Source organism: Jaculus jaculus, chromosome 7, assembly GCF_020740685.1.
Source record: "Jaculus jaculus isolate mJacJac1 chromosome 7, mJacJac1.mat.Y.cur, whole genome shotgun sequence".
Lineage (NCBI taxonomy): Eukaryota > Metazoa > Chordata > Mammalia > Rodentia > Dipodidae > Jaculus > Jaculus jaculus.
Window position 1 is genome coordinate 38950610 of NC_059108.1, and position 144179 is coordinate 39094788.

The 144179-nt window shown below is 43.7% G+C and overlaps 1 protein-coding gene and 2 pseudogenes across 1 annotated transcript; 2 read left to right on the forward strand and 1 right to left on the reverse strand.

Annotated features, from left to right (window-relative positions):
- Nucleotides 1–42194: 42194 nt before the first annotated feature.
- On the reverse strand, nt 42195–43815 carry LOC101609872 (annotated as a pseudogene).
- Nucleotides 43816–53482: 9667 nt separating this feature from the next.
- Ostm1 (osteoclastogenesis associated transmembrane protein 1) lies at nt 53483–108858 on the forward strand. Its single transcript, XM_045155381.1, has 6 exons — nt 53483–53953; nt 79421–79535; nt 92843–92940; nt 96864–97031; nt 98772–98937; nt 107983–108858. Exons 1-6 carry the CDS (start codon nt 53549–53551, stop codon nt 108036–108038), a joined length of 1008 nt encoding a protein of 335 aa, XP_045011316.1. The 5' UTR covers nt 53483–53548; the 3' UTR covers nt 108039–108858.
- Nucleotides 82482–83234, forward strand: LOC123462128 (annotated as a pseudogene).
- Nucleotides 108859–144179: the final 35321 nt, after the last annotated feature.

Consider the following 144179-nt stretch of genomic DNA (forward strand, 5'->3'; position numbering starts at 1 on the left):
TTTGGATGGCACAGAGGATTTCAGCCCTCCGTTAGTGGACTCTTATCTCCGCTGTGGCAACTCCGACCCTTGAGAGCATCTGCCTGTGGCCTGACCACAGTATCCTTGATGTGGCCACAAAAGGGATGTTTGTGACTCAAGATCTCTCAGGACATGGGATCCACATCAGCCTTGGAAAAAAGAAACAAAGCCGACCCCTGGTGGAAGAAAATGAAAGTTTAGGAATTTTAGGTTTGGAAGACTTCACGGGCCAATGTTGGTGCACAGAAGGGGAGGGATTGAAGAAGAGGAAGGAACGGGATTAATAAAGGAAAGGACAATGGAAGAGAGCCAGGACAGGAGAGGCCACGGGCAGGGGGAATTCAGGTGGAAAGAGCTGGGGAAAACGAGACTCAGAATGTCTCCTATCCTGATCTGGGAGGCTCCTCCAACCTTTGGGGTCTGGCTGTTGTGGGCTCTTCAGTGGAGGTCTGGAAGCTCTGAATAGGTGGACTGACTGACTTTCTTTCTTTCTTTCTTTCTCTTTCTTTCTTTCTTTCTTTCTTTCTTTCTTTCTTTCTTTCTTTCTTTCTTTTTCTTTTTAGGCAGGGTCTCACCCTGGCCCAGGCTGACCTGGTCATTGCTTTGTAACCCCAGCTGGCCTCCTACCTTAGCCTCCAAGTGCTACACTTATCCACATAAGCCACTATGCCCAGATACAGATTGAGACTTCTGTTGGATGCCTGTATCACTGTCTGCTTCCCCAGAGAGCAGCCCAGTTCCAGAATCTTCCTTGCCTGTTTGCTTAGCATGCACAAAACTCTGGGTTCCATCCCCAGCACCACATAAATTGGGTGTGGTGGCACATGCCTATAATTCCAGCACACAGGAGGTGGATGCAGGAAGGGATCAAAAGTTCAAGGCCATTAAAAAGTGGGGGGGGGGGGGCTGGAGGGATGCCTTAGTGGTTGAGGCCTTTGCCTGCAAAGCTAAAGGACCCAGGTTCAATTCCCCAGGACCCACGTTAGCCAGATGCACAAGGGGGCACACATATCTGGAGTTCGTTTGCAGTGGCTGGAGGCCCTGGCATGCCCATTCTCTCTCTCTTCCCCTCCCCTTCTCTGTCAAATAAAATAAATAAAAATAAAATATTTTTTAAAAGTTCAAGACCAAGCCGGGCGTGGTGGCACATGCCTTTAATCCCAGCACTCAGGAGGCAGAGGTAGGAGGATCGCCGTGAGTCCAAGGCCACCCTGAGACTACATAATGAATTTCAGGTCAGCCTGGACTAGAGTGAAACCCTACCTTGAAAAACAAAACAAAACAAAACAAACAAACAAAAAAAAAAGTTTAAGACCATCCTTAGCTACACACTGAGTTTGAGGCCATCTGGGTATACATGAGACAATGTCTCAAAACGCCACCACCAACAACCACCAGAATTTTCCTTGTTCTTCTTCCACCATCTTGAACTGTTTTCAATAGGTGATGGCAGAAAAGGCAACATTCCAGCTTGCTGAGGGGACAGTGGCTTAGAATGGAAATCACTTCTTCAGCATTTGTTACTCATTTAAAAAATATTTTATTTTCATTTCTTTGTTTGAGAGAGGAAAAGAGGCAGAGAGAGAGAGAGGCAATGGGTGCATCAGGGCTTCTGACTACTACAAACAAACTCCAGATGCGTGTGCCACCTTGTGCACCTGGCTTAGGTGGGTATAGCATGAGTGAGACTGAGGCAGGAGGATCACCGTGAGTTTGAGGCCAGCCTGGGCTACAGAGTGAGACCTTACCTAGAAAAATAACTAAAAGAAGAAAGAAAAGATGATATTAAAATAAGACCTCATTGAATTGCAGGTCAGTTTGCCTGGAGTGAGCACTGCATTTAATCAAGGCAGTGAGAAGGGTGGCATGTTTTGTTTCCTTCAGCATATTTATTTAATTTGGTATCTTTTATTTATTTGCATGCAGAGAGAGAGAGAGAGAGAGAGAGAGAGAGAGAGAGAGAGAGAGAGACAGTGTGTTTATGTGTGTGTGTGTGTGAGGGAGGGAGAGAATGGGTGCATCAGGGCCTCTAGCCACTGCAAATGAACTCCAGACACATGTGCCACTTTGTGCATCTGGCTTTACATGAGTACTGGAGAATCAAACTTGGGTCCTTAGGCTTTGCAGACAAGTGCCTTAACTACTTCCCAAATCCTGGGATTAAAGGCATGCGCCACCACGACCTGCAAGCCCTCGATTCTTGTATAACTTTCCTTTTCTGGGCAAGAGCCTTAACCCCTGAGCAATCACTCCATCCCTAAATTTCCTTTTCTATTGTAACTACTTCTATAGAGTGGTTAGCTGTATTCATCTTTTCTTTGTCAATACCTGAAGCTGGTATTTCCCACAATACTGAATCCCCAACTTTTCCCTGGCTCCCTTTACAGGGAATGTTTGTTGAATTGTTGACCATTCTCCGTGGTCTAGGCTGTGTGTGTGTGTTAGGTGTGTGTGTGTGTGTGTGTTAGGTGTGTAATATAGGCATGTGGCATGTGCAGATGTGTTCACCCTGGTACATAAGTATGGAAGCCAGAAAGAACTTTGGGTGTCCTCCTCTATAGCTCTTTGGGCTTTTTTTAAATTTTTTTGTTCATTTTTTATTAATTTATTTGAGAGTGATAGAGAGAGAGAAAGAGGCAGAGAGAGAGAGATTGATAATGGGCGCGCCAGGGCTTCCAGCCACTGCAAACGAATTCCAGATGTTTGTGTCCCCTTGTGCATCTGGCTAACGTGGGTCCTGGGGAATCGAGCCTCAAACCAGGGTCCTTAGGCTTCACAGGCAAAACCGCTAAGCCATCTCTCCAGCCCTGGGCTTTTTTTCCTGCAGAGACTCTCACTGAACCTGCACCTGCTGTTTTTGTTCAGTGGTTCTCGGGCCTCTGCTCTCCACAGGACTTGGGTTACAGGCATGTGTGCGCACACCCAGTATATGTATACGCTAAGAATCCAACTTAGGGCAAAGCAGGCCTTCATGCTGTGTAGCAAGTGCTCCTACCCTCTGAGCCATCTCCCCAGCCCTGAGGCCTGGCGCTTTAACTCCAGCCCAGGATCAGATCTTTCTGGGATCTGTCATTGCTTGACAACCAAGCACAGCCCATGTTGAGGCATGTGATGAAGATGCAGTGGGAGGCCATGTCTGAGTACACAGGGAGGAAAGTCCATGGGCCGTACTTGGGATGCCCCACTCTCTGGGCGCACTCTGGAAGGGGATGGAGGCAAGACGTGCAGAGACATGTCTCTGCTTCTCCAGAGGGCTGCACAGCAAGAGAGGCATCACTGGAAAAGCAGCCACAATCCCTGGAGCTCTCCTTGAAACCAGAGGTGGAGACATGGCGAGCCCTTTTTGCCCACCTCATATCATATCCAGCTGAACTCCGTGTCAGTCTTGCCCCTTGCAAGAGGATGAGGCCACGCTCAGCTCATCTTGCTTGAAAACAGCCTGAATACCTCAGTAGTCCAGGCTGTCCTCCAACCCACTACATAGCTGAGGCTGTCCTTGAACTCCTGATTCTTTGGCCTCCACCACATGCTAGGATTATAGCTGTAAACTACCAGACCTAGCTCTTCTCTGGTTATTTTCAAAGTTGATTTATGTTTTCCATTTGGAACTGAGTCTAAACAGTATGAAATAAAAAGAAAAATGAATAAAATATTAAAAAATGGGGGCTGGAAAGATGGCTCAGTGGTTAAAGGCTTTGCTTGCAGGGCCTCAGGGCCCTGTTTCCATTCTACAGTAACCACATATACCCAGATGCACAAAGTGGCACATGCATCTGGAGTTTGTTTGTAGTGGCAGGAGGTCCTGGTATAGCCATATTCACTCTTTCTGTCTTTCACTCAAATATAAATATAAACATATGCACACACATATTTTTTTAAAAGAGAGAGCCAGGCATGATGGCGCACACCTTCAATCCCAGCACTTGGGAGGCAGAGATAGGAGGATTGCTGTGAGTTTGAGGCCAGCTGAGATTATATACTGAATTCCAGGTCAGACTGGGTGAGTGTAAGACCCTCCCCCCTTTTTAAAGTGTTTTGAGATAGGCTCTCAGTCTGGTCCAGGCTGACTTGGAATTCACTATGTAGCCTCAGGGTGGCCTCAAACTCACCATGATTCTGCTGTCTCCCAAGTGCTGGTATTAAAGGCATATGCCACCATGCCCGGATTTTTTTTTAAATATGTTTTTGCTTATTTTCATTCATTTCCTTGAGAGCTACAGACAGAGAGAGAATGAGGCAGATAGATAGAGAGAGAATGGGCATGCCAGGGCCTCCAACTACTGCAAATGAACTCCAGATGCATGTGCCACCTTGTGCATCTGGCTTACATGGGTTCTGGGGAATTGAGCCTCGAACTGGGGTCCTTAGGCTTCACAGGCAAGCGCTTAACTGCTAAGCCATCTCTCCAGCCTGAGACCTTAATTTGAAAGACCAACATAAAAATAAAAAGAGGGCTGGAGGGATGGTTTAATGGTTAAGGCATTTGCCTGCAAAGCCAAAGGACCCAGGTTTGATTCCCCAGGACCCACATTAGCCAGATGCACAAGGGGATGCATGCATCTGGAGTTTGTTTGCAGTGGCTGGAGGATCTTGTATGCCCATTCTCTCTCTCTCTTTCTCTCCCTCTTTCTCTGTCAGATAAATAAATAAGCCAGGTGTGGTGGTGCATGCCCTTAATCCCAGCACTCAGGAGGCAAAGGTAGGAGTATTGTCATGAGTTCGAGGCTAGCCTGAGACTAACAAAACAAAACATCCACAAATTAGTTTTCAATTGAACATATTAAGCCTGAAACAGCATGCCATCTTTTTCATTTTTAAATAATTTATTTTTATTTATTTATCTGACAGATAAAAAGGGAGAGAGAGAGAATGGGCATGCCAGGGCCTCTAGCCACTGTGCGCCCCCTTGTACATCTGGCTAACGTGGGCCCTGGGGAATCCTTTGGCTTTGCAGGCAAATGCCTTAACTGCTAAGCCATCCCTCCAGCCCCATCTTTTTCATTTTTATAATATTCAGTGTGAATACCTCCCACAATAAATAAGATAGAGTACAGAGGTGAGAGAGAGAGCTCAGCCATTAAAAGAACTTGCTTGCAAAGCATGTAGCCTGGGTTCAATTCCCCAGTACCCATATAAAGCCAGATGTACAAAGTGGCAGAGAGAGAGAGAGTGCCAGGGCCTCCAGCCATTGCAAATGCACTACCCTGTGCATCTGGCTTAATAGATGGGTTCGGGAGAATCGAACATAGGTTGTTAGGCTTTGTAGGCAAGTGCCTTAACTGCTAAGTCATCTCCCCAGCCCTCAAAGCACATAAAAACTGTATTTATTTACTTGCAAGCAGAGAGAAATAGAGAGGAGAGAGAAAGGGAGAGAATTGGTGCACCAGGGCCTCTAGCCACTGCAAATGAATTCCAGATGCATGCACTACTGCATCTGGCTTTATGTGGGTACTGGGGAAGTGAATCAGGCATTAGGCTTTGCAGGCAAGTGCCTTACCTGCTGAGCCATCTCTCCAACCCTCAAAGCATATATATATATATATATTTGTTTGTTTGAGGTATGATCTCACTCTAGTCCAGGCTGACCTGGAATTCACTATGTAGTCTCAGGCTGGCCTTGAACTCATGGCAATCCTCCTACCTCTGTCTCCCCAGTGCTGGGATTAAAGGCATGCGCCACCATGCCAGGCTAAAGCATATTTTTGTGTAAGGTATTTCTTTGGAACCTGCTGCAGGCAGGCCCTCAGGAGATGTATCATTCCCTTCATCTCACAGAGGAGTGACAGAGAAGTCATTTTGGAGGCCCACATTGAATCAGAATTCACACAGACCGATTCCTGATTCCAAGCTCTTTACTAGCCACAGGTTGCCCTTGAACTCACAGTGATCCTCCTACCTCTACCTCCCTAGCGCTGGAACTAAAGCATGTGCCATGATGCCCAGCATCACTCTTCTTTAAAAATATTATCTATCACACAAAGAATTCATTTCTTTAAAATATCCTATTTATTTATTTGAAAGAGAAAAAGGCAGAGAGAGAGAGAGAGAGAGAGAGAGGGAGAGAGAGAGGGAGAGAGAGAGAGAATGGGTGCACCAGGGCCTCTAGCCAATGCAAGTGAACTTCAGATGCATGCACTACCTGGTTCATCTGGCTTTTTGTGGGTACTGGGGAATTGAACCTGGGTCCATAGGCTTTGCAGGCATGCACCTTAACCACTGAGCCATTGCCCTAGCCCCAAGAATTAGGCTTTATTATGATGATTTTTGGATTTCTCTCCCCCTCTTTTTTTTTTTAATATTTTTTGTTCATTATTTATTTATTTATTTGAGAGCGACAGACACAGAGAGAAAGACAGATAGAGGGAGAGAGAGAGAATGGGCGCGCCAGGGCTTCCAGCCTCTGCAAACGAACTCCAGACACGTGCGCCCCCTTGTGCATCTGGCTAACGTGGGACCTGGGGAACCGAGCCTCGAACCGGGGTCCTTAGGCTTCACAGGCAAGCGCTTAACCGCTAAGCCATCTCTCCAGCCCTCTCCCCCTCTTTATACCCCGTGTGCCCTCCCCACCAACTTAGCCTCCTTTGGGCTTTCATACCACCTATTTCCTTCTGTCCTTTCCTTTTTGTCACCTTTGTCCCCTCTCATAGTCTCCTGTCTGAAATCATGGCCACACTCAGTCTCACATCCCGTATGCTTACAAACATTAAAAGTTAGGATTCATGGGCCGGAGAGACAGCTTAGTGGTTAAGGCATTTGTCTGCAAAGCCAAAGGATCCTGGCTCGATTCTCCAGGACCCACGTAAGCCAGATGCACAAGGGGCGCACGCGTCTGGAGCTCATTTGCAGTGGCTGGAGGCCCTGGCGACCCATTTTCTCTCTCTCTCTCCCCCTCTGTTTCTCTCTCAAATAAATAAATAAAATATACTAAAAAAAATGTTAGGATTCATGCTGGGTGTCGTGATGCATGCCTTTAATTCCAGCACTCAGGATAGGTAAAAGGATTGCCACAAGTTAGAGGACAGCCTGAGACTACATAGTGAATTCCAGGTCAATCTGAGCTAGAGAGAGACCCTACCTTGAAATACCAAAAAAAAAAAAAAGGATTCACATATGAGAGAGAACATATACTTTTTGTCTTTCTGGGCTTGGGTTACTTCACTTGGTATATTTTTTTCCAATCCTTATCCATTTTCCTGCAAAGTTCATAACTTTGCTTTTCTTTGCAGCTGAGTCAAATTCCATTGTGTATATGTATTTATGTACCACAGTTTCATTATCCAGTCATCAGTTGATGGACATTGAGGTTGATTCCATTTCCTAGCCATTGTGACTAGAGCAGTGATGAACACAGATAACTACTGCGTGCTGTATGAATAGCATTGTCTATTCTGTCAAATCTTTTCACACACAAACTGCTTAATACTCATAAGAACTGTACTATATGCTGTATTCCCAGTCTAAATGCAAATGCTGAGAGGTCACTCTAAGCATTGACATCTCTACTTTAATCAACATATTGCTGTTGTCTTACTTGGTGAACTATGAAGGGAAGGACAGGAAGGCTTTATGCCCTTTTTATTAGAAAATTAAAAAAAATATTGCCTTATTTATTGGAGAGAGAGAAAGTAGAAGATAGAGAGGGAGAGAATGGACATGCCAGGGCCTCCAGCCACTGTAAACAAATTCCAGATGCATGCGCCACCCAAATCATCTGGCTCACGTGGGTACTGGGGAATCCAACCTGGGTCCTTAGGCTTTACAGGCAAGCACCTTAACTGTTAATCCATCACTCCAGCCCTGTGCCTTTGAAAATATATAAATATATTTTTATTTACTTGAGAGAGTTGAGATAGATAGATAGATAGATAGATAGATAGATAGATAGATAGATAGACAGACAGATAGATAGATAGATACGATGGACAGGCCTGCCAGGGCCTCCTGCCACTACAAATGAATGCCAGACATGTGCACCACTTTGTGCATCTGGATTTACAAGGGTACTGGAGAATTGAACCCAGGTTTTCAGGTTTTGCAAGCAAGTACCATTAACTGCTGAGCCATCATTCCACCCCCGTTTAAGAATTATGAATACAGTGTGGTAATTTTTTTCAAGGTAGGGTCTCACTGTAGCCCAGGCTGACCTGGAATTTACTACTTAGTCTCAGGGTAGCCTCAAACTCAGGGCAATCCTTCTACCTCTGCCTCCTGAGTGCTGGGATTAAAGGCGTGCGCCACCAGGCTTGACTAGTGCAGTAATGTTAATTCTTGGAAACATTACAATGAGTAAGAGAAGGGAGTAGAAATTCTCAGGTAGGGCTTATTTGAGATGTGCTGTCACTCTGCCATGGGATTTTTGCTATTGTGGTTTTTCAGTTTTTTCCCCAGTATGTGCCTTTAAAAAAATTTTTTTTTATTGACAACTTCCATAATTGTATACAATATCCCATGGCAATTCCCTCCCTTCCCCCCACTCCCTCCCCCCCTCAATCAGTCTCTCTCTTATTTTGATGTCATCATCTTTTCCTCCTATTATGATGGTCTTGTGAAGGTAGTGTTAGGCACTGTGAAGTCATGGATAACCAGGCCATTTTGTGTCTGTGGAGCATGTTATGAGTCCTATCCTTCATTTGACTCTTGCATTCTTTCTGCCACCTCTTCTGCAATGGACCCTGAGTCTTGGAAGGTGCGATAGAAATATTTCAGTGCTGAGCAGTCCTCTGCCACTTCTTCTCAGCACTATGGTGCCTTCTGAGTCAAGGTCACTGCCACCTGAAAAGAGAAGGTTCTCTACCAAAAGTGAGAATAGCATTAACATATGGGTATGAACATTAAGAAAAGTGCTTATTGGGCAGTTTGGTGAGCATAATATATACATTTAGCCAGACAGCAGCAGACATTATACCCTTAGGGCTCATGACTACCCCTGTTGTAGGTTTTCAGTATCAGGGATGTATTTCCTCCCATGGAATGGGCCTACAGTCAAATGAGAGGGCAGTTTGTTTTCCCCACAACAGACATGCCACTATTGCACCCATTGGCTCATTTGGCCTGGCTGGCCAAATTTAAGGCTTGCAGTGTCCACTGTTGAGTATCCTTACTGGTAATTTCTCTCTCTCCTACTGAACTGCATGCAGCGTGGATTTTTTCCAGCTTTCTGTCAGCTGGTCTACATGGAGGAGGTTTTCAGCTCAGATCCAGCAGGATTTCTCAGTGACCTTGCAGCCTAAGTATGTAGAGTCTTCAGTAATAGGGTCTTCCCATCTATTCCTGGTGGGAAACCAAGGACCTCAGCAATGGCCTGTACTGTTTTGGGGATGTCTGGAACCTCCCTGGCCAACAACTCACTGGAAGGTATCTCATCCTTGACACTGAAAATTTTCTAGGAACAATCTATGACTTTGTGGGTGTTCCATTGTCCAAAAAAGTAGGTTTCCATGTGACTTATTTATATCCTCTTAGATTTTGATTAGCCCTCCCTCCACCTTTCCTTTACTCAATCTCTTCCCCTGACCTCACTTAGGCCTTTTCACCCCCATTAATCTCTTCTTCTTCCTTTACCTTATCATGATGAAAGACAGAAATCTGTGGCTAGGGAGATGGCTCAGTGGTTAAGATACTTGCCTACGAAGTCTAAGGACCCAGGTTCAATTTCCCAGTACCTACATAAAAAGCCAGATGCACAAGATGATGCATGCATCTGGAGTTTGTTTGCAGTAGCTAGAGGGCCTGACATGCTCATTCTCTCCTTTCTCTCTGTGCTTGTCCTACCTCAGCCTCCCTAGTGCTGGGATGAAAGGCATGTGCCACCATGGGTGGCTCATATATATTTTGGGCTTATTTTATTTTATTTTTTTTTGGTTTTTCAAGATAGGGTCTCAATCTAGCTCAGGCTGACCTGGAATTAGTCTCAGGCTGGCCCCAAACTCACAGCCATCCTCCTACCTCTGCTTATACATACATATATATACATAAACACACACATATGTATGTATGTGTATATATATATGTATATATATATATACATATATATATAAAATTTATTCACATGTATGGACACATCAGGGTCTCTTCTACAAATGAATACTAGACACATGTGCCACTTTGCATCTGGATTTTACATGGATGCTGGGAATTGAACCCAGGCCATTAGGCTTTGCAAGCCAGCACCCTTAACTGCTGACCCATCTCCTGAGCCCTTGTTTCCTATTGTTTACTGAAGTATCTTGAAGAAAATACATGCAATATGACCTAAAAGAAAAATCAACTTATTGACATAATCCTGATGTCTTCTTCTTTTTTTTTTAATTTTTATTAACATTTTCCATGATTATAAAATATTTCCCATGGTAATTCCCTCCCTTCCCACCCCCACACTTTCCCATTTGAAATTCCATTCTCCATCATATTACCTCCCCATTACAATCATTGTAATTACATATATACAATATCAACCTATTAAGTATCTTCCTCCCTTCATGTCAAATTTCACATTTGCTAATATCATCCATATCTACCTTGCAAAATAAATTCTATACATTATTTCATGACCAAGTGAGATGATGAGTATAGAGTGGAAAAGTCCCTTTCTTAGCCCCTGATAATCATCTTTATTGTCCAAAATGAGGCTCAGTGATACAGATAGCCCTGTGGGGCTGAGAACATCTGGTTCTATTTTGGGTCTGCATTGATGACACAGGTCAACTGCTTAATTTCTACTTTCCTTGGGTTCCTTGATTATAAACAAAAAGGGTGGACTAGATGATTTTCATCAGGTTCTACTTGAAGAGCTGATAACCTATAGGCCTAAAGTTTATTTATCCCTATTTTTAGACAGTCAGAAATTGTTCTATCATAGTCGCAGACATTATTTCTAGGTAAGGAAGGGTTCTTTGTCTACAAAGGAATACTTGTTTCACTGGGTGTGGTGATGCAAACTTTTAATCCAAACACTTGGGGGGCAGAGGTAGGAGGATTGTTGTGAGTTGGCAGCCAGCCTGAGACTACACAGTGAATTGTAGATCTGCCTGGGCTTGATCAAGACTCTATCTCATAAAATAAAACTAAATAAAAACCCAAACCTGAAGATCACAAATAGCCATTGATTATCCAAAAGGAGAACAAAGCATAGCATTTGGGGAGCATTCAATACTTGCTGGGGCTGGAGAGATTGTTTAGTGGTTAAGGTACTTGCCTGTAAAGCCAAAGGACCCGGGGTTCAATTTCCCAGGACCCAAGTAAGCCAGATGGACAAGATGGCATATGCATCTGGAGTTTGATTACAGTGGCTAGAGGCCCTGGCATGCCCATTCTCTTCCCCCCCATCTGCCTCTTTCAAATAAATAAATAAATAAATAAATAAAGGAAGTTTGACTTAGAAGTGTTGCATAGATAAGTAGCTGATAACTTGCAAACAGTAATCTATTCAGGATTTCATTTCACATATTCACCTAACAGTAGGCAAGTGATGTCCATAAGCCATTTCATAAAATAGTTCTTTCATTCATTAAATAAAAAGGCACATGGACAGTGGTGACTCCCTAAGAGGATCTGCTACCTCACAGACATTGTAGGACCGAAGGGGACAAACCCTGACCAGGGGGTTGGTTCTGCCAACTTGGTGGGTCCATCGGTAGGCAAGCACCCTGATACAGCCCAAGTTAATTCTGTAGCCTCCAGACACATCTGTGGAAGTGCCTACAACACCAGAGAAAATGCACTGTATGAAACAAACTGGAATTCTCTGGAAAAGCAACCTTTCTTGTTTCAGTTTTGGAGGGCTTAGGCTATTGCGGTGGTTTGATTCAGGTGTCCCCATAAACTTAGGTATTCTGAATGCTAGGCTCCCAGCTGAAGGAGATTTGAGAAGTAATGCCTCCTGGAGGTGGTGTATTGTTGGTAGAGGGCTTATGGGTATTATAGCCAGTTTCCCCTTGCCAGTGTTTGGCACACTCTCCTCTTGCTATTGACCACCCTCTGCTCATGCCAGTATTTTTCCCTGCCATCATGGAGCTTCCCCTCATGTCTGAAAGCCAAAAATAAACTTTTTCCCCAAAAGCTGCTTTTGGTCAGGTGATTTCTGCCAGCACTGCAAACCTGACTGCAACAGCTATGCTTTAGTACTAAGCTTAAAAGTTTGTAAGAACAAAGGCTCATTTATAACAAACTCAAGAAATAAATGCATAAATCTCTATTGTAGTGAAGTGGGACACTTTTGCTCCATGCTTCTTTTCTTTTTCTTTTTAAAATGTTTTTATTCCTTTATTTGAGAGAAAGAGTGAGCAAGCAAGAGAAGAGAAGAGAAGAGAAGAGAAGAGAAGAGAAGAGAAGAGAAGAGAAGAGAAGAGGAGAGAAGAGAAGAGGCAGATAGTAAGAGAATGGGCGCGCCAGGGCCTCTAACCACTGCAAATGAACTCCTGTTGCATGTGCCACCTTGTGCATCTGGCTTACATGGGTCCTGGGGAATCGAACCTGGGTCCTTAGAATTCACAGGCAAGCACCTTAACCACTAAGCCATCTTCTCAGCCTCCTTGCTTCTTTTCTGCTGAGGTCCAAGATAACCTAATATTGCTAGATACCACGGGTGGTAGGAAGAAGATGGAAAAGTTCCTGAAATAACAGTCAAATGCTGCAGACAGTAAGAGATCTGCCCAAAACTCATAACTAAAACCAGTTATTGGCTTTGTCACCTCCACATCCTGGGCTTGAGGAGAGGAACATCTGGCTTATGTAGGTCCTGGGGAACCGAACCTGGGTCCTTTGGCTTTGCGGGCAAGTGCCTTAACCACTAAGGCATCTTTCCAGTCCCACCTTATTTTTTGAGATAGGATCTCTCACTGAACCTGGGGCACTAATTTAGCCAGACTAGCTGGCCAGCAAGTCTCAGTGATCCTCCTGTCTCCACCTTCCCAGTGTTGGGATTATAGGTACAGGTTCTGGGGATGACCCTAACTCTTCATCAACTGTACCATCTCCCCAGTCCCAGCCAGATTTCTCTTTCTTTTTTAAAAAATATTTTATTTATATTTATTTATTTGAGAGAGGGAAAGAGGGAGAGAGCGGGGGGTGGGGAGTGGATGGTGCTCCAGGGCTTCCAGCCACTGCAAATGAACTCCAGATGCATGCACCACCTTGTGCATCTGGCTTATGTGGGTCGTGGGGAATCGAACCTGTGTCCTTTGGCTTTGCAGGCAAGCACCTTAACTGCTAAGCCATCTCTCCAGCCCCAGATTTATTTCTTTAAAACGTCTTGTATTCAGAATTTTTAATTTTAAAATTTAAACTTCTCATTGTTAACTGACACTGATAATTATACATGTTGAAGCTTGGGTATAGTGTGATGTTTTGATGCATGTACACAATGTGTAATGATTAAATCCTAGTGATTAGCATTTTTGTCTTATTATTTACCGCTTCTTTCTGCTGGAAGACTGTGATTCCTCTTCTGGTGTTTCATAAAGTATGTAATAAAGTGCTGGCAACTGTAGTCACCTCACTGTACTGTCGAGCACCCAACTGTACTTTAGTGCACGCCATCTGCTCTCCGTCTACCTCCCCGCCTCCTTTCTAGCCACTGGTAAGAAACCACTGTTCTATTCTCTAGTTCTACAAACTCGAGATTTTTTTAGCTTTTGTGTTTGCAAAGATGTGGTATTTGGTTTTCTGGCCTATTTCACTTACCATAGTGCCTATTCATATCAATCTTATAATTGTGCATACTGTTAGTGATACCTTGAATATTCTTTTTTGTTTATTTTTATTTATTTGAGAGTGACAGAGAGAGAGAGAGAGAGAGAGAGAGAATGGGCATGCCAGGACCTCCAGCCACAGTAAACCAACTCCAGACACGTGCACCCCCTTGTGCATCTGGCTAACGTCAGTCCTGGGGAATCGAGCCTTGAACCGGGGTCTTTAGGCTTCACAGGCAAGCGTTTAACCGCTAAGCCATCTCTCCAGCCCTTGAATATTTTTTTTTAAACTTTATTTATTTATTGTTTTTTCAAGGTAGGGCCTCACTCCAGTGCAGGCTGGCCTGGGACTTACTCCGTAGTCCCAGACAACCCTCGAACTCACACCAATCCTACCTCTGCCTCTTAAATGCTGGTATTAAAGGCATGTGCCACCACAGCTCGCTATTTTTTAAAAATTTTTTTAAAATTTTTTTGTTCATTTATTTATTTGTTTATTTGAGAGTGACAGGGAGAGAAAGAGGCAAACACAGAGAGAGAATGGGCACACCAGGGCCTCCAGCCACTGCAAACGAACTTCAGATGCGTGTTCCCCCTTGTGCATCTGGCTAACATGGGTCCTGGGGAATCGAGCCTCGAACCGGGGTCCTAGGCTTCACAGGCAAGCACTTAACCACTAAGCCATCTCTCCAGCCCGCTATTTTTTTAATGAGAGAGATAGAGAGCGTGGGAGACAGAAAGAGAATTGGCACAACAGTGTCTCCATCTATTGCAGTCAAACTCCAGACCCATGCATCACCCTGTGCACATGTACAACCTTGTGGGCTTGCATCACCTGTGTGTCTGGCTTATGTGGGACCTGGAGAGTTGAACATGGATCCGTAGGCTTTGCAGGTGAGCGCCTTAACCTCTAAGCCATCTCTACCTCCACCTGGCTTTTTTTTTTTCCTTACATTTTATTTATTTATTTATTTATTTATTTATTTATTTATTTATTTATTTAGGTTTTCAAGGTAGGGTCTCAATCTAGCCCAAGCTGACCTGGAATTCATTATGTAGTCTTAGGTTGACCTCAAACTAACAGTGATCCTCCTACCTCAGCCTCCTAAGTGCTGGTATTAAAGGTGTGCGCCACCACATCTGACTTTGTTTGCTTTGTCCATTTTATTTACTTACTTATTTTTTAAGGCAGGGTCTAACTCTAACCTAGGTTGATCTGGAACTTTCTCCATAGCCCAGTTTGGCCTTGAATTTATGGTGATCCTTCTACTTCAGCCTTCTGAGTACTGGGATTAAAGATGGCCCCACCATTCCTGGCTTGAATATTATTTCATTTTTATTAATTTAGGAGGGAGAGAGAAAGAGGGAGAGAGGCAGATAGAGAGAGAGAATGGGCACACCAGGGCCTCCAGCCACTGAAAATGAACTCCAGACATATGCACCACCTTGTGCATATGGCTTACTTGGGTCCTGGGGAATTGAACTTGGATCCTTTGGCTTTGCAGGCAAGCACCTTAACAGCTAAGCCATCTCTCCAGCCTGAATAATCTTTTAAAAATATTTTTATTTATTTATTTGAGAGAGAGAGAGAGAGAAAGGTAGGTATAAAGGGAAAATGAGTGTGCCAACTCCAGATGCATGCACCACGTTGTGCATCTGGGTTAGATGGGTACTGGGGAATTGAACCTGGGTCCTTTGACTTTGCCAGCAAGCAAGTGCCTTAACCACTAAGCCATCTCTCTAGTCTCCCAGCCTGAATATCCTTAAATAACAAGGAAAATCATTTATAGCAAATATAACAAAAATATTCACATCTGATGAAAATAACTCAAATATTCAAAGATAAACATTAAAACTCAGTTAAGTGGGAAAAACCATAAGTATCTAGAGACTCCTTAGTAAAAGGGAAGGAGTTGTTATTCCAGTGGTTCAGGAGGCTGAGGCAGGAAGATCACAAGTCTCAGAGCCTGCCTAGGCTTCAAAGAGAGTCAAAGGGCAGTCTGGGCAAATTAGTGAGAGCCTCCCTGCCTTGAAATAAAAAAAATTTTAAAAGTTGGTTGGGGAGATGGCTCACTGGTAAGAGTGCTTGCTGCTCATGCATGAGGACCTGAGTTCAAGTCCCAGCACCCACATAAGAAGCCCAGTGTGATGCCGGGCGTCGTGGCGCACGCCTTTTGTCCCAGCACTTGGGAGGCAGAGGTAGAAGGATCGCTGTGAGTTTGAGGCCAGCCTGAGACTACATAGTGAATTCCAGGTAGCCTGGTCTAGAGTGAGACCCTACCTTGAAACAAACAAACAAAGAAAGACACAAACAAGAAAAGCCCAGTGTGGCTGTCTATGTGGAGATAGGAGGCTCTCATGGATTCTCAGGCAGCCAGAAAAATGGTGTGAGCTATTGGTTCAGTGAAAAATTCTGTCTCAAGCAAGTAAGATAAAAGAAAGATAGGATACCTGACATCCTCCTCTGCCCTCCACAGATGTGCACATCTGTGTGTATATTGCACACACCAGACATACCACACACACCAAGAAAAAAATTAAGGTGAGGGAGTAGGACACAAACACAGACAGATAGAGCAGAAACAGCAAAAACCAAAATCTGGTGTAAAACCAATCAGCATACCTTTAATCCCAGCACTTGGGAGGCAGAGGTAGGAGGATCACTGTGAGTTCGAGGCCACCCTGAGACTCCAGAGTAAATTCCAGGTCAGTCTGGGCTAGGGTGAGACCCTACTGAAAAAAACAAAAACAAAAACAAAAAACAAGAGTAGCCAGTCATAGTGGCTCATACCTATGAGGTTGAGGCAGGTGAATTGCCATTAGTTCAAGGTCAGCCTACTCATCATAGTGTGTTCAGGGCAGTCTGGGCTCTGTCACAACCACCCCTCCTTACAAGAAAATACCCAAAATAGATTGAAATATACTAGCAAATAATAAGAACATTTATATTAAACATTTTTATTATCTAATTTTTGGCAAGGTTTTGATCTAAGTAGTGTAGTCATATACTGCAGGGAGTCATATAAACTGACAATGTCATTTAGTATATAATTTGAAACTATATTAAGATTAACAAAACCTGGGCTGCAGAGATGGCTTAGTGGTTAAGGCACTTGCCTGCAAAGCCAAAGGACCCAGTTTTGATTCTCCCAGGAACCACATGAGCCAGATGCACAAGGTGGCACATGTATCTGGAGTTCATTTGCAATGGCAGAAGGCCCTGGCATGCTCATTCTCTCTTTCTCTCTCTTCCTATCTTTAATTAAATTTTAAAAAGATTAAAAATAAAACAGATTCCAGATGCATGCACCACTTTGTGTGTCTGCCTTTATGTGAGTACTGGGGAATAGAACCCAAGTCAATAGGCTGAACCCAGGTCAACAGGCTTTGCAAGCTCGTGCATTTAACCACTGAGGCATATCCCCAGCTTTGAACCTGATGTTATCTTAGGGAAACAAACAATGTTTGGGAGGTCCTAGCCCCAGGGGAGATCTGAGTGTGGGAACTGGGGTCCATGTCATCTGGGAACCAGGGAGGGAGACAATCTGATCCTGGGAGCCAGGGCCTTAGTGTCACCTGGCCCTCTCAGGCTGCCCCCCCAATCCTAGAGCTCCCAAGATGTTGGGGCTCTTGGTGTAACCTTCCTGAGTGGTACCTTCAGCTACTGGTAGAGGGATGCAGATCTTTCTGACTGCTTCTTCCTGGGAAGGGGTGTTTGAAGGGGGCCCTAAGTTGGAGGTCTTATCAGAGGAGGGAAGACCTAGAGGCTTCTGATGGATTGTTGGCCTGCATGGCCACACATGGGGTCATCTGACCAACCATCCGAAGCTTCATTTGCTTCTGAGTGAGAGGAGATAAACCGAGTTAGCATTGTGATACACCTAGAAGTAATTAAGTACTTGATGTAAGAGCAAAAGCAAGGTGGAGGATGACCAAAGGGAGACATTAAACAGAGGCGTCTAGACATGTCACCAAAAGGAAAACCAGGCCAACAAGAAAGGTGCAATCCTATGAAAATTGTTAAGGCATAGCAAAAGACCACCTTCAGAAGTTTGACTACAGTGAGGTGGGGAGACATGAAATTCTCATCTGGTGTTTGTTCTGAGAGAAGCTCAAGATTTTCAAGTGGCTCACAGGAGAAAGTGGGAGTCTGGTTATCCATGTCTGTGGAGGTGTCTGAGTTCCAGGTAATTAAAAAATGATGAATCCAAGAGTCTATCCTTGCCACTCAGACCACTGTGGGAACAGACAGGCGTATAGACTGGAGTGCAGATCGGAGCATCCTCTTTTCTGCATCTTGAGTGATTGAGGTTCCCTGGTCTTGGGATTGATTTTTTGGCAGATTTCCCATCCTTAAACTATCTTGGTGGATGGTTCTCCCAGAGGTGCTGAAGGGTATTTTCTTGACCTAAATGATATAATTGGTACAGAGTCTGGAACCTTCCATTGCAGTGACCGAGGAAGCCAGATTCCATCATCAAGTGACATCCTACCCATGGAGATGAAGATGGAAGCCTCTGGACTGAACCGGAATGGTTTCTGTGCATTGGAGGTCTCTCCTTGGGCAGCTAAGACTGTTCCCAGGAAACAGGACATTGTCTTATTTCTAGGGCAGTCTGCTTGGCCACTATGTCAGCCCTCTTGATTCCCTCAGGTCACTGGAGTGTTTGCCTTGTGGTCACCAGGCATGGGAGGAGGACTGAGTCTAGCAACTTGAGAATTTATTTATTTATTTTTTTAATTTTTTATTTATTTATTTGAGAGCGACAGACACAGAGAGAAAGACAGATAGAGGGAGAGAGAGAGAATGGGCGCGCCAGGGCTTCCAGCCTCTGCAAACGAACTCCAGACACGTGCGCCCCCTTGTGCATCTGGCTAACGTGGGACCTGGGGAACCGAGCCTCGAACCTGGGTCCTTAGGCTTCACAGGCAAGCGCTTAACCGCTAAGCCATCTCTCCAGCCCGAGAATTTATTTTTTTATTATTTTATTTTAGAGAGAGAGTGTGTGTGTGAGAGAGAGAATTAGTGCACTAGGGCCTCAGCCACTGTAATTGAACTCCAGACACTTGTGCCACATAGTGGACATGTGTGACCTCACGCTTGTTGCACCTTTGTGCACATCTAGCTAATGTGGGATCTGGAGAGTCGAACATGGGTCCTTAGGCTTCACAGGCAAGTGCCTTCACTGTTACGCTATCTCTCTAGCCCACAACTTGAGAATTTCTTAGCAGTGCTTGGTGGGATCCTGGTTATGGTTAATAAGCCCCTTTCTTACCAAATTGAGACATGGGCATGGAGTATCTACAAAAGCATAGAGTGTAGATAGATAATCATCCTCTGGTTATTAGAAATTGCTAGAACTTGGATGAGGATCATCAGTTCTGCCACCTGGGCACTGGTGTTTTGGGGGCAGAGGATCTGATTCAAGTCTTATTGTCATCAACAATAGTAGACCCTGCATATCTGATCTTTTGTGTTTTTTTTATTTTTATTTATGTATTTTTTTTTTGAGGTAGGGTTTTGCTCTAGCCCAGGCTGACTTGGAATTCACTATGTAGTCTCAGGGTGGCCTCAAACTCACAGCAATCCTCCTATCTCTGCCTCTCAAGTGCTATGATTAAAAGTGTGTGTCACCACGCCTGATCTCATCTTTTTCAAAAAAATTCCTGTTAGTGTACTTGGTAGTTTGAATGTGAAATGTCCCCCACAGCCTCATGTGCTTTGAATATCTGGTGGTAATTTGGGAGGCGGACACTTGCTGGAGGTGTCACTGGGGTAGACCTTGAGGCTTATTAGTCCAGCTCCACGCCCAGTACTCAGACTAACTTCCATCAGATGATGTTGTTGCAGCTGTTTTGTTTTGTTTTTGAGACAGGGTCTTATCACACAGCCCAGACAGGCCCTAAAACTTAAGATTCTCCTGTCTCAGCCCCTGAGTATTTTACTTCACTTATCCTTATAGAGCTAGTCTTACTAAGATAATGGAAAAGAGGATTTGTTTAAATTCTTTTAAAAATATTTTCAAAGACTTATTTTTATTTATTTATTTATTAGAGACAGAGAGAGGAGTGGGAGGGAGGGAGGGAGAGAGGGAGAGGGAGAGGGAGAGGGAGAGGGAGAGGGAGAGAGAGAGAGAGAGAGAGAGAGAGAGAGAGAGGGAGAGGGAGAGAACGGGTGTACCAGGGCCTCTAGCCACTGCAAATGAACTCCAGACTCAAGCATCACTGTGCATCTGGCTTACATGGGACCTGGAGTGTCAAACCTGTGTCCTTAGACTTTGTAGGCAAGCACCTTAGCCACCAAGCCATTTCTCCAGCCCTCATTTTTTAAAATAATTTTTTGTTCATTTTTTATTTATTTATTTGAAAGTGACAGAGAGAGAGGGAGAGAAAGAGATAGATAGAGAAGGAATGGGCGCGCCAGGGCTTCCAGCCACTGCAAACGAACTCCAGACACTTGCGTCCCCTTGTGCATCTGGCTAACGTGGGTCCTGGGGAATCGAGCCTTGAACCAGGGTCCTTAGGCTTCACAGGCAAGCACTTAACCACTAAGCCATCTCTCCAGCCCTCTAGCCCTCATTTTAAATTCTTAATTCAAGCTGGGTGTAGTGGCACACACCTTTAATCCCAGCACTTGGGAGGCAGAGGTAGGAGGATCACTGCGAGTTTGAGGCCACCCTGAGATTACATAGTGAATTCCAGGTCAGCCTGGGCCAGAGTGAGACCCTACCTCGGGGGACGGGGGGAGAAAGAAATTCTTAATTCAAAATCACTAGATTTCAGGAATGATGACCCTATAGAAAGTAGGAATTAAAATTGAAGAGGAATTAATTTATTTTTGAAAATTATATCATGTTTAGTTTAAAATATAAGTTACTGGGCTGGGGAGATGACTCAGCAGTTAAATGCACTTGCTTGCAAAGCTTACAGGCCCAGGTTCAGTTCCCCAGTAACCATATAAAGCCTGATGTACAAAGTGGCACATGCATCTGCAGTTCATTTGCAGTGGCTAGGGGCCATGGTGTGCCCATTTTCTCTCTCTCTCTGAAATAAATAACATAAAAATATTCAAAAAATGTAAATGTAAATTAAGTGGGCATGGTGGTGCACGCCTTTAATCCCAGCACTGGGGAGCCAGAGGGAGGAGGATCACCAGGAGTTCGAGGCCACCCTGAGACTACATAGTGAATTCCAGGTCAGCCTGGACTAGAGTGAAACCCTACCTCAAAGAAAAAAAGAGCAAATTACATAAATGCATACCAAAGAAGTATAAGTGTAATAGTATTCCATAATTCAGATAAAAAGCACTTTTCCACAAGAAAGCAATGTTAGTGACTAAGCAAGGCATGTGCTTTTAGGAGCAGACTCTAGTATTAATGCACCTTCAAAGTATCCTTTCCTTTATTTTTGGCTCAAACTTATGGTACAAGCTGAGCAGTTCAGAGGCACATGTGCTCCAAGACTTTCAGCTAGACATGCCCCCTGCAATGTGCCTACTATATCTATTTTTTTTTTAACTTATGACCCTAAAGTGAGCATGCTCAGGAACGTACTCCTAAACTGAGCATGCTCAGACATTGGCCTGCACCTATCTGACCATGTATAGGTTCACTGGATAAACCCCACACTTCCTTTGCTGGAGGAAAGCGCTGCTTTGGAAGTGACTCCTGTGTTCTCCTTGCTTGTTGCAGGTAATAAATCTTTCTCCATGCTTTTAAGTTTCCAATGTGCTTATTTTGGCTTTGCACTCACCAAGATCTGAATTCGCTGTGTTTGGTTACATAGACATTGAGATAAGTTACAGCTCTGCTCTTTTATTTTTAACGTAAATTACCTTTAATTTTGTGTGTCCGTGCATGGCAGGTTTGGGTGTGTGTGCGCATGTGTGAATGAGGGGGCCAGAGGACAACCTTGGGTGTTGCTCCTCAGGTACCATCCACCCTTTTAATTAATTAATTAATTAATTATTCATTTTGCTTTTTCGAGGTGGGGGTCTCACTGTAGCTCAGGCTGACCTGGAATTCACTCTGTAGTCTCGGGGTGACCTTGAACTCATGGCAATCCTCCTACCTCAGCCTCCCAAGTGCTGGGATTAAAGGCGTGCGCCACCACGCCCAGCTCACCCTTTTATTTTTATTTCTGGTTTTCCGAGGTAGGGTCTCACTCTAGCCTAGGCTGACCTGGAATTCACTATGTAGCCTCAAGGGTGGCCTCGAACTCACAGGGATCCCCCTACCTACACCTCCCAAGTGCTGGGATTAAAGGCGTGCGCCACCACGCCCAGCCAATCCACACTTTTATTGAGATAGGTCTCTCACTGGCCTGAAACCCCTCACTGAGCAGGCCAGACTGGCTGGCCAGTGAGCCCTAGGGATCCCTTGTTTCCACCTCCTTAATGCTGGGATTATAGGTATGTACCACCTACTCACCTTTTTAAATTTTTCCACTGTGGGTTCTGGAGATCAAACTCAGACCCTCAAACATGCAAGACAAGCACTTTACCCACTGAGCTATCTCCCCAGCCCGAGGCAAATTATCTTCAAAAGTGTTTATTTCAGAAGGATCTGTTTGAAATTTGGCATATGATAAAATACCAACTTAAATTATTAAATATATAATTATTATTACATGCTGCCAGTTTCTCAGCATTCCTCAGGCATTTGGGTCTCTCTCTCTCTCTCTCTCTCTCTCTCTCTCTCTCTCTCTATATATATATATATATATATATATATATATATACATATACATATACATATATATATAAAATATAAAACTTAGGTCGCTCACAAAAGATATTCTTAGAGCTAGGGGTGTGGCTCAGTGGCAGAGTATACACATGTGGGAAGCACTGAGTTCATTCCCCAAAAGTACAAAACGACAGCCACAGAAATGCTAGTCTTTGTGGACTGGAGAGATAGCTTAGCAATTAGGATGCTGGCCTGCAAAGCCTAAGGACCCAGGTTCAATTCTCCAGTACCCACATAAGCCAGATGCACAAAGGTGGCACATGTGTCTGGAGTTTGTTTGCAATGGCTAGAGGCCCTGGCACACCCATTCTTTCTCTATCTGGCCTCCCTTGCTCTAATAAATAAATTAAATTAAATATTTTTTTAAAAAAATTCTAGTCTTTGTAATAACTTTATAGTTGTGCAAATTCAAATGGTAGGTTTTAATTTTAAGGTTCATTTCCACATTGTTATAGTTACCTTCTTATTGCTGGCAAAAAACACCCAACCAAGAGCAGCTTGTGGGAAGAAAGGGTTTATTTTGGTTTACAGAAGAGAGGGGAAGCTCCATGATGGCAGGGAAAAACATGGCATGAATAAAAGCTGGACATCACCTACTGTATCAAGTGAACAACAGCAGCAGAAGAATGAGCCTAACCAACACTGGCAAGCTAGGGCTAAAAACCTAACAGGGTCCACCCCCAGCAACACACCCCTCCTCCAGCAAGCCCCCCCACCCCTGCTACTGCCACCAGCTGGGAACCAAGCATTCAAAACACATGAGTTTATGGGGGGCACCTGATTCATAGAAGTATTGCACGCTATCTGATTGTGCCACTCGAGCTCCAAACACCTGATTCAAACCACCATAGTTCCCATCCCTCCTTTTCTGTGGACTGGAGTGTTTTGTTTGTTTGTTTATTTTGCTTTGGTTTTGGTTTTTTGAGGTAGGGTTTCACCCTAGTACAGGCTGACCTGGAATTCACTATGTAGTCTCAGGGTGGCCTCGAACTCTCAGTGGTCCTCCCACCTCTGCCTCCCGAGTGCTGGGATTAAAGGTGTGTGCCAATACACGTGGCTTGGACTCGTGTTTTATGTGGGCCATTCTGATTTCTTCTCAGGTAAAATCTAGTATAACTGTTTCATTTCATACTGAATAGTACAAATAGAATTTAGCCAGAAGCACACCAGTACCGGAACTGGAAGCTACTCTAGACCTAAACAAAATGTTACACTTTTTAACTGCTTACAAGTTGCAAGCCACCAACCTGAAAAGGCTACCATATGTATTTGAGACGGAGCTTTCTAAAATAGCATGATTACTTGTTACATTGAACCTCTTCTTGTTTTGTACCCTCCCCCCAAAAAACAACATTTTATTTTATGAAGAAAAACTCACCTGGCATGATGGTGTATGTCTTTAATCCCAGCACTTGAGAGGCAGGGATAGAAGGATTGCTGTGAATTCGAGGGCAGCCTGAGACTACATAGTGAATTCCAGGTCAGCCTGGGCTGGACTAAGATCCTACCTCAAAAAAAAAAAAAAAAAAAAAAAAGCCGGGCGTGGTGGCGCACGCCTTTAATCCCAGCACTTGGGAGGCAGAGGTAGGAGGATCGCTGTGAGTTCGAGGCCACCCTGAGACTCCATAGTGAATTCCAGGTCAGCCTGGGCTAGAGTGAAACCCAACCTCGAAAAACCATTAAAAAAAAAAAAAAAGACAATGGATCACTCAGGAGCCATAGATCATTGTTAGAAAATTTTGGGATAGGGTACCTCCAGTGAGTTGTTGGCCAGGGAGGTCCCTGGTGCCCCCAAAGTTTTATAGGCCATTGCCGAAGCCCTTGGTTTCCCACCAGGAATAGATGGCAAGACCCTATTGCTGAAGACTCCTCATACTTGGGCTGCAAGGCCACTGAGAAGTCCTGCTGGAACTGAGCTGATAACCTCCTCCGTGCAGACCAGCTGACAGAAAGCTGGAAGAAGCCATTCTACGTGTAGTTCAATGGGAGAAAGAGATACCACCAGTGAAGATACTCAACAGTGGACACTGCAAGCCTTATAATTGGCCAGCCAGGCCAAATGAGCCAACGGGTGCAATAGTGGCACATCTGTCATGGTGGAAACCAACTGCCCTCCAATTGGACTGGAGGCCCGCTCCATGGGGGGAAACACATCCCTGATGCTGAAAACTTAAAACAGGGATAGTCATGAGCCCTAGGGGTATAACATCTGCTGATGTCTGGAAAAATGTATATACTATGCTTATCAAACTGCCCAGAAAACACTTCTCTTAATATTTATACCCTTATATTAACACTACTCTCACTTTGGGTAGAGAATCTTCTCTTTTCAGATGGCAGTGACTTTGGGATGACTCAGAAGGTATCATAGTGCTAGAAAGAAATGACTGGAGTACTGAGTAACATCTTGATCACACCTTCTAAGGCTCAGGGTCTAATGTAGAAGAGGTGGCAGAAAGAATGTAAGAGCCAAAGGAAGGGCAGGACTCCTTACAACGTGCTCCCTCCAGACATAAAATGGCTTGGATATCCATGACCTCACAGTGCCTGACACTACCTACACAAGACCATCATGAGAGGAGGAAAAGATCATGACATCAAAATAAAAGAGAGACTAATTGAGATGGGGAGGGGATATGATGGAGAATGGAATTTCAAAGGGGAAAGTGGGGGGGGGGGTTGGGAGGGTATTACCATGGGATACTTTTTATAATCATGGAAAATGTTAATAAAAATTGAGAAAAATAAAAAGAAAACCTCACAGAAGCTTAAAGAAGAAGGGAGGGCGGGGGGAGAGTGCTGGAGAGATGGCTTAGCAGTTAAGGCGTTTGCCTGGAAGCCTAAGGACCCATGTTCACCTCCCCAAATGCCAGGTTAGTCAGACGCACAAAGGTGAGGCAAGCACAAGGTCACACATGCCCACTAGGTGGCACAAGTGTCTAGAATTCAAGTGCAGTGGCTGAGGCCCTAGTGTGCCCATTCTCTTCCTCTCTCTGTCTCTCTCCATCTCTAAAGTTTAAAAAAAAAAAACAACAAAGAAAACTAAATAAAAGAAGGGGAATTTTCTCTATGTTTGCTTTACAAGTAACATTCTGAATGCACATTTAGGGTGAGAAGACCCCTCTCCCTCTTCCCTCTCCCTCCCTCCCTCTCTCTCTCTCTCTCTCTCATTCTCTCTCTCTCTCATTAATGATATCCTAACTACAGTTGCTCCCTGCTTTTCACAGCCTGACAAAGAACAAAGACGATTTAGGAAGTGATTTGTCCATCACATATGGATTGATTTTGAATAAATATGTAATTTTACACTTAAACAATGCTTTGAAAAACTAACACTTTATTAGAATGTGGGTCTTCATTATTGCTTGTAACCTCATTAACTCTTTTACAAATTTAGATGTATTATTTCCAAGACTTAAGGAGAGGGCATATTTAAAGGTGAGTTGCAATTATGAGCCTTCTCATTTGAATTGGGATTGATTACTTTTCTGTAAGGTAGGCTGGAACAGTAATTCAGTGTAAAGCTATGAGCCTTGTAAGGTGAGTGAGAAGAGTTTAAGGCTGCTGAAAGTGACCCGACTTGGATGGAGAAAAGGTGTGGCTTTGCTCTAAGTGGATTTTAGGCAATTAAACCTGTAATTGCCTAGGGCTTGAAAGATTATGGACAGCCTGGACTCTAAGTAACTAGTCCAGGTGACAGCGTACCCATCTTGAGGGCCTCAGCACATGATGAATGGAAAGATAATCCAGTGTTTCTGACTAGAAGGGAAACTAGGAGGAATTCCAGAAACTTCCAAAATCCCCATGTTCACAGGGTGAGCAGATTCATGCTTGAAAGATGACACATTTCTAGAACCAGTGACCCACAAGTCTGTTGCCAAGATGATGTAGTATCCTCACCAGTAGAACTCTTAATAATGGGGTGGATGGTATTTAATTTTATGAAGTAGAAATCTTCCAAATGTCATTATTTTAGAGAATTGCATAACTATTTCATTTTTTCCTGCTTTTTTTTCATTTTCATTTATTTGACAGAGAGAGAGAGAGATAGAATGGGTGCTCCAGGGCCTCCAGCCTCTGCAAACAAACTCCAGACCTGTGTGCCCCTTGTCCATCTGGCTAACGTGGGTCCTGGGGAATCAAACCTAGGTCCTTTGGCTTTGCAGGCAGATGCCTTAACCGTCCCTCCAGCCCACTATTTCATGTTTGAAGATCTTTAGGAAAGATGATTTCAGTAACCTTAAGCCTATTTTTCTTTTCTTTTCTTTTCTTTTCTTTTCTTTTCTTTTCTTTTCTTTTCTTTTCTTTTCTTTTCTTTTCTTTTCTTTTCTTTTCTTTTCTTTCTTTTTCCTTTTCTTTTCTTTCTTTTTACTGTTTGTTTGTTTGTTTTTTCCAGGTAGGGTTTCTCTGTAGACCAGGCTGACCTGAAATTCACTACTTGGTCTCAGGCTCGCCTTGAACTCACGGCAATCCTCCTACCTCTGCATCCTGAGTGCTGGGATTAAAGGTGTGCATCTGGCAAGCCTGTCTTCTTAACTTTTGCTTTTGGTCTGGAGAAATGGCCCAGCAACTAAGGCACTTGCCTACAAAGCCTAATGAGGGTTTGAATGTTCAGGACTCATGTAAGGCCAGATGCACAAAGTGGCACATGTATCTGGAGTTTATTTGCAGTGGCTGGAGGCCCTGATGTGCTTTCTCATTGTTTCTGTCTCTCTCTCTCTTTCTTCTTTTTTTTTTTTTTAAGTTAACTCTAGCTCAGGCTGACCTGGAATTCACTAGTCTCAGGGTAGCCTCGAACTCACAGTGATCCTGCTACCTCTGCCTCCTGAGTGCTGGGATTAAAGGCATGTACCACCACACCCAGCTTTCTCTCCCTTTTTTTTTTTTTTTTTTTTGCAAATAAATATATATTAAAAAAAAATACAGGGCTGGAGAGATGACTTAGCAGTTAGGGTTCTTGCCTGCAAAGCCCAAGGACCTAGGTTTGATTTCCCAGGACCCACATAAGCCAGATGCACTAGGTGGTGCATGCATCTGGAGTTTGTTTGCAGTGGCTGAAGGCCCTGGTGTGCCTATTGTCTCTATCTGCACCTCTCTGCAATAGATAAATAAAAAAATAATAATTATTATAAAAAAAGTTTCCAAAAAAAATCCACGTCCTTCTCCCAGAAGGACAGTTAGGGAGCCACTGTTTAAGCAGGTCTTGCAGCGGACCTAGCGTTCTTTCTCTGAGAACTTCTTCCTTCTCAGCCTCCATGCAGCTGTGCTTATATATTATGATCCTTAACTTTCATTTTTGATATGACAGGCTGAATAGAGAGTCAGAAAATTCAGAATAAGAAACTTGGCCTTTGGGTTGAAATTGTTGATTGCAGGACATAAAAAAAGATACAGTTTATGTAGCATATTTTGTACAATGTAGACTGGGGAAATTTTAAAGGAGAGAGAGTATGTTTTCTTTTTTTTTAATTTTTAAATTTTTATTAACATTTTCCATGATTATAAAAAAATATCCCATGGTAATTCCCTCCCTCCCCACCCCCACACTTTCCCCTTTGAAATTCCATTCTCCATCATATTACCTCCCCATTACAATCATTGTAATTACATATATACAATATCAACCTATTAAGTATCCTCCACCCTTCCTTTCTCTTCCCTTTATGTCTCCTTTTTAACTTACCTGCCTCTGCTACCAAGTATTTTCCTTCTCAGGCAGAAGCCCAGTCATCTGTAGCTAGGATTCACATATGAGAGAGAACATGTGGTGCTTGGCTTTCTGGGCCTGGGTTACCTCACTTAGTATAATCCTTTCTAGGTCCATCCATTTTTCTGCAAATTTCATAACTTCATTTTTCTTTACTGCTGAGTAGAACTCCATTGTATAAATGTGCCACATCTTCATTATCCACTCATCAGTTGAGGGACATCTAGGCTGGTTCCATTTCCCAGCTATTATAAATTGAGCAGCAATAAACATGGTTGAGCACGTACTTCTAAGGAAATGAGATGAGTCCTTAGGATATATGTCTAGGAGTGCTACAGCTGGGTCATATGGTAGATCAATCTCTAGCTGTTTTTGGAACCCCCTCACTGTTTTCCACAATGGCTGGACCAGATTGCATTCCCACCAGCATTGTAGAAGGGTTCCTCTTTTTCCACATCCCCGAGTATGTTTTCTTAAAACCAAAAAAAAAATGAGATACACTTGATAGGCTATCTTTTGGGGGCTTGGGAGTTTTGTTTGCTTGAGACAAGGTCTTGCTATGAAGCACAGGCTGGCTGACCTGGAATTCACGATCTTCCTGCCTCAGCCTCCCGAGGGCTGGAGTTACAGGCATGTGCCACCATGCAGGGCTCCAGACAGGCCACCTTGATGGAAGTCTACTGTTCAGTTCCAGAGCCACATTGAGGCAGGAGAGTAGGACAGAGCGTGAAGCCTTGCATAAAGTCTGAACTGTTAGCATATGAGAAAAACTTGCAGGTAAAGAGGAAGGCTGGAGCCCTCCTAAACGCCCCCTCTCCAGCCCTCTGCCAACTAGAACTGGCTGGAGCCGCTTACTGGTGCAGGTACATAGTCACTCCACGTTGTCTGAAGGTGACCGGTGGCCCATCAGAATACTGAAATGCACTTGGGTGATTCAAGATGCTGATGAGAACTGTGATGCAGGAAACTGTACGTGGAACTACAGGCCACAGAGCGAGCATGCGAGAAAAGGCCATACTGTGCAAATGACCCCTAAGGCCTGAGCTATATGACATAGAGGTTCCAGTCCTTTGTGCTTGGGACTCTTTTCACCTGCCGAAGTTCTTCTCTGCGCTGACCTGCTTCCTTCTTGGAGGTGTACTCTCTTCTTTATTTTTATTTATTTATTTATTTATTATTTATTTTTTGAGGTAGGGTCTCACACTGGCTCAGACTGACTGGGAATTCACTATGTAGCCTCAGTGTGGCCTCAAACTCACAATGATCCTCCTACCTCTGCCTCCTGAGTGCTTGGATTAAAGGCATGCAGCACCATACCTGGCTGAGGTGTACTATCTCTTAATAAAATGTCTTTTGGAGGGGGGTGGAGAGATGGCTTAGCAGTTAAGGTGTATGCCTGTAAAGCTAAAGGACCTCGGTTTGATTCCCCAGGACCCATGTAAGCCAGATGCACAAGGGGGCACACGCATCTGGACTTCATTTGCAGTGGCTGGAAGCTCTGGCATGCCATTCTCTCTCTCTCTCTGCCTCTTTCCCTCTCTCAAATAAATAAAATATTTGAAATATTTTTTAAAATGTCTTTGGGGCTACAGAGATGGCTTAGAGGTTAAGATGCTTGCCTGTGAAGCCTAAGAAGCCAGGTTCAGTTCCCCAGTACTCACATAAGCTAGATGCACATAGTGATGCTTGCATCTGGGGTTTATTTGCAGTGGCTAGAGGTCCTGATGTGCCCATTCTCTTTTGCTCTAATTATTTAATTAAAAAATAATGTCACCAAGTATGGTGGTACACAGCTTTAATCCCAGCACTCAGGATGATGAGGAAGGAGAATAGAAGGATCACAGCCTGAGACTACATCATGAATTCCAGGTTAGCCTGGGCCTGGGCTAGAGTGAGACCCTACCTCAATAAACCAAAAAAATAAAAATAAAATAAAATTCTTTGCTTCTGCTATTATCCATATATCTGCTAAATTCCTTGTTTAGGGCTGTAAAAACATGGAGCCCCTCTGGGGTTGTCCACTAAACCCTGATGTCCACATATATCCACAACATGATTGCCTCTATTGGCTCATCCAGTTGTTTTCCTCAAATGCACAGAGGACCAGTCTCTGGGGACCAAGGGAGGCAAAGAAGGTACCTCATGAGGGTCACAAAGCAATCTGCACTTAGTCTGGCTGGGCTGAGACTTATGTGCACGTATAAACGTAGACATATGTCTTGGCTGTTCTCCCAAGTAATTAGTTTAAATAATTGTCATAATCATTATGATGCTATGACTAATAAAAGCGAACCAATCATCTGTCTGTGGTAGTCAGAGCAGCAGAAAAAAAAAATTGGGGGTGGAGTGGGGTGGGTGGGTCATTTTTCCTTCAGTTTTTAGAAGAAGTGACCCTGTTAATGGTTTTATCATTCAAATACAGAAAGCATAATTCTCCGTTCTTCTAAAAAGCTGGGGTGGACGCAGCTGGAAGGGGCAAGATAATTAAAATATCAATTAGAACAGGGGAGATTAAATGACTTGACTTGAATACAGCAATTGGGCAGAATTAGAACTGGAAGAAAAATAAAATAGCTTATAAAGCAGCAAGTGTTTTCACATTGGCCCTGTCTTCACATAAGCACAGTGCAAGGAGGCGAACAAGTGGCGCCTTTTCCAAATTCTACCGTAGGTCTTTAAGACGCGGACACCCAGACATCAGTCTTGTCTATAACATTCACTTCTGCTATGTACAATAAATAGGACTTATTTACAAAGAATATTTAAATTGTGAGTTTTTTTTTAAACAAAAGTGAACTGCATAGAAGGAGTATCTTGTTGGTTTATTTAACAATCTACACATCCCAGGAAATGAAATAATAACAACACACTTTGAAACTGTCAAGAGATACATAAAATTCAAATGTGGTTGATAATAATTATTGAATACTTATTAAGATTTTTAATGGCAACATTGCTTTCCTATTTATAAGTAAGGTATCCTTATGAGTCAGGGTTGTCTGAAGAAATAAAACCAACAGGAGACAGACAGACAGACATAGATGAGATGTACAAGGAATTGGCTCACGTGATTATGGCCCTGGAGAATTCCAGGATCTGTGGTCAGCAAGCTTAGACCTAAGGGATAATTCTAGTTTGAGGCCAGAGGCCTGACAACCAGAACGGATGATGGTGCAAATTCCAGTCTAAAGACCCAGTCAGCAGGCTCAAGATCACTTCAGATAATACCTTACAGTCCTACGCCTGGAGAGCCCGAGTGTTAAAACATCCAGGCAGGGAGAATTCCCTTTTAACCAGCTGTTTTTGTTGTCTCCGTATCTTCAGTGGATTGGCTGAGGCTCACGCACATTAGGAAAGGCATTCTACTGTGCTGTGTACCACTGGAAATACTAATCCCTCTCCAACACACCAGAGAAATGCAGGTATTTGTTGTTCTTTTCACGGAACTGAGGATGGAATTGGGGCCTTGGCATGCTAAGCAAACACTATGCCACTGACCTACATCTCCTAGCCGCAGAAAAATGGCCACATAAATTAACCACCAGAAGTTTCCTCCTGAGAAATTGGCAGCCATACACATCTTCAAATAAAAACAATAGGAATGCCTTAATTCCCTCCATTGTAACATAACTATTTCATACAACTGTAAATGGACTAATCCTTATGCCAGAAGAGGAGGTAAGGTCCCCAAGTGATATTTACTATACTCTCCGATATAATATAGTAAACTATAGCATAAAATAAAACATAAATATTTACTATATTTACTATAATATAAACTCTATATCCCTTATAGGAAAAGAGAACAAGAGAGAAGAAAGATATACACACAACACACCAAAATACTTATAATAGGACTACAGAGATGGCTCAGCAGTTATAGGAGTCTGAGGGGATATGAAACCACCCAAGTTCATAGCTGGGTATAGCCACGTGGGTCCCACAAAGGGGAGCAAAGAGGAGGGAATGATGGGGTAAAAACCCAGCAAATTCCTATATCACTGAGAGATTCTGGCTCAAAATAAGAAGGGGAGGTCAGGCATAGTGGCACACGCCTTTAATCTCAGCACTCAGGAGACAGAGGTAGGAGGATCACCATGAGTTTGAGGCCACCCTGAGATTACATAGTGAATTCCAGGTCAGCCTGGGCTAGAGCAAGACCCTACCTAGAGAAGTGTCCCCCCCCCAAAAAAAAAATCAAAATAAGAAGGGGAGAAAGACTATGGAACAGAACACCTGACATTCTGCTCTGGCCACCAGAAGCAAGTGCCCCTCTGGTGTGAGCACCTACCCCATCCCTGCCTGGCCACAGACAAGCGCATGGGGTACCAATAAGGACACAAACATGTTCCATAATACACACACACACACACACACACACACACACCACCACCACCACCACCACCTCCACCACCACCACCACCACCACCAAAAGCAAAAATAAATAGGGTTGGAGAGATGGCTCAGCAGTTTAAGAAGTGTTTACTTGCAAAGCCTAATGACCTGGGTTCAGTTCCCCAGTACTCACATAAAGCCAGATGCAAAAAGTGGCTCATATATCTGGAGTTTATTTGCAGTGGCAAAAAGCGCTGGTTCTTTCTATTCTCTTTCTCTCTGCATGCAAATTAATAATTATTTTGTTTTGTTTTTCGAGGTAGGGTCTCACTCTAGCCCAGGCTGACCTGTAATTCACTATGTAGTCTCAGGATGGCCTTGAACCCATGGCAACCCTCCTACCTCTGCCTCCCGAGTGCTGGGATTAAAGGTGTGCGCCACCACGCTCAGCCTAGTTCTCATTTCTATAACCAATCACATAATTGCAGGGGGTCCTTATAGCTATCTTCTTTCTTTCAGATTCTATTCTGTATTACCCTTTCTTTCATCCTTCCTTTTCTTTTTTCTTTTTCCTTCTTTCTTTCTCTTTTTCTTTCTCTCTCTCTCTTTTTTTTTTTTTTTTGGAAATTTTGAGGTAAGATCTTGCTTTAGTCCAGGCTGACCTGGAATTCACTATGTAGTCCCAGGGTGGCTTCGAACTTATGGTGATCCTCCTACCCCTGCCTGCTGAATACTGGGATTAAAGGCATGCGCCGCCGTGCCTAGCACCCTTTGCCTTTAGCAAGCACTTTAGCTAATTAGACTTCTTTACCTGGTGAGGTGAGCCAAATCTTTTATTAAGACTAGGGCTCAGGATGGGGCAGATGACTCAGCAGTTAAAGCACTTGCCTGTAAAGTCTGCTGGCCTGGGTTCAATTCCCCAGTACCCATGTAAAGCTAGATGCACAAAGTGGTGCATGTGTCTGGAGTTTGTAGGAAGTACCAAGAAGCCCTGGAGTACCTATTTTTCTCCCTCTGTCAAATAAATAAAAATACTTTTCAAAAAGTCTATAGCTCATGGGGTTGGAGAGATGACTTAGTGGTTAAGGTGTTTGCCTACAAAGCCAAAGGATCCCGGTTTGACTCTCCAGGACCCATGTAAGCCAGATGCACAAGGGGGTGCATGCGTCTGGAGTTTGTTTGCAGTGGCTGGAAGCCCTGGTGTGCCCATTCTCTCTCTGCCTCTTTCTCTCTCTCAAAATAAATAAATAAATATTTTTTTAAAAAGTCTATGGCTCAGGGCTGGATGGATGGCTTAGTGGTTAAGGCATTTGTCTGCAAAGCCTAACGACTGGGGTTCAATTCACAAGTACCCAATGTAAAGCCAGATGCACAAAGTGGCACATGCATCTGCAGTTTGTTTGCAGTGGCTGGAGGCCCTGCACACTGATTCTCTCTTCTCTCTCTCTGATTACAAATTTTTTTTAATATTTTACTTTTATTTATTTATTTGACAGAGAAAGAGGGAGAGAGAGACAGAGAGAATGGGCACACCAGAGCCACCAGCCACTACAAATGAACTCCAGAAGCATGCGTCCCCTTGTGCATCTGGCTAACATGGGTTCTGGGGAATGGAACCAGGGTCCTTTGGCTTTGCAGGCAAACACCTTAACTGATAAGCCATCCCTTCAGCCCTTTTAAAAATATTTTTATTTATTTATTTGACAGAGAAAGAGGGGGAGAGAGAAAGAATGGGTGCAAATAATTTTTAAAAAATAAAACTTTAAAATTTTCCATTGACAATTTCCATAATTATAGACAATAAACCATGGTAATTCCCTCCCCTCTCACTTTCCCCTTCGCAACTTGACTCTCCATCATATCCTGTCCCCCTTTCAATTAGTCTCTTTTTTATTTTGACATCACCTTTTCCTCCTATTATGATGGTCTTGTGTAAGTAGTGCCAGGCATTGTAAGGTCATGGATATCCAGGCCATTTTGTGTCTGGAAGAGTGCATTATAAGGAGTCCTACCCTTCCTTTGGCTCTTACATTCTTTCACAATGGACCCTGAGCCTTGGAAGGTGTGATAGAGATGTTTCAGTGCTAAGAACACCTCTGTCACTTCCTCTCAGCACTATGGTGCCTTCTGAGTCATCCCAGAGATCACAGCCATCTGAAAAGAGAAGCTTCTCTAACCAAAAGTGAGAGTAGCATTTATATATGAACATTAAGAGAAATGTCTACTGGGAAGGTTGGTGAGCGTAATATATTCATTTAGCCAGACACCAGCAGGCATTACACCCATAGGGCTCATGGCTTCCCCATCATAGGTTTTTTGGTATCAGGCATGTATGCCCTCCTGTGTAGCAGGCTCCCAGTGCAGTTAGAGAGTGGTTGGTTTCCCCCGTAACAGACATACTGCTATAGCACCCATTGGCTCATTTGGCCTGGATAGCCAAACTTAAGGCTTGCAGTGTCTACTGTTGATTATCTCCACTGAAGATTTCTCTCTCTCCCATGGAGCTGCATGCCATGTAGCTTTTCCCAGCTTTCCATCACCTGGTCTACATGGAGGAAGTTTTTAGTTCAGCTCTAGCAAGATTTCTCAGTGACCTTGCAGCCTATGCATGTGGACTCTTCAGCAGTAGGGTCTTACCATCTATTCCTGGTAGGAAACCAAGAGCCTCAGCAATGGTCTGTAATGTTTTGGGGGCATCAGGGACCTTTCTGGTCAACAACTCACTGGAAGGCATCCCATCCCTGGCACTAAAAAATTTCAAGTAACAATCTATGGTTTCTGAATGCACCATTGTAAAAAAAAAAAAAAAAAGCAGGTTTTCATATGACTTATTCATACCCTCTTAGATTTTGATTAACCCTTTCCCCATCCTTCCTTTACTCTTCCCCTGACCTCACTTTGGCCTTTCCACCTTCAGAAATCTGTTCTTTTACTTACACATATACAATATCATCCCCTGAAGTCCTCCCCTCTCCACTTTCCCTTATAAAGCCCCTTCCTACCTTACTGGCCTCTGCTACTGAGATTTATTCAAACTCATATACCAGTCCAAATATTTGTAGCTGGGATCCACATATGAGAGACAACATGTGATGTTTGGCTTTCTGGGTCTGGGTTACCTCACTTAGTATAATCCTTTCCAGATCCATTCATTTCCCTGCAAATTTCATTTTTCTTTACTGCTGAATAGAACTCCATTGTATAAATATATCATATCTTCATTATCCATTCATCAATTGGAGGACATCTAGGCTGGTTCCATTTTCTAGCTATTGTGAATAGAACAGCAATAAACATGGATGTGCAAGTGCCTCTAAGGTAGTGAGAAGAGTTCTTAGGATATATACCTAGGAGTGCTATAACTGGGTCATATGGTAAATATATTTTTAGCTGTCTCAGGAACCTCCAACCTGACTTCCACAATGGCTGTACCAGACTACATTCCCATCAACAGTGTATCAGAGTTCCTCTTTTTCTGCATCCTAGCCAGCATTTGTCATTTGTTTTCTTGATAATAGCCATTCTGACAGGAGTTAGATGGATTCCCCAAGTAGTTTTAATTTGTATTTCCCTGATGACTAAGGATGTAGAACTTTTTTTTTTTAGATGTTTATATGCCATCTGTATTTCTTGCTTTGAGAACTCTCTATTTAGTTGCATAGCCCATTTTTTTTTAAACTGGGTTGTTTGATTTCTTACTTTTAGTTTTTTGAGTTCTTTGTATATCATGGACATTAATCCTCTGTCAGGTGTATAGTTGACAAAGATTTTCTCCCATTCTGTAGCTTGCCTCTGTGTTCATAGGTCTGGCAGACTGGGCTGTAGTTTCCATGAACCTTAACTTACTGTGGTAATACAAAGAGTTGCTCTCAGGGACCTGCTGTATTTGGAACATACTCCTCTCTACTCTGTACCTCTGTTATGAAGCAGTAACCCCAGTTCTCCTCAGTACTCAGAATCAGTCACCATATCCAACGCAGTTCCCACATGCCTTCTTTGCCTACTGACTGAGAGAGGCAGCTCAAAGTGGCCTCACTGCTGTCTTCTTGTGGAAGTGCTCTTTTTCCTCTTGGAATAAATTCCTGAGGCTAGCAGAACATACAGTCTTGGGAAAAGGGAGCACATCTTTGCTAGTGGGTCAGTAGGGCCAGCGGTGAGTGATGCTACTCTCATCTCTACCCCTTGATTCTTGGGTGCATGGACTGTGGCTGTGGGGGTCACAGAATCCATTTCCTCCTGTTCTAGGAAATGGATTCCGTGACTAGACTTTGGTCACTGACAGTATACATTTATTGGAGCACCCATGTTCATGTATATCCTCATTTACTGTTTTGGTCTGAAAAATATTTATTAAAATGTATTGATATAAATCTGGACTTCTAATAGGAATATTCTATTCCAAGCACAGGTTTAGAGCTGATAGTCTGGCAGGTAAATGGAGTTAAAATTCACTGCTGTGTTCCCTGAGCTGGGGAGATGGCTCAGTGGGCCCCAAAGGACTAGATGCTCAAGCATGACAACTGGAATTTCACCCTGAGAACCCATGGACAAGTGAACACAGCAGGGGGCACCTGTAACCCCAGGCCCCCTGTGGCGAGAAGGGTGTCAGAGCCAGGGGAATCCTAGAAGCCCACAGGCCAGCGAGCCAGCGTGTTCACAGCAATGAACAAGAGGGCCTGCCTTAGACAAGGTGGAAGGAAAGGATCCGTATGCAGGTGGTCCTCTGACCTCTGCAAGCCATGGTATACATGCTCCTGGCTCCCCCCCCAAACACACACACACACACACACACACACACACACACACACACACACACACACACGTGCTTGCTTGGAAAGCCTAATGGCTGAGGTTCATTTCTCTAGCACCTGTGTAAAGCCAGATGCACAAAGTGGCACATATGCATGCATCTGGAGTTAGTCTGCAGTAGCAAGAAGTCCTGATGCACCTAGTCTCTCTCTCTTTCTCTGCTTGTAAATAAATGAATGAATGAATGAATTAATTAATTAATAAGTTTTTTTCTTAAATTCTCCTAAACAAGTCTGATGGTACATGCCTGTAATCCCAGCAGACCAAGGCAGGAGGATCGTAAGTTCAAGTCTAGCCTAAATTGCACAGAAAGTTCCAGGGCAACATGGTTATACACTGAGACTCTGATTGGCCAACAGAGTGAATACAAGAGCCTGCTCTTTGCTGGCAGACTTTGCATGCAAAAGCTTTCAACTGTTGAGCCATCTCATAGCCAATCAAAGTATTTTAAACAATATTTTATTTATTTAAGGGCTGGAGAGATGGCTTATCAGCTAAGGTGTTTGCATGCAAAGCCAAAGGATTCAGGTTTGATACCCCAGGACCCACATTAGCCAGATGCACAAGGTGGCACATGCGTCTGGAGTTTGTTTGCCGTGGCTAGAGGCCCTGGTGCACCCATTCTATCTCCCTCTTTCTCTCTGTCAAATAAATAAAATTTTTAAAAAATATTTATTTAAGAAAGACAGAGGAAGAAAGAGTGAGAGTAAGGGCTTGGCAGAGGTCCTAGCCACTGCCAACAAACTCCAGATGCATGTGCCACTTTGTGCATCTGGCTTTACACAGGTAGTGGGGAAGCAAGTCTCGATTCTCAGGCTTCTCAGTAAGTGTCTTAGCCACTAAGCCATCCATCCAGCCCCCACAAAGCATCTTTAAACAACCATAAAGACTAGAAAACAGATGAAGAGAAAACAAGATAAAAAAGGTTGGAAGGTAGAAAGCAGAGGGAGTAATGACAACTGACTCAACAGAACCAGTGAAGGTGGATTGGAAGCCTGAAGCAAGAAGCAAAGGGCCACTGAGTGACACTACAGAACCCTCAAATGGCCCAGGAAGGAAACCAGGCACCTCTGAAAGTGGATGTCAAAGCACAGCCTGATGCAAGATGACCGAACAATTATCTTGAAGACCCTCCCCTCAAGTCTGTGCCCATCTCTACTCCATCAGAACATGACATTCAGGGGACCGGCGGGGGAGACGCAGGCATGGAGCGTGCTCTTAGTGCAAGCATGATCCCGAAGGGCCTGAAACTCAATCTCCTGATGCCATGTGAGCGGCTGGGCCGCACAGCCTGTCACCTCAGTCCCACGAAGGGGACCAGAGACCAGGGAATCACTCCGGTTCCGTAGAAGTAATTCTGGCTCAAATACAATCGGGTACGGCAGGACACCCAGTGTTGGGATCTGGCCACGCAGACAGGTGTCACCCCCCTCCCCAGTAACAGTGGAGTGCATGGGGTGCAGCAAGGGTACATCTACATGCATATGCCACACATGCACACATGCAAGCAAACAAAGGAAAATGGCCCTCGGTTCTCAGGAGAGTAGGACAGAAAATCTAGACCAAGAGACATAAGCACATTTGAGGGCCAGGACATTTTGTCAGAAAACAGGATTAGAGAAAAGTTTACTAACTGAATGGCGAGCTGCCAGCCTTTCTTCGTTGTCAGGACCTGAGATTACTGGCAGTGGAATACTATAGTGGCAGGCTCTTCTTTGCAGAATGTGACCTGTCCAAGAGAAACAGTTATAAAATATTGACTGCATTTCAAGGCTGACGATGTAGTTTAGTGGTACCCTACCTAGCATGCTTAATGTTTAATTTCCAGCACCAGAAAGAAAGAAAGAAGGGGGGGGAAGAAAGAAAGAAAGAAAAAGAAAGAGAAAGAAAGAAAGAAAGAAAGAAAGAAAGAAAGAAGGAAGGAAGGAAGGAAGGAAGGAAGGAAGGAAGGAAGGAAGGAAGGAAGGAAAAAAGGAAGAAAGGAAGAAAGGAAGAAAAGAAGAGAGGGGAAGGGAGGAGAAAAGAGAAGAAAAGAAAAGAAGCCAGTGTGGTGACTCACGCCTTTAATCTCAGCACTCAAGAGGCAGAGGTAGGAGGATCGCTGTGAGTTCAAGGCCACCCTGGTACTACATAGTGAATTCCAGGTCAGCCTGGGCTAGAGCGAGACCCTACCTTGGGAAAAACAAACAAAAAAAAAAAAAAAAGGAAGGAAGGAAGGGAAAGATAAAGGAGATAAATGAAAGAAAAGAAAATATTGGTGTTTCCAGTGCATGGCCTGGGGCTATTTCTCCTGTGCACTGTAAAATATTGAGCAGCACTCTTAGTTTCTGCCCACTAGATGCCAGTAGCATCCTTTGCTCCTAACTGTGACAACCCAAATTCTCTGCAGATATGGCTAAACGTCCCACAAGTGTGGAAGCAAACCGGCTGTAGATCAGAACCGCTGGCCAGCACTAAAGGAGCGCCGTCCGCGGGCATCACGAAAGAAGATGGGAAACAAGCAAGATGGGGGACAGACTGTGTGGAAGAAGATTTGAAAAAGATGCAGTCTCTAAAAAACAAGAACCTTCCAAAATTACAATACAGTAGCAGAAATTAAAAACTGAAAAGAAACCTATGAACTCTCTAAAGAGCAGAGTAAAGAAAAAAAGAGAGAAAAACAGGAGTGGTCAGAGAAAGTAAGAAAATTTAAACAAACAGTCCAAGAGAATAGTATTAGGAAGTAGCTTAAGTTGTTATAACAAAAAAAACTCAAAAGTACTGAAATAGCTGAAAATAGCATAAAAGTTATTTATTTACTTGCAGGGAGAGAGAGACTGGCCAGGGCCTCTAGCCACTGCAAACCATCTGCAGATGTAAGCACCAACTTTGTGCATCTGGCTTTACATAGGTACTGGGGAACTGAACCCGGGTCGTTAGGCTTCAAAGACAAACGCATTAACTGCTAAGTCATCTCTTCAGCCCCACATTTTACGCTCTTAACTGAACAATGCTGTAGAGAACGCATGATTTAACTAACTTCTCAAATCTTAAAACGACACAAATCTCAATATTGCATAGCAATCTTATTCACCTAGTATATTCACTTTTTTACTCTTCAGAACTATTCCAATCTCTCTCTCAAGGCAGGGTTTCACTTTGTAGCTCGGGCTGACCCAAGACTCATTATGTAGCTCAAGCTGGCTTTGAACTCAAAATCCTCCTGCCTTACCTTCCTCCCAAGTCAGGGGTGTGCACCACCACCCCTAGCTTGATTTCGTCCTCTTTCTGAAGCTCTTTCTAAATGATGCAACGTTTCAATAGACATTTACTGAGCCTGCACTATATGTCAGCCCTGATCCTAACTACGAAGAGGGAAGCAGACGGCACAGCCTTCACTCTCCAGGAGCTTAGAGAGGAAAAAAAACGACAGACAAAAATACACAAGAGGGCTGGAGCGATGGCTTAGCAGTTAAGCGCTCGCCTGTGAAGCCTAAGGATCCCAGTTCGAGGCTCGGTTCCCCAGGTCCCACGTTAGCCAGATGCACAAGGGGGCGCACGCGTCTGGAGTTCGTTTGCAGAGGCTGGAAGCCCTGGCGCGCCCATTCCCTCTCTCTCCCTCTATCTGTCTTTCTCTCTGTGTCTGTCGCTCTCAAATAAATAAACTTTAAAAAAAATATGCAAGATTTTTTCATAGTGTTCAGTGTTACGGGGAGAAAATAAAGCAGGTTTGGGGCCATGCGCTCCTAGGACTGGTGCATGTAGTTTCTTCTAGGACACAGGCAAGCCTCTGCCTTCAACTCTGAGTGTGATGCACAGCCATGGGTGGGAAGCATGTGAGGAACGTGATCTAACTTTAAACAAGTGTATCTTCATTTATTTATCTGACAGACAGACAGAGAGTAAGTGTGTGAGTATGGGAATACCAGGGCCTCCTACCACTGCAAACTCCAGACACACGTGCTATTGGTATCTGGCTGTACATAGGTACTGAGGAATCGAGCCCAGGCCATCAGGCTTTGCAAGCAAGTGCCTTTAGAGCCATCTCTCCAGCCCATGATCCAACTTTAAAATAAATTTTTGAAAAATTTATTGTGAAGCCGGGTGTGATGGCGCACGCCTTTAAATCCCAGCACTTGGGAGGCAGAGGTAGGAGGATCGCCATGAGTTCGAGGCCACCCTGAGACTACATAGTGAATTCCAGGTCAGCCTGGGCCAGAGTGAGACCCTACCTCGAAAAATCAAAAAAAAAAATTTTTTTTTTATTGTGAGAGAGAGAAAGAGAGAGAGAAAAATACGGGCATGTCAGGGCCTCCTACCACTGCAAATAAACTCCAGATATACATGCAGCCACTTTTGTTTGTTTGTTTGTTTGCATCTAGCTTCACACGGTGCACTGGGGACTCAAACTGGGACCAACAGGCTTTGCAAGTAAGCACCTTTGTCTACTGGGCCGTCTCCCTAGAACTCTTTTTCTTTCTTCCTTTCTTTTTTTTGGGGGGGGTTGGGGGAATGAACATCTGGGCAGTCAGGCCTTGCTTGTTTTAATGTGAAGGCATACACATCCACCAGCTCCACGCAAGGCATTTTGGACCAGGAGCTCCCCTGGGCCCGGACAGCAGCGTACAGGTGTGTTTGGAGGTCAGTGAAGCAGCGGACCGCGAGGGCCAGCTGTTCCTATAGTGCCTAAGAACAGTCCTGGACGGCTGACAGGCGCTTTCGGAAGTCAGCGTTGAGGCTGGCCGCTGCTGGCACGGAAGTAACTTCAGACACTTATGCTCAGGCACCAGCGGGGCAGGAACGTTAATGTTGGCTGAGCTGCTGCAACTGGAAACTTTAATATAAAGTTCATATCGTAGACACAGTGCAGTGGCTGCAGGCTTGTAGCTGGCTCCGCGGCTCCCTCACTGCTACCGCTTTGTCCCCGGGTCCAGCACTTCCCACGTGGAGGTTGTACTGCCTCTGTCCTTAATGTTGATGCCATGAGTGGCGAGATCCTGGCGTAGGGCATCGCATGCCTCCAGCAAGGGCTGCCTGTCCCGGAGCTGCTGTCGCTGGGGAGCCAGTGGCCTCCGGGGAAGTAGCCAATGCAAATTGGCGGACCTTCATCCGGAAGGGCACCAGCTCGTCCACCACGCTCCGCAGGGTGGCTGTGCTGCCATCCCCTGAAACACACTGTTGATTTGCCAAAGAGATCCCAATGGTCTCAAAAAACTGCTCAACATAGGAGACGATGGCACCAAATACAGCAGGACTCCTTGGGCCACCAGTTTCCTTGCTGACTGCTCGGAGCTGTGTGTTCCCGAGGTGCACAAGGTCCAGGATGGCACCCACTGCCCTGGCGGTGTTGAAGTCGTGGGCAAGTGCAGCCCGTACAGCCCCCTGGGTGCTGGTGAGCCTCTCCCACAGCACCTCTTCCTTGACAGGGCCACAGGCCAGCTGCCCCTTCACATGGGCTCGAGCATCCTGCACAAAAGAAGTCAGCCCCAGCAGGACGTGCTTGGCTTCCAGCAGGGTGCTGGCACTGTAATCAATGGCTGATCAATAGCTGGTGCGCATGCAGAAAAAAGCCAAAGACTTCCGGGGAGAAGGTCTGCAGGAAGTCCTTAATGGTGACGTAGTTCTTCAAGGATTTGGACATTTTTTTCCTCTTTGCCCTTCACATGCAAATGACCAGAATGTAGAAAATCATTTCCCCACTGCGGACACTGGTGGAAGGCTTCACACTGTGCGATTTCGTTTTCATGATGTGGGGAAGCTAAGTCTATGCCTCCCGTGTGAAGATCGAGCTGGCTTCCAAACACCTCACTGGCCATGGCGGAACATTCAATGTGCCAGCCGGGCCTTCCGTCGCCCCAGGGTGAGGCCCAGAACACCTCCCCGGGTTTGGCTGCCTTCCACAGAGCGAAGTCATTGGCATGTCGCTTGTCAGAGTGGCCTGGCTCTCCAGTTTCGCAGGGTGTCATGCTGACCAGCTTGCCATCCTTGTCCCCTCTTGAGAGCACGCAGATCGAAGTAGACATGGCCTTGGGCTGTTGGATAAGCATGTCCCCGAGCAATCATGCCCTCGATGAAGGACACGATCTGAGGAACATGTTCAGTGACTCTCAAGTACACTGTGGGAGGGAGGACCTTCGGGCCGCCACGTCGTGCTTAAAATCTTCTGGCTGGCAGGTGAACGGGTGACACGTTCATCTCATGAGCCCTTTTGATCATTTTGTCATCCACATCTGTAATACCCATCACCATGACCACATTGCATCCAAACACCTTGGTCAGGATCCCTCGAATATATCAAATCTCACATATGAGCAAGCGTGGCCAAGGTGTGCGCGGTCGGGCCACAGCTGTACCTGGAGACGGCGTCGGCGCGGGCCACCACCAGCGGCTCCCGCGGGCCCGAGAGGCTGTTGTGCCCGTGTCGTGGCCCGCGGGCCGCCGCCAGCCCCGCGCGCCCCCGAGCACGCGCCCCGCCCGAGGTCCAGCGCAGCCCGGCGCCCCAGCCGGGGCGAGGGCCATTGTGGGACATGGTGGCGCACGCCTTTAATCCCAGCACGCAGGAGGCTGAGGTAGGAGGATCACTGAGAGTTTGAGGCCAGCCTGAGACTACATACTGAACATCAGGTCAGCCTGGGCTAGAGTGACATCCTTCCTCAAAAAAAAAGGAGATCCTTAAAGTGCTCATGCAAAGCTGTCTTAGTCTATGTGCAGCTGGTAAGGGTCACAGTTACCAGAGCAGCTCTGACTCAAGTGAGATGGACATGAGCCTTTGGGAGGCAGGGATGAAAACGAGGTAGTTTGGATCTGGAAAGTCCACTAAAGGCTCGTGTGTTAAAGGTCTCCCCCTCACAATGGCACTATTGGGAGGCAGTAGAACTTTTAAGATATGTAAGAGATGGGGCTTAAAGGCGTTTGGGGTCATTGTGGGTGAGCCCTATGAGGTGTTGTGGGCTTCTAGTCCCTTCTTTTGCCATGAGGTGAATGCTTTTGTTTTCCTATGTTGCCTGGCATGAGCACTGACTCACCACAGGCCCAAAACAACGAAGCCAGCCAACAATGGACTAAGGCCATTTAAAAAACAAATACAGGACCTGAATTTAGGCAGTGGCATACTGTTTATGCACAGTTTCTATTCAGGTCCTTTTCTTGATCTTACTCTGTTCAGGGACTGTTGTGTATATTCACGATGAATAATATAATCTTCCCTAACATCTCATCTGGAATTTAAAAGCTCCTGCCTGGTGTCTCAACCAGAACCATCCTGGGCGTACAATTCCACTTGGATTCCTGGCTTCCATTTCATTCCCAATGCTTTCCTTTTCTGTAGCTCCCATTTCTGTCCATGGCACCATCATTTGCCCAGTTATCCAAATATATAAACCACCTCATACCCCAAATCTTAATAATAACCAATTTTGGTTCTTTCTGAATCATAAATATCTCTGTAATCATTTCTCTGGATCATAAATCACTCTAATCAAGCCTTTTTATTTCCCACCCCAACTACCTGATTGTCCTTTAGACTTGTTCTGTCTCTGTTCTGGGGAGCCGGGGGGGGGGGACACATTAATGCTAGAGTTCTCATCCTAAAATGTCTACATGTTTATGCCATGATCCTGTTTAAATCCTTGAATGATTGGCCAGTGGCTACAGGGTACAACTTAGCTTTCTAGCACAGGAAGTCCTAAGCAGGAAGCACCACCCCTTTGGTCTGCATGAATAAGCCCAGTGTTGCAACCAGGTTCGCATTGCTGGTAGAAATCACCCAACCAAGAGCAGATTGTGGGAAAAAGAGGTTTATTTTGGCTTACAGGCTCGAGGGGAGGCTCCACAATGGCAAGGGAAAACAATGGCATGAGCAGAGTGTGGACATCTTTCTCACCCTCATAAAGCCAAACCTACAGTCCACAGTTCTTACTACATTCAGGTCTTTCAACTCTGACCAGGATAGTCCATCAAGCTGTACTTACAGCACTGCAAGGCATCTCTTAGGCCAAGGTTTCAAATTCTTCCACATTCCTCTTAAAAATCAGCTCCAAAAGGCCAAAGCCACAGAGTCAGGTGTCTAGCAGCAATCCCACTCCTCAGTACCACTTTACTGTTGCAGCCAGGTTCGCATTACTGGTAGAAATCACTCAACCAAGAGCAGATTGTGGGAAAAAGAGGTTTATTTGTGGCTTACAGGCTTGAGGGGGAAGCTCCATGATGGCGGAAAATGATGGCATGAGCAGAGGGTGGACATCACCCCCTGGCCAACATAAGGTGGACAATAGCAACAGGAGAGTGTACCCAGCAGTAGCAAGGGGGAGCTGGCTATAACGCCCATAAGCCCACCCCCAACAATACACTCCCTCCAGGAGGCTTTAATTTCCAATTGCCATCAGCTGGGGAGACTAGCATTCAGAACACCTAAGTTTATGGTGGACACCTGAATCAAACCACCACACCCAGTAACAGAACATAAATAACAACAGTGCATCTATCATGTGATTACAGCCTTAAGAGAAGTCACGGAGTCTATCCTAGCTAGACTGTCATTTGTTCCTAGACATTGTGGTGAGTGTAAGGTATCATGATGTCCCTTCTCTTCTATAAGATCTCATTCAAAAAATCATTTTTTTTTTCCCCAGAGGCAGAGTCTCACTCTAGTCCAGTGTTGCAGTTAGGTTCACATTGCTGGCAGAAAACACCCAACCAAGAGCAGCTTGTGGTCAAAAAGGGGTTTATTTTGGCTTACAGACTTGGGGGGAAGCTCCGTGATGGCAGGGACAAACGATGACATGCGTAAAGGGTAGACATCATCTCCTGGCCAACATCAAATGGACAACAGGAGTGTGCCAAACACTGGCAAGAGGAAGCTGGCTATAACACCCATAAGCCCACCCCCAATAATACACTGCCTCCAGGAGACATTAATTCCTAAATTGCCATCAGCTGGGAATGTAGCATTCAGAACCTCTAAGTTTATGGGAGACACCTGAATCAAACCACTACACTCAAGCTGACTTATAGGTTACTCTGTAGATCTAGGCTGGCCTTGAACTCACAGCGATCCTCCTAACTCTGCCCCCAGTGCTGGGATAAAAGGAATGTACCACCACACTCAGCTCACCTCCTCTTCTAAACTCCTAGGCACAGTTAATTCCATTTTAATGTCCCCAAATACCTCCACACTACCTCCTCTAACACTGATTAATCCTATTGTACATTTGTTTTCACATCCTATTCTTTGAACACAATGATGCAGTCCAGTCCCTTTTCTTTACTCCAGGGCCTACCATGGCGAATTTTTGTTTTACTTTGTTTCCTGCATTCTAATGTATGTGTAGGAAAAAAAAATGCATGTATGGAAAAAAAAATTAATGCACTTTAAGCTTGGAGAGAGGTTTATTTTTTGGGGGGGGATAGGGTTTTAAGGTAGAGTCTCACTCTAGCCCAGGATGACCTGGAATTCACTATGTAGTCTCAAGATGGCCTCAAACTCATAGCAATCCTCCTACTTTGGCTTCTCAAGTGCTGGGATTAAAGGCATGTGCCACCATGCCCGGCTTGAGAAAGGCATTTATAAATTCTTATTTATTTATTTATGAGACAGAGAAGCAGATACAGAGGATGGGCACACCATGGCCTCTAGTCACTGCAAATGAACTCCAGATGCATGCGCCACCTTGGGCTTACATGGATACTGGGGAATTGAACCTGGGTCTTTAGGCTTCACAGGCAAGTGCCTTAATCACTAAGCCATCTCTCCAGCCTGAGAAAGGAATTTTTAAAAATTTATTTATTTATTTGAGAGAGAGAGAATGAGCATGCCAGGGCATACAGCCACTGCAAATGAACTCCAGACACATGTGCCACCTTGTGCATCTGGCTTACATGGGTCCTGGGGAATCAAACCTGGGTCCTTTGGTTTTTTATAGGCATGCGCCTTAACTGCTAAGCCCTCTCTCCAACCCAAGAAAGGCATTTTCAAATTTGAATTTATTCTAAATTTATGGTTCTTAAATCTTTAGACCACAGAGTCTTATGAAAAACTATGACGAAAGAATACTTTTTCTCAGAAAAATATATTACTTACAAAATTCTGTCAAGCTTTGTGGCCGTCACATATATACTACGTGCACTAGTAGCTGATAAATAAAGAAATCTGAGGGGCTGAGATGGCTCAGTGAATAAAGTGCTTCACAAGTATGAGAACCCGAGTTCGGATCCCGGCATCCAGTGTGAATGTGTCCGAAGCAAACGCATCCATGAGAGTGCCATGAGGGCGTGGAGGTCTACCTATGATCCCAGCATGCAAGAGGCTGAGACAGGATCTCTGGGGCACGCTAGCTAGCTTGCTAGATTAGCTGAATTGGCAAGTTCTGGATTCAAGTGAGAGTTAAAATAGAGTGGAGAGAGTCTGGTATGGCGTGTGGTGCATGGTGGTGCACGCCTTTAATCCCAGCACTTAAGAGGCAGAGGTAGGTGAGTTGCCGTGAGTTTAAGACCACCTTGAGATTATATAGAGAATTCTAGGTCAGCCTGGGCTAGAGCGAAACACTACCTCAAAAAACCAAAAAAAAAAAAAGCAATGTCAATAATTTGGCCTTCACAAGAACGTGCACACATCTACACACTTAGCCCACACACGTGCCCACATGCACACAAATGTGCATGGAGATTGGCTGTATTCTGCACACCTGGTGCTGGTTGCAGAAGCAAGAGAACTGCATGGAGTGGGTCCTGAGGTGCACACGGTTCCAGAAGCTGCTGAGTTGTGGCACAAGGCAGAGCATGACAACCCTGATAGAGACCAGTGAGGCCTTCGGAAGATGCACGGTTTGCATGGAGACCCAAAGATATTTTGGAAATACCAGGATTGTGCAAGAGCTACCATGGAGCACCGGTGGCTCTGGATGGAAGTTTTCCCTGGCTACTAATTCCACTAGGAGAGACTGTAGGATGTGGCACTGAATTGCAGGTGTTTGACGCTCCCCTGATGGTTATTGATTTTACATCACTCCAGTCTCTCCTTGTTAAACATTATAGCAACGGAAACGTTTACTCTGTGCTATTATATGTTGCAAGTATGCAACTCATTTGGTTTTACAAGACTCACAGTTAAGAGACAGTCTGAAGTTAGCAAAGACTACAGGACGTCGGGCTACACACAATTTGCCAGCAAAACCCGAGAGCAGCAGCAGGGAACTGCGGCAAGCAGGACCCTGGAGCTCAGAATGCTCATCCACCCTTGAGCAGGAATTCAGATCCCCCCCCCACCCCGGGACACCTTAGGGCTGGACTCCAGGATCTGCTCCCAGTGACACCTCCTCCAGCCATGCAGCTGAAGATCCAATTTACAAGCTTTAATAAAACACTTGAGTCTATGAGGTACATACATTCAAACTACCGCTGGATTTTTTTAAAAAGTATTTTATTTATTTGTTTGAGAGAGAAAGAGAAAGAAGAGAGAATGAATATGCCAGGGCCTATAGCCACTGCAAGCAAACTCCAGACACATGCGCCCCTTCATGCATCTGACTTACATGGGTATTGGGGAATCGAACTTGGGTCCTTTGATTTTGCCTGCAAGTATCTTAGCTGCTAAGACTTCTCTCCAGCCCACTACAGGATGCTTTAACCTGACTTCCTTTGTTTTTAAATTTTTTAAAATACTTTTTTATTCTTATTTACTTATTAAAGACAGAGACAGGGAAAGGAAAAGAGAGAGAATGGCATGCCAGGACCTCTAGCCACTGCAAATGAAGTCCAGATGCATGTGTCACCATGTGCATCTGGCTTATGTGGGACCTGGAGAATTGAACCTGAGTCCTTAGGCTTCAAAGGCAAGTGTGTTAACTGGTAAGCCATCTCTCCAGCCCTAACCTGACTTTCTAATACATCCTTTTACTATTACAAAGTTGCAATGAATTAACATATCTATACAAGCTTAGTCAGGTGTAAGTTCTAGTTAAATTCCTAGATAGGAACTTGCTTTGTGTATTAGTCAGGGTTCTCTAGAGGAACAGAATTGCTAGAATGAATTATTTTAAAAAGGGAATTTATTGGATTAGCTTACAGTAGTCCAATAGCAGTTGCAGGCCCGAGAATCACCGAACCTGGTAGCTGCTCAGTCCACGTGGCCAGATGCCTCAGCAGTCCCGACCCGGCACTGCAGATGGTGCCGGAAAGCCTGGAGGCTTCCTGAGGAGCCACTGGGTTTTGATCCATGTGGGTCTTCAGTTGATGTTGGTCTTTAGTCCGTACTGGTCTTCAATCCACGCTAGAAGGTAGGGAGCAGCTCCAGCAGCCAAGTGGAAGGAAGGAAAGAAAAGGGAACCCTTCTACCCAGAGCTTCCTTGTATCAAGTCCCTCTCTGAGCGGGGCACCCATTCTGGGGGAAGGGCTCACCCTGGGGGAAAGACCTCCTCCTTTAGTTGATCCTTCCTAGAAGCAGCATGTGGATTACTAAACAGATCAAGTTGACAACACCTTAACTATCACACTTGGTTAAAGAAAATATGCATTTGTAGTATTTGTCATATTATATTGTTTTCTACATAAGTTTAGCATGTACACATCCCTCCACCAACCCACAATGGTAATTCTAATACAGGGACAGACCTAAACATTGCATAATGACATTCAAGAAAATAAGCACAACTTTTCTCACTTGGAGATACATTTATTGCTATACAAATCAAGTTTCTTATTTTTCAGTTTATTAGTAACAACAACAAAAGAAAATTAGCAATCACAAGCAAATTTAGGAACACAAAACAATCAAACAGATGGGATTAAAAGTCTAAAAAAGACCTCAAAAATAAATTGGGACATTGTGATGGTTTATACTGATTGTCAACTTGACAGGACCTAGGGTCATCTAGAAAACTAGCTTTTGGGTATGCCTGTGAGATAAGGTCTTGATAAAGTTAATTGAGGTAAAAAGGCCCACCTTAACCATGAGTGTACCAACCATTTCATGGGCTGAGGTCCCAGTAAAAAAGAAGAAAGCCCAGCTGGGCGTGGAGGCACATGCCTTTAATCCCAGCACTCGGGAGGCAGAAGTAGGAGGATCGCCATGAGTTCGAGGCCACCCTGAGACTACATAGTGAATTCCAGGTCAGCCTGGGTCAGAGTGAGACCCTACCTCGAGAAAAAAAAAAAAGAAGAAGAAAGCCAGCTGAACAGCAACATCCATGTCTCTCTGCTTCTTCAGTGGGCACTGAATGTGACCAGCTGCCTCACGTTCCTGCCACCATGCCTTCCCCATGGTGATGAACTGTGATTCTGTTCTGTAAGCCAACCCTTCCTTGCTTTATGGTCAGGTATTTTGTCTCAGCAACAAGAAAGTAAATATTACAGACAACTGATACTGAGACATGGGGCTCTTTCTACAACAAACCCGACTTTGTGATTCATAAGCCTTTTGGAACTGACTTTTGGGAAAAATGTAGACGAGTTCAGATTTTTTTTTGGGAAAAGCCCTTGAATATTATAGGCAGAGCTTAATGGGCTATTCTGGTGGGAGCTTAGAAGATAAGGATACTGAGAGATATGTGGACAGTAGAGGCCTAGCTCATGAGGTTTCAGAGACGAACAAGGGCTCTATCAGGAGCTACGCTTGTTCATGTTACAGGCTATCAAAGAAACAAGCTGCATTATAATTACGTTCTGAGAACTTGATGCAGAACTCAAACATAATGGACTAATTTGTTTGTCAGAGGAAATCATGTGGCTGTGCATAAAGCACCTAAAATTATTAAAGGAATCAGCACCTGGAAGAGAAACCTCCCCATCCCTGACTGTGAGGGCTTTGGAAGCTGGACTTACTGCATTTTGCATGATCCTATAGGAACAAATGGTGGAAGACTTCGGCTTTAAAAGTGCTATGGGGGTGGGGTCTGGAGAGATGGCTTAGTGGTTAAGCACTTGTCTGTGAAGCCTAAGTGCCCTGGTTCAAGGCTCGGTTCCCCAGGACCCACGTTGGCCAGATGCACAAGGGGGTGCACGCATCTGGAGTTCATTTGCAGTGGCTGGAGGCCCTGGCACACACCTCTCCCTCCCTCCCCCCCCCCCGCCTTTCTCTCTGTCTGTTGCTCTCAAATAAATTAAAAAAAAAATAAAAGTGCTATGGGGGAGGGCTGGAGAGATGGCCCAATGGTTAAGGTGTGGTTAAGGTGCTTGCCTGTAAAGCCTAATGACCTGTGTTTGAATCCCCAGTACCCATGTCAAGCCAGATGCACAAAGTGGTACATGGGTCTGGAGTTAATGTGTGGAGGTGGAAGGTCCTGGCACACCCATTCTCTCTCTTTCTCCTTGCAACTAAACAAAATATTAAAAAGTATTATGAGAGCCTAGAGAGATGTCTTGGCAGTTAAAGGAGCTTGCTTGCAAAGACTGCTGGCCCAGATTCCATCCCCCCAGTACCCACATGAAGCCAGATTCACAAAGTGACACATGCATCTGGAGTTTGTTTGCAGCAGCAAGAGGCCCTGGTGTGACCATTCTCCCCTCTCTCATTCTGCCTCTGCTTGCAACTAAAATACACACTTAAAAAAGAAAAGTGTTATGGGGTTAGAAAGATGGCTCAGTGGTTAAAGGTGCTGCTTGCAGAGTCTGATGGCCTGGGTTTGATTCACCAGTACCTACGTAAAGCAAGATGCAAAAAGTGGTACATGCATTTGGAGTTTGTTTGCAGTGAGTGGCAACAGGTCTTGGCTTTGCATACTTTTTCCTTTTCTCCCTCTCTCTGCTTGCAAATAAATGAAAATACAAAACAAATAAAAATGTTACATTGGGTGTCAAGTTGACAAAAGGTTTATATTGATAGACAACAGAACCTATAATCAGCTAGTTATTCCAGGTCTGAAAAGTCACCTTAACTGTGGGCACTATTCCATGGGCTGGGGTCCCACACTGAATTAAAATCCACAATCAAACTGAACAGTAGCATTAATTGCTCTGCCTCCTCACTGTCGACTAAATGTGACCAGGTGCCTCAAGCTCCAGTTGCCTTGCCTTCCCCACCACGAGGGACTGCATCCTCCAACTATAAGCTGAAATAAATCCCTTCCTTTCCTTCCTTGCTTCCTCCTCCCCGCCCCTTTCTTCCCTTTCCTCCTTTCTTCCCTTTCCTTCCTTTCCTCTCCCTTTCCTCTCCTCTCAGGTATTTGTCTCGCAAACGGGAAAGCAGCTAATACAGTAGCTCTGTAATTGACAAGGCAAAAACGGTAACCAAGGAAGGTGGATGACACAAAACTGCAGCGAAGTACTTTTTACGCCTGCGCTGTCATATAATCGCTACCAAATTGTGCGACTGGAACTCCTGGGAAGTCCTTTTCCTACCGAACCTGTTTATCAAACATTTGTCAGAAAATGGTTTTCTAGGTCATTGGCTTAAATTCTCTTTAAAACCCATTACTGGCATCAATATGTTTTCTTAGCGGGTACCCCACGATTGCCTGGGGCATCCCAGAAACTAGATAAAGAGTTTGAAGTTGATCGGTTTGCCTGGGATTTCCCGAGTTTCAGCAATGAACTTGCTGCATATTAGGAACCCCTTCAATTCCAAGCAAACTTGCTGATCTCTGCCCAGACTGAAGTCAGTACAGGTGCCACCAGCCAAAAGCTGCTATTTACATTTAAATTAAGCGAAATCGTAAAAATCAGTGCCTTAACCTTAGTAGTCACATGTGCCCAGTGGCTACCCTATTCATGTAATGTGGATCATCTCCATCATCATGGAAAGTTCTATCGGGCTGCACTGTCATAGACAGTAGAGTAGTGGAGAACTAAAGAAATAAAAAAGGTCTGGAAGCCCCTCGATCCAAAACCAATTAACAGTCAACAGTTGTTATTACTCTCCAAAGATGATGAGGAAAATCATGCGCACACCAACTAAAGCTTGCCAAGGCACACCTGCCTGAGGACTTCACAGTCCCTGGCGGAGGACGTCGGTCCAGCGATGAGCAGAAACTGCCGACTTCTGGAACGCAAGAAGCAAGCCGGAGGAGACGCAGGTGCACGCCCGCGCGAGCGCAGCAGGTGCTCCTCCCCGGAGCTCTCGAATCCTCTTGGAACCACAAGCCAACCGCGGCAGCCAATGGGAAGAGGCGCTGCGTGTGGTGGGCGGGGCCGTGGGGCGGGGCTTGGCGCCGCGCACCTCGTGACCCGGTTCCGCGCCTGCGCGTGCAGAAGCCGGAAGCGGCTGATGTCTGCGGTCTCCGGCTAGGGGCGGAGAATCCGAGCGGGGTTGCCGGCTACTCGTAAAGCCGGTGATGGGTCCCGAACCCGCGGTGACGCGGCGCGGGTCGTCGCGTCCGTGGTGGCTGCCACTGGCGCTGCTGCTGTGGTCCGGGCCGGCGCTGGGCGCGCTTCTTTTCGGCAGCAGGCAGCCCAGGGTCTTCGCGGACTTTCTGTCGGAGCAGCAGTTGCTGGAGGTGGAGGACTTGAGCCTGTCCCTGCTGCAGGGCGGAGGCCTGGGGTCGCTGTCACTGCTGCCTCCGGACCTGCCGGATCTGGATCCCGAGTGCCGGGAGATGCTGCTGGACTTCGCCAACAGCAGCGCCGAGCTCACCGGGTGTCTGGTGCGCGGCGCTCGGCCCGTGCGCCTCTGCCAGACCTGCTACCCTCTCTTCCAACAGGTGGCCAGCAAGATGGACAACATCAGCCGAGCCGTGGGGGTGGGTAGAGCAGCACACTCGGGACCTGTGGGAAAGGGGGTGGGTAGTGATTGGTGGTCATCTCTGGGGCTTCAGTCTTGGCAGACAGGGGATTGGACTTTGTGGAGTTGGGGAATCAGAAGGGGGTGGTATCAGGGGAGTTGGGGCTTTGGATTTTTGCCTCTATGGGTGCTGGGGACATCATCTTGGTGCATATTTGCAGATAGGTATTACTGACTTCCTAGGAGTCCTGCTCTCTTCATCGCTTTCTTTTTCACCCCTTCCCCCAGCTTCTTCCCACGAGGGAGCCTTACGAAACAGTTGGTGGCTAGGAGCTTGAGCTTTGCAGGCAGAAATGCGCAGATCCACCAGTTTCTAGCAGCGTGACCTTGGTCATCTTTTCAAAGCCTAAGTTTTCTCCTCCATAAAATGAAACAGCAACAACCAAAAGCCCAGTTGCTTCATGTTGCTTAATGGCAATTCATCTTGGTGATTACGAGAGTCTGGAGCTAGCTGGCCAGCAGTCCAGTTCCACTGCTTGTTAGTGGTGCATTCAGAGCAAGTTAGTTGTGTTCTCTGTACCTGTTCTTATCTGTAAAGTGGAGGCTAAAGGAGGTCAGAGAAAATTGGCACATGGGGGCTGGAAAGATGGCTTAGCTGTTAAGGCGTTTGCCTGCAAAGCCAAAGGATCCCAGTTTAATTCTTCAAGACCCATGTAAGCCAGATGCATAAGGGGCTGTACGCATCTGGAGTTCTTTTGCGTGGTTAGAGAGACCCTGCCATGCCCATTCTCTCCCTCTCTCTTTTTCTCTCTCAAATAAATAAATATATTAAAAAAAGAAAAGTGGTACATAGTAATAGTTATTAGTCTAACATTTTAGGACATGGTAAATCTGACTTCTGTTCTCCATACCTTGGGAGCTTTTCTAGTCAAGTGGTAGGTGCTGTATGGATTTAATTTAATTTTTTTGGTGGTGGTTGTTTTTCGAGGTAGGGTCTCTCACTTTAGACCAGGCTGACCTGGAATTTACTATGGAGTTTCAGGGTGGCCTGGAACTCACGGCAATCTTCCTACCTCTGCCTCCCAAGTGCTGGGATTAAAGGCGTGCGCCACCACGTCTGGCTTTTTATTTTATTTTTTTAAGACAGTCCCTTCTAAATACTGTAGAAGGTATACACTAGGAAAGGATTAGTGTCAGGGCTGGTGAGAGTCACAAGGATGCATGGTAAAGGAAAAACAGGAATAGCATTGGGATTGGGGGATGGGAAAGTTCCTTTTGTACTGAAGGTACAGCAAGTGGTCTCATGAAAATGGGACTGGAGTTAACTTTATACGTCGTAATTGATATAATTAAATAGAAACTTGTTAAGCTGAATCTTGTTTTCAGTCAACCTAGCATTACTTCTCTGAAATCTGTTATTTTTACATAAATAGGGGGTTCATTTGCATTACATACATTCTGTGGTGTCATTCTTTATACAGAGAGCTAGATAATTTTCAGAATGAATTTAGGCTTGCAACCAGCATTTTCCAGGCACATTTTGGATGACCTCAAAGTGCCTAACATTTGTCCCTGTTCACTAAAGCATCTTACTTTGTTGAGCAGTTAGGTCAGTTGTTTTAAGGGCCCCTGTTGTGGGCAGAATGACTAAGAATCAAAAGGTAAATCTTGCATCTTTTGAGGCAGCAAGTGGCTTTCCTTTTTGAGATGATCTTTTCTTCTTCTTGTTTTTATTTTTATTTATTTGAGAGTGACACAGAGAGAAAGAGGCAGATAGAGAGAGAGAATGGGCGTGCCAGGATCTCCATCCTCTGCAAACGAACTCCAAACGCGTGCGCCCCCTGTGCATCTGGCTAACGTGGGTCCTGGGAAATCGAGCCTCAAACCGGTGTCCTTAGGCTTCACAGGCAAGCACTTAACCGCTAAGCCATCTCCAGCCTCATGCTTTCCTTTTTTGTATAGGTGCTGTGGAATTAAGAGGTTGGTAGTGGGGGCAGGCCAGTTGAAAATTATCTAGCGGTTGCTTGCAACCTGACAGCCTAGGTTCAGCTCCTCAGGACTACATAAAGCCAGATGCACAAAGTGATACATGCATCTGGAGTTCATTTGCAGTGGTAAGAGGCCCTGGTGTGCCCATTTTCTCTCTCTCTGTCTCTCTTTCTCTCTCCTTCCCTGCTTGCAAATAATAATGATGAGAGACCTTTTTTTTTTTATAGCTATTCAGCATCAGAGGGATTCTAAGAATGTTTTAGTCCCTCAGATCTTGAACTAGTAAGCTCTAACCTATTGTAGTTGGTTTGTGTAAAATTTATATAACGTGTTTAACTGATGTTCTAAGGTTGTAATACACATTTTTATGAAGGAACATGAAGACACACTTTCATCATGTATCTAGGGAGAATTTAACATACTCCATGTAGGTGACTAATTAGATTCTTGGGAATAGATGGCGCAGATAGAAGCTGGCCATGGTGGCGCACACCTTTAATCCCAGCACTCGTGAGACAGAAGTAGGAGGATCACTGTGAGTTTGAGGCCGCCCTGAAACTAGGTAGTGAATTCCAGGTCAGCCTGGGCTAGATAGAGTGAGATCCTACCTTGAAAAAACAAACAACAATAAAAAAGAGGGTGAAAACAAAAACACAAGATAACATACCTCTGTCTTTCATTCGAGATCAGAATATATTATGCATTTATTTAGACATATATCTGAGCTATCACATTCAAGCTGTGGTAGTTGCTAGAAAACTCTGAGGTGGGAGAACTCCACAGGGTGAGCAAATGGGGTAATGATCTGAGCCTGAAATAGGAAGGCGTTACGTTGTGTGGGCATTGAATGCTAAGGGTTTCAGACTCACTTTAAGGCAGTGTGTTGTTTTTTAAAATTTTATTGTTATTTATCATGCATGCGCCTGCACACTTGTGTACGGAGGCCAGAGACTGACATCAGATATTTTCCCCAGTTACTATCACCTTGTTCTTTGAGACAGGATCTCTCACTGAACTAGAGCTAGAGAAGATAGCCAGCAAGCCCTAATGTCTGCTTATCTCTACCTGTCCAGGGCCGGGATTACTGGCATGAGCCACCACACCCAGCTTTCCCATGGATGCTGGAGAGTGGACTCAGGTTCTCATGCTTGCTCAGCAAGCACTTTACCCACTCAGCCGTCTCCTCCACCCATAAAACAGTGTAATCTTTATTTTATTTATTTATCTTGGAGCAGAGAGAGAGAGAGAGAGAGAATGAGGATGAGTGTGTGGGTGTGGGTGTGGGTGTGTGTGTGTGCCAGGACCTCTGGCCACTGCAACTTAACTCTAAATGAATGTGCCACTTTGTGCTCCTGGCTCTATGTGGGTACTGGGGAATTGAACCCAGGCCAGTAGGCAAACAGCGCCTTTAACTGCTGAGCCATCTCCCCAGCCCAAGCAGTGTAATCTTATTGGAAGGTTCAGTTCTGTGGAACGACATGACCTTATTCATTGTTGTCGTTTGTTCTTTGTCGTGCGTATGGTGTGTGCATGCACAGGGGCCTGTGCGGTGCCCTGTGCTCTCCCATGCAGCAGGGTGCACTCACCCACAGTGGCCCAGTCACCTTGTGTCTCCCTCCACCACTCTTCCACCTGTTATCACTTGAGCTCGAGTTTTACTAATCCTGGAGCTTGCTGGTTTTTGGGGGGAGCCCCCATGGGTTCTCCAGTCCCTGTTCCCCTATGGGACTAGGGTTACAAATGTCCATGGCTATTTCTCAGCTATTTATATAGGTACTGGGGCTCAAACTCTCAAGGTTGCACAGGAAGTGCTCTTAGCCTTATGATCATTTTATTCTTTTGGAGTTCTCTTTTCTTTTTCTCTAAGGCTCAATTTAACTCTCACTTTCTTCATAAACTTTTCCATGTTTCTCCCAACTACACTGATGAAGTCTTCAACTGAACTATCACACACTTGGTGATACTGTAGTGACATTTAAGTAGCCAGGTAGCTACATACAAAAATGCAACTTAACTGAGTATACTTAGTTAAATATACTCACTTAGCATGCTTTGGGTTAAAAGCAAAGTAGTTGGCACCAGGCATTGTGTTAATTTATGAGTATATTATTTCATTTAATATAACTATAGGACCCCTAATTATGAAACAGCTCCATACTAGTTAATTTAGTTACCCAGGATCACCAACTAGTAACCCAAGCTTGTTACTCTGATTCCTTGACCAGGCTCTATTTAAAAACTAGTCAAGGGGGTCTGGAGAGGTGGCTTAGTGGTTAAGGCACTTGCCTGCAAAGCCAAAGGACCCAGGTTCAATCCTCAGTACCCACATAAAGCCAAATACACAAAATGGCACATGTATCTGGAGTTTGTTTGCAGTGGCCAGAGGCCCTGGCATACCCATTCTCTCTGTCTTCTCTCTGTGTCTGTCTCTGTTTGAAATCAATAAATAAAATAAAAATATTTTTAAAAAGAATTAGTCAAAGGGGCTGGAGAAATGGCTAGTGGTTAAAGCGCTTGCCTGCAAAGCCTAATGACCCAAGTTTGATTCCCCAGAACCCACGTAAGACAAATACACATGGTGGTGCATGTGTCTGGAGTTCGTTTGCAGTGGCTGGAAACTCTTGTGTGCCCATTCTCTCCCTCTCTCAGTAAATACAAATAAAACATTTTTTAAAGTGTCAGGGGCCAGAGAGCTGGCTTACCTTTTCAGGCACTTGTCTGCGAAGCGGCTCTCCAGGTCATGCATAAACCAGATGCACAAGGCAATGCAAGGTTGCACATCCGAACAAGGTGGCATATGCATCTGGAGTTTGGCTTCAATGGCTGGAGGCCCTGGTGCACCAATCCTCTCTCTCCTTCCTTTGCTCTCAACCTCTTCCTTTGTCCCTCTCTGTCTGTCATGGAAAAAAAAAAAAAAGTCAGGGCTGGAGATGGGGATGTAACTCGTATGTGACTTCCCAGAATCATCTCCAGGTCCATAGCAGAAGACAAGAATAAAGATCTTTTCCACTGCGATGATGTTCTGAAAGTATTACTTTTTTTTTTTTACTGTTTACCTTTCTTTTTAAAAAATGTATTCATTATTACTATTTTATTGACAACTTCCATGATTGTAAATAATATCCCATGGTAATTCCCTCCCTCCCCCACTTTTCCCTTGAAACTCCACTCTCCTTTATATCTCCACCTCCCATCAGTCTTATTTTTGTCATGATCTCTTCCTCCTATTATGATGGTCTTGTGTAGGTAGTGTCAGGCGCTGTGAGATCATGGATATCCAGGCCATTTTGTGCCTGGAGGAGCACATTGTAAGGAGTCCTACCCTTCCTTTGGCTCTTACATTCTTTTCACCACCTCTTCCGCAGTGGACCCTGAGCTTTGGAAGGTATGATAGATATTGCAGTGCTGAGTGCTATGGCCAGTTCTACACATCCCCAGTGACCACCAAGGAGAACCAAACAAGTGTGCAAAGGCAAGGAGCTTTATTTCCGGTTTAAGCTCTGACTCTTGATTTCACCAATGCAGTGGATCCGTACAAGAGCCCTGAGGAGCAGGAGGGCAGGGTTAATATAGGGATTTGAACAAAGAAGTAGGGGGCGGTTACATGATTGGTTGGTTTAAACAGTAACTGTACTTGTATTCCTTTGATTGGTTGGGGCAGAAAGGCAGAGGGAAAGTCTTGGGCATGCCTGGACCTGTCTAGGGGCTGACTCAGGTCCTCTGCCTAAGTGGGAATTTGAAACTTAGTCCTAGCTGGGAGAGGTGGAGAGCGAAGGAAGGAGAGAGAAGCCTGTCATGGCACCAGTCTGGTTTCCAGGTCTTTCATTCCCCCCTCTACTTGTAATTTAAGAGGACCCAATCTTGGGCCTTTATTAGGAAAGAGGTTGTAAAGGACGGTACTGGGTTCATAGCACCTTGAGTTGTACTGCGTTAATTCATTCCCTGACAAAAGAGATTAGTTTATTGATTATGCAGGGCCCAAGGGTTAGTAACAACAATAATAGAATTGGGGCCCAGCTAGGGCTGAAAGCAATATTGTTAGCCATGGGGACCAACTAAACATGGATTCATACCAATTCTGATTCTGTTTTCTAGCTTTAGCCCTTTCCTCTAGTTTCTTGCAGACCATGGCCAAGCTATCTCTAACGATACCTGAATTGTTGGTATAAAAAGTATATTGTTCTCCCAGGGCTTGGCATAGTCCTCCTTATTGTAGGAAGACTAGGTCTAATCCCCTTCTATTTTGTAATACCACTTCAGCCAATGAATCTATTGATTGCTCTAAGTGACGAATGGACTTTTCTAATTGAGCAAGATCTGAGCTATAAGGTTACTTAGGGCCTGGAAATTCTGATCTGCCTTAATTAAGGCTGTTGTTCCAGTGCCGATTCCTGCAGCTATGCCAGCCCCAATTAACAGTGAAAGAAGGATTGCTGAAGCCCCAAAATCTCATTTCTGTCTGTGATAGTCCAGGGCTGTTTCCATATACAAGCTGAAAGGAAGGTAATAAACTTGAAGGAGTAGAGTAACTAAAACACACATGCTGGAGTCCTGAAGAACTCATGGGTGGATGCAAGGGGTCAAGCCTGTGGTGCAAGCAAACCAAGTTCCATTAGGAGGACTAAATAGGAGTTACTATCATTTGTGACAATAGTGTGGTTACAAAGGTGTTTAAGGTGAGGAAAATTGTTTAGATTTTCCCCTTTCCCTAGTACGTGTAGTCCTTTTCCTGTTAACAGCTTGAAGGGTAAGGACGGGAGATTCTCCCCAAGAGCACCTCAACCGGCTTTCTAGGGGAGATGACAAGTTTCCTACAGTAGCCCAACTAGTATAGTATGAGGGCCTGGGATCTAAGCAAAGCCAACGATCTTCCCTGGTGAGGTTAGTAGTAGACTTAAGGAAATTAAAGGTGAGATTAATTAGTCCAAATAACTTGGATGCATCAGAGACTCCAGAAGGATACATGGTTATTGGGGTTGTAATCCAATTCATGGGGGAGGTGAGATGGTACAAAGGACTGAGGTTGGTACTATAGGCTCTAGAATAGGCAAGACAGCAGCTGGAGCTGCTGGTCCTATAGCTACCAGGGGAAGCTCTGCCAGAACAACCTATCTCTGGATCTGAAAGAGAAGTCCCCTATTCTGTTTATTATCATTCAATCTCAAACCCCAAATATTTCTGGCTTCTCATCCTCTGCTTGTTTGTCCCTTTTCTGTTAAAGAGATGGAGATGGGGTTTCTCCTTTTTAGTGATGTCTGATTGGTTGTTCTACCAATCAGTATAAGGTCCTGATTTTCAGTATAAGGTCCTGGTTTTTATCTTTTACCCAAGGAGTGTTAGTTTCACAGCCCCATTTATAGCAAAAGAACCTTTCTGTCCCACCGCAAGTTCTGTAATCATTAGTCCCTGGACAAACATAAAACTGCATGGTAGCAAGTTTTTGTTCCTGTCAGTCATCTCCGCAGGTGGCCACAGCGTTTTGTCGGTTGTGATGGGACTGACAATTTCCGCCCTTTGGATTTGGAGGTTTTCATATGGAACCAGCCGGGGCATAAAGATCTGGGTGAAAGACAGGGAAAGTGGTATTCACTGGTCCAGTTAGTACCATTGTCTGTACCTCCCTCCCTCGTGGGGAAGTCTTAGGGCCTCGGAGTATCCATTTGGTGGTGACAGCTCCGTGTGGGTTGGGAGTATATACAGTTAGGAGGCATGGTCAGGATCAAGAGCGTTTGAGTCTGAGCCTGAGTGGGGTGCTGTGTTCCTGATTGATTTTCCATTGTGGCTTGTAGTCTTCGTGTTGAGCCAGGGGATCTGCAGGTCAGACGTGGGTGTGTTGGATCCAAGTGGCAATTCCGTCCACGTTCACGTCGTGTAGGTGTGGTTAGGATGACAGTGTAGGGTCCTTTCCAACGGGGTTCAAGCGTCTTGAGATGATAGCGGCGAACAAGCACCCAGTCTCCTGGATCATAACCTTGAGTCTGCGGGGGAGGTCCAGTCTCATATGTGGCCTTCAGTCATGGCCATACCTCTTTATGAGTTCTTGCAAGAGATTGAAGAGATTCATGTGACTGTTGATTATTAAATTCAACAACCAACTCTGCTTAAGTCAGGCAGAATTGGGGGTGGTCTCCCAAACATTTCATAGGGTGTTAGGCCTATCATGTAGGGTGTATTTTGCACCCTGAAGAGGGCAAAGGGGAGGAGAGATACCCAGTCCCTGCCGGTCTCCATGGTTAATTTAGTAAGGGTCTCCTTTAGAGTCCTATTCATTCTTTCTACCTGTCCTGAGCTTTGGGGTCTATAAGCACAATGTAATTTCCAATTCACCACCAAAGTCTTAACTTCCTGTTTTGCCTGAGAGATAAAGGCTGGTCCATTGTCTGAGCTCAAAAGATCAGGCATTCCATACCTGGGAAGAATGCCCTCTAGGATTTTCTTAGTTACCACCTGAGCTGTTTCATGCTTTGGTGGGGAAAGCCTCGGTCCATCCTGAAAAAGTATCTACAAAAACTAAAAGATAGGGCTGGAGACATGGTTTAGCGGTTAAGCGCTTGCCTGTGAAGCCTAAGGACCCCGGTTCGAGGATCGATTCCCCAGGACCCACGTTAGCCAGATGCATAAGGGGGCGCACACATCTGGAATTCGTTTGCAGTGGCTGGAAGCCCTGGTGCGCCCATTCCCTCCCTCCCCCATCTATCTGCCTCTTTCCCTCTCTCTGTCACTCTCAAATGAATAAATAAAAATGAGCAAAAAAAAAAAAAAAAAAAGAGGAAAAGAATGTATGTTTAAAAAAAAAAAAACTAAAAAGATATCTGTAACCATAATTACCAGGTTTAACCTCAGTAAAGTCCAATTCCCAGTGTGCTCCAGGCTTGGAACCTCACAAGTGTGTTCCATCTCCTTTAGGATGATTGTTTGCATTAGTCATTTTACAACTTAGACGTTTATTGGCAATTTCTTCAATTTGAGATCTGAAATTGAGTACTTAAAGGTGACTGTGTCTTATCAGTTCTTTGGTCTACTTTGTGCTCAGATGTGTAGACTGATGCAAATGTTGGAGAAGTTGCTGAGCCAGGTATGTGGGAAGGATCAACTTATCGTCCCCACTTTTGATCCAACCCCCATCGCCCTCTTGTGTTAAAGGCAATTTATTAATATGTTTGGTGTCCTCCTTTGAATACCCTGGAGTGTCAGGTAAAGTTGGAGGTCCTGGGTCCGGGAGTAGAGTCAATACCAGTTCAGTGTCTAGGGTAGCTCTCTTAGTGACCTCATCTGCCCTCATATTTCCCCTGGCCACCAGAGTATCATTTCTTTGGTGGCCAGGGAATGCATAATGGCCAGTTTAGTGGGCAACCATAAGGCACCCAATAAGTCCAGAATTTGCTCTTTGTTTTTGATTGTCTTTCCTTCTGCTGTGAGGAGGCCTCTCTCTTGATTAATAGCCCCATGTACAGGGACAGTTGCAAAGGCATAATGGCTGTCTGTATACACATCCAGCTTCCTGCCTTTGTCCAATTACAAAGCCTTTGTCAGAGCAATAAGTTCTGCCCATTGTGCAGAAGTCTCTTTAGGTAATGCTGCCACCCAGACAGTTTCAGTTTCAGTCACCACAGCAGCCCCTGCATACCTTTGTCCATTTTTCATGAAGCTGCTGCCATCATTATACCAAGTAACTTCAACGTCTGGCAGAGGCTGCTCGGTCAGGTCTTCTCTGATGCTGTAAACTCAACTCAGGATCTTGGCGCAATCCTGGCGGGGTCCCTCCAGATCTGGGTCCAGCAACAAGGTGGCAGTATTCAAGGCTGTGGTGGGAGAGATCTGTTATCTGTGGTGGGTTTAAAAGCAAGCTTTGATGATGGGTTATGCAGCATTGCTCATCCATCGGTCAGGGGGTTGTTTGAGAACTCCTTCTGTGGTGTGGGGAGTGGCCACCTGCAGTTCCTGCCCTAATGTTAACTTATTGGCATCCTTTACCAGTTGGGCTGTTGCTGCTATTATCCTTAGACATGGTGGCCATCCTGCTGCTACAGGATCCAGGTTTTTTGATACGTAAGCAACTGGCCAATTCCAAGGTCGCAATGTCTGAGTCAGAACTCTTTTAGCTATTCCATTTCTTTCATCCACACAAAGGTGGAAGGCCTTGTTAATGTCACGCAGCACCAGTACAGGTGTGGCCAATAGTGCTTGCTTTATTTCACTAAATGCCTGATCCTGGGCTGGGGTCCATTGCAAGGGACTCCCTTCTTTGGTCAGTTCATATAAAGGTTTAGCTTTCTCAGCAAACCTGGGAACCCACAGTGACAAAACCCCACAGATCCCAAGAACTCACGTACTGCTCTGCGAGTGATAGGAGTTGGTATATTTAATACAGTCTCTTTCTTGGCTTAAGATAACCATCTCTGTCCATCCTTAAGAATATAGCCCAGGTACGTTACTTTTCTTAAGCAAATTTGGGCCCTTTTGGCAGAAGCACGATACTCTAAGTCTCCCAAGGTTGTTAATAAATCCTCTGTACCTGTTTGGCAAGCCTGCACTGTATCTGTGGCTATTAAACTGTCATCAACATATTGCAACGAAGTCAAATGTGGCGTAGTTGGTGGTCCTCACCCAGATCTTCATGGAGAGCCTCATCAAACAGGGCAGGCGAGTGTTTGAATCCTTGGGGTAGTTGCATCTAGGTTAATTGTCCATTAAACCCTTGTTCTGGGTCATGCCATTCAAAGGCAAATAGTGGCTAGCTTTGTGCTTTCAGCAGCAAGCTAAAGAAGGCATCGTTTAAGTCCAAAACAGTATACCATACTCTGGAGGGAGGCAAGGAGCTCAAGAGTTTGTAGGGGTTTGGTACCATTGGGTGGATATCCCTCACCCATTTGTTTACCTCCCGAACTGGCCTATAATCCCCAGTATGTGGTTTCTTTACCAGTAAGAATGGAGTATTACACATGGAGTGGCAGAAGACAAGCACCCCAAGGTCTTGGAGTTGCCTAATATTGGGGGGGTTATTCCCATACAGGCTTCTCTTGACATGGGGTATCATCTCACCTTGATGGGAGTTGCTCCAGGCTTTAATTCCACCCAAATGGGCAGGCAATGGGAGGCCAGTCCCATCCCCCCTGTTTCTGTCCAGCCCTCAGGGAACTTTTGTAACCATTCAGCAATGTCCATCATGGGACTTGGTTGTTGGTGGAGTTTGTATTCATCTTCTAGTTGCATAGTTAATATTTGCACTGGGTGCCCATTTCCATGGGTAGATGAGGGCTATCTGAGTCAAAAGAAAATTGAGCTCCTATTTTGGTTAAAAAATCTCTCTCTAGTAAAGGGTAGGGGCATTCAGGTATAACCATGAAAGAGTGGGATATCTGGCCCATGCCAAGGTCCACTGTTCTTCGGGTAGTACATGAATCCTGGTTCATACAAGTGGCCCCTTGCACCCAAGACTTTTTATCTGACAGTTTCCCTTGGGGCTTGGTTAACATTGAATGTTGTGCCCCAGTATCTACTAAAAATTTAATAGGAGCCGGGTGTGTTGGCACATGCCTTTAATCCCAGCACTCGGGAGGCTGAGGTAGGAGGATTGCCATGAGTTCGAGGCCACCCTGAGAATACATAGTGAATTCCAGGTCAGCCTGGACGACCCTACCTCAAAACACACACACACACACACACACACATTTAATAGGCATCCACTCCACTCTTAAGGTTACCCTGGGTTTGGGGAGGGGATCTGAACCCATCTCCCTCAGTCATCAAGTCCTTCTAATTTCAGCACACACACTCACCCTGAGTGGCTGGCTCTCTGAGGAGGCTTTTTAGGACATTCTTTATCCAGTGCCCCATCTCTTTACAATAGGCACATTGGTCATGTTGGAGTTTGGGCCTATCTCATGGAGGTCCCCTCTTACCTTGCTCTCCTGCAAGTTTCTTGTATTGCCGACGTTGGGTGTCGGGACTCTGCGGTGGCTGCCAGGGGGATCTTGGCCAAACTGCAGGTACTTTTTACATTTGCTGAGGCAATGGCTCGGGCTTGGCGTTCCTCAGGACTCTCTGTTATTATACACTCATTCTGCCAGTGCTACTAGCTCCTGCAAATCCTTATCTGCTAGTCTGTCCAATTTTTAAATTTTCCTCCTAATGTCTGGGGGCTGTCTGGTTAACAAAACTGAGGATAACTGCCGTCTTATTTTCTGGAAGCTCTGGGTCCATAGGAGCATATGTATGATATGCCTCCATGAGTCTTTCCAGAAAAGCAGGAGTCTCATCTTTACCTTGCTGTACATCACTAACCTTAGCCAAGTTAGTGGGATGCCTAGCAGTGGCTCTGAGAGCCCCCATTAGAGTCTGGTGGTACACCTGGAACCTCTCCTTACCTGCTGCCGTGTTGAAATCCCAGTCTGGTCTAGTCGGAGGGAAGAAGGTATCAATGATAGCCTGATTATTGGTGGGATTCCCATCAGCGCCTGGAACCAATTTTTGGGCTTCAGTCTGGATTCTTTCTCTTTCCTCTGGGAACCCACAGCAACAAAACCCCACGGATCCCAAGAACTCATGTCCTTCTCTGTGAGTGATAGGAGTTGGTATATTTAATAAAGTCTCTTTCCTGGCCTAAGATAACCATCTCTGTCCTTCCTTAAGAATATAGCCCAGGTATGTTACTTTTCTTAAGCAAATTTGGGCCCTTTTGGCAGAAACACAATACCCTAAGTCTCCCAAGGTTGTTAATAGATCCTCTGTACCTGCTTGGCAAGCCTGCACTGTATCTGTATCTGTAGTAAAGAGAATCTGTAGCAATTTTGGACAACCATCCCAAGTTGGTAAGTGAATAATAGTATTCAAAAGGTCAGTAAGTCTCTGCAGTTTTTTGGAAAATTTAGGAGTTTGCATTTTCCAATTATAAATATCACAAGTGGTGAATGGCCAGTAGTGATGTGGCTGATTACCATCTTGGTCTGGGGGCCCCATAACCCAGAGGGGGAATACTGTGACCTCTGGGCCTGGGGCTTGACTTCGAGGGGCCTAACTACAAGTGTGGGGAGGGGGCTTTGTATGGGTGGAGGTTGGGCTGCTGGTGGAGGACCTTGAGGATGTGGCCCTGCAGGTGGAGACAGGTTTACAGGCGGGGGAGGGTAGGGAGGAGGGAAGATCAATTCTTCCTTCTGTGAGTTTGAGAGTACAGGATGTAGAGGAGTGGAGGGGGAAGAAAGAGGAGGAACCATCAAGTTTATCTTTCTTCTTAATTGCCATAATAGTGGTGGTCTCCTGTGGAGTGGGAAGAAAATGTTTAATCCAAGAGGGAGGGTATTCCACCAGGTCCCGCCAGATCAGAATATAGGGGATTTGATCTGGGTGGTCAGGAGGTCCCTGAAAGATGTTTCCTGGACTTGACATATGATCAGTAAGTGGAAGGTGCCCTCTAGTGGCCAGCCCACATTGAAGGTGGGCAATTCGCTCCTGCAGAGAGTGAAAAGTTTAGTTTAGTTTTTTTTTTTTTTTTTAATTTCTACACTTAAGATTATGAACCCTAATTTTAATGTCCTGAAAGTGGTCCATCAGTAAAGAAAGTGGGGTAGTCTGCATCTGTCCCATCTGTCCAATCACACAAATAGTAATTCCAACAAAGAAAAGGAAAAGGAGACAGTAAAGAAGTACAGCTGGCCAGCGACTACAAAACCGAAACTGAGACAGCAGCTTCTCACCGTTCTGTGGTAGCAACCTGCATTGCCTCTGCAAATCTACCAAGGGAATGAAATCCCCCTTGGATGGGCCTGGGGCACCCAGGACCTGCCGTCCAGATAGAGTGGCCTCCAGGGGCATGTCTGCCCAGCCACAATGTTCTGATGAAAGGAAGGACGAAGGACAGGTTATCAGAAAAGACAAAACACAGAAGCACACATACCAGCTGGCGACCTGAGCTCCACCTGTTGGTGGTCCTCAGGGGACTCTGAGGGGATCCCGGATGAGCCCCCAAATGTTATGCCCAGTTCTTGGCACCCCCAATGACCACCAAGGAGAACCAAACACCTATGCAAAGGCAAGGAGCTTTATTTCAGACTCCTGACTTCACAAACATAGTGGATCCATACAAGAGCCCTGAGTAGCAGGAGGGAAGGGTTTTTACAGGGATTTGAACCAAGAAGTAGGGGGCAGTTACATGATTGGTTGGTTTAAACAGTAATTGTACTTGTATTCTTTTGATTGGCTGGGGCAGAGAGGCAGAAGGGACAAATCTTGGGCATGCCTGGACATGTCTAGGGGCTGACTCACGTCCTCTGCCTAAGTGGGAATTTGAAACTTAGGCCTAGCTGGGGCAGAGCCTTACTGAAACCTGTCATGACACCAATCTGGTTTCAGGGTCTTTTACTGAGCACTCCTCTTTCGCTTCTTCTCAGCACCATGATGCCCTCTGAGTTATCCCAAGGTCACTGCCATCTGAAAAGTGAAGGTTCTCTAACCAAAAGTGAGAGTAGCTTAATATGTGGGTATGAACATTAAGAGAAGTGCTTACTGGGCAATTTAGTGATCATAGTATATGCATTTAGACAGACAGCAACAGACATTACACCCCTAGGGCTCATGACTACCCCTGTTGTAGGTTTTCAATATCATCGATGTATTCCCTCCCATGGTGCAGGCCTCTAGTTAAACTAATAGACATGCCACTATTGCAGCCATTGGCTCATTTGGTCTGGTTGCCCAAATTGTCGCAAGCACTCTCAAAGGTGATTGGTTGAGAGGATTCCGCCCATGAAGGTCAATAATACTCAGACGCTGGTGTACTCGCAAAGGAGTTTACTGGGATGAAAGTCACACACAAGCAAGTCCAAACTATCACAACTAATATTATAGCTAATATAATATATATCCAAATTATATTCATCACTACTAACACAATATTTCTAGTGAGTCTAAAATGTATACAACCTGATATCGCGACACTTGGGAGTATCGCGAAACTCGGTCTCAACGCGAGACTCGGTCTGTGAGATTTCTGACGTCACAACCTGGCGACGCGGGGTCCGTGCTCCGACTTTCTCTCGGTTCGCAGTTTTCAAGGCGAGTCTCAGTCGTCTCGGTCGTTCGGACAGCGTGTCGGGCAGATGAATTCGGATCAGTGATGCGTCTCGTGGAGGTCTCAGTCCGGACCGCTGAGCAGCCGTTCAGTCAGTCATAGTGTCGGGAGGACTGGGACAATGGCTGCTAAGCAGCTGGGTTTTTTGTATTTTCCACTACTTATCTAGGGTTGCACACACCTTCTGGTAATCTCTTACTATGTCATTGTACTCAGCTTTTTTCTTAGATTTTTGCTTACAAAGGTTGACTTTGCGATTTTACTCTCACACACAAAGAAAAACAAACTTATTTATCTAAACTGTCCCTGGACCATATGCTGGTCCTTACATGCTCATAACATTCCACCCCCTGACACCTGAAATGTAATCAGCATGAAAGGTGTCATGTACTGGTTATCCGCTTCCCATAGGATACCAGAGTTGTCTCACAGGACGGGGGTTTACAGAGTCATACGGTCGCCTATCTGATGAGCTTGTAATGTTATCAAAGGGTCTGCATAATTTTATTGGTAAAGCAAGCATTTTTGTTCTTCTATAAGTTCTATGAAGTTCATACCAAGTTTTATAAGCGGAAAATTCTTTAAGCAAATCTCTTAAGAGAGGGCGTAATATTATTCTCATAGACCATGATTGCAGTGATTGTGGTTCTGTAGGTGCACTGATTGCAGTGCAACAGTGCCAATCTCCATATAACAATTGCTCAGCTTCCTCCGGTCTATGTCTAATCATATTTCTACAAAGCTCATAATGGGCATGATTGCCTTTACAAATAAAGCATGAAAAAAGGCTAGCTAAGATATGTAGGAATTTGTCAATTGGATGTCTTTCAACATATTCTGTACCGTGACACATGAAATGAGTAAAGAGTAACAATAAGGAATCATCAGATCTAGGACCATTTAGGAATCTGGAAGAATATCTTGAGAGGCAAAAGTGGCAATCTGGCATATCATTATGGCGAAAGTTGAATCCCATGCGGTAAAATAGGTCCATAATGGGTCTAAGGTGTCTGTTGTAGTGATGTCTCAGAGTAATGATCACACCGTTCTTCTGGATTAAATCACCTTTCCTTCCAGAGGGATTTTTCTTTGAGCGAGGCATATTTCTTTCTCCTTCTGCAACATATTAGTAATCTCGACAAAATTATGCATGCAACGAGTATCATTATTACATACATGATCTCTTTAAACCATTCCCACCATCCATGTAGTGGGGTGCAAATAAAGTCGAGTTGTATCAATCTTGCCATATAATCAAAGAAGCTACATTTTTTGATTTGTTGTATCCAGTCCTTATGTATCATAGTATTTGTTCTAATCAATCCGACCAGATTATGTGTTTTAGTAAAACTATGAGTTAAAGAATATTGTGCTTGTTGTATTTTCTTGTGGATTGAGTCTAATTGTTTTGAATTAAATTCTGCTACTTTTTCCAATTCTTGTGCTGTTTTTACAAACTGTTCAAAGTGTTCCTTTTCTAGTTGTTGTATAAAGATGTTGGGTGAAGAGTAAAAATGACTTTCTTGTAAGGATAGGGACGTCACCAGTGTCCTATTTAGAGTACTATGTGTTACTTTTGAGCAATTGTGTAAAACCCAGCATCCTGGTTGTGGGTTAAATGAGGAGATGTCATCCTCTTGAGTTGTACTATTGTAGTTGATACATGTGACATTAACATTATCTTTAGTGGTACAGATTAAGAATGACCAATCCCCTAAATCTGTGATGGAATCAATCATGGTTGAGGATGTAAGCCTTGTTTCTGCTAAATTTGTTATTGGTAGGTGTGGATAAATGTATGTATTAGCTCCTAAGTTATAGACATCATCTGTTGGAATGTATACTGGTGTATTGTTTAGGTTTATAAAGAAAAAGTGATCAATCGGTGTCACCCATTGTGCTGTAAGTGTTTTCCATGGGTCTGTTTTCTGGTCCCACCTCTGTGGTACAGATTTAGTATGAAATCCTTTATAAGCATTATCTAAGAAAACTTGTATTACATGTATCTTGCAAAAGCCTTCATCACATCCGCTATCCTCATTAGGGTCTAGGAGAGTTTGATATTCAGGAGTCCTTCTTCCTAGGCCTTGAATGAATAGCATATCTAATTCTCTAGTCATTCTTTCTGCTGCTAGTTTATATTGTAGGCACATAAGGTTATTATGATTGGTTATCATTCCTTCTGTGTGCCAAAGTTTGTCTCTTCATAATCATAAGAAATGAAACCAACATAATGTGTAATTTATGGCCTTTGTGCCTGGGTGTGCTATGGTGAGATTTTCTACCATGGTGTGGTTCCAAATAAGGAAACAAAAATTCCATACCAGGTCCAATATGGGTAGTGCGATCCAGATGAGCACTACAAAAATGGATAGGAATATTAATATAAGTTTAATTATCTTGTTCCAGGACCACATTTATGCAATATTTTCTAGTTTAGCTAGTTTGAGATCTCCCTTACCTTGCGTGATCCACGCGTTATTTCCTGTTCCTTGGGCCACAATCTCGGCCTTTGTGATCAGATTATTTTTCTGATTCCTGTGGAGGCATAGATGAGATCTTATTAAATCTCTGTTTACCTCCACTGGATATTCTAAAAATGGTTGTAATTTTAGGGCCTCTTGTAAGGGGCTATTTCTGTTTAATCTAGGTCTCTGATTTAATTCTAATGTAGAATATAGTAGTGCTTTTTCTAATGGTTCACCTATTCTGTGTGTTAATTGTGTTTTTAGCAATCCATTAAAACGTTCTATGGCTCCAGCACTTGTTGGGTTGTATGCTTTATGAAAGTCCCACATTATTCCTAAATTCTTTGCTATTCCTTGTGTAAGTGTTCCTGTAAAGTGTGATCCCTGGTCGGATTGAATGACTTGTGGTGGTCCATATTGGGCACACCACATTAACAAGGTCATGATGCATGCTTGCTGGTCTGGATGGTTACCTGGTCTTGTCATAGCTAGTCCTGTAGTAACATCAACCATAGTGCATGCATATTTATTTCTAAATCTTGGCAATGGTCCAATAAAATCAATCTGTACCAGAGTATTAAATCCCATTTTATAACCAACTTTTCCATGATAATTCTTATTGAACCTCAACTTGCTATTGGGACAATTAACACACATTTTTAAGGCTTGGTTTATAGTATGCCATGTAACTTTCAAATTCCTTTGATCAAACCACTGTTTCAAGGCATGGGCACCAATGTGTCCCATAGCATTGTGGAGATTCAATATCTCCTGTTTATGAATATTAATAGTCTCAGAGGAACCCAATGTTCCCAGTTCTGTATTTTCTGGGTTGTGTATTTTATAAGTTGTTACAATTTTCTTTTTAAGAGGACCAATGTCCTCTACCTTATATTGTTTTTTGATTTTAATATTGGTTAATAGAGCTGCTAATCTGTCCACAACCTCATTATTCTTATGGGTTTCATCTTGTTTTCCTGTATGAGCATCTACATGATGTACAATAATTTTAACTGTTTCTGAGATTTTATCTAGTTCTTTCCATATTTTGTCTGACCATAGTGGTTTGCCATTTATTTTCCAGTCTGCTCTACGCCATTTACCTGACCAGACTGCAATTCCATTGGCTACACACCAGGAATCTGTATATAAATTTAGCTCTTTTTTATTTTCTTTTTGAGTTTGTCTTGCAGCTAAAAGTGCTGCAATTACTTCAGCATGTTGTGCAGATTTATCAGTTCCTTGGTCTGTAATAATCATACCATCACTTGGCCTATAGGCGGCAGCTTTCCAGTTTACTCTGTTATTAGAGGTTGTTGAAGATCCATCAGTGAACCAAGCATTTGGGATGCCTTGTTGGAACTCCTTAACGCCCCACAGACCAATGGTCCGATCTGGGCCAGGTTCCTTTATTTTAGGTATCACCTTTGGACTTATTAGCCATTCTGATTCCTCTAGTGCTGGTTGTGTTCTCAGTATGTTCTCTGAGTTCTGGGGTATCTTGCCTTGTGTAGACACTTCATTGTGCTTCACAAAGTCATTTAGATACCATTTCCATTGTAGCACCTTTCCTTCCATGGGCAGTCCAGCCCAGGCTTGCTCTGGTGCCTTAATCCAATCCATGATTGGTATTTCCGTTCTCAGAATGACCTTATGGCCTCTAATTAGAGAATGAGTAGTTCTGCATGCCTCATAGGTTGTCCATATGGTTTTTTCAAATAATGAGAACTTATTATCAGACCAAGGAAACCTTTTACAATAAAATCCAATCGGTGTTAATCTATTTCCTTTTGCAAAAATATTCCAATTGCCATAACCTGAAGTAAATAATATTTCAATAATAATAATATCACCTGGTTGTGTGTAGCCAAGGTCCTTGTATTGTTTGATTAGTTCTAATATAGTGGTAACTGCTTGTTCTTGGGCTGTTTCCCATACAAAATCCTCAGCCTTTTTTATTATTTTATATAATGGCTGGAGTATCAGTTGCAGATATGGTATGTGTTGGCGCCAATAGCCGAACATACCAATTAAGTGCTGTACCTGTGTTTTATTTTGTGGTCTCTCTAATGCATTTAATTTTTCTATCACTTCATCTGGAATTTTTGGTCCACTAGTTGTCCAATGTACTCCTAGGAACTTAACTTGTTCTGCTGGCCCCTGGATCTTGGATGGATTAATTGTCCAACCATGATCCCTTAAGTGTTAGATTAATTTTTGGGCTGCAGTAGCCACTGTTTCTTTATCTTGACCTAAAATCAATAGGTCGTCTATGTAAGTTAAAATTTCCACCCCCTGGCACTCAAAGTCCTCTAAAGTGCTAGTTAGGGTGGTATGGGCTATTACTGGACTGTTTAGATAGCCTTGTGGCAGTCTCAGAAATTTATATTGTTTATTCTGCCAAGTAAAAGTAGTAATTTCTTGGGAATCTGGGTGCAAGGGAATACCAAAGAACATGTCTGATAAATCTATAGTTGCCAACCATTTAGGGGATGCTTGTCTAATCCTGAGGAAAATGTCCTCTACATCAGGTAATGAGCCAGGCATTTTTGGACTTTTCTCATAAATTTTCCTGTAATCTACTGTGAATCTCCATTTACCATTGGGTTTCATTACCGGCCAGACGGGTGAGTTATAATTAAAACTCTGAGTTGGTGCCACTATGCCTTCCTTAAGCAAATCCTTCAATGTATTGGTAATATCCTCAATTCCTCCTTTTATAGGGTATTGAGGGGTAAAAGATGGGGGAATTTTTGGTAATCTTACTGGGTCCATTTTTACTTCTGCTAAATTAACAAATACCTTTTTAATAGCCTTATTATTTAAAAATTCTGGAAATATTTTCCTTATTTCATTAATTCCTAGAACGTTAGAGGGCGCTGTTAAGCTTGCGGCTTCTATATCTATAAGCTTATCATAAACTTGTAGACACACATTTATTACTGGCGCATCTCTATGAGAATTTATTCCTTGTATAGAAATATATTTTTTAGCTTTTTCTTGATTAGGATGAGTAGTAATTATACTTATCTGGCTACCGGTATCTAGTAGCCACTTGGTAGGTATTAGTTTATTTTTTAATTTTATGGGAATATTTACAAACGGTCTGTTGTCATAGTTTCCTAGATTTATCTGGAAAACCTTGGTGGGTGGGGGAGGAGATTCGCGCGGTTTGTTATCTGTCTGCGCGTATTCCGCCCAGCAGGGGGCCCTGACGGGCCCCGTTGTCCTAAAAAAGTTTTGGAATAATTTGGTCTACCAAAGGGATAGTTTCTTTGGCCAAAAACACGGCGAAAGGGGCCCGTGGGTCCCTTAGGCCTTATAGGCATTGTATTTCTATTTCCAAAGGGTCTTATTTTAATATTAAAATAAGGTCTGGGTCTGTCCTTGTTCCCATTAAACCTCTTCCTGGGAAGTGTCCGTGCCTTAACTTGAAAAGACACTACATTTTCTGCTTCAAGTTCTCTGAATCCTTTAAAAAACTGAATAGCATCAGCTATAGTTTCTGCACCTTGTAAGTTACCTACAAGACTCATTTTTAGATGTTGTGGGGCGCCCTTAATGATGAGCCTTCTAAAAGCAGGTAATAAAGGTGAGGCTTGTGGTGTCTCTACCTGATTATACACATAATATAATACTCCCAGTTTTCTGCAAATTTGTATTGCGTCTGAATATGAATTCCACCTTCCTGCAGTTTCAAATTGAGTTAAGTCCAGAGAGGGGAAAGCTAATCTCCAAGCTGCAGTCAGCCAGTCTATCAGGGAATGAGTGTCACCCTTTGAAGTTTCTAAAACATGTTCTAAAGCTTCATGAATGGAGGGGTTTTCAATAATACCTCTAATTTTTCTCATTTCTGTTTCATGAAGCATCACTGTGTCTGCCCCCTTTTCCCATAATTTTACTAAATACTGGGCATCCTTTAGTCCATTCTGTGCATAATCCCTCCTTAAATCAGACAATTCTTGGGGACTAAAGGTTCTGGACTCCTCTATGCAAGTTCCCGGTTCGGCGGGGGCTTTAGACCAATTGGGAGCTAATTTTTGTATAGCTCTACCCATGGGAGTCCTTTTCGTAGTAGTAGTAACCGGGAAGGAGTAAGAAGCACCAGAAGGGTTGATCAGGTCCTTCTGCTTCTTCACAATATTCATGGCTAGCCTTTTGCCCATTAATCTGTCCTTATCTAAATCTTGCACAGTTTTCATTAATACTGCCGGCACCTGTTTTTTAGAAACTGATTTCACAAAGGGTTTAACTCTTTCTGGGTTAATTAAATCCAAATCAATATTAATTGGCTCCATTCCTATCCTAGACTGTACTGCTTCAGCAGTAGTTCTCCATTTGTCTTCCTCTTCTGAGGAGGGAGGTTCTCCTGTAACTGGAGAAACCTTTATTCCCTTCAGTTTTTTAATTAGGGAATTCATCTCCACAATAGGTCTGATAACCAATAAAGAAACTTAACTTCTCGTTTGCGAATATACCAGGTCAAATTCGATGGATTTTCTAGTCTCATGAGCTGTTCAAATTTTAAATCAGCTCTTCTTTCAATCCTTCTGCTTAGAAATTTCCACATAAGTTCTGACTTAGTGACACGGTTCCAATGCGCATCAACCCGCTCTTCCTCCTGTTACAGAGTTGGCATCGTGGCGTCAAGTTACTGGTACTTCCGCACCCTTAGGGAGGGTGGTGTTTTCTCGGCCGGGCTTTTCCCAGCACCAATACCCGCTCTTCCTCCTGTTACAGAGTTGGCATCGTGGTGGTTGGTACTAACCCGTCGGTCACTTAGTCATACACTTAGTTTCAATTTCAAAGCTAGGATTTCTAGAAGCTATAATTTGAAATTGACCTTCTAATTATGGCGGATCCTGCCGACTACGCCAGCTGTCACGAGCACTCTCAAAGGTGATTGGTTGAGAGGATTCCGCCCATGAAGGTCAATAATACTCAGACGCTGGTGTACTCGCAAAGGAGTTTACTGGGATGAAAGTCACACACAAGCAAGTCCAAACTATCACAACTAATATTATAGCTAATATAATATATATCCAAATTATATTCATCACTACTAACACAATATTTCTAGTGAGTCTAAAATGTATACAACCTGATATCGCGACACTTGGGAGTATCGCGAAACTCGGTCTCAACGCGAGACTCGGTCTGTGAGATTTCTGACGTCACAACCTGGCGACGCGGGGTCCGTGCTCCGACTTTCTCTCGGTTCACAGTTTTCAAGGCGAGTCTCAGTCGTCTCGGTCGTTCGGACAGCGTGTCGGGCAGATGAATTCGGATCAGTGATGCGTCTCGCGGAGGTCTCAGTCCGGACCGCTGAGCAGCCGTTCAGTCAGTCATAGTGTCGGGAGGACTGGGACAACGGCTGCTAAGCAGCTGGGTTTTTTGTATTTTCCACTACTTATCTAGGGTTGCACACACCTTCTGGTAATCTCTTACTATGTCATTGTACTCAGCTTTTTTCTTAGATTTTTGCTTACAAAGGTTGACTTTGCAATTTTACTCTCACACATAAAGAAAAACAAACTTATTTATCTAAACTGTCCCTGGACCATATGCTGGTCCTTACATGCTCATAACACCATATATAAGGCTTGCAGTGTCCACTGTTGAGTATCATCATTGGTGATTTCTCTCTCTCCCATTGAATGGCATGCAGCACAGCTTTATCCAGCTTTCTCTCAGCTGGTCTACATGGAGTAGGTTTTCAGCTCAGCTCCAGCAAGATTTCTCAGTGACCTTGTAGCCCAAGTATGCAGAGTTTTCAGCAATAGGGTCTTCCCATCTATTCCTGATGAGAAACCAAGGGCCTCAGCAATGACCTGTAATGTTTTGGGGCCCCTCAAGGACCTCCCTGGCCAACAACTCAGTAGAAGGTTTCCCATCCCTGGTACTGAAAATTTTCTAATAACAAACTATGGCTCCTGAGGGTTCCACTGTCTGAAAAAGTAGGTTTCCATATGATTTATTTATATCCTCTTAGATTTTGATTAGCCCTCCCTCTACCTTTCTTTTACTCAATCTCTTCCCCTGACCTCACTTAGGCCTTTTCACCCCCATAATCTGTTCTTCTACTTACATATGTATAATACCATCCCACTTCTAAGAAAGAAAATGTCGGACTGTTTTGTTCACCATCTTAAAAGAGGATAAGCTTCTCCAAGTAAATGTCAGTGGCAGTTTAAAGCAAAAATTCTTCCTTCCCTCCCTTCTCCACATAGCTGCTGAGGCCATTTCCTGTAGTTACTTGTTTTAGTACTCCTCACACTGTGTGCCTCTTCATCTGTATCTGCAGGGAGGTTCTTGAAGGCCAGTGTTGATGGCTTTCTTCTACACAGTCATATCCTTAACAGCGCCTGGCAAGGAGGAGATGAGTAGCTTTGAAAGAATAAAAGATCAACTGGACACAGTTTTTTGCTCATAGCAACCAGGAAAAGGAAATAAATAAGGTTCAAGTAAGTTAGTAGGCTTGGGTTTAGTATTTGCTTGGATTTCTTTCATAATTAAATAATCTGTGGAATACATGTTTTCCTGAGGACAAACTATTGGGGTACTGACTGGGTGGGTCATGCTGTTTTCTTGTGGATCATAAGAACCAAAAATGGCCTAAAAGATGAAATGGAACAATATATAATATTTTCCCCCACAGACTGAAAAAACTATATAAGTAACATCTTTTTTTTTTTTTTTTTTTTGGTCTTTTGAGGTAGGGTCTCACTCTAGCCCGGGCTGACCTGGAATTCACTACGGACTCTCAGGGTGGCCTTGAACTCCTACCTCTGCCCCCCCAAGTGCTGGGATTAAAGGCGTATGCCACCATGCCTGGCAACATGTTCTTTTTTTAATATCTTATTTTTATTTATTTAGTTGAGAGAGAGAGATACAGAAATAGACAGGTAGAGAGAGAGAAAGAATGGGCGCTCCAGGGCCTCCAGCCACTGCAGACGATCTCCAGATGCATGCTCCCCTTTGCACATCTGGCTTGTGTGGGTCCTGAGGAGTCAAACCTGGGTTCTTTGGCTTTGCAGGCAAGTGCCTTAACCCCTAAGCCATCTCTCCAGCCTTGAGTAACATGTTCTTATAGAAGAGGACATGCAAAGATTCTAAGAGCCACTGAGTGGGGAGGAATACCCTGAGGCATGCTCCCCTCCCTCCCCCATGGAGACTTGACAGAGGCCTTGGTGACCCCACAGTGAAAACCATAACCCAACTGAGGAGGATTCCCAGGGTAACAGGCGTGGGATACAATCTTTTAAAATAAAATAGTCACTGTAGAAAAATGTAGGTAGCATAAGAGAAGCAAAGTGAAAATAAATGCTGCAATGTTTTTGTCATCTAGTGATACCCATTGCTGCAATTTGAAGATCAGCATGCTAGAATTTTTCTTATACATAAAAAGATTATGACACACATGCATTATGGACCTAAGATGCCAAAACTGTACCGTAGAAGCAAATCTTTATGTAAGAGGCAAAGACTTTCTTCCCTTGGAATTTTCTTCTCTCTGTCCACAAATGTTAGCTGCTAAGTGTATTGTCACCATTTTTTAAAGTTTTTTCTTTTAAATTTAAATTATTTTATGAGAGAGAGAGAGAAAGAGAAGATATTGGCATGCCAGGGCCTCTAAACACTACAATCCAACTTCATATGTGTGTGCCATCTTATGGGCATGCACAACTTTGTGAACTTGTGTCACCTTGTACGTCTGACTTACGTGGGTTCCAGAGAGTTGAACTTGGGTCCTTAGACTTCGCAGGTAAGTACCTTAACCGCTGAGCCATCTCTCTAGCCTTGTCATCATTATTATTATTTATTATCATAATTATCAGAGCTTATCACACAAAATCTTAAATGGCTTGCAATAAATTATTTTTCTGAGCTGCTTCTACCTCAATTTGTTTGAAAGTCTAAAAATATTGATTGTATTTGTCTTTTTTTTTTTTTTTTTTGGCAGAATTCTTCAGAGAGTCAGAGTTGTGCCAGAAGTCTCCTAATGGCAGATCGAATGCAGGTGGTTGTGATTCTCTCTGAGTTTTTCAATGCCACCTGGCAGGAGGCAAATTGTGCAAGTAAGTGGTCTTCCATTTTTTATCTGCAGTTGTGCTATAGGAGTATAGAGGCCAGATTCTATTCCAGTGCAGTTTAGAACTATTGAACAGTGACTCTTAATTTGATCTGTTTTCGTAGTTTCTGGTAATTGGTAAGGCATGGCTGACACTTAGCTATTTTTAACTTTGATTTATGAGGTATTTTTAATATTTTATTTTTATTTATTTATTTGAGAGAGAGAGAGAGAGAGAGAATGGACACACCAGGGCCTCTAGCCAATGCAGACAAACTCCAGCTGCATGCACCACCACATGCATCTGGTTTATGTGTGTACAGGGGAATCAAACCTAGGTCCTTAGGTTTTGCAGGCAAGTGCTTTAACCACTAAGCCATCTCTCCAGTTCCCCCCCCCGCTTTTTTTTTTTTTTGGTTTTTCGAGATAGGGTCTCACTCTAGCCCAGGCTGACCTGGAATTCACTATGGAGTCTCAGGTTGGCCTCGAACTCATGGCAGTCCTCCTACTTCTGCCTCCCGAGTGCTGGAATTAAAGGCGTGTGCCACCACGCCCGGCTTTCTCCAGCCCCTATTAAGTAGTTTTTTGTTTTGTTTTTTTTTTTTTTTGAGACAGGCTGTTACATAGCCTAGGTTGGCCTTAAACTCAGTATGTGGCTAAACTCCTGATCTTCTTGTCTCTACATCCCAAGTGCTGAGATTACAGGAATGTGCTACCGCATGGCTATCTTTTTAGAAAAAGGTTTACTTTTTCTTTGAGACAGAGTCTTGACATACAGCCCAGGCTGACCTACTCCTCCTTCTACAGTCCTCCTGCCTTAGCCTCCCTCGTGAAGATGATAGGCATGGGTCTCTGCACCCAGCCGAACTGGGGGATAGGAATTCCAGGTAGTATCAGCTGGGCAAAGTGGCACATTCCTTGAAACCCAGTACTTGGAGGGCAGAGGTAAGAGGATTGCTATGAGTTTGAGGCCAGCCTGGGACTACAGAGTGAGTTTTAGGTCAGCCTGGGCTAGAGTAAGACCATACCTTGAAATAACAATAGAAAAAAATCCAACTATTTGTATGAATAAAGAGAGTTTTAAAAAGCATACATAGTTAAAAGAGTTAAAGGTGCTGCTTGCAAAGATTGCTGGCCTGGGTTCTAGTCCCCAATACCCACATAAAGCCAGATGCACAAAGAGGGGCTTGCCTTTGACATTCATTTGCAGAGGTGGGAGGCCCAGGAGTGTTCTTTCTCTTTCTTTTCTCTCTTTCACATAAATAAGTATAAATAAATATTCAAAAATTATGTAGGAGAATAGTTTTGACGTTTTCATTTTGTTTTGGTTTGGAGACTGGACTTCACTTTGGCCTAGAAAACTCACTGAGTTGGCCTTGAACTCATGGACAATCCTCCTACCTCAGCCTTCTGTGTGCTGGTATTACAAGCATGAGTCATTATACCTAATAGTATTCTTAAACTTTTTAGAAAACTACACTAATATAGAAAAATATGTTAATAGCAAAAAGGTTTTAAGTCAATTAATTAGAATAAATGGGATCTGTATTGGAACTCACTCCTTTGTGATTGATTTAATTTATATTCTGAAGAGAGAGAAAGCATCCTTTTCTTAAAAGGTTATTTTATCATTAAGATTTTACTAATTCAAAGTAGCTTGCTTTCTCAGTTGATTAAAAAGGGATATGTTTATCTATATAAAATTATAAAAATACATTTATATACCTGTACAAAAGTTAATATAATTTTATTTTGCAAAAGAAAAAAAGTATGAATGCTTTAGAATAAATCCTTAGACTACTTTTTTCTTTTTTAAATTTTCTTTATCTATTTGAGGGAAGGAAGGAGAGAGAGAGAAAGAGAGACTATGAGAATGGGCATGCCAGGGCCTCCCATCTACTGTAAATAAACTCCAGATGCATGAGCCACTTTGTGCATCTGGCTTTACACGGGTCCTGGGGAATTGAACCTAGGTCCTTAGGCTTCGTAGGCAAATGCCTTAACCACTAAGCCATCTCTCCAGCCCCCCCTCGTAATTTTTTTTTTTTTTTTTTTGGTTTTTCGAGGTAGGGTCTCACTCTGGCTCAGGCTGACCTGGAATTCACTATGTAGTCTCAGGGTGGCCTCGAACTCTCAGCGATCCTCCTACCTCTGCCTCCCGAGTGCTGGGATTAAAGGCGTGCGCCACCACGCCCGGCCCATTGTAATTTTTTTATAAAAGTATTCTTATTTATTTATTTGTGAGCACAGAGAGAGAGAGAGGGAAAGGGAAAGAAGGAGGGAATGGGTATGCCAGGGCTTCTAGCGAGTGCAGACGAACTCCAGGCACATGTACCACCTTGTGGGTACTGAGGAATTGAACCAAGGTTGTTAGGTTTTGCAGGTAAGTCTTTAACCACTGAACCATCTGTCCAGCCCTGAATAGAATTCTCAGTAAGAAAAGAATTGAAAGAAGTTTTAAGAGCCCAACTTTTTCTGCAGATAACCTGGAAAATAGTTTTTCCTTGTGAACAGTGACCATCAAGAAGTAAGGAAAGGTACTGAGTGTGGTGGTGCATGCTTTTAATCCCAGTACTTGGGAGGCAGAGGTAGGAGGATCACTGTGAGTTTGAGGCTACCCTGAGACTACATGATGAATTCCAGGTCAGTCTGAGCTAGAGAGAGACCCTACCTCATAAAACAAGAAAAAAGAAGTAAGGAAATGAGCCTGGCATGGTGGAACCCACCTGTAATCACAGCCCTAGGGTGGTAGAGGCATAAGGATCAAAAGTTCAGGGTCATCCTTGGCTACATAGAAGGGTTAGAGCCAGCCTGGGCCATGTGAGACCATGTCTTTAGAAACCATTAAAAAAGTAAGCCTGGTGTTGTGGTGGTGTGGTTGAGTAGGGTGCAGCTGGAGGCCTGTGGCCTTTGGAAACCCTGTGTAGCCAGGCCGCCACTGCCTGTCTTCACCATGTCCCTTACCCTGTCCAAGTATGACAGGGCATGACACTTTTTCTCCTGAAGGAAGTTATTTCAAGTAGAATATGCCATTGAGGGCTGTCAAGCTTGGGTCTACAGCCATTGGCATCCAGACATCAGGAAGTGTATGTATGTAAGTGGAGAGGAGAATTACCTCACCACTCAGCGGAGCCTAAGTAGCATGAGAAAATTGTAGAGATTGAGGCTCATATAGGTTGTGCCATGTGCAGACTAATTGCTGACTCTAAGACTTGACTTGATAAAGCCAGAGTGGAGACACAAACCATCAGTTCATCTGTAATGAGATCATAACGATGGTGCTGTGACCCAGGCTCTGTCCAGCCTGGCTCTGCACTTTGGAGATGATGGGGATCTGGATGCCATGTCTCCCTCTTTGGAAGCAGCATGGTTGTTTGGAGGAGTTGATGAGAAAGGACCCTGCAGTTTCAGAAGGACCCATCTGAGATCTTTGTATACTATGATGCTCCAGCAATTGGCTTTGCTCCCAAGGGTGCCCAGAGCTTCTTGAAAGAAGTCTACCATGAGTCAATGACATTGAGAGAATCGAGTTTCTACTCACCATCCTCAAACAATGACGGAAGAGAAGGTGAATGCAGGTAGCCTGGTCGGAAGGTCCACAAGTGCACAAAGGAAGAATTTTAACTTGAAAGTTATCAAGGACGTTCAAGGAAGGATGGCCCTCAGAACATCTTCGAACAATTTCAGTTCTCCTACTTGCCCTTAAATTTTATTTCCAGCTCTTGGAAAATCTCCAGTATATGTGCACTTTTTATGATGTTGTGCATAATAGCAGTTCTGAAGTAAAGTAAGAAAAGTGTACTAGACATCTGTCCTATATTGGAATTTTACAGTAGGAGGCCCTTCTCTGAGCCTGGTGTGTTACCACGGTTATGGTTGGCAGAATAGCCTGCATTTAGTGAGGCCTTAGGCTGTTTTATTGTAGATATTTTGGCAAGCCCAACATCAAGTCCTGTTGTCATAAGAAGGACCCCTAAATGAATTAATTCAGATACTTGTTCTTGTCTATTCTTCCTTTGTAAAAATATTTTTATTTATTTAGTTGAGAGAGAGAGATAGAGAAAGAAGCAGAGAGAGTGCAAGAGAATGGGCGCACCAGGGACTCCAGCCACTGCAAACTGACTCCAGATGCATGCGCCCCCTTGTGCATCTGGCTTACGGGGGTCCTGGGGAATTGAGCCTTAAACCAGGGTCCTTAGGCCTCACAGGCAAGTGCTTAACCATCTCTGCAGCCCTCTTATTTTATTTTATTTTATTTATTTTATTTTATTTTATTTTATTTTATTTTCTCTGTGTGTGCATTCATGTGTGTGAATATGGGTGTGTACATGCATTGCCAAAAGTCAGAGGCCTTTTGTGGTTGATCCTCTCCTTCCAGGCAGGGTCTCTCTTTGTTCACTGCTCTGTCCACCAGGCTAGCTGGCCCACAAGCTTCTGAGAACTTCCTTTCTCCCCCGCCCTTCTTGCCATAGCCATGCTGGGCTCACAGAAGCCACTGCAGCTTCCCGCTCTTCACATGAGTTCCGGGGATCCAAAGTCAGGCCCTCACCCTCGCATGCCAAGCATTTTATCTGCCCCACATCTCGCCAGCCCAATCTCTACAAGCAGCCTGTAATACAGGGATCTGGGCGATGACTTAGGAGCATTGCGATGCTAATGAAGAAGTGTTGTACATTCTGACCCATCAAAGGAAGAGTAACTTCCAGTGAGTCCTGGAAAAGTCAACAGGAAAACTTGTACACTAGAAGGTTAGTTAAGCAAAACCCTTTTATTTTGATAGTTTACTTATTTGTCTGAGAGAAAGCGATGGAGGATGAATGAAAATGGGTGTGCTACAAATAAACTCCAGACACATGAGCCATGTTGTACATCTGGACTTATGTGGGTACTGGGGAATTGAACCCAGGCCAGTAGGGTTTGCAAGCTAGCACCTTTAACCACGGAACCATCTCCCCAACCTTCTGTTTATCATGTTTTATGTACCTGGAAATGTACTAGGCACTAAATTCACTTATTTGTATCTTATAATTCAAAATATCTTAGTTTGTTTCCCTTCCTTCCTTCCTTCCTTCCTTCCTTCCTTCCTTCCTTCCTTCCTTCCTTCCTTCCTCCCTTCCTCCCTTCCTCCCTTCCTCCCTTCCTCCCTTCCTCCCTTCCTCCCTTCCTCCCTTCCTCCCTTCCTCCCTTCCTCCCTTCCTCCCTTCCTCCCTTCCTCCCTTCCTTTTCTTTTTATCTCCCAGGTAGGATCTTGCTGTAGCCCAGGCTGACCTGGAATTACACAGGAGGAGCCTCTTTATTCTCACAGTGTACTTCCTACCTCTGCCTCCCAAGTGCTGGGATTAAAGGTGTGCGCTGTCATGCTGGTTTTAGTTTTATTGTTTGTTAAACGTACCTTAAAATTTTTTATATGGTTTATTTGTATCTTCTGAGGCTTTCTTTGTTTTTTTTTCAGGAATTGGTGATTGTTGTTTTCTATGAAATTATTTATTTTGAGACAAGGTCTCACTATGTATCTGAGGCTGGCCTTGAATTTGTAATCTTCTTGTTTTAACCTCCCAAACATGAACTTGTGATCATCGTACCTCAGCCTCCTGAAAGCTGGGATTACAGGCATGGGCTGCCACCCCTAACATAAGAGCAATTTTGAAAATAGCACAGATGTGTATAAACTCCTAATGGATGCCAAATTCTTAATGCATAATTCAGCTGGGCGTGGTGGCGCACACAGTAATCCCCGCACTCAGGAGAAAGAGGCAGGTGGATCTAGGAGGAGAGAGTTGAGTGGAGACTTGTCTGAAAAGGGGATGGAGGCTGCAGGCTGCACATAGGCTTTTTGGCAGCACAGGCTTTTGTTTGTTTGGTTGGTTTTTCAAGGGAGGGTCTCACTCTGACCCACGCTGACCTGGAATTTGCTATGTAGTCTCAGGGTGGCCTCGAATTTACAGCGATCCTCCTACCTCTGCCTCCCGAGCGCTGGGGTTAAAGGCGTGCGCCACCACAGCCACGACCAGCTAATATTTAATCCACTAAATATACCACGTCAAACAAAGGACTTCTTCACATTGGAGTGTGACTAAAGTATTGTATTAAATGAAACATGTAATTTACATATGTTTTCATAAAAAATTCTAAAAGCAAAATTAAAAGCATTTTTTAATAAAAACATACAGAATTAACAGCAAAGTTACATTTTTGTGGTACACATAAAAGCATGTCATTTCTGATTCTGTCTGAAAGCTTTATAATATATTCTGCAACTGACAGCGGCAGTGTTGCATCTTAAAGCATGAGCAAGGAGCATCCGGCTTCAGCCCCAGTACTGCAGGAAGAAAACATGGTTCCTGTGCAGTGATGCAATTCCAGGGCTTCCGAGTGAGGCCTTAGCTAAGTCCTGAGCCCCGTGAAGCTCGCCTCTGGAGCTGAGGGCTGAGTCCTCAGTGCGACAGAGCTGTCTATGCTCCCCGGTTCTGGAGGCGGCTGCGGCGATTAAGCCGACTGCGTCACCTCGCGGTGCTTCTAGGAGCTGCATGACCACCGCCACCCTGTAGCTTAAGTTCTAAAACATACCGCTTCTTGCTGTTTGGCTCCCAGTCCTGCAAAGGGATAAAGGGAACTTCCCAGAGCTCCTTTGTTTTGAATCAGAAAGTCAGGACTCTTCTAATAATGAAGACATGTTTAATTCCATCAGGTGGATGAAGTCCTTTGCCTTATAATGCCACCATGTAACAGTTATTGAAAAAAAGTTTTATGGGACTGCATACGAAGATGGCCAGGCCATATTAGCTTGTCGTTTAATTTTCAAATTATTTCAAGGGAAAAGTAGATGACAGTAAAATAGAAGAGATCAAGTCCTTTTGTTCTTCAGAGGAGCCTCTTTATAAAGTTTTTTTTTTTTTGGTTTATTTTTATTTATTTATTTGAGAGCGACAGACAGAGAGAGAGAGAGAGAGAATGGACACGCCAGGGCCTCCAGCCACTGCAGACGAATTCCAGATGCATGCGCCCCCTTGTGCATCTGGCTAATTGAGTCCTGGGGAATCGAGCCTCAAATTGGGGTCCTTAGGCTTCACAGGCAAGCGCTTAACCACTAAGCCATCTCCCCAGCCCTATAAAGTATTTTTATAAGAAAGTATTTGAGGGCTGGAGAGATGGCTAGCGGTTAAGGCACTTGCCTGTGAAGCCTAAGGATGTAGGTTCAATTCCGCATAACCCGCACAATCCGGATGCTCTTGGTGGTGGATGCTTGTGGAGTTTGTGTCTGGAGTTTGTTTGCAATGGCAGAAGGCCCTGGCATGCCCATTCTTTCCCTTCCTCCCTCTCTTTCTCAAATAATGAAAACATTTAAAAAGATATTATTTGAGTGAATATGATACATCATATTCATATATAAAATTGTCAATAAAATTAAAATTGAAAAGAAATTATTTGTATATCTTGCATAGTGCTTTCTCAGAGGAATGTGCTGTATACCATTGTAGGCAGTATAGGGTCACACTCCTTCCATTTGAAGGTTGTGTGTGCCAGGTGATGTGACATGGCTCATTCTGGTGCAGGTGTCCAGTTGTTGAGGATCACTTGTGCTTCCTGGACTTTGGTTCAAACTGTGAGCTAAGGCCTTGAGCCTAGTACTGGTGTGTGGCTATGTAATTGTGCTTATGCTCACTTACATACATCTGCTTCATCCTTGAAAGGGTTCAAGGCCACTTCAAAGGAGGCTTATGCTAGTCTTTTTAAAAAAGAATTTAATTTAGGGCTGGGAGTTAGCTTAGTGGTTAAGGTACTTGCTTGCAAAACCAAAGGACCCAGGTTCAATTCCCCAGTACCCCATATAAAGCCAGATGTACAAGGTGGCATATCCATCTAGAGTTCATTTGCAGCAGCTAGAGGTCCTGGTGCATCCATTCTCTCTCCCCCCCCACCCCGCCCTGTGCACCCCTCTCTCTTTCAAATACATAAAAGTTTTTTAAAAATGCCAAGTGTAGTCAGGCATGATAGTACATACCTTTCATCCCAGCACTTGGGAGGCAGAGGCAGGTAGATTGCTGTGAGTTCAAGGCCAGCCTGAGACTACATAGTGAATTACAGGCCACCCTGAGCAAGACCCTACCCTGAAAAATCCAAAAAGAAAAAAATCAGAAAAACAGAAAAAAAAAAAAAAAGACTTTAGAGCCAGGTGTGGTGGTAAGCACCTTTAATCCCAGCACTCAGGAGGCAGTGATAGGATGATTGCCATGAGTTCAAAGCCACCCTGAAACTAGATAGTGAATTTCAGGTCAGCCCAGGCTACAGTGAGACCCTACCTCAAAGAAACAAAAAACAACAAAAAAGAATTTATTATTTTTATCTTGTGGAAGCTGACAGATGGAGTAATATTTAGATAGTAAAGACAAAAATGGTATAACTAAGAAAACACAGGACCTGGAGGGAGGGCTTAGCGGTTAAGGCATTTGCCTGCAAAGTCAACGGACCCAGGCTTGATTCCCCAGGACCCACATTAGCCAGATGCACAAGGGAATACATGTGTCTGGAGTTCGTTTGCAGTGGCTGGAAGATCTGGCACGCCCCTTCTCCCTCTCTCTCTGTTCCTCTTTCTCTGTCAAATAAATAAATTAAATATTTTTAAAAAGAAAGAAAATACAAGAATCTAGGAAGTATATTTGGTACTTTAATGCCTTATAATTTGTTTGTGAGCCTCAGTATATCACCTTATTTCTCTAACTTCCTGATTTGTAGTTACTAATTCCTTGGGTTTTTTTTTTTTTTTTTTTTGTAATTTTTTAATGAAAGAGAGAGAGAATTTGGCATGTGAGGGCCTCTAGCTGTTGCAATCAAACTCCAGATATGTATGCCACCTTGTGTGTCTGGCTTACATGGAATCTGGAGACTTGAACCTGGGTCGTTAGGCTTTGCAGGCAAGTGCCTTAACTCTAAGCCAACTCTCCAGCTCTTTCTCAGATTTTTAAATGATCAGTGAGTACCTAGAACCAGACTCCTGTTGTTGAAATGATAGAGCTGTGAGAATGTCGACTTCTCAGCTCAGGGAGATTTAGCCTTTAGGAGTGTTCCTCTCTTTACCACTATGATCCTGTCACTGGGTGCAGACGGGCCCTGCATGAGGGAGGGGTGTGTGTGTGTGAAGTTTCTGAATTCTAACTGGCTTCTGGAAACAGGAGTGTCCTTTGTAATTCATCCGCTCACAGGAGTCTGAATTTGCATAGAGGAGTCTTAAACTACTGGCTGCCCCCTGCCCTGTTGACTAAGTTTAGGTTTCATCCCTAATCAGTGGTGACCACCTGAGTCCCTGTGTGGTGTTGGATTCAGTTATCTCTGAGTGCTGCAGGGAGGAGTCAGAGCATGCCTTGTGAAGGGTTGAGGATGTAGATGTGAGTGTGCTGTTCATTTGGCAGTGTTTGAGTATTGGCCTCAAGACTCACTCACACTGAGTACAAATTCCAGCTTCTTTTTTTAAAGTCAGTTTTGTGTCCTTGCCCAGCGCCTTTCATTTCTCTAAATCTCTGCTCTGTACTTTTTAAAAATGGTTAAGGTGCTTGCCTGCAAAGCCAAAGGGCCCAGGCTCAGTTCCTCAGGACTCACATAAGCCAGATGCACAAGGTGGCACATGCAGCTGGAGTTTGTTTGCAGTGGCTGAAGGCCCTGGCACAACCATTCTCTCCTCTCCCTCTGTCTTTCTTTCTCTCTCTCTCAAAAAATAAAATTAAAAAAGGTTTATAAAAATATATGAGAAAACAAAAGATAGCTTTTTAAAATGACAGATACATAAGACTATACATGTTAGCATTTTATAATGTTCTGTTCTCAGAGAACTCAATCTCATTTACTCACACTTAAATTAAAAGGCCAACAAGGCTAACTGGAGACTGGGAGTTTGAGTTACATTTTATACTATAATCAGCCTATAGTCTCTATGCTTTTATAGAGGCAGGCTGCCCTCAGAGAACCTTTTGGGGTAGCTGCAACTATCCATACGTTATTTCTCAGTTGTTCTTGGCCAAGCATATGCTAGTAGCTTTCTCTATATTTCTGTTATCCTTTTTATAGCCTTGTATAGTTGTGAGCAAAAATATAATTTCACAACACTTGTAAAACATGTATTATCATGTTTTTTGAATATGCTATTCGTGTCTTCCTACAGTAATGTGTGAAAGTCAACATGATTGCTGGGAAACATGGTCAGTTCAGTCCAAAGCCTGCCTTCATAGATCTTTGTTCTAGCACTCCTACTGGGACAGGGTGAAAAACTCCATTTATAAATAAGAGTTAAATTCAGCCTTACCACTTTTTAATTCAGGTCCATGAACAAAGTGGCCTAAAACTCTGTTTTAGCAGCTATATAGACACTAAATTTTAAATATGTGTACAGCAAATGCAATATTTATTATGTATGTAACAAAATACGGGATTATTTTGAGGACAAGACAAATTAATGTAATTTATTTAGCATGACATATGCTGTATTACAGTCTTCCTCCTCCTCCTCCTCATCATCATATAGGTCCTCAATAATTGAAGGCAGATAATTGAAGGTAGACTAAGGATTATGACTGACGTGGAATATTATATTGAAGTTTAATATGGGGCCATGATGACTCCAAAGAAACAAATGAGGTTGAGAAAAAGCCAAAACGATTACTCTGGTGGCCATATTCAACAATGATGAAAAAATAAAACCTTTAAACATCAAACATATGCCATTAAATGGGTAAAGATATGGGAGCATTGGGACAATGGCGATCTAGAGACCATATTCTCATCTGTATGTTACAGGTCCAATGATCTGTTCACACTTCTTCTTGAACAATAACAAAAATATCTGTAGACTACATATGGCCTGGTGGCAAGAGGAGTTTTTCATTCCTGGGGCAAATTATCAGAAACCAAATAAATTAAATCTTACTAAGATACTCTAAGAAATCACAAAGTTTAAAGTAGAGCAGCTTCTTGTGGCACAGAGAGACAGATCCCTACACAAAGAGAAATATACCTGAACAAACTATGTAATTTAAGCTTTTTTGAATGTTATGACAAATGTTACTAAGACTTAGCTATTAAAGATATTTCTTTGGCTACTAGAATTGCTTTTATTCAAATCCAGATTCTAAAAAAAATTAGAAATACCTTAATAGCTATATATTTGCAAGTATAACTTTAAAAGATACTTACTATTTGTATATATTTGTGTTAATAAAATTATACATGATAAAAAAATTTTTTTGGTTTATTTTTATTTATTTATTTGAGAGTGACAGACAGAGAAAGAAAGAGGCAGATAGAGAAGGAGAGAGAATGGGCACGCCAGGGCCTCCAGCCACTACAAACTGCAGATGTATGTGCCACCTTGTGCATCTGGCTTACATGGGTCCTGGGGAATTGAGCCTCAGACCTAGGTCCTTAGGCTTCAAAGGCAAGTGCTTAACTGCTAAGCCATCTCTCTAGCCCCACTCTGTATTTTTAAATTTTTTTTTGTTTATTTTATTTATTTGAGAGTGACCAACAGAGAGAGAATGGGCACGCCAGGGCCTTCAGCCACTGCAAACGAACTCCAGGCAGGTGCGCCCTCGTGCATCTGGCTAATGTGGGTCCTGGGGAATTGAGCCTTGAACCAGGATCCTTAGGCTTCACAGGCAAGCACTTAACCGCTAAGCCATCTCTCCAGCCCCCACTCTGTATTTTTAAATGGAGAGTATAGTTATTGTCTCAAAGAGTCATTACAGGAATTGAGTGGGTAGATATGTTGAAAGTATGAACATACTGCTTGAACACAGGTACTCAGCAAGGGTCAGCTTCCATGGTGGCGACCATTGCTTCGCAACCCTACCTAGGCTGTCCTCTGGTGTCAGGCACAAGTAGCTAACCATTCAGTGTCTCTCATCCACCCAATTCTATTGGCATTGCCACCTTTTTCTGGATAGCAGCAATCGCTTCTGTCAGGTCTCTCCACTTCCAGTTGGGAGATCATACATGGCCGACTTTCAGAGTAAGGTGGATGCAGCATAAGCTGGGTGTTAAAATGAAGGGGCAGGACTAGGGCAGGGCACTAGAGCAAAGAAAGTTGGGAGCATCTCATGTGGTGCAATTACTGGGGCATCTACTGGGGTTCCTTCATGGCCTTGAGATCAGAAAATGTGATTTCAATCTAGTTCCTTCATTATAGTTTTAGAATTTTCAGCAACTGTATTATATAAGCAGAATTTAGAGAAAGCAGGGCTGGAGAGATGGCTTAGCAATTAAGGCACTTGCCTGCAAAGCCAAAGGACCCAGGTTCAATTCCCCAGGACCCATGTAAGCCAGCTGCACAAAGGGGCGCATGTGTCTGGAGTACATTTGCAGTGGCTGAAGACCCTGGCCTGCCCATTCTCTCTCTCTTCCTCCTTCCCTCCCTCCCTCTTTCTGTCAAATAGATTAAAAAAAAAAAAAAGAATTGGGAGAAAGCAGATGGAAGTGTTTGGTGGGCATGTGGGACGTAGGGGGCTCAGATTCGAGGGGTGGAGAGAAGTCGAAAATGGCTTACCCTTAGTTCCAGGATATGAGGCTAGGCCTTTGAGCCTGGACTGAAGAGAGCCCGCTGAGGCTAGGGAGAGGAAAAGACACCAGGAGAAGAGAGAATAGGATTGCCGAAGAGGGGACAATAGACATAAATTGTGTCATATTTATACACAGAAAACAAGAGGATGAGCGAATTTGGACTAAGACTAAACAAGAGATGCAAGATTTGCAAAAACTTGTAAAACAATTTCATATTTTTCCTGACTTGATTTAAAATCCCTTTGCTAGTTTTTGAACAAGTCTCCCATTTGTTTCTGTGGGCTCCCAACTCATGATAGATTAGACAAAAAAACCCACAAAACTCTCCTGCTTGACACAGTGACATCGCCAGTAATGTTGGAAAAGATGCAGGGCCACTAAACTTGACACAGAGATAAAGATATAAGACTTTAGGCAAAAGTAATCCAAGGTAGTAAGTTTTATGTCTAACTAGCACCGTTGTGATACCATTTAATAGCAGATTTTTCATGATTATGACCTCTCACCATTAAAGGTCAATTTAAATTTTAAGTTGTTTCTATAAAAAGAGAGCACACAGTTATTTTAGGACTTTTATGAAAATGGTTGTGATTAAAAGCACTTGGAAATTTAAGGCATAAGCTTCCTCGTGCATTTGGAAAGTTCTCTGGTGTGGATACTTCGTGCTTACTGGAATAGAGTTGCTGCACTGCAAGACAGAAGAGATAGCTCGAGAGACAAGCGAGAACATCAGTGCTGGCTGCATGTTAATATTCTATTTTATTTTGACAGATTGTTTGGCAAACAACAGTGAAGATTTATCAAACAGCACAGAACATTTCCTTCGTTTGTTTAACCAGACCTTGACCTGCTTTGAGCATAACCTTCAGGTATTTTGTACATTTTTTAAATAAATGAATAATGTATAGTTGTAAGTTTTTTGGTTTTTTTTTTTTTGTTTTTGTTTTTTGTTTTTAGAGGTAGGATCTCACTGTAGCTCAGGCTGACCTGGAATTCACTATGTAGTCTCAGGGTGCCCTCGAACTCACGGCAGTCCTCCTACCTCTGCCTCCCAAGTGCTGGGATCAAAGGCATGTGCTACCATGCCCAGTTTAGTTGTAAGTTTTTTTTTTTGGTTTTTCGAGGTAGGGTCTCACTCTGGTCCAGGCTGACCTGGAATTAACTCTGTCATCTCAGGGTGGCCTTGAACTCATGGCAATCCTCCTACCTCTGCCTCCCGAGTGCTGGGATTAAAGGCGTGCGCCACCACGCCCGGCTCAAGTTGTAAGTTTTTAGAGGAGTATTTTTTTTTTTTTTTTGCTAGATCTCTATACTCTTTTTTTTAAAAATATTTATTTTCATATATTTATTAGAGATAGAGAGAGAGTGGGGGATAGAGAGAGAGTGGGAATGGGAGCACCAGAGCCTCTAGCCACTGCAAACGAACTCCAGATGCATGTGCTACCTTGTGCATCTGGCTTACGTGGGACCTGGAGAATTGAACCTGGGTCCTTAGGCTTTGCAGGCATGTGCCTTAACCACTAAGCCAACTCTCCAGCCCGATCTCTATACTCTTATTTCTCTCTCTTTTTTTTTTTTTAAAGTAGGGTTTCTAGCTCAGGCTGACCTGGAATTCACTATGTAGTCTCAGGGTGGCCTTGAACTCACCACAGTCCTCCTAGCTCTGCCTCCCGAGTGCTATAATTAAAGGTGTGCGCCACCACGTGCAGCTATTTCTACTCTTAAATTCTTCCACTTGCAAATAATAACTCTTCAGTTCTCTCACTGGTGTAGTGGGGAGGATAGATGGCAGAAGTGACCCTGCAGACCTTCACGTGTCTGTAATGAGCATCTGGAGAAGTAAGCAGCAGGCAAATGAACTGAGGCCTGTAGTGGTTTAGTGAAAACACAGTTGTGTCAGTCTGACAGTAAGTTACTTGACTTTGTGGATGAAAGAGTAAGGCACTTGGGGGCTGGAGAGATGGCTCGGTCAATAAAGCTCTTGCTGCTGAAGCTAGAGCACCAGACCACACACCAAAAGCTGGAATTGTAGCAGCTTTCTGCCATCTCAGCACACTGACGTTGACCACAAGAGGGGTGGAGGGCTCAGGAGACTTTCCCTGGAAACTCACGGTGAGCCCAGCAGAGAAGAGCAGCTAAGAGCCTGGAGCGAGAAACCTGCCTTGAACGGAGTGGACCGGTGAAGTTGTCCTCCGACAGCACATGTGCGTCATGGCACACACACCCCTGAACCTACACGAGTACAAGCAAGTAACTAAAACTTTAAAAAGAATAAGGTACTCTGCAGGAAGCATATTCATTGCCTCCGTCTGCTTAAATCTATTTAGTCCACCATTAGAGCCAGGTGTGATGGTGATTGCCTTTAATTCTAGCTGTGATCTCAGATTTAGGAAGGCTGAGGTGGGAAGACCATGAGTTTGAGACCAGCTTTGGCTACATAAAAAGTTCCAGGCCAGCCTGGGCTACCTAGGGAAACACTATATAAAAAGGGGGTGAGGGACTAGAGAGATGGCTTAGCGGTTAAAGTTCTTGCCTGAAAAGCCCAACAACCCGAGTTCAATTCCCCAGTGCTAATATAAAGCCAAATGCACAAATGGCACATGTGTTGTTAATTATAAAAATAAATAAAAAATAAATAGGGCTGGAGAGATGGCTTAGCGGTTAAACACTTGCCTGTGAAGCCTAAGGACCCTGGTTCAAGGCTCCATTTCCCAGGACCCACATAAGCCAGATGTACAAGGGGGTGCACGTGTCTGGATTGTTTGCAGCGGCTGGAGGCCCTGGCGCACCCATTCTCTCTCTCTATCTGTCTCTTCCTATCTCTCTCTGTCACTCTCAAATAAATAAATTAAAATAAACAAAAAAACTTTTAAAAAATGTACAAGATGGCCATTAAATAGTTGTAAAAGATTTTCTCCCATTCTGTAGGCTTTCTTTTCACTCTTGGAGTGATTACCTTTGCTGTAGCTTTTTTAAAATATTAATTTATTTTTTATAGACAACTTCCATAATTGTAGACAATAACCCATGGTAATTCCCTCCCTCCCCCCACTTTCCCCTTTGGAACTCCACTCTCCATCATATGCCCTCCCCCTCTCAATCAGTCTCTCTCTTATTTTGATGTCATGATCTTTTCCTCCTATTGTGATGGTCTTGTGTAGGTAGTGTCAGGCACTGTGAGGTCATGGATATCCAGGCCATTTTGTGTCTACAAGAGCACTTTTTTTTTTAATTTTTGAGGTAGGATCTCACTCTGGCTCAGGCTGACCTGGAATTATGGAAGAGCGCTTCGTAAGGAGCCCAACCCTTCCTTTGGCTCTTACATTCTTTCTGCCATCTCTTCTGACCCTGAGCCTTGGAAGATGTGATAGAGATATTTTAGTGCTGAGCACGCCTCTGTCACTCCTTCCCAGCACCATGGTGCCTTCTGAGTATCCCAAGGTCACTGCTATCTGAAAAAGAGAAGGTTCTCTAACCAAAAGTGAGAGTAGCATTAATATATAGATATGAACATTAAGAGAACTGCTTACTGGGCAGTTTGGTAAGCATACATTTAGCCAGACAGCAGCAAACTTTACACCCCTAGGGTTGTAGTTTTGTAGTATCAGGGATGCATTCCCTCCCATGGAGCGGGCCTCTAGTCAAATTAGAGGGCAAACAGACAGACATGCCACTATTGCACCTGTTGGCTCACTTAGCCTGTTTGGCCAAATATAAGGCTTGCAGTGTCCACTGTTGGGTATCTTCATTGGTGATTTCTCTCTCTCCCATTGAACTGCATGCAGAATAGCTTCTTCCAGCTTTCTGTCAGCTGGTCTACATGAAGGAGGTTTTCAGCTCAGCTCCAGCAGGATTTCTCCTTGCAGTCCAAGTATGTGGAGTTGCCGAAGGCTTTTTTTTTTTTTTTAAACGCATTTATTTTAGACTTTTGGAAGTACGGTCTTGTTCGAGTCCAGGCTAACGTGTAACTCACTCTAGCTCCAGGCTGGCCTCAAACTCATAGCAATCCTCAACCTCAGTCTGTGGAGTGCTGCTATCAAAGGTGTGCTTCATCACGCCCAATGCTGCTGTAGCATTTTCCTATCCTAAAATCACATTTGTGAATTCTTGCTATTATTTCCTGAGATGTTAGAGTCTTATTCAGAAAGTCATTGCCTGTATCTTTGTCTCAAAGTGCTTTCCTTTGCTTCTCTAGTAGTTTCATAGTTTACATTTTATATTATAGTTTATTTTATTTTTGTAGGCGAGAGAGAACGAGGGAGAGAGAGAGAGAGAGAGAGAACAGGCATGCCAGGGCCTCTAGCCACTGCAGTTGACCTCCATTGTGTGCACCGCCTTGTGCACATGCGTCACCTTGTGCATCTGGCTTATGTGGAGAGTTGAACCTGGGTCCTTAGGCTTTGCAGGCAAGCGCTGTAACCACTAAGCCATCTCTCCAGCCCTACATTATAGTTTTTGATCCATTTGTGAATTATTTTTGTGAGGGGGAGAGCTACGGATATGGTTTAGTCTTCTCTGTGTGGATATCCAGTTTCTGGAACCGTTTGTTAGAGGCGCTCTTTTCTCCAAGGTTATGTTTTTGGCACCTTTGTTGAGAATGTGATGGCTGTAGCTGTGTGTGTTCATTTGTGGGTACAGCCCAGCACTTTGTCACGCCATATAATCTTCTGTCCTCGGGGAGAGGAATGGTAAACAGTTTACAGTTTGTATCTAATGTTTATTTGTTGTACATGCCTTTGTCATTTTATTTTACTTTTACTTACTTATTTTTTGTTTTACTTTGTCATTTTAGGGGAGCACACATGGTCTTCTCCCACCAAAAAATTACTCAGAAGTATGCAAAAACTGTAATGACGCATACAAAACCCTGAGTACCCTGTACAGTGACATGCAGAAAATGAATGAGCTTGTGAACAAGGCTGAGCCTGGAACGCATTTGTGCATTGACGTGGAGGACGCGGTAAGTCTTCGCTGCCCATCTGCTGTGTGTTCTGCAGGCTGCTGAATGTGCTGTCAGCAGTCAGCACCTCTTTCGGAGAAACGCGGGATATGCATATGGCACCTTCAACCAGAAATAACAACAGTGGTTATAAAGTAATTAGACAATAAGTAGTGGAAGGTTATCAGGCGCCTACTTCATAAGGGAATTAGTGATTTGGCACATTTATTTTATATATTTTTTTAGAGAGAGAATTGGTACGCCAGGGCCTCAGCCACTGCATTCAAACTCCAGATGCTTGCGCCACCCAGTGGGCATGTGCGACCTTGTGCTTGCCTCCCCTTTTGTGCATCTGGCTTATGTAGGATGTGGAGAGTCGAACATGGGTCCTTAGGGTTAGCTCAGCCATCTCTGCAGCCCACATTTTGTTTTTCTTGACAAAAATTGAGACTGTGCATTTTCAAGGTGCTTACACGTCAATTTCCTAGGTACTTGTTAATTTTAAAAGTATCTAGGGAGCCAGATGTGGGTGGTGGTGCATGCCTTTAATCCCAGCACTTAGGAGGCAGAGGTGGGAGGATTGCTGAGAGCTCAAGACCACCCTGAGACTACATAATGAATTCCAGGTCAGCCTGGGCTAGAGTGGGACCCTACCATGAAAACCCACCCCCCTAAAAAAGTAACTAGGTTTTACTACAGTGGTTTTCAGAAATAACTTATTATGTTACTTTCTTTATGTCTATGACAATCTGAATATGCTTATTAGCAGTCTCTCACCATAAGACACCTTATCTCCTTGTTTAGTAGGTGGGATGAATAGTAAGTAGCTTTGTTTTGTTTTAGACAGTCTCACTATGTAGGCCTGGGATGGCCTTGAACTTGCAGTGAAGCTCCTGCCTCAGCCTCCCTACAGGGTTTATAGGCATGTGCCACCACACCCAGCATGGCTTATAGGACTGTTTTAGTAAAGATGTGTTCATTGAGTGGTTAAAAAAAAAAGCATAGCTTGTGTTTACACAGGGCACCACCAGATGGCAGTCATGCCTTCACAGGCAATACGATGCCTGAGAATTTAGGAATGGGGGAAACAACTAATTGGTCCAAATCAGAGAATTTGAGGTCAAAATGGATACACTTACTGGTTGAGAATGAGTGTGAGTTATCACAGCAACTTAGAGATGGAGAGCCAATAATATTCAGGATAGAAAAAAAGCACTTAAAATAACTGCACATTTGGATTCAGTTTGTAGCAGGCTGTCATAATAACTCATTTGCAAGGAAGGGAACAGTCTTAACAGTATTCCTGAAAATACAAAGGGTTGACATTCTGGTATACTTTGGCCAGTATTATGGGATTAGAATCTGACATTTGTGTATAATTTTATGCAGTGACTAGTGGTGAACTTGTGATCTAGCTGCTTTCTCTGGCAGAAGAAACTGTTCTCACCCATCAGTAGCTTTTAAGAGCTGTTTATGTAGTCTTAATTTTGAGAACCGGTTTTGGAGTGCAACAAAATAATTAACAAATTGAAGGCTAATGAAGTGTAAAATAGAATAATGGCTTGAGAGATGGCTTAGCAGTTAAGGTGCTTGCCTGTGAAGTCTAAGGACCCAGGTTTGGTTCCCCAGTACCCACCTAAGCCAGGTGCACAAAGTGGTGCATGCATCTAGAGTTTGTTTTCCCTAGTGCCCCCATTCTCTCTCTCAAAATAAATAAAGAAAATACTTAAAAAAATAGAATAATAATATCTGTTGTTTCAGATGAACATAACTCGAAAACTGTGGAGTCGAACCTTCAACTGCTCCATCACCTGCAGCGACACGGTGTCTGTTGTCGCCGTGTCTGTTTTCATCCTCTTCCTCCCTGTCGTCTTCTACCTCAGCAGCTTTCTTCACTCGGAGCAGAAGAAGCGCAAGCTCATTCTGCGTAGGTGTCTGCGGGGTTACTCGTTCATTTAGATGACAGCCTTATGCATGAGGCTCTAGGCTCAAGCCTCAGCACACGGAAACAAAAGACCTAGGCCTCTTTTGGAAATGATACACATTCTGAGAATTCCGAGTACAGTAGTCTGAAAGGGCTCTGAGCATTACATTTTACTTTTCTGCTGGCTAGTGGAAGCGATACATGAGAATTGCACAAGTTCAGGTAACAGAAATCCAAGGCAGTGTCTTCCAGGCCTTTAGTTGAGAAAGCTGGATTAATACTGAGTAAAGATGGCAAGGGCAGGGTAGAGGCTTTGTAGCAGGGGCTCTACAGTCTTGACAGACTGGCAGCAGGGAGCCTTAAAGCTATGTGGGCATTGGACTCATGGCAGAACCACAAAAAGTGCCATAGACAGGAAGATTCTGTAGCATGACCTGTCAGATCGGAATTGTGATTCCACAGACATTACTGATGTAGCACGTGCTCGTGGGAGTGAATTCCTGTCCTCCCTCCCCACTAAGTAGAGCAGAGTGGGAGATCTCATCTCACTGGAAAAGAGGGGCTCCTGGCCAGGCGTGGTGCGTACGTCTATAATTCCAGCACTCGGGAGGCAGAGGTAGGAGGATCGCTGTGAGTTCAAGGCCACCCTGAGACTACATAGTGAATTCCAGGTCAGCCTGGGCTAGAGCAAGACCCTACCTCGGGAAAAAAAAAAAAAAGAGGGGCTCCTGGGTGGCCTGAGCTTATCATTTATAGAAGGAAGGGCCTTATTTCTTAAGTCTCAGTTTTCAATGTTTTTTTTTAATTTTTTATAATTAACTTCTATGATTATAAACAATAATAATGGTAATTTCCCCCCCCCACTTTCCCCTTTGAAACTCTACTCTCCATTATATCCCCTCCCCCTCTCAATCAGTCTGTCTTTTATTTTGATGTCATCATCTTTTCCTCATATTATGATGGTCTTATGTAGGTAGAATCAGACGCTGTGAGGTCATGGATAACCAGGCCATTTTGTGTCTGGAAGAGCATGTTGTAAGGTGTCCTAACTTTCTTTCGGCTCTTACATTCTTTCTGCCACCTCTTCCACAATGGTCCCTGAGCCTTAGAAGGTGTGATAGAGATATTGCAGTGCTGAGCACTCCTCTGTCACTTCTTCCCAGCACCATGATGCCTTCCGAGTCATCCCAAGGTCACTGCCATCTGAAAAGAGAAAGTTCTCTAATGAAAAAAGTGAGAGTAGCATTACTATATGGGTATGAACATTAAGAGAAGTGTTTACTGGGCAGTTTGATGAGCATAGTCTATACATTTAGCCAGACAGCAGCAGACATTACACCCCTAGGGCTCATGACTACCCCTGTTGTAGGTTTTTAGTATCGGGGATGTATTCCCTCCCATGGAGCAGGCCTCCAAATTAGAGGGCAAACAGACATGCCACTATTGCACCCATTGGCTCATTTACCCTGTTTGGCCAAAATATAAGGCTTGCAATGTCCACTGTTGGGTATCTTCATTGGTGATTTCTCTCTCTCCCATTGAACTGCATGCAGAATGGCTTCTTCCAGCTTTCTGTCAGCTGGTCTACATAGAGGAGGTTTTCAGCTCAGCTCTAGCAGTATTCCTCAGTGACCTTGAAGCCTAAGTATGTGGAGTCTTCAGCAATAGGGTCTTACCATCTATTCCTGGTAGGAAACCAAGGGCCCTGGCAATGGCCTGTAATGTTTTGGGGGCATCAGGGTGCTCCCTGGCCAACAACTCACTGGAAGGTATCCCATCCCTGGCACTGAAAATTTTCTGGTAATGATCAATGGCTCCTGTGTATTCCGTTGTCCAAAAAAGTAGGTTTCCATATGATTTATTTATATCCTCTTAGATTTTGATTAGCCTCCCCCATCTTTCCTTTACTCAGTCTCTTCCCCTGACCTTACTTAGGCCTTTTCACCCCAGTTAATCTATTCCTTTGCTTACATATGCACAATACCATCATATTAAGTCCCTCTCTCAGCTTCCTTTCTATTCCCTTTATATCCCCATTGTAGCTCACTGGCCTCTGCTACTGAGTTTTCTTCCTACTCATACAGAAGTCCAATCATCTATAGCTAGGATCCACATATGAGAGAGAACATGTGACATTTGGCTTTCTAGGCCTGGGTTACCTTACTGAGTTTTTAATGTTTTTGGAAAGTAAGATCAAATAGGATCCAGTCTGGAAACACTCTTTTCCCTTAAATTTCGTTGGCACCTCTTCATTTAACTTCACTTAAAAAAAAAGATTATCTGGGGCTGGAGAAATAGCTTAGCAGTTAAGGTGTTTGCCTGCAAAGCCTAAGGATCCATGTTCTACTCTCCAGATCCCACATTAGCCAGATGCACAGTGAGGCAAGCGCAAGGCTGCACATGCCCACTAGGTGTCATAAGTGTCTGGAGCTCAGTTGCAGTGGCTGAGGCCCTGACGTGCCAATTCTGTATCTCTCTCTGTCTCTCTCAAAAAAATTAAAAATAAAATAAAAAGATTATCTGTGGATGATTTTGAACTGAATTTGTAGTGTTTGATTACCTTACAATGCTAGCTAAAGAGGAGTCTGCAGTGAGTTTGTTTAGAAATGCACCTTAAAGGTTGCCAGCCTTCTGTAGGTTTGTTCTCGCTCCATCCCCAAAGCACTTAGAACAACAGCAAAGTGAGATGAGCCTCACTGTTGAGACACTATTTTCAGGGCCCCATGTGCCTTTAAAGCTTAGCATCTTATTTGCTTACAAATCTGTTGACTTTGTGGAAAGCAATTACTACACCTAGCCAGGGTTTCTTGTTTGCTTTTACAGTAAAAGGCACCCCATCTTTCTGCTCTGCAAGCAGCAAACCTTATTCCTTGAAAGACTGTAGTTCTCCAATTCTCCTATTCTCTCTCTCTCTCTCTTTCCGAGTTAGGGTCTCACTGTAGGCCAGGCTGACCTGGAACTCATGCTGATCCTCCCACCTCTGCCTCTTGGGTGCCGTGAGTTTTTTTGTTTATTTGTTTTTTGTTTTGTTTTGTTTTTATCTTCAAGGTAGGGTCTCACTCTGGCTTAGGCTGACCTGGAATTCACTATGTAGTCTCAGGATGGCCTTAAAGTCATGATGATCCTCCTACCTCTGCCTCCTGAGTGCTAGAATTAAAGGTATATGCCACCATGCCCTGCTGAGTGCTGGAAGTTTTTTGTGTGCACCAGTATGCCAGGCTGTTTCACTCTTATTTTTAAAAATATTTTATTTATTTATTTACCTATTTGAGAGAAAGAGTGGACATGCCAGGGCCTCTAGCCACTTTAAATGAGATCCATACACATGTGCCACCTTGTGCATCTGGCTTAGAGGGTATTGGGGAATTGAACCTGGTCCTTAGGCTGCATAGGCAAGCACCTTAACCACTAAGCCATCTCTCCAACCTTCTTTTTAACCCCATCTCCACACCCCCTTTCCACCCATCTGCAGTTCTGTTAGCAGTCCTGCTTTCAAAACCTGATCTTCAGTTGTCTTTCCTCTCCCTCTGCTGCTGCACCCCAGCCCAGCTGACATCGAATCTTCCCTGTACACAGGTACAGCATACTCCAGTACCCCTGCTTTGATCACTTGGCCTAGTGTTGCAGTCAGGTTCGCATTGCTGGTAGAAATCACCTGACCAAGAGCAGCTTGTGGGAAAAAGAGGTTTATTTTGGCTTATAGGCCCGAAGGGGAAGCTCCACAATGGCAGGGAAAACGAGGGCATGAGCAGAGGGTGGACATCACCCCCTAGCCAACATAAGGTGGACACAGCAACAGGAGAGTGTGCCAAACACTGGCATGAGGAAACTGACTATAACACCCATAAGCCCGCCCCAACAATCCCCACTCCAGGAGGTTTTAATTTCCAATTGCCATCAGCTGGAGACCTAGCATTCAAAACATAAATTTACGGGGGACACCTGAATCAAACCACCACATTCCACCCCTGGTCCCCATAAACTGATATCCATACATGATGTAAAATGCAATGCATTCATCCAACTTTTAAAATCCCCATAGTTATTATTTCCAACGATGTTCAAACATCCTAATAATCCAAGGTCTTTTAACTGAGCCATAATACCAAAAATTTCCCCAAAAAAACCATAATGGCACCAAATAAATATTCACACTGGGCATAGTAAAGAAATATTCAGCCAATACAAGATTTAAAACAGACGGGGAAACATCAACTCTCTGGCTTCAAGGCCAACAACTCTAGTCAGTAACAAGTCTCCAAGTTTGATAATCCTAACCAGGAACAATCTCTGGTATTCCAATTATGCCCCTCCAGCTAGGCTACTCACAGTCCTAGAAATCCATCGGGGCCAGCAGCTTTCCTTAACAGCCATCTCATGGTCCTGGCATCTCCACTGGGTTTCCACTGCCATCCACGGTTCATCCTCATGGCTCCATCAGGTCTGTATGCAGCAAACCTGCTTCACACTACCCATGGCCATTTCCAAAACACAAGACTGTTACAAACTCACTGACCCTCTCTTTCCTGCATTTCTTATATTCCATAATACCAGGTAAGGTGCCAGTTTGTTGATCTGGGTGGGGGGTGGATAAAACAGACTTTGAAGAACAGGACACTCCTTGAACACACAAGCCCCTTCCAAAGAGTCTACATTTTTCCTTTTGCCCTAGAACAGGTCAGCTGGCCGAATATCAATGGTTGTAATCTCTCAAACAATTTGCAGGTGAAATGGCAGCAGTTTAGGCCCAAAGATTTCATTTTTTCTGTGCCATATCCCTCTGCTCACACCATTCTATTTCTGTGCAGTGCAACTCTGCACAACTTCTCAGTACTCAGGCATAACAGCAAGCTTGTTACACAAACTGCTAGCCAGACCAAGCAAAGCTCTTTCTCACCCTCCAAGGCCAAACCTCACAGTCTATAGTTCTTACTACATTCAGGTCTGAGTTTGACCAGAATTGTCCATCAGGCTGTACTTACAGCACTGCAAGGTGTCTCTTAGGCCAGGATTTCAAATCCTTCCACATTCCTCTTGAAAATCAGCTCCAGAAGGCCCAAGCACACAGGTGTCCAGCAGCAATCCCACTCCTTGGTACCACTTACTGTTGCAGTTTTCCAGGACTGTGAGTAGCCTAGCTGGAAGGGTGGAATTGGAACTCCAGAGACTTATTGCTATTTAGAATTATTGGATTTGGAGGCTTATCACTGGCAAGAGTTGTTGGACATGGAGCTACGGAGTTTGGTGTTTGCCCTGTTTAAATCATGTACTGCTTGAGTATTTCTTTCCTGTGCCCAGTGCCACCCTTTGCAGTGTGAATGTTTATTCTGTGCCATTATGGTTTGGGGGGGGGGATTTTTTGGTATTATGGTTCAGTTAGAAGATCTTGGACTAGGGGGATATCATTGGAATTGATAAAAATATATGGGGACTTTTAAAGTTGGATGAATGCACTGCATTTTACATCATGTATGGTTATCAGTTTATGGGAGCCAGGGATGGAATGTGTTGGCTTGATTCAGGTGTCCCCCATAAACTTGGGTGTTCTGAATGCTAGGTTCCTGGCTGATGGAGATTTGGGAATTAATGTCTCCTGGAGGGAGTGTATTGTTGGGGACAGGTTTATGGGTGTTATAGCCGGTTTCCCCTTGCCAGTGTTTGACACACTCCTGTTGCTGTGGTCTACTTTGTGTTGGCCAGGGGGTGATGTCCTGCCATTGTTTCCCCTGCCATCATGGAGCTCCCCCCTTTAGCCTGTAAGTCAAAATAAACCTTTTTTCCCCCACGAGCTGCTCTTGGTTGGGTGAATTCTACAAGCAATAGGAACCTGACTGCAACACCTAGTAAAATCTACACTCCACATGGTGGATAACCTGGAAGGAAGTTTGGATTCTGTTCCAGGTTCTACTCTCCAAGCTGTACGTGACCTGCTCCTTTCTCTTTTTAAGCTTACCACATCTCTTCGCCTCCCTGCTCTGCTGCTGGACAGCTGATCTCCTCTGCTCCTTCACACAACAAGCTTGATCACACTGCAGCCTTTCCAGAGCCCTTCCTACTTTCCTGACCTGACCTTTGGTCTTCCAGGACTTAGCTAGAAAGTTGCTTGCTCACCCCTCCCCCGCCAAGAATATGCCCTCCTTTCGGGCTGGAGAGATGGCTTAGCGGTTAAGCGCTTGCCTGTGAAGCCTAAGGACCCTGGTTCAAGGCTCAGTTCCCCAGGTCCCACGTTAGCCAGATGCACAAGGGGGCGCATGCACCTGGAGTTCGTTTGCAGTGGCTGGAAGCCCTGGCGCGCCCATTCTCTCTCTCTCTCCCTCTATCTGTCTTTCTCCCTGTGTTTGTCGCTCTCAAATAAATAAATAAATAATGAACAAAAAAAAATATTAAAAAAAAAAAAGAATATGCCCTCCTTTCATGCTTCCTTTTCATTTTTTTTTTCCTTTTTTTCTGGTTTTTCAACGTAGGGTCTTGCTCTAGTTCAGGGTGGCTTTGAACTCACAGCAGTCCTCCTACCTCTGCCTCCTAAATGCTGTGATTAAACACATGTGCCACCATGCCTGGCCCTTGTCATTTTTCTTTAATGGCGTGTATTCTTTAAGGTAATGTGACTTAGATCATTTAGATTATTCATTTATTTGTGTATTTTTAAATTTATTTGTTCTGCCCTTTTGTCTCCCTTGGTTGGACAGTAGGTTCCTTAAAAACAGGAATTTTTGTTGTTGTTGTTGTTGTTGTTGTTGTTTCTGAGATAGAGTGCATGTGCCACCATGCCCGGTGGAAGAGGAATATTTTTCTTGTTTACCATTCTATCACCATCTAGAAATAGCCTGGCCTAAAGTAGGTTCTCAAAAATATTTGTTAAATGAAGGAACATTACAGTATAATTAGCTAACATTTCCCAAACTCTGTCCTTAAAATACTAGCCCTATGAAATGCTTTATGGAAAAATGAGGGATTAAATAAGATTGAAAATAACTCTACACCATGTCCTTTTGATGAGCTATAAATAAGGTATAGACTCTGAGATAACATGTCCCCAAATGTTAGGACTTTTTATATATAAAACACCTGTTAATGTTTTACAGAAGTATTATTTATAGGGGCTGGAGAGATGGCTCAGCGGTTAAGGCACTTGCCTATAAAGCCTAACCACCTGGGTTTAGTTCCCCATCATCAATGTAAAGCCAGATCCACAAAGTGGTGCATGTGTTTGGAGTTTGTTTGCAGTGGCTAGAGATTCTGGAATGCCCATTTTTCTCTCTCTGTGCCTCTCTCTTTCTCTTTCTTTCTGCTGGACGTGGTGGCACATGCCTATAATCCTAACACTGGTGAGGTTGAGGCAGGAGGATCACTGTGAGTTCAAGGCCAACCTGATACTAAATAGTGAATTCCAAGTCAGCCTGGGCTAGAACGAAACCCTTTCTCCAAAAAAAAAGAAGTATTATTTATTAAACATATGTTTTAAGCGCTAGTACAAGCAAATAGGTCTTGTGCTGCAGCATTGGGGCTCACCTTCTCCTTCCCTTCCCTGTCACATTGTTATCTCAGAGATGGGGATGGAAGCCTGGCTTTGGAAACGGTAAGCAAGCTATGCACCACTGAACTCAGGCCCTGGATGGGGTTGGTGTGCTCCTTTTCTTGTTTATTTTTGAGACACTGGCCTGGAGCTGTGTAGTTCAGGCAGACCTTGAACTCTTGGCAGTCCTCCTACCTCAGCCTCCTGAATGCTGGGATCACATTTGTGCATCACTGTGCCCAGCTCGTTACCTTTCCATTATGGTAGTATTCATCAAGCAGCTATTGAATGCTCATCAAAACGCTAGCGCTGTAGGGATTAGGCTTTAACAAAAGGCACCGGCACAATCTGTCCCCTCCAAGAGTGCACTGACTCGAAGCCAATCACCACACTATGTGGAAAGGTGGAGCTGTGTGGTCTGGTCACAAAGGGCAAGACCAGCTCTGCGTTAAGGGCATCGGCACTCACTGTTAGCTGGTTCCTGGGGCGGAATTTCAAAGGCAGTGTGGATTTATCAAGTAGAGACTAGAGAGGCAAGGAATGGTCTATGTAGTCACTGGTTTTGTTTCCTGGTGAGTTTATTAAGTAATTTGATGATTAGTAAGAAGCTACATTACTTCTAGGAATTTTAAATAAAGTAAGTAACCCCCCCCCAAAAAAAAAACCTTGACTTAGTTTGTCTTCTAAATTCACTGAAGGTTTAAGAACTAGACTTTCAGGGATGGACCTGAGTTTGATCCCTGGTGCCCATGTTTGTTTTTTTGTGTTTTGTTTTTGTTTTGTTTCTTCCAAGGTAGAGTTTCACTCTATTCCAGGCTGACATGGAACTCATTCTGAAGTCTCAAGGTAGCCTTGAACTCATGGTGATCCTTCTATCTCTGCTTTCCTGAGTGCTGGGATTAAAGGTGTGCGCCACCATGCCTGGCTCCTGGTACCCACATTGAATAAGACCAGGTAGACTTGTTTCACTCCAGATCGTAGGAAAAAATCCCACAGGTTTCACAATTAAACATAATCTTTGTAGATATCCCTTATTAAGTGAGGAAATTCTTAGTGAATTCTTTTTTTTTTTTTTTTTTGGCTTTTCAAGGTAGGGTCTCACTCTAGCCCAGGCTGACCTGGAATTCACTCTGCATTCTCAGGGTGGCCTCAAACTCACGGTGATCCTCCTACCTCTGCCTCCCAAGTGTTGGGTTTAAAAGCGTGCGCCATCACACTCAGCCTGAATTCTTTTAAGAGACATTTAGATTCTATCATAAACTTTTATCAGTATTACTACTTACACAATATAGACGGTGTTGTTGATGAAAGAGTGATGACACCTGCTTTATTTGTCACTGCTTCTAGCAAATGTGTAGTTTCTAGTTAACTTAGTGTTTTGAGGTTTGTAGGGAAAAATAGGTTTTAATTCTTTAGAAGATTGGATCTAATCAGTTTGACCAATTAATAGACAAATTATATGACTGACATAGAAATAATGAACAATCATTATAATTGAAAATATCATATGATACTTTTTTTTTCTTACCTAGCCAAACGACTCAAGTCAAGTACCAGTTTTGCTAACATTCAAGAAAATTCCAACTGAAACCTACAAAATGGAGACTTGACATTGATCACATGAATGCAAAGTTCAAGACACAGCTTGGTCAGAAAGAAGATAAACTGATCTGAGTCTCCTTTATCAGAGATTCAAGGACATCACATTTACCTTTCAATATGAATTTTTAATTTTTCTTTTCTTGTGAACCCTCTTTTTAAAGATTTAGGTATTTTTAATTTCCAGGCACAGCAGTGTTATATATATTTTAAAGTGCATTTGTTACAGTAACAAAAGAGATAAGAAGTAACCTTTGTTTTATTTTAGAGATATATTATTAGTACTTGACACTTGTGGTATCTCCTTCCTAGCAGAAGTACCAAAAATACAAGTTTTTGAAGAGTAATATTTACAAATTAGTTTCAGTAAAGACTTTGAAAAAGGAGTAAATATATACTTGCCAAATGATAGAAGGTCAAGTTCATTTAAATGAATCCCCATTGCAGTGTTATTGATACAGATGCAGTGTGTTATACATTATAAAAACATATACTCTATGTTTTCTAGCCTCCCTAAAGTCACTTTTGAAACCACTAATTTAAACTTCTTTAAAATGTTTAGAAGTGATAAACCATAGTACATTTATCTTTGTAAAAGGGTTATGGTAACTTTTTTTCTTACTTGACTTTTTTGTTTGTTTGTTTATTTCGAGGCAGGGTCTCACTCCAGCATAGGCTCACCTAGAACTTACTGTGTAGTCTCTGGGTGGCCTCAAACTTGTGGCAATCCTCGTATTTCAGCCTCTCCAGTGCTGGGATTAAAGGCATGCGCCACCATGCCCAGCCTTACTTGACTTTTATAAATAGTATATTGTGTCTTATTTTTACCTTTCCTTTATAAGTAATTTGAAATCACTGATCTGCTTTATCATATTCAGGACAAGATAGATTCTTTGTATGTATACCTGGGGCTTGCATTGTGAATTCCATTAAGTTATTTGGCAATGAATAATTTATTACTTCTTTAAATGAAATGTAGTGTTATCACATTCTATTTAAATTTTGATTTGGGGTTTTTTTTTGAGGGGGTAGGGTCTCACTCTAGCCCAGGCTGACCTGGAATTCACTATATAGTCTCAGAGTGGCCTTGAACTCACAGCAGTTCTCCGACCTCAGCCTCCCGAGTGCTGGGATTAAAGGCATGCATCACCATGCCTGACCTAAATTTTGATTTTGACTTTTTAATAGACATTTTTTCTCTTGGAAAATACAAAAATTTACAGGAAGATGAAGGAAGAATAAAAGAGCTTAAAGTTCAGAGAACAGGCAGACATGAGGAGGTTTACTGTGAGAGAGTTGGTGGCTTACTCTGGAGGTATGAATTGGGTGAGCCTCACAGTGGAAGCAGGCCAGTGAAAATGATGTTTATCTTATTTCTAAGTTATGTAGATAAAAGCATTAGGACTGAAATGAAATTACATATTTCACTGTCAGAAAACTGTCTTGGAATATCTTTTTACAAATTTTTTGTTTGTTTTTTATTTATTTATTTGAGAGTGACAGACAGAGAGAAAGAGGCAGAAAGAGAGAGAGAGAAAATGGACGCATCAGGGCCTCCAGCCACTGCAAACAAACTCCAGATGCATGTGCCACCTTGTGCATCTGGCGTGGGTCCTGGGGAATTGAGCCTCAAACCAGGGTCCTTAGGCTTCATAGGCAAGTGCTTAACTGCTAAGCCATCTCTCCAGCCCTAGAATATCTTTTGTCAACCTTTAAAACAATGCTGTGTTTCAGAATTCATCTGTTTCATTCCTCAGAATTTTAGAGTTGAGGATGTTATTTAATTTATTCTTGCTCGCTTGGTGGGAATATTGAGCTCCTCTGGATAGAAACAGTACTTAAGAGAATGTGAGTCCCTTCAAAGGCTATAAAGTGCTCTGGAGAGAAATATAAATTTTGATAACTTTTTTTTTTCAAAGTAGGGTCTCACTGTAGCCCAGACTGACTTGGAATTCACTATGTAGTCTTAGGCTGGCCTCAAACTCACAGCACTCTGCCTCCCAAGTGCTAGGATTAAAGGAATATGCCATCACACACGGCAGTAACTTTTTGATGCTTACCTCCTATGTAGAGTGAGAGTGAGGCTCATCCCGGGACATGTGACCTATCCTGGTCTGATCCCCTTATGTATTGCGTCACTGTTCCTGCTGCCTGGACTGGTGACATTCTTAATTTGAAGCATGTGGTTGAGGCCATTGACAGCAATTTTTTTTTAATCAATGTAGAGAAACCCATTTGCATGTGCAAAGTTAGAAAGATGATGTATTTTGAGTTGTAAGTCGGGCTTTTTTTTTTTTTTTTTTTTTCGTGGTAGGGTCTCACTCTTAGCTCAGGCTGACCTGGAATTCACTATGTAGTCCCAGGGTGGCCTTGAACTCTTGGCGATCCTTCTACCTCTGCCTCCTGAGTGCTGGGATTAAAGGCATGCACCACCACCACACTTGGCTGTAAATAGGGCTTTTTGATCACCTTTCAAGATTATGCATTTGTAAAAAAAAAAAATCATTACTTTTGGATAAAAAGCTAATAAACACTTTGGGGCTGGGAGGATGGCGTAGCTGTTAAAGGCACTTGCTTGCAAAGCTGCTCCTGGTTCAATTCCCCAGGATCCACATAGTCAGATGCACAAAGTGGCACATGCATCTGGAGTGAGTTTACAATGGTAAGAGGCCCTGATGTGTATGTGCACACATGTGTGTATGCACACACACACACACTCTTTCTCAAAGAAAAAATGTAAATTTAAAAAATAAGCCAGACGTGGTGCACACACCTTAAATCCCAGCACTCGGGAGACAGAGGTATGAGAATCACTGTGAGTTTGAGGCCACCCTGAGACTACATAGTGAATTCCAGGTCAGCCAGGGCTACAGCGAGACCTTAACTCAAAAAATCCAAAAATAATAAATAAATTTAAAACGTGTCTTATTTAACTTTTTATCTGAAAAAAAGCTAATAAGCACTTTAAACAAAAGATAGCCTTTATTATTTTCTTTTTAGAAGCTGCAACAGCAGTAAATTTCAAAAGTCAGTATTAAATGCTATCATAAAATGTGTATCTCATTTTGTAGTTATATAGAAAAAGTCTATGTATAGGTCTGAATACTGAGACAGCATTATATGTATGCACATGAACGTCTTATTTGGCATTTTACAATAAAGGAATGACAAGGAGATTGCAGTGTTGTACTGTATTTTTAAATATTCTAAAAGCTTTGGGTATCATTCAACATCACTTCTCAGTTTTTCATATATTGCGTTTAAATGCCTACCTAATAATGCTGCAAACAAAATATACTTTTGTCTTTTTGTTGGATTTGAGTGGTAAAAATAACATATTTCAGAGTGTTTCAAAACACTTTCTCTCTCTCTCTCTCTCTCTCTCTCTCTCTGCACACACAGATATAAAACCTATACAGTGCTAGAGATCAGATATGGGGCCTTGTACATGCTAGGCAAGTACTCTACCACTGAGCCACCCCACTGCCTAATGTGTAGCTCTGAGTCAGTGACCAACACCAGAGGTGAGTTTGAAAATGCTACTGTTGTTGCGACTAGCATTTTCTTATGTTTCGTGGGTGGACTATACTATTTTTTTTTTCCTTAGAAGCATCTCATGTATTTCAGGCTGGCCTCAAACTCACCGTGTAGCCAAGGATGATCTTGAACTTCTCTTCCTGCCTTCACCTCCCCAAGAGCTGAGATTACAGGCATACATCACTGTACTCGGTTTATGCAGTGCTGGGGACCAAGCCCAGGGCTTCCTGACCACCAGCCAAACACTAGCTTCATCCCCAGCCCAGCAGATTCTACTCTTTACTGTAATAATTCTGCTCTTAAAGTGAAATGCTTTCTCAGAGCAACAGTGTAGTTAGGAATGTATTCCTGTGCAAAGACTTGACCTCAAATCCAAGAGACATCACCAGCAACAGATTTTGAAAACAAAAATATCCTATTAATTTATGTGACAATTTAAAATGGGAGTGTCCCAAACACTTTTTTTTTTTCTGAACTAGAATAGCCATTAGCCATCATGTGGTCATAGAATGCTAGATTTGAATAGCTCTCTACAGACCATCGAATCTGACCTGCTTCCACTTCATGGATGCTTCTGGAAGTCTTCACTTGAAGAGGAAGCAGAAGAATGTGGAGGTCTTCATTGGTAATAGCCATGTTTTAGACAGTCAGCTCTAAAACTGACATTTGACGAGTCAAGTATTTTTGCCACTGTACCAGTCTGCTTCTCTTTTTAAATTTCATAAAATGGTGGTGGCACCTCTTTGTAATACCAGCAATTGAGAGAAAGAAACAGGAGGATTGGGACTTTGAGATTATACTTGGCTACATAGCAAGTCCAAAACCCCATCTACCAGATGGTTCAGTGGTTAAGGTGCTTGCCTGCAAAGCCTAATAATCCGGATTTTACTCCCTGGCACCCATGTAAAGCCAGATGCACAAAGTGGTGCATTCCTCTGAAGTTTGTTTGCAGTGGCTAGGGGCCCTGATATGCTCATTCTGTCTCTGTCTCTCTCTGCTTGCAAGAAAATATATTAAAAAAAAAAAAGCAACTCTGATTCTGCACAATAGATCTGCCCCAGGTGTCCCTTGTCACCTGAACTGTCATTCCTAGGAAGCTATCTGATCCATGAAGGTTATTTATTATAAGGAAAAAAGTCTTTTAGGTGTCTGTAAAAAAAATACTTCCATGATTTAAAAAAATAAGAGGGGGAGGTCCTGGAGAGATGGCTTAGCAGTTAAGGCATCTGCCTGCAAAGCCAAAGGATCCCAGTTCAATTCTCTAGGACCCATATAAGCCAGATGCACAGGGGGGGCACATGCATCTAGAGTTTGTTTCAATGGCTGGAGGACCTGGTGTGCCCATTCTCTCTTTCAAATAAATAAAATATATTTTTAAAAGATAATTTAAAAAGAGCTGGTCATGTGGCACATTCCTTTAATCCCAGTACCCAAGGAGCAGAGGTACAAGGATCACTGTGAGCCAGCCTGGGTCTACAGAGTGAGTTCCAGGTCAGCTTGGGTAGAGTGAGACCCTACCGTGAAAAACCAAACAAACAAAAAAAGAATATTCAATATATATAACAGTGAGTTACATAAAGTGGTCAGACTTGTAATTTAATTTTAGTTTATAAAAGTTAAAGCAAAAATCGGGTGGAGCCAGGTGTGGTGGTGAGCACCTGTAACCCCAGCATTTGGGAGGCAGAGGCAGGAGGATTGATGAGTTTGAGGACACCCTGAGACTACATACTGAATTTCAGGTCAGGTTGGGCTAGAGTGAGACCCTACCTCAAAAAATCAGTTGGAAGCAAATCTCATAGACAAACAACAAAGGAAAAAACAGACATAAAACACAGTTGGGAGACTTCTGGTTAAGATGGCGGTGTAGGTACCACGCCAAAGCAGCCTAGGGGGAAAAAGACCAAAAAAACTCAGCAAAATACACACTTTTACTAAAAAGTGAGGTGTATAGGAAATTGAAACAGCAGCAGAGAAGTAGAAGAGATCCAGAGCCTCCAGAGCCCGCACAGGCAAAAGCGTCCCTGGCAGCTCCCCCGACTGTGGCAGCAGGCAGCAGCAGTGCAACAGAAAGCCGCCAGGATCTGCTGCAGCTGCAGGAAAAGCCAGATGAGGGGATTTTCCACTCACACTGGAGCTCTCCACAAACTCTAGAAACATAAAGGGAGAGCGGCAGTGAACAACGGAGGAGCAGATCACAAGGTAGAAGAACTCGTGGAACAGCGAGAGAACTACAGCAGCATCAGCTTCCTCCCCTCCCCCAGCGCCTGTGTCCAGCTCCAGCGAACAGAGCAGCGGCCCGGGACCCGAACACGCCAACTTCAGCTGAAAGCAGGACCCAAGCAGGAGCAGAGTCCGGCAGCAACATCAGTGGCTCCGGCACCAGCAACAGCAGCCCCAGCAGCAACAGATCCAACAGCAGCAGCTTCAGCGGCAGTGGCAGCTCCAGCAGTGGCAGCTTCAGAGGCAGCAGTGGCAGCGGCTCCAGCAGTGGCAGCTACAGCAGTAGCAGCAGCAGCAGCAGTGGTGGATCTACCAGCAGCAGCTGTGGCAGACCCAGCAGCGGCAGCTTCCGCAGCAGCAGTAGCGGTTCCAGCAGAGGGGGTGCTGATCTGCAGGGCCACCTTTGCCAGGCTCACTTTGCCCCAGAGGAAAACCAGTGCCCAGCTCCAGAAATCAGAACAGCAGCCCAACGACCCAGCCAGCAACTTGACTGAGACCAAAAGCATCCAAAAAGGTAACTGGGATTGCACCAGGGAAGGGTCTCACTTGGTTACAAGCTGACTTGGAACCCTCAACAGACCAGAAATCTTAACCTCTTTGTTGATAGAGGATCTGGTTGTTATAATACCTACTCTTGCATAAAACTTGGTGCTGTTTTTGATTGAATGTGTACAGTGTTTAGTTAAATTTTAGAATCTAACTATATTTTATTCCACTCAGCCTACTTGAATACTCCAATAGCAGGCAAACTCAACCCATAGGAACACTTTTCAAGATACTCTGAGAGTGTTAAGAGCCACACCTAACATTTAATTTCCTACCCTGAAGATATATAACATCAGATCAATTGATATAGCTAAGAATACCTAGCTAGTTAGAAAATCCAAGCATTAACTTAATCCAAGATGCAAAAATATGTACATTATAAGACAAGAAACACTAAAAAGCTAGACAATATAAATCCACCTAAAAGTATTAATGCATCAGAAATGACCTCCAGTGAGAACAAGTTAGAGGAAATGCCTGAGAAGGATTTCAAAAGAATGATTGTAAAAATGTTCAAAGAAGTCAAAGAACAAATCAAAGAGGAAATCAAAGAAGATGCAGGACACCAATTTCATGAAATAAAAAAGGCAATACAAGACATAAATAAGGAAAGAGAAATAGTAAAGAAAAACCAGTCAGAATTACGAGCAATGAAGAACACAGTTAATGAAATAGAAAACTCTGTAGAAAATCTCACCAGTAGAATGGATGAGGGAGAGGACAGAATATCTAAGCTAGAAGATGAGGTGGCAGATCTAATACAGTCCAACAAAGAGAAAGACAAACTTATAGAAAAGTATGAGTGGGAATTTCAAGATATTCGGGACACTATGTAAAGATCAAATGTAAGAATTCAGGGCATAGTAGAAGGAGCAAAATTCCACTCCAAAGGCATAATAGGCGTCTTCAACAAAATCATACAAGAAAACTTCCCCCAAATTGGGAAAGAGGTGCCAATGCAGATACAGGAAGCCTTTAGAACCCCAGGCAGACAAAACCTGGGAAGAACCTCTCCTTGCCATATTATAATCAAACTACCAAACACACAAACCAAAGAAAAAATATTGAATGCAGTTAGAGAGAAAAATCAAGTTACCTACAAAGGCAAGCCCATCATGATTACAGCAGATTATTCAACACAAACTTTAAAAGCCAAAATGACTTGGAGTGATGTATTCCAAATTCTGAAAGATGACAACTGTCAACCAAGGTTACTTTATCCTGCAAAGCTATCAAATAGACGGAGAAATAAGGACATTCCATGACAAAAGCAGGTTAAAGGAGTATTTGTAGACAAAACCAGCTCTACAGAAAGTATTTGATAGAATCCTCCATGCTGAAGAAAAGGAAAAGCACGCATATAAAAACTTGGAAAAAACAAGCAATACTCAAATACTAGTACAAGAAAGCAAAGGTAGAACTGGAACCACAAAAAAGAAAAAAAAATGACAAACATAAATACACACCTTTCAATAATATCTCTTAATATCAACAGCTTCAATGCCCCAACCAAAAGACATAGGATTGCAGACTGTGTTAAAAAGCAGGATCCTACAATTTGTTGTCTCCAAGAAACTCACCTTTCTACAAAGGATAGACATTATCTTAGGGTGAAAGGTTGGAAGACGGTGTTTCAAGCAAATGGGCCTAGAAAACAAGCAGGGGTTGCTATCCTAATATCAGACAAGGTAGACTTCAGGCCAACGTTAGTCAAGAAATATAAGGAAGGCCACTTTATATTGATTAAGGGCACACCCCGACAGGAGGACATTACAAGCCTAAACATATATGCACCTAACATGGGGGCTCCCAAATTCATCAAACAAACACTATTAGAACTAAGGTCACAGATAACACCAAACACAGTGGTAGTGGGTGACTTTAACACCACACTCTCATCAATTGACAGGTCACCCTGGGAAAAAATAAACAGAAAGGCATCTGGACTAAATGAGGTCATAGAAGGAATGGACCTAACAGATATCTACAGGACATTTCATCCAAATGCTGCAGAATATACATTCTTTGCAGCAGCACATGGAACATTCTCTAAAATAGGCCATATATTAGGACACAAAGCAAATCTTAACAAATTCAGGAAAATTGAAATAATTCCTTGCATTCTATCTGACCACAATTGAAACAAACTACAAATCAATAGCAAGAAAGGCTATAGAGCATACACAAAATCATGGAAACTAAACAATACACTACTAAATGATGACTGGGTCAATGAAGAAATCAAGAAGGAAATAAAAAAATTTATAGAGTCAAATGATAATGCGAACACAACATACCAAAATCTCTGGGACACAATGAAGGCAGTTCTAAGAGGTAAATTTATAGCCTTAAGTGCCTATATTAAGAAATTAGAGGGGCTTGAGAGATGGCTTAGCGGTTAAGCGCTTGCCTGTGAAGCCTAAGGACTCCGGTTCAAGGCTCGATTCCCCAGGACCCACGTAAGCCAGATGCACAAGGGGGCGCACGCATCTGGAGTTCATTTGCAGTGGCTGGAGACCCTGGTGCGCCCATTCTCTCTCTCTCTCTCTGTCACTCTCATATAAATAAAAATATTTTTTAAAAAAAGAAATTAGAAAGGTCACAAGTAAACAACCTAATGCACCTTAAAGCCTTGGAAAAAGAAGAACAAGGCAAACCCAAAATCAGTAGATGGGAAGAAATAATAAAGATTAGGGCAGAAATTAATGAAATAGAAACAAAATAAAAATAAATTCAAAGAATTAATGAAAGGAAGAGTTGGTTCTTTGAAAGGATAAACAAGATTCATAAACCCTTAGCAAATCTGACCAAAAGAAAGAGAGAGTAGACACAAATTAATAAAATCAGAGACGAAAAATGTAACATCACAACAGATTCCAGAGAAATTCAAAAAATCATAGGGACATACTATAAAAGCATATACTCCACAAAGTATGAAAATCTGAAAGAAATGGATGATTTCCTTGATTTATATGACCTACCTAAATTAAATCAAGATGAGATTAATCACTTAAATAGACCTATAAAAGCATAGAAATCCAAACAGTTATCAATAATCTCCCAACTAAAAAAAGCCCAGGCCCAGATGGATTCACTGCTGAATTTTACCAGACCTTCATGGGAGAGCTAACACCATTGCTTCTTAAGCTTTTCCAGGAAATAGAAAAAGAAGGAATTCTACCAAACTCCTTCTATGAAGCTAGCATCACCCTGATACCAAAACCAGGCAAACAGAACAAAAAAAGAAAATTACGGACCAATCTCCCTCATGAATATAGATGCAAAAGTTCTCAACAAAATATTGGCAAACAGCATACAAGAATATATCAGAAAGATCATTCACCCTCACCAAGTAGGCTTTATCCCAGAGATGCAGGGATGGTTCAATATATGCAAATCTGTAAATGTAATACATTATAGAAATGGGTTGAAGGACAAAAGTCACATGATCATCTCATTAGATACAGAGAAAGCATTTGACAAAACCCAACATCCCTTCATGATAAAAGTCCTACAGAGACTGGGAATAGAAAGAACATATCTCCATATTAAAAAAGGTATTTATGACAAGCCTACAGTCAACATATTACTAAATGGGGAAAAACTGGAAGCTTTCCCACTAACATCAGGTACAAGACAAGGGTGTCCACTGTCCCCGCTTTTATTTAATATAGTTTTGGAAGTCTTAGCCATAGCAATAAGGCAAGAGACACACATAAAAGGGATACAAATTGGAAAGGAAGAGATCAAGTTACCATTATTTGCAGATGACATGATTCTATACATAAAGGACCCTAAAGACTCTACTAGAAAACTGTTAGAGCTGATCAAAACCTACAGCCATGTAGCAGGATACAAAGTAAATACACAGAAATCAGTAGCCTACATATATGCTAACAACAAACACACAGAGGATGAAATTAGAGAATCACTCCCATTCACAATTGCATCAAAAAAAAATAAATAAAAATAAAGTACCTTGGAATAAACCTCATCAAGGAAGTAAAGAATGTCTATAATGAGAAGTTTAAAACACTCAAGCGAGAAATTGTAGAAAACACTAGAAAGTGGAGAAACATTCCTTGCTCCTGGATTGGAAGAATCAATATTGTGAAAATGGCAATCTTACCAAAAGCAGTCTACACATTTAATGCAATCCCTATCAAAATTTCAAAGGTAGGGCTGGAGAGATGGCTTAGTGGTTAAGCACTTGCCTGTGAAGCCTAAGGACCCCGGTTCGAGGCTCGGTTCCCCAGGTCCCATGTTAGCCAGATGTACAAGGGGGCGCACGCGTCTGTAGTTCGTTTGCAGAGGCTGGAAGCCCTGGCGTGCCCATTCTCTCTCTCTCCCTCTATCTGTCTTTCTCTCTGTGTCTGTCACTCTCAAATAAATAAATTAAAAAAAATTTAAAAAAAAATTTCAAAGGTATTCTTCATGGAAAAAAAAAAATCCAAAAATTCATTTGGGATCACAAAAAACGTCAAATATCTAAAATAATACTGAGCAACAAAAATAAGGCTGGTGGTATCACCATACCTGATTTAAAAATTTTTTTGTTACTTTTTATTTATTTATTTGAGAATGACAGACAGAGAAAGAGGCAGATAGAGAGAAAAAGAGGATGGGTACGCCAGGGCCTCCAGCCACTGCAAAGGAACTCCAGATGCATGCGCCCCCTTATGCATCTGGCTAACATGGGTCCTGGGGAATCGAGCCTCGAACCGGGGTCCTTAGGCTGCCAGCATTTATGATCATTTGTTTTCATGATGGTAGTCAATCTGACAGGAGTGAGATGGAATCTCAATGTAGTTTTAATCTGCATTTCCCTGATGACTAGTGATATAGAACATTTTTTAGATGCTTATATGCCATTCATATTTCTTCCTTTGAGAATGCTCTATTTAGCACCATAACCCATTTTTTGATTGGCTTGTTTGATTCCTTATTAGTTAACTTTTTGAGTTCTTTGTATATCCTAGATATTAATCCTCTATGAGATATATAGCTGGCGAAGATTTTTTCCCATTCTATATGTTGCCTCTTTGCTTTTTTCACTGTGTCCTTTGCAATGCAAAATCTTTGTAATTTCATGAGGTCCCAGTGATTAATCTGTGGTTTTATTGCCTGAGCAATTGGGATTGTATTCAGAAAGTCTTTGCCAAGACTAATATGTTGAAGGGTTTCCCCTACTTTTTCCTCTAGCAGTTTCAGAGTTTCAGGTCTGATGTTAAGGTCTTGAATCCATTTGGACTTAATTCTTATGCATGGAGAGAGAGGAGAATCTATTTTCATCCTTCTACAAATATATATCCAGTTTTCCCAACACCATTTGCTGAAGAGGCTGTCTTTTCTCCAATGAGTATTTTTGGCATTTTTATTGAATATCAGGAGATATAAAGGGAAGAGAAAGGAAGGGAGGAGGGTACTTAATAGGTTGGTATTGTATATATGTAAGTGCAATGTTTGAGATGGGGAGGTAATATGATGGAGAATGGAATTTCAAAGGGGAAAGTGCAGGGGGACGAAGGGAGGGTATGACCATGGGTTATTTTTTATCATCATGGAAAATGTTAATAAAAATTGTGAAAAGAAAAAAAAAGAATGGCTGTCATAAATAAATAATAAACAAACAACAACAAAAAAAAAAAAACAGAGTTGGCCTTTGGAGTGGAAAATGAATAGGTATTTATTCATTCAGGAGATACAAATTGGGCCAGCAATGTAGCTGGTGGTATAGCTCTTGCCGGAAAGGCTTCCTGGTCTGCATCCCAACCCCGCAATGCAAAACAGCCCCCACTCCATGCTACCTGGTGAAACCATCTGCCACTGGAGAGAGTGGCAGATAGTGAAAGGAATGATACTGCCTGGGGTGGCATGGGATAATCACTGCAGGAGACAGTGGAGGTGGACAGCAACCAAGGGGAAAATGCCTAGCTACTTCAGAATTGATAGCAGATGGGCTGAGTTGATGAGAGTGTGGCTTTTGAGTTGAGTTGGTGTACTTTTCTTTTTTCTCAAGGTAGGGTCCCAGGCCGATCTGGAACTTACTGTCATCCCAGGCTGGCTTTGAACTTGTGACAATGCTCCACCTCTGCCCCCTGGGTGCTGGAATTAAAGGCATGCACCACCACGCCCAGCTGGTATACATTTGGATGCAGATTTATACTTTCCATGATATCTTTTATGATTTTTCTACTTTCGGATCTTTCTTTTTTCTTTTTTAATATTTCTTTTCTTTGAGAGAGACACAGAGAGAGGAAGAAACAGATAGAGAGAATGGGCATGACAGGGCCTCCAGCCACTGCAGAGCAACTCCAGATGCTTGTGCCACCTTGTGCATTTGTCTTATGTGGGTATTGGGGAATCGAACCTTGGTCCTTAGGCTTCACAGGCAAGTGCCTTAACTGCTAAGCCATCCATCCCTCCAACCAGGATCTTTATTTTTCTTTCAATGCTATGCAAGTGCTCTGCCAACTGAGCTACCTCCCAGCTCCTTCATATATATACATGCATGTGTACAGTTAGTTAATTTTGCAGCAAGAGCTCATCCAGGCTGGCCTTTAACCAAGTAAGTGGCTGAGGATGACAGGCTGCCCTTCTGGAGCGCTGGAGATTCAGGTGTGTGCTATTGCACTTCGTTTATGCGGTGCTGGGGTTGAACCCAGGGCTTCGTGCATGTCAGGCAGCACTCTACCAACTGAGCCACACCCCAGTTCCTTTCATATTTCTTCAAGATGCAACTTGCCATGCTAAAAAAAAAAGCAAGGATTTTGGAATCAAACCTAGGTTTAAATCCCCATTCTCCCTTTATTTGGACAAACAGCTTAATTCCCTGAGCCTCAGTTTCCATATCAATGAAATGGGAGGTAATACTGTTTACCTCCCAAGATTACTGAGCTAATTAGATAAGATTAAGCATACAAATGCTATACAAGTACTTTTTATCATTCCAATTTTAGTATATGTGCTGCTTAAGCAAACACAAGTACTTTTTAGGATTCAATAACTGCACTGTGAGGTTTGGCACTTGACACATACCCCCACGAGTTTCCCCAGGCTCTTGGTCTTTGTGGTACTGTCCTTCCTCTTTTGGCTAGATTGTCACGCCTTCTAGTACTTTAAAAAAGTGTATTTATTTACTTGAGAGAGACAGTGACAGAGAGAATGGGCGTGCCGGGTCCTCCAGCCACTGCAAACAAATTCCAGACGTGTGCACCCCTTGTGCGTCTGCCTTATATGGTTCCTGGGGAATCAATCCTGGGTCCTTTGGCTTTGTAGGCAAATGCCTTCACCGCTGAGCCATCTCTCCAGCCTATGCCTTCTAGTTCTTTCTTCATCTTCTTTCTCATTTGTACCAGTCATGCAATGGATGGTTTCAGAATCAGGGTGACACTTGTTTGAGGTGCAATATCAAAATATATCAAAATAGGGCTGGAGAGATGGCTTAGTGGTTAAGCACTTGCCTGTGAAGCCTAAGGACCCTGGTTTGAGACTCAATTCCCCAGGACCCATGTTAGCCAGATGCACAAGGGGCACACGCATCTGGAGTTCATTTACAGTGGCTGGAAGTCCTGGCACGTCCATTCTCTCTTTCTTTCTCTCTGCCTCTTTCTCTCTCTGTCTGTTGCTCTCAAATAAGAATAAACAAAAAAATTTTAAAAATAGATCAAAATAGCATTGCTATTTTTTATTTTATGTTGTTTTGTGTTACAAGGTGTAGCCAGTGGCATGGTGGTGCACGCCTTTAACCCCAACACTCGGGAGGTGGAGGTAGGAGGATCACTGTGAGTTTGAGGCCACCCTGAAAATACAGAGTGAATTCCAGGTCATTCTGGGCTAGTGTGAAATCCTACCTTAGGGGGAAAAAAAAAAAAGTCCCCCATCTACCCATAAAAAGTAAATGGCAAAACAACAATGCAATGGGAAGTGATAAGGGCTACCTTATATTCTGGACCCTTCCCTGTAAGCACGGGGGTTCCAGGGTGCAGCCAGTGCTGGGTGCTGGGTATCCTGCCTCATGCTGTTAAACCAGCATCTTGAGTCACATAACTTCTGGGCCAGCGTCCCATCTCCTTAATCTTTGCTAAATGACTGTTTATTAGAGCTGGCTGTTGAAAAATACCACGTTAGAACGGACAGTTAAAAAAATATCAACATGATGCCCATAACTGGTTTAACTTATCTTTCCTCTTCAGTAATCCCGTGCATTACCTACTGTTGGGCTGGAATGATCACGCCATTCAGCTGCAATGAGATTATCTACTTACAGCCTTACGAGCAGAGGACGCTAATGCTGCTTTGTGTTCCTCTGGAAGGCTCCGCAGCTAAATGACAAGGGGTGTTCCTTCCTGGGCAATCAAGACAGTTTGTCACTGAGGATCAGAGCTCCCCAGCGGAGCACTCAAAGCGGCAAATTTCTGTGTCTAAAGGTAGAGCCTGGCAGCGCTGACAGCATTCGGAATCAGACCCGTCGCCCTCATCAGCTCTCAGATTACACTGCTCTTTGTGAGCCCCGCTCAGCGCTAATGCTGATGGAATCCTGCCCACTGTGCAGAGATGGGGAGGAGAACTGAAAGGGGACTTGGACATCATCTGAAAAAATAGCGCCGTGCTGCCCCAGATGAAAGCAGGACCCAGAAAATTAACTCGAGTTCCTCCCACCCCACGTGAATGAATAGTCGCCTGTGCTCTGTCAAGGTCAAGTTCCACTTCTTCAGTGGAAGCTTTCTAGGCTGTTTCAACCTCATCTTCTTCTCTTCAAACTCTAATTATAATCACACTCGTCCATCACTTAAGGCTGATTATTTATTGATTTATATGAAATGCCTCTGTATATTGTGCTCCATGACTGACTGGAAGGATCCGGAACAGAGAAGCAGCTACAGCTGAGTGTCCACTGGCCCTGTCCTTGGCAGGCCTTCTTTTAAATATTTTTTAAAGTTTGATTTATTTAGGGCTGGAGAGATGGTTCAGTGGTTAAGGCGCTTGCCTGCAAAGCTGAATGGCCCAAGTTCGTTTCCCCAGTGCCCACATAAAGCCAGATGCACAAAGTGGTACATGCATCTGGAGTCCATTTGCAGCGTCTGGAGGCCCTGGCATGCCAATTCTCTCTGTCTCTCTCTTCTCTCTCCCCACCACCTCTCTCTCTGCTTGCAAATAAATAAGTGGGCTTGGGACAGACACACAATGTGATGTACATGTCTGGAGTTTGCAGTTGTCAGTGGCATGACCACACTTTTCCCCCTTCAAATAAATAAGCTTATTTATTTATTTGTAAGTAGAGACGAATAGAGAGAAGAGAGAGAGAGAAAATGGATGTGTCAGGGCCTCCAGCCACTGCAAATGAACTCCACACACATGAGCCACCTTGTGCATCTGGCTTTACATGGGTATTGGGGACTCGAACCTGGGTCCTTTGGCATCGCGTGCAATGCCTTAACCACTAAGCCATCTCTCCAGGGTCAGGCCTTCCCTTTCTAAGGAGTACATTCTATCTTTGTGACTCACAACATCCAGGATCACTGAGAGTCAACAGAATGGCCAAAGGAAGTCTACCCCTTTGCTCATTTATCTTTTTTAGAAAATGTTTTTATATTTCCAAGCAGAGAGAGGAGAGAGGAGAGGCATACTAGGGTATCTTGTCAATACAAACGAACCCCAGATGCCTGTGCCACTTTCTGCATCTGCCTTTATCAAGGTATGAAAGAATTGGACCCCAGTCAGCAGGCTTTGCAAGCAAGCACTTTAAAAAATATTCTATTTATTTATTATTTGAGAGAAGAAAAGGGCATGCCAGGGCTTGCAGCTGCAAACAAACTCCAGATTCATGAGCCACTATGTGCATCTGATTTACATGGGTACTGGGGAATTGAACCCGAATCCTTAGGCTTTGTAGGCAAATACCTTAACCACTAAGCTATCTCTCCAGCCCCGAGCAAGCACTTTTAGCCACTGAACTATGTCCCCAACTCCTGATTTATTCCTTCAATTAGTATGTATTAAGCACCTACTGTGTGCTGGGTCTTGATTCTCAAGACTAAGAACTAACAAATTCCTTTTGACCATGCAAGAGAAATGAGGACGGTTTAGAAGAGTCAGAGGAAAGCGTAGTTCTTCTTACACTGTGCCCTGCACACCTGGCTGTGGAGCAGGAACACTTGACTGCAGGTTTTCTCACCCACCTTCTTTAAATTTTTTTTTAAATTTTTATTTCTTTATTTGAGAGCGACAGACACAGAGAGAAAGACAGATAGAGGGAGAGAGAGAGAATGGGCGCGCCAGGGCTTCCAGCCTCTGCAAACGAACTCCAGACGCATGCGCCCCCTTGTGCATCTGGCTAACGTGGGACCTGGGGAACCGAGCCTCGAACCGGGGTCCTCAGGCTTCACAGGCAAGCGCTTAACCGCTAAGCCATCTCTCCAGCCCTCTTTTAAAATTTTTAAAAATTTAAAATTTTATTTTAGAGTGAGTGAGTGAGAGAGAGGCAGAATCGGTGTGCCCGGGCCCCAACTACTGCAATTGAACTCCAGACAGTTGCACCACATAGTGGACATGTGCGACCTTGTGCTTGTGTCACCTTCCTGCATCTGGCTAATGTGGGATCTGGAGAGTCAAACATGGGTCCCTAAGCTTCATAGGCAAGCACCTTAACCACTAAGCTACATCTCTCCAGCCTTAAAATTATTTATTTATGTATGTATTTATTTGCAAGCAGACAGATAGAGAGAGAGCGTGGGTGTGCTAGGTCCTCCAGCCACTGCAAACAAACACCAGACACATGCTCCACATTGTGAATCTGGCTTATGTGAGTACTGGGGAATTGAACCTGGGTCCTTAGGCTTCACAGGCAAGCATCTTAACCACTGAGCCATCTCTCCAGCCTTCACTCGCCCCTTCTTCCCCTGCCTACTTTCACAGCTGGGGCAATGGCAAGCTCTTAGATTATGCTGTGAAAACTGCATAATCCAGTTGCTGAGTCCTACTCTTGACAACTATTAATCTGGTCATGCTGCTCCTATACCCTTGCTGATTCATTTTCCTGCTAGAACTAGAGATTAGCCAGAATCATATTCAAGAAAGACAGCACATGTATGTGCAGGTGTCCTTGTTTCTTGAGAATGCGAAGTATGATGATCAAAGTGGCTTACCTAAGTAGATAAGAGCATCATTGCAAAGCCAGCATGGGACTCCAGGGCTGGGGCTCTCATTGTGACATCTCTCTTCCCTTCACTCTGTTCCCAGACTTTTCACTGCCACTCAGTATATTCCATCTCTGTTGACTGCCTCCCTGTACTGATTCTCTTCCTCTTAGGACTTCAAAAGCAAAAACTACCAGTATAAAACAGTGCGTATCACGTGGCGCGGTGGCGTACGCCTTGAATCCCAGCACTCAGGAGGCAGAGGTAGGAGGATCGCTGTGAGGCCACCCTGAGATGACATAGTGAATTCCAGGTCAGCCTGGGCTACAGTGAGACCTTACCTCAGAAAACCTTGCAAAAAGAAAAACCACCAGCAAATGTCTCCTCCATCCCAGAATGGAAGAACAAAGAACAAAAATGTACAACACTGTCCTGAACACCTTTGATCTGTCCATAGTTTGCTGACACGTATTTCTTAGGTAGCAATCTGCTTAAGCATTCACATCATTTGATTGACTGTGGGCCTGTAGAAGTTTATTAAGCCTGTTTCTTTTTATTTTATTCTTTTGAAGTAAGCCCAACAGACTGGCCTTTTTTTTTTTTTTTTAATGTGTGTGTGTGTGTGTGTGTGAGAGAGAGAGAGAGAGAGAGAGAGAGAGAGAGAGAGAGAGAGAGAGAGAGGGAGAGAATTGGCGCACCAGGGCCTCAGCCAGTGAAACCAAACTCCAGATGCTTGTGCCCCTTGTGGGCATGTGTGACCTTGTACGTTTGCATCACTTTGTGCATCTGACTTACGTGGGACCTGGAGAGTAGAACATGAGTCCTTAGGTTTTGTAGGCAAGTGCCTTGGCCAATAAGCCATCTCTCCAGTCCTATTAAGCCTATTTCTAATACAAAAAACATGTTATCCAATTTCCTTCCCTCCCTTCCCTCCTCGTTCTTTACTTTCCCTTCTGGCCTTTCTTTGTCTTCTCCTTTTTTTGAGTTTAGACTTTGGTTAAGTGGCAGAAATCTAACTCAAACTAGCTTAAGCCCGAAGGAGATTGATTGGGAAGCCCAGGGCATCATCTAGTTTCTAGTCTCACTGGACTTAGGGACTCAAAGATGGTCACCATCTACAGCCGCCACCCACTTGCCTGTGTTGGAGTCACTTTTCTACATCATTTCCTTTCTGGACAAAAGTTCTTTTTTGTTGTTGTTGTTTTCTTTTTGTTTTTTGAGGTAGGGTCTCACTAGCTCAGGCTGACCTGGAATTTACTATGTAGTCTCAGGGTGGCCTCAAACTCACAGCAGTCCTTCTACCTCTGCCTCCCGAGTGCTGGGATTAAAGGTGTGTGCCACCACACCTGGCTCTGGGCAAGAGTTCTGTCTGCAAGCAGATGTTCACGTTCTAAGAAAAAATGCCTATTGGGTTGTTCATATACTTCCAAAATTGAAGTCTCTTCTCCTCTGAATGGACAAATCGTAGAAGAAGGGTAGTGATTGGCTGAGTCTGAGGACATCCTAATTCCTAGATCAGTCACTGTGTCCCACATAATAAGATACTGTGATTGGCTTTTTATGCCACTCTGTGCTCACATAGGCTGCCCCACCACCATCACCACACACACCTCTGTGGCCAGAGGGCAGGGTCCTATTCAAAATCTTTTTTGTTTGAATATTTATTAGAGAGAGGGAGAAAGAAAATGGGTACCCCCGGGCCTCTTGCCACTGCAAATGAACTCTAGACGCATGTGCCACTTTGTAGACTTTACATGGGTACTGGGGAATCGAACCCCAGTCTGATAGGCTTTGCAAGCATGTGCCTTTAAGTACTGAGCCATCTCCCAGCCTTCTACTCAAAACTCTTTAGTGGCATTCCAGTCCTAGGGATTATGGAGGGCCCACAAAGCAGCAGGTCTTTGTCAGGTAAGAGTCAGGGCTACTAGCGGACTCCCTATCCTGGTGACTAAAGGTTAAGCCTGGCTGTCCCCATCTGTCAGGTGTGAGGCTTATTCTGCCATTCCATTCATGGGTAATGTTAGGTTCGGCCAGATGGCTGGTGTGTTCAGCAATGCAAGATGGGGTTACTGACCCCTCCCCCTCGGACACTGTTCTATAAGGACTATGAGACACAGCACAGCTTTCTGGTTCCCTTTTCATTTGACATCATATCACCTGCAAGATGCTGGCAATTGCCTTCAAATATCCTCTTCTCCTGCTTGAAATGACCTGTAGAGAAGTTTTATTGGGGCATATGACTTTATAGAATAAGCGGAAATTCCCCAGCCTCCCTTATACATAACTAAGGTGGCATCTAATGGAGTTTTGACCCATAAGCTTTTGAGCAGAAATGTTAAATGGATCCTTTTATGTATTTTATTTTATTTTATTTTATTTTATTTTATTTTATTTTATTTTATTTTATTTTATTTATTTTATTTTGGGGGGTAGGGTCTTACTCTAGCCCAGGCTGACCTGGAATTCACTAGGAAGTCTCAAGGCAGCCCTGAATTCATGGCTTCTTGGAATAGAACAGTGATGGCAAAAGCTCCACAGTCAAAGAAAGGACGAGGGCCACACACAGCCCAGCAACAAAACGAGAAGATGACACCACGGACTTCATGCCAGCCTGGGAGTGCTCATCTGGATTTTATGAGAAACAGGAATAAGCTTCCATCTTGATTGTGCCATTTTGTTTGGGGGGGGCGCTTGTTCATGCACCATGAAACCTAATGCCAGAGGATTCTGTAACTCAGTGAAGCAGATGAAAAGTGAAGGAATTCTGTTTTACACTAAGGGACAAGTTACTGGGTTATATGGCCTAGGATGGGTGAGTGGGTGATAGACTGGCATGAGAAGGGTGAAAAGCTAGATGCTAATTGGGGAGGGGAGTGAGCTGGTAACTTAGATGAAAGACCTTTTATTACCCTCTTTTTTTTTTTTGTATTGATGCCCATATTGCTGAAATGATAGTGATACTGTTCTGTAATGTACTTGGCTTTTAGTTTCACACTTAAGAAACACTGGACAATTAAGATATAAACAGGGCTCAGTTTCCAATGGAAATACACCTAAAAGTAATAATAGAAAGAAGAGCTTAGGCTGCAGAAATGGCTCAGTGGTTAAAGGCGTCAGACGAACTTTCAGCAGTAAGTGTTCCTGGCATGCCCAATCCTCCCTCCACACCCTTGTACAAATAAATCATTTTTGTTGTTGCTTTTCCAGGTAGGGTCGCCCTCAAGCCCAGGCTGACCTGGAATTCACTGTGTAGTCTCAGAGCAGCCTCAGAGTGGCAATCTACCTACCTCTGCCTCCCAGTGCTAGGATCAAAGACGTGTACCACCACACCTGGCCTAATAAATAATTTGATGGCATAGCGGTTAAGCACTTGCCCATGAAGCCTAAGGACCCTGGTTCGAGGCTCGATTCCCCAGGACCCACGTTAGCCAGATGCACAAGGGGGCGGACACATCTGGAGTTTGTTTGCAGTGGCTGGAGGCCCTGGCACGCCCATTCTCTCTCTCTCACTCTCTATCTACCTCTTTCTCTCTCTGTCACTCTCAAATAAATAAATAAATAATAAATAATAAAAAAAAAGCTCTCATACTTTATTGAATTTTCTGTGTTAAGCACTGTGTTGTCCCAGGTGCTGCAATATTATTTCATTTAATTTGAGCAGCCATCAATTGAGTTAACCCCCTGCTTTCTGGATGAGAAAAGCTAACACTTGTAGACAAGCACATCTAGGAGCTGAGCATAAAGAATAATTGACATGACCCCAAAGCCCGCGTTCCTTAACAACCAGTGGGCTGAGACTGAGAAGAGAATATGTTCTGGAGTTCCAGTTGTTCAGTACCTTCATCTTGAGAGGGAGTTGTGTATCACTGAGTGTTCCCACAGTAAACAGAATTCAACCTGCACAGTGAAATGATTTCAGTTGAAGGGCTTCCATGGAGATGTGGGCAGAGTTAAGAAAATGAAGGAATTTTGAGGCACCCAGAGTCCAGCATCAGCGGGAAGCTATTATTTTCCTTAGGGTTGAGGGGGTAAGGGAGACAGGTATGGGAGCCTAAAGAGGCTGGCCAGCTCCTCCCACCCTCTGTCTGAAGGGGTCCAGCTGTCTCTTGGGGCTCAGAGAAGAGCAGAGAAACATGGAGAAGGGATCTTGGAGGCTACAACAGTACTGTGAGCCAGCCACCTTTCAAACTTCTAGCCAAGTGTGGTGGCACACACCTTTAATCCTGGCACTCTGGAGGCAGAGGTAGGAGGATGGCTGGGAGCTTGAGGCCATCCTGGAACTACAGACTGAGTTCCAGGCCAGCCTGGGCTAAAGTGAGACACTACCTCAAAAAAAAAAAAAAGGAAAAGAAACTTCTAGAAAGTAGATTCTCTGGACCATTCTTTGAGAGAAAAAAGCACCAGGATTGAGAGCAGCTGTCAGAGTTCAGGACCACACAGTTTCTGACCCACCCTCATGCGTGTAGAACTCCTGCTGTGCAGAATCTTCACTTGGTATGGGCTGCTTATTCTGCAGATCCTCATTGTCTAATCTTCCATGCTGCCTCTCCGGCCATTGTTTCCCACCCACCCAAGGTGCTCTAGCTCAGGCTAACCTGACACTCTGTAGTCCCAGGCTGGCCTCGAGCTCACAGCTGTCCTTCTACCTCTGCCTCCCGGGGCTAGGATTAAAGGCTTGTGCCACCACGCCAGCCTCTGGCCATGTTCTAGGACAAGTTCTGCCTTCATCGCTTCCCTCCACCATGCTGTGGGGAAGAGAAGATTCTGTCAGAGCACAGAAGGGGATAGACGATGGTCAAATAACCTGTATCCATGACTAAAATGCATTTCTTGGCCCCTGCCTCTCATTTCTTGAGACAAAGTCTCTTATTATTTACTTATTTGAGAGAGAGAATGGGCACACCAGGGCCTCTAGCCACAGCAAACAAACCAGACTCATGCACTACCTTGTGCATTTGGCTTACGTGGGTCCTGGGGAATTGAACCTGTGTTCTTTGGCTTTGCAGGCAAGCACCTCAATTGCTAAGCCATCTCTCCAGCCCATGTTCCATATATTTTTTTTTAATTTTTATTTATTTGAGAGCAACAGACACAGAGAGAAAGACAGATAGAGGGAGAGGGAGAGAATGGGTGCGCCAGAGCTTCCAGCCACTGCAAACGAACTCTAGACGCGTGCGCCCCCTTGTGCATCTGGCTAACGTGGGACCTGGGGAACCGAGCCTCGAACCGGGGTCCTTAGGCTTCACAGGCAAGCACTTAACCGCTAAGCCATCTCTCCAGCCCTGTTCCATATTTTTAATAAAGTTTGCAATAAGAAAATATATTATTGGAAGGAAAAGGTAAGTTCTGATCATACAAAGCTTCTGGGCCACCTATGTGCTATAACTGACCTACAACATAATTTGGTGTCAATGAGAAAAAGTTTGAAAGAAATCTCAGCAGCCTACATGGTACAAGTCAAGCCTTTTATTTTATTTTTAATTAAAATTTTTTTTGTTTTTTTTTTTTTGAGGTAGGGTCTCACTCTAGCCCAGGCTGACCTGGAATTCACTATGTAGACTCAGGGTGGCCTTGAATTTATAGCAATCCTCCTACCCCCGCCTCCCAAAGGCTGGGATTAAAGGCGTGAGCCACCACGACTGGCTAAATCAAGGCTTTCATAAGCAGATGTTGCCACCTTTGGGGCCTTAAGAAAATAACATCAAGTTCTCAGACAAATGATTACATAATATTCTTAGGAAATATGAAAACGAATGAGTCATTGTTTTCAAAAATATGGTGGTGAAATCACATTACCTTTTTAAAAATATTATTCAAGGGCTGGAGAGGTGGCTTAGTGGTTAAACACTTGCCTGTGAAGCCTAAGGACCCCGGTTCGAGGCTCGGTTCCCCAGGTCCCACGTTAGCCAGATGCACAAGGGGGCGGACACATCTGGAGTTTGTTTGCAGTGGCTGGAGGCCCTGGCGCGCCCATTCTCTCTCTCTCTCTCTCTCTGCCTCTTTCTCTCTCTGTCGCTCTCAAATAAATAAATAAAAATGAACAAAATATTTAAAAAAATATTATTCAATCTGGGTGTGGTATCTGTGTATGGGCACACACGTGTCACAGTGTGGAAGAGGGGGTCAGAGGACAACCTCAGGGTGTTTCTCCTTTGGAGACAGCATCTCTGTCATTTTGCCCCTGCTGATTGCAGATTCTCCTGGCTCAGCCTGGCTTTGCAGTAGGCATCTTGGAATTACAGCCACGTCGTGTTGAACTTTCTGTGAACGCTGAGGAACATCGAACATGATATGCCACAAGGATCGGCAGGCCAGCAAGCATCCTTAACTACCCCGTGTGTGTGTGTGTGTGTGTGTGTGTGTGTGTGTGTGTGTGTGTCTTTTGTTTAAAAAGTAGTATTGGTGGGCTGGGAGATGGCTTAAAGGTTAAGGCATTTGCCTTCAAAGCCAAAGGACGCAGGTTCAATTCTACAGGACCCACATAAGCCAGATACACAAGGAGGCACATGCATCTGGCATTCATTTACATTGGCTGAAGGCCCTGGTGTGCCCATTCTCTCCTCCATCTCTCTCTCTCTGAAATAAAGTTAATGAAATTAAAAAAATAATAATAAAAGTAGTATCAGGTGTGGTGGAACATGCCTGAAATCTCAACACTCAGGAGACCCACAGGAGAGGAGCAGAAGTTGGAGGCCTGGTCACATGATGGGAAGGGGAGGGAAGTTCTGAGCAAAGGGGAGGGGATAGGCATGAGCACACGCACTCACACACACACACACACATACACACACACACACACACAAATTAATTTTATTTATTTATTTGTTTTGTTTTTGTTTTTTGGAGGTAGGGTCTTGCTCTAGCCCAGGTTGACCTGGAATTCACTATGTAGTCTCAGGGTGGCCTCAAACTCACAGTGATCCTCCTACCTCTGCCTCTCCTGAGTGCTGGGATTAAAGATATGCATACACCACCACGCCCAGCTATTAATTTCAAAAATAAAATAGTAAACATTTTCAGATCTTCAGTTTAGCTTTTGCTATGTTACACTAAAAGAAAATGAAGACCTCTGAAAAATGTTGTCATTTATGGTGCATTTCTTTTTCTCTTCTCTCCTCTCCTCTTTTCTTTCTCTCCTTCCTTATCTTTCTCCCTCTCTCCTTCTTTCCTTTCTTTCCTTTTTATTTTTATTTAAAATTTTTTTGTTTATTTTCATTTATTTATTTGAGAGCAACAGAGAGAGAGAGACAGAGAGAGAGAGAGAATGGATGTGACAGGGCCATCAGCCACTGCAAATGAACTCCAGATGCGTGCTCCCCCTTGTGCATCTGGCTTATGTGGGACCTGGGGAACTGAGCCTCGAACCAAGGTCCTTAGGCTTCTCAGGCAAGCGCTTAACTGCTAAGCCATCTCCCCAGCCCCCCTTTCTTTCTTTTTGAGACAAGGTCTCATGTAGCCAAGGATGACCTTGAACTTCTGAGTCTTCTGCCTCTACCTCTTGAGTTCTGGGGTTACAGGCATGCATACCACACCTGCTTCATTTGGTGTTGGGGATCGAACCCAGGGCTTCATACATGCTAGGCAAGTATTCTACCAACCGAGCTCCATCCTGTGAGATATTTCTTTACTTTAGTATATGAGTTACAATTACTTAATAAGTCAGAATTTTCCATATAAAGTTAAGCAGATTTCTAGTCTTCAGAGATTTTTGTCTCTATCTCTCTCTCTCTCATACACACACACACACATACACACACATACACACACACACACACACACACTCAGAGGTTCACAGCATACATATAATATTAATATTAAAGGCTCTGAGAAATATGATAATAAATAAGCCTCATTAACCTACCCTTAAAAAAAACCCTTCCTAGGGCTGGAGAGATGGCTTAGCAGTTAAGGTGCTTGTGAAGTCTAAGAACCCAGGATTAATTCCCCAGGACCCACATAAGACAGATGCACAAAGTAAAGCAGGCATCTAGAGTTCATTTGCCGTGGCTAAAGGCCCTGGCATGCCCATGTCCTTCCCTTCCCTTCCTTCCTTCCTTCCTTCCTTCCTTCCTTCCTTCCTTCCTTCCTTCCTTTCTTTCTTTCTTTCCTTCTATCTATCTATCTATCTATCTATCTATCTATCTATCTACCTACCTACCTACCTACCAATCTATCTACCCACCTGTCTCTCTTTTAATAAATAAGAATTTTCCTAATCTCTCATGTAAGTTATTACAAAAAACCAAAAGTGGGGCTGGAGAGATGGCTTAGTGGTTAAGGTGATTGCCTGCAAAGCCAAAGGACCCAGGTTCGATTCCCCAGGACCCAGGTAAGCCAGATGCACAAGGGGGCACATGCATCTGGAGTTCATTTGCAGTAGCTGGAGGCCCTGGCATGCCCATTCTCTCTCTCTCTCTCTCTCTCTCTCTCTCTCTCTCTCTCTCCCTATCTCAAATAAATAAATTAAGTTAAATATTTTTTTAAAAAGAGAAAAACTAAAAGCATGTTTTAGGGAGTGAGGCCTTGAACTAAACATCCTTTAAGTACAGTAGAGCTCATTGTAAAGACGTTTTTTGTTGTCATGTTGTTTTGAAATTTTTAAGCCACCCAAAAGGAATTTGGTTTCAAGGAAGGTTGGGACCAAGTCTAATCTTTAAACCGGATGACCTGCCCGTGTGTCACATGACCAGCTCCCGCACAAATCCATCCCCAGGAGCCTGGCTTTGTTCCGCGCTCATGAACCTTTTCCCGCATTCACACACCACGCATCCCCAAGAACTTCCTCAGAAGTTCCTGACCTCCTCCACCCAAGCTTTTCCCTGAGCTCTTAGTTTGGGTTTATAAAAATCCCTCCAGAAGAACATTCTAAAATAGGACACTTGATACCTCTCTGGTGTTGACTCCCTCCTTCTCTTTGAATCACATTTACCCCATAAGTTCTATCTCTTTGGGCTCCTCAAGAAGTAATCCTACCAAATTCAGTTTCTGCCAAAGCTCTGGTGCTGGATGGTGGCCACTCATTCAGTGATCAAAGACATAGCACCAGCCCCCTAGGACAAGGCAGGCAGTGTGCCAGGCACTTGGCTGCAACAGCAGTGACCCCTGATGGAAGGAAGTGGGCCTGACCTCACAGAACTTGGCATCTAAGGACAATGCCAATAGAGTGTTCTGTGCCTGGAATAGCACCTAGGTCAGGACCCCAGCTGGAAACCAATGATGACCAATCATTCACCATTAGTGAGAACAGAACTTGATTTGTAAGAAGGAAATATGTTTTATTTATAAACATAAATTAGGGGCAAAAAGATGGTTCAGTGGTTAAAGGCACTTGCTTCCAAAGCCTACTGGTCAGGGTTTGACTTTCCAGGACCCACATAAAGCCAGATGCACAAAATGACCTGTGCATCTGGAGTTTGATTGCAGTTGTAGGAGGCCCTGGCATGCCCATTCTCTCTCTCTCGCTCTCTCTCCCCCCCTCAAATAAATAAATAAAAATGTTTTAAAACCTTAAATTGCATACCCTTCTAACTGTGCATGATGGTGCATGTCTTCAGCACTTGGAAAGGCAGAGGTAGAATTGCCATGAGTTTGAGCCCAACCAAGGGCTACAGAGTCCATGTCAGCCTGGGCTACAGTGAAACCCTACCTCAACAACAACAAAATTGCAATCTGGAGTGGTGGCGCATGCCTTTAATCCCAGTATTTGGGAGGCAGAGGTAGAAGGATCACCATGAGTTTGAGGTCATCTTGAGACTACATAGTGAATTCCAGGTCAGCCTGGGCTAGAGTGAGGCCCTACCTCGAAAAAAAAAAATTGCAGGGCTGGAGAGATGGCTTAGCAGTTAAGGCACTTGCCTGCAAAGCCAAAGGACCCAGGTTCAATTTCCCAGGACCCACATAAACCAGAGGAACAAGGGTACACACATGTCTAGAGTTCCTTTGCAGTGGCTGGAGGCCCTGGTGCACCCACTCTCTCTCTCTCTCTCTTTTTTCCCCTGCCTATTCTTCTCTCTCAAATAGATAAATTAAAATAAACTAGTTAAAAAATTGCATACCCTTAAATTGAATGGTTACCATTTATAAAAAATATTTGTATTTATTTATTTGCAGGTAAAGAGAGATAGAAGAGAGAGACAGAGAAATAGAGATAATGGGTGTACCAGGGCCTCCATATGCATGCACCACTGTGCATCTGGCATTACCTGGGTACTGGAGAATCAAACTCAGGTTGTTAGACAGTGCAGGCAAACACCTTAGCCACTGAGCCATCTCTTCAACCCTGAGTGGTTATTTTAATAAGTAATTCTAATGTTCTATGCAAAGAGAATTTGACTACAAAAGCACAATGATTCCCCTCTGAATTAGCCACTGTTGCAAGTGATATAACCTAGTTTACTTGGTGTAATTGCAGTAAAATAAATGGAAACCAAGTGAAAGCTTTCTGGGGCTAAGGAACTGGCTCACTGGATTAAACACTCGCTGCTCAAGCAGGAGTACATGAGTTCAGTTCTCTGGACCTCAAGTAAAAAGGCAGAAGCTGTGGCACATTTCTGTTATTCTAGCACACTGCTTGTGAGAAGGGAAGCAGGCAGGAGAGCGTCCCTGAATCTCATAACAAGCCCAGCAAAGAACAACAGCAGAGTGAGAATCCAGAGAGAGAAACCCTGCTGGGTGAGGACCAAGCCAAAAGTTATCCTTGGTCTTCTACATACATGCCATCACACACACACACACACACACACACACACACACACACACACAGTGACACATACACACACAGAAATAGAAATAATAATAATATGAATAAGAAAAGACTTCCATAGGCTGGAATAACTCAAAATAGATCGGATAGCAAGTGAATGGCATGTATTTCTCTAGAGAGAGACAAAAGTTTGTTATGGAAAACATTTGGGCACAAACTATTTTGAAGTGAAGACTGGGGAGCTGGAGAGATGGCTTAGTGGTTAAGGCACATGCCTGCAAAGCCTATGGACCCAGGTTTGATTCTCCAGGTCCCATGTAAGCCAGAGGCACATGGTGGCTCATGTGTCTGGAGTTCATTTGCAGTGGCTAGAGGCCCTGCCATGCCCGTTCTCCTCTCTCTCTCTCTCTCTCTCTCTCTCTCTCTCTCTCTCTCTGTCTCTAATAAATAAATAGATAAAAATTTAAAAAAATAAAATGAAGACTGTGTGTGTGTTTTTTTTAAATTGTTTCTCTGGGTGGGTTTGGGAGGACCTGCTGGGCTTGGATACCTTTGTTCTTAATTTTTAAAACTTTTTTTCTTCATGCTTTTAATTTGAAAGTTAAAAATAATTTTATTTCATTCAGAACAATTTTTAAAACTTTTTAAAAATTCTTTTAAAAATATTTTATTTCTTATTTATTTGAGAACCAGAGAGAGAAAGAAATGGACAGGGAGAGAGAGAGAGAGGGAATGGGCACACCAGTGCCTTTGGCCGCTGCAAATGAACTCTAAATGTGTGTGCACACCCCCCCCCCTTGTGCATCTGGTTTATGTGGGTCCTGGGCATACAAACCTGGGTCCTTTGACTTTGCAGGCAAGCGCCTTAACCAATAAGCCATCGCTCCAGCCCTTTAAAAACTTTTTATTAACAGCCTCCATTCATGCACACAACATAACCATGACCCTACAGGTTTGGATTGCTTTAAAAAGCAATGTTTCAGGGACTCGGCACTGAAGACTTGGGTTTAGGCAGACAGAAGTCTCTTTCGTCCTGTTTTTGCGAACATGGAATTCACCTTCTGGCCGTTTCTTTCTTCCCCGGCTCGCACTGAGACTAGAAGCCTGAGCCATCCTCTCCAGCAAGGCCGGTGGGCTTAGGGGCTGGGGCGAGGCGTGGCCTTGACAATGGCCGTAAGGGAAGGCAGGCCTTTGAGTCCTGCTGCTGCCAGGAAACATTTCCTCCCTGTCAGCTTCAGAACCGCAGTCATCAGCACAACTAGGGCACCGAGGCAGGGACAGACATAGAGGAGCGGTGCAGGACAGGGGGCACGGGCTCTCCCCCAAGGCACGTGCCCATTTCCATACAGGTGTGGTCACTAAGCCCCAATCAGTTTTGCCCACCCACAATGAATGCTGCCCCGCTCTGCACCCACAGCCCGCCGTGACTCCGGTCTCACCTTGGTTGATTCTCGATTGCTCTCTTCTTTACATATTCCCCAGTAGGAGAACGTACAATAGATCCCAAACTTGATTCCTGATTTTTCATCTCATTAAATAGGGACCACTGACGGCCGCCTTGCTCCTACTACACTACGGAGAGCTTTCCCAGTGTGCCTTAGGCGGGCTAGCACCGTTCTTGTCAGTTTTCAGCTCCAACGCGTCCACTTTTCTACCAAGTTTCGTCTCCTTTTCCCATCGCGCATCCTTGCGCAGCCACCCTGTGGCTCATTTGCAATGTCGGGTCCTGAGCTCGCCCAGCACCCTGTAGCGCCCTCTGGTGCCCTCTGCTGGAATTGCTGTTCGTTCACCTGCCTCTCCAGCGCTTGCTCAGGGTCTGGTTTCTTGAACAGATGACGAAATTTGAGGAAGGCTCTTTTCTAAGCCAGTGCCAGAGAGTGCAGGTTGTGAATTCTATCTAATGTGCTCCACAAGAGCAGCCCTTCCTGCCAGGTGTGGGAGCTCACACCTGTAATCCCAGCCCTTGTCAGGCTGAGGCAGGTGGATGGCCATGAGTTCAAGGCCAGCTTGAGCTGTAGAGTGAAACCACCTCTCAAAACAACAACAACAAACGAATTTTTCTCTAGGTCTGGTTTCTAGACACAGAAAACATTCTCCAGATGAGTGTGGTGACATGCGCCTTTAATCCAAGCACTACAGAGGCTGAAGTAGGAGGATCACCATGAGTTCAAAGCTATCTTGGGCCCCAGAGTGAGTTCCATGTCAGCCTGGGCTACTGTGAGACCTTGCCTCAAAAGAAAACAAAAACAACCCCAAATCTATTTCTTTTTGTTTGTTTGTTTGTTTTTATTTATTTATTTGAGAGCGACAAACAGACAAGAGAGAGGAGAGAATGGGTGCATCAGGACCTCCAGGCACTGCAAATGTACTCCAGACACATGCGTCCCCTTGTGCATCTGGCTTAGGTGGGTTCTGGGGAATCGAGCTTCGAACTGGGATCCTTAGGCTTCACAAGCAAGCATTTAACCACTAAGCCATCTCTCCAGGCCCCAAATTTCTTTATTATTATTATTTTGTTTATGTATTTGAGAGCAACAGACACAGAGAGAAAGTGGCAGATAGAGAGAGAATGGGCGCGCCAGGGATCCAGCCACTACAAACTCCAGATGCATGTGCCACCTTGTGCATCTGGCTTACGTGGGTCCTGGGGAATCAAGCCTCAAAGCTGAGTCCTTAGGCTTCACAGGGAAGCACTTAACCGCTAAGCCATCTCTCCAGCTCCCCCCACCCCCACCCCAGTCTATTGCTGAGGATAACTTGTTCTGAAATGAATCCAAACCAGATTAGCCAGTAAAAGATAAGACTTGATTTAGAGCCAAGAATCTTTTGTAAATTTCACCTATCAAAATATCTTTGGGGCAACCATCTGTTGTTGAAATCCCTGATGTGAAAAGTTTAAAATAAGTTTTGGGATAAACTGAACAACTGGGCTGCTTTTGAGCCAAGGTTCCTGGGAGCGGCCCATACACTGAGAAGCTATCATTTAACCTTTTGAACTTCAGGATCGGAGCATCAGGGGAAGAAGGACAGTCACCTTCATATCTGGATGACTTGGAGGCTGGCCATGCAATGTCTGAATGACCCATCACCTTGTTTCTTAGTCTCATTTCTCCAGCTCTCAGTCTTCCTCTGATGTAGTATTCACTTACGCTTGTGCCAGCAGGTGCACAGCAAAATAGATAAATGCTCTGAAAACTAATTCAATATTTCTAAAGAAGTTTAATTGAGCCAGGCGTGGTGGCGCACGCCTTTAATCCCAGCACTCGGGAGGCAGAGGTAGGAGGATCGCCGAGAGTTCGAGGCCACCCTGAGACTACAGAGTGAATTCCAGGTCAGCCTGAGCCAGAGTGAGACCTTACCTCGAAAAACCAAAAAAAAAAAAAAAAAAAAAAAAAAAAGTTTAATTGGGGCCGGACTTGGTGGCTCACACCTTTAATCCCAGCACCCAGGAGGCAGAGGTAGGAGGATCGCTGGGAGTTCGAGGCCACCCTGAGACTACAAAGTTAACTCCAGGTCAGCCTGAGCCAGAGTGAGACCCTACCTCAAAAAACCAAAAATAAAAAGAAGTTTAATTGGGAACAGGTTGACTTAACAACACCATGTTGAAAACTTGTCTGAACTCTTATTTTTCTTACATTGCTCTCTTCTTACCTCATTTGTTTTTTCATTATATTTCCTTTATCCTTCCTTAGAAATATCTCCTGGGCTGGAGAGATGGCTTAGCGGTTAAGTGCTTGCCTGTGAAGCCTAAGGACCCCGGTTCAAGGCTCCATTCCCCAGGTCCCATGTTAGCCAGACGCACAAGGGGGCGCACACATCTGGAATTTGTCTGCAGTGGCTGGAGGCCCTGGCATGCCCATTCTCTCTCTCTCCATCTCTCTCTCTCTCTCTCTCTCTCTCTCTCTGTCTCTTTCTCTGTCTGTCGCTCTCAACTAAGTAAAAAAAAAAAGAAAGAAATATCTCCTTCTGGGCTGGAAGGATTGCTTAATGGTTAGGGCACTTGCTGGCAAAAGCCAAAAAACCTAGGTTCATTTCCCTGGTACCCACATAAAGCTGGATATACAAAGTGGCACATGCACCTGGAGTTCATTTGTAGTGGTTAGATGCCCTGGTGTGCCCATTCTCTCCTCCACCTCTCTCTCTCTCTCTCTCTCTCAAATAAATAAATAAAAATATAAAAGAAATACATCTTTATAAAAAGAAATATATCCTTCTTTGGGCTGGAGAGATGGCTCAGTGGTTAAAAGTGCTTGCTTGCAAAGCCTGACAGCCTGGGTTTGCCCTGGGTTCAAATTCCCAATACCCACATAAAGCAAGCTGCACAAGGTGGCATGGCATATGTGTCTGGAGTTCATTTACAGTGGCAGGAGGCCCTGACACACCCATTCTTTCTCAAACAAACATAAATAAGTAAATATTTTAAAGAATATTTTATTTATTTACAAGCAGAGAGAGATAAAAGAGAGACACACAGAGAGAACGGGTGTGCCAGGGCCTCCAGCCACTGCAAACTCCTGATGCATACACTACTTTGTACATCTAGCTTTACATGGGTGCTAGGGAATTGAACCTGGGTCATCAGGCTTTGCAGGCAAGCACCTTAACTACTAAACCATCTTTCCAGCCCCCATAAGTAAATATTTTTATAAAGAAATACCTCCTTTCTTTTAGATTTGCTTTCAGAATGAGGCCTCCAAGAAACTCCAGTATCTGGCATACTATCTCTTGAGAGAGAAACTGAGGCTCACAGGTACAAAATAATTTGTCTCTGAGAGCAGGAAGCCAAGTCTTTTGGCTCATGGCCAAAATACTTTCAGTACACAAAGTTGCCTTACTTCTACGATAACAGTAATAAGAAAGACAGGGAGCCGGGCGTGGTGGCGCACGCCTTTAATCCCAGCACTCGGGAGGCAGAGGTAGGAGGATTGCCGTGAGTTCGAGGCCACCCTGAGACTACATAGTGAATTACAGGTCAGCCTGGGCCAGAGTGAGACCCTACCTCGAAAAACCAAGAAAAACCAAAAAAAAAAAAAAAAAAAAAGACAGGGGATGAACACAGTGATATAGTGTTTGCCTAGTATGTACGAGGCCCTGAGTTCAATCTCAAGTACTTAAAAAAAAAAAAAAAAAAAAAAAACCAGGCGTGATGGTGCATGTCCTTAATCCCAGTACTCAGGAGGCAGAGGTAGGATGATCGCCATGAGTTCGAGGCCACCCTGAGACTACAGAGTGAATTCCAGGTCGGTTTGAGCTAGAGTGAGACCCTACCTCAAACAAACAAACAAACAAACAAAAAGTAGCCAAGTGTGGTGGTGTATGCCTTTAATCCCAGCACTCAGGAGGCTGAGGTAGGAGGATCTCTGTGTGTTTAAGGCCAGCCTGAGACTATTACATAGTGAATTCCAGGTCTCAGGCTAAAGTGAGACCCTATCTTGAAAAACTATATATATGTAAAGAGAAGGAAAGCTCCAGTAGGCGTATGGTTATGTTGTTGTTTGTTTGTTGCAGGGTCTTTGTGGGACCGGGTCCACTATGTAGCCCAAGCTGGCAAGCTGGCATAGACTTTTCAGTCCTACTTTAGCTTTCTGCTAGGATTGCAGGAGTGTACCACCATGCCCAGCTATCCAATCATTGTGGGGAAAAAAAAAAAGAATCTCTTAATGGGTCAGCTGCTGAGTATTGCTCAAGAATCCAGTGAGCAATGGGGAAGCTCTGTAGGCCAGGCTGAATTGCAGCTCATTGCATAGCCCAGGATCGTCTCAGACTTGTGCCAATTCTCCTACTTCAGCCTCTTGGGGGCTGGGATTAGAGATGTGAGACATCCCACTTGACTCAAAACATGTCTTTATTCAAGTGTTCCATGAAAATGAAAGCAGAAGCCGGGCATGGTGGTGCACGCCTTTAATCTCAGCCCTCGGGAGGCAGAAGTAGGAGGATCACCGTGAGTTCGAAGCCACCCTGAGACTCCATAGTGAACTCCAGGTCAGCCTGAGCTAAAGTGAGACCCTACCTCGGAAAACCAACAAATAAATAAATAAAGAATAAAAATAAAAATGAAAGCAGAGACGACAGAGGAGCTCCCAGCGGTAAGACAGGCTTCTGGTTGCTGGGGAATCCAGCAATCAATCCAGTCAGTTTTCATACCATACATCTCTTTCTATATTTATTAACCTGTATTGATCTGTTGTGGTTGCCTTTGCATTGCTGGGACAAGACACCCAACCAAAAGCACCTGATAGGAAGAAAGGGTTTATTGGCTTACAGTCTCAAGGGAAGCTTTTCAAATTTATTTATATTTTTTATTTTTTGGTTTTTCGAGGTACAATCTCACTCTAGCCCAGGCTGACCTGGAATTCACTATGCAGTCTCAGGGTGGCCTTGAATTCACAGCAGTCCTCCTACCTCTGCCTCCGGAATGCTGGGATTAAAAGCATGTGCCACCACGCCCCGCTTGAGGGAAGCTTTATGTTGGCAGGGGGGAAATCATGGCATGAGCAGAGGCTAGACATCACTTCTGCCACAGCAGGTGGAAAATACTGTGACTGTATTTACATGTCACAGTAAGTGACATGCCCAGCAACATACCTCCTCCAGCAAGACTCTGCCTCCCAAATTGCCTCCAGTTCAGGACCAAGCACTCAGAACTAATGAGTTTATGGGGGACATCTGATTCAAATTGCCACAGTACCCAAGGTGAGTTGAAGCAAGCTTAGACCATCCCACTCTGTTCTTGCCCTATTTCACTTTCTTTTTGTTTCTCCTTCCTTTCTTTTTTTTTTAATTTTTCCTTTCCCAAGAACCTGATCTAGCCTGGGTTGCAGTCTCTACACCTCATCTTCCAAGAGATGGGCTGTTCTACATTATCTGAAGGCATGTTTTTACTTCTCTCTCTTTTCAGTCTACTTTACACCAAAACTCCCCATTACCTCCTCTTTTTGTGTCCCTATAGTACTTCCTTGTACTTATGTTCCCTCTTCTACATTCTCTGTATCATTCAATATTAATTATAAGCTTATCTTTTTTTTCTTCTTCTTTTTTTTTCCACTTATACCCACAATAGTTTTTTGGTTTTTGTGGATTTTTTTTTTGTTTTTCGAGTCAGGGTCTCACTCTAGCTCAGGCTGACCTAGAATTCACTATGTAGCCTCAGGGTGGCCTCGAACTCATGGTGAACCTCCTACCTCTGCCTCCCAAGTGCTGGGATTCAAGGTATGCACCACCACACCGGCTTACTTAACATATTAATACACATAATATTATCAATGTCCCTTTCACTTCACAAAATGATTAGCACCTAAAGGGTGATTGTTTTGTAACTGACTATAGTAGTGGGTCTACCCCTGGACAGTGAGTGTTGTTTTGGGCAGTATTCTACTCACTGGGTACCCTGAACACTATACTAAGAAAGGAAGATAATACATTAACCTTATTATAACACAATCCCTCCTGAACATTGTAAACATTCCACTGAAAAAAGAAAGATGACCTAAGTTAAAAATAAAAATCAGGGCTAGAGAGATGGCTTAGCGACTAAGGCACTTGCCTGCAAAGCCAAAGGACCCAGGTTTGACACCCCAGGACCCATGTAAGCCAGATGCACAAGGGGGCCTGTGCATCTGGAGTTTATTTGCAGTGTCTAGAGGCTCTGGAGCACTCATTCTCTCTTTTTTTTACCTGCCTACTTCTGTATCTCTCTCTCAAATAAATAAATAAATAAATAAAAAATAAATAAATAAAAATCAGCCAATTACCTGACTCTTGATGCATGAATCTAAATGCAAAATCAAAAGTAACACAGACAAGAAAAATCAAGACAATATGTCTCCTTCAAAAACTACCAATACCAGAGTGATACCCCTGGTAATAGTGGCTTAGACAAAATTCTAGACAAGACATTCAAAAGAATATAAATATGTTCAAAGGAATCAAAGAGGACAGAAATAAACTACTGAAGGAATTCTAAAAGAACACAAACAACTGAATGAAG

What these genes read in the sequence shown, in the direction of transcription:
- Ostm1 (XM_045155381.1), top strand. Translation starts at nt 53,549, where the DNA reads ATGGGTCCCGAACCCGCGGTGACGCGGCGCGGGTCGTCGCGTCCGTGG. An exon ending in GCTTTGAGCATAACCTTCAG is followed by an intron (nt 92,941 to 96,863) that starts GTATTTTGTACA and finishes TTGTCATTTTAG; the next exon opens with GGGAGCACACATGGTCTTCT. An exon ending in GAAGCGCAAGCTCATTCTGC is followed by an intron (nt 98,938 to 107,982) that starts GTAGGTGTCTGC and finishes TTTCTTACCTAG; the next exon opens with CCAAACGACTCAAGTCAAGT.